At 42.9% G+C, this 124764-nt stretch overlaps 1 protein-coding gene and 1 long non-coding RNA gene across 5 annotated transcripts; one reads left to right on the top strand and one right to left on the bottom strand.

Annotated features, from left to right (window-relative positions):
• Nucleotides 1-11726: 11726 nt before the first annotated feature.
• On the bottom strand, nt 11727-114875 carry LOC147627422 (uncharacterized). Of its 4 annotated transcripts, none has more exons than XR_015268223.1 (4): nt 114639-114875; nt 114318-114397; nt 114121-114171; nt 11727-11969 (listed from the first exon to the last, which is right to left on the bottom strand). It is a non-coding gene; the product is annotated as an uncharacterized LOC147627422 (long non-coding RNA). The 4 variants fall into 4 exon arrangements; XR_015268224.1 differs by lacking the exon at nt 11727-11969 and adding an exon at nt 74787-74985; XR_015268225.1 differs by lacking the exon at nt 11727-11969 and adding an exon at nt 83079-84086.
• Nucleotides 70665-71698, top strand: LOC147627423 (ATP synthase delta chain, chloroplastic-like). The gene has a single exon (XM_086814309.1). It carries the CDS (start codon nt 70748-70750, stop codon nt 71537-71539), a length of 792 nt encoding a protein of 263 aa, XP_086670435.1. The 5' UTR covers nt 70665-70747; the 3' UTR covers nt 71540-71698.
• Nucleotides 114876-124764: the final 9889 nt, after the last annotated feature.

A 124764-nucleotide genomic window follows, 5' to 3' on the forward strand; every position in this document is an offset into this window, starting at 1 on the left:
TGGATGTAAATGGATGTGATGTGGATCTAAATGAATGTAGATGAATGTAGATGGATGTAAATGGATGTGATGTGGATTTTAATGAATGTAGATGGATGTAAATGGATGTGAGTGAGATGTGATGATATGTGAGTATGATGTGATAAGATGTGAGTGTCATGCAATGAGATGAGAATGGGTGTGATGAGTTGCGAATGGGTGTGATGAGATGCTAATGGATGTGATGTGGTGTGAATGGATGTGATGTGAGTGTGATGTGATGAGATGTGAATGGATGTGATGTGATGTAAATGGATGTGATGTGAGTGGATGTGATGTGATGTAAATGGATGAGATGTGAGTGGATGTGATGAGATGTGAATGGATGTGAATGGATGTGATGTGATGTAAATGGATGTGAGTGTGATGTGATGAGATGTGAATGTGATGTGATAAGATGTGACTGGAAGTGATGAGATGTGATGTGGATCTGAATGGATGTAGATGGATGTGATGAGAAGTGATGTGCATCTTAATGAATGTACATGGATGTGATGGGATGTGAATGGATGTGATGAAATGTGATGTGGATGAATATGATGTGATGTGGATAGATGTGATGAGATGTAATATGATGTGAATGGATGAGAATGGATGAAAGACGATGGGAATAGATATGAATGGATGTGGATGAATATGATGTGATGTGGATAGATGTGATGAGATGTAATATGATGTGAATGGATGAGAATGGATGAAAGACGATGGGAATAGATATGAATGGATGTGGAATAAGCAATGTGAATTGATGTAGAAGAATGTGGAATAACGAGAAATGATGTGGAATGATGTGGAAAGATGAGAGTTCGTTAGACACTGTATTTATGAAACCTATTTTTAAAAGACTGTTTTATGTCAAGAATGCTGGGAAAGCATTTTCATTATCTTATCGATTATGGTCACGACCTAAGTGAAAGTTGCAACAGCTGATGGAGAGTCAATGGAGGACGTCTCACGTGGCCAGGTCGGCCGAGGTCTTGACCAACCTCAGTTCAATTTAAATGGTGAGCTTCGAGTCAGTGGGATGAGGGACCAAGGAAGCAACCTATGAGTGAAGCGCTAGGTGACCTGCGAAGGAGCCTAGAGGGTGCTGACCATACAGTGCTCGGGCTCTGGGTCACCGAAGATACCCACGTGCATCGAGGAAGAAAATGGAACAATGAGTTGGAGTTGTTTTCTGAACAAGGGCATGGATCTGGTTGATTGGCCTTGCTGGTCTTCAACAAATGAGTCCATGGCTCTTTTATATGGATATGTTGGTTGATCTTGCTCATCTTCAACGGAGAGTCCATCTGGATCTTCTTATGTGATTATATTTCCGGGTACTATGAGCTAGGGACTATCAAAAAGGCCCCTAAGGAGCAGGTGGTGAGCGTTCTGGTTGCCAATGAAGCCAATGAAGCCATAGGTACACCAATGAAGGAATGATTAGAAATTGGAATTCAAGCTAGATATTTTGGAGGATTATGATCAGCAATACTATGGTTTCATTAAAAGATTGTTTTAAAGACAACTAAATCTGTGAAAAAGGTAATTTCATATTGGGTGTGTAAGTGGTGTGAATATCTTGAACTTTGCTTGAAGCGCCTGCTAGGGGGCTTGGAAACTCTTTTCCTTGGTACCTGGGGCAAAACATAACCAATTTTCTAAATGGATCCTTTCAATACAGCGGTTGGGCGGGATTAGATGGGGTTAGGCTGGACTGATGGATCCCTAAAATAAGACTCAATTCTATTATGTTACGATAATTGAAGTAAAATCACGGATAATCCTTGTTCTATGGAAAAGAATCAACGGCTGTGCCTCTTGATGAGGAAAAAAGTGTTGGTCTCTATGATCCAAGTGCAAGTTCCTCTCTTGACCCGCCGGCCATGTAACCTATGGGTTTGGTCGGAATGTCAATGGGTAAATTTAAGGCTCTTGACTACGTTAGAATAAATTTTCCTGGAATCGCTCGTGCTTTCTGGGTGAGGGAAGTTTTTCTTCCGAGTTTGGTTTTGGAAGAACCGAGGGATTAGTCTCTTGTTTGGATATCGGTGGGCGAGGCCCCGAGTGAGAGGTGCTGTGTGAGGTCCCCCGCCCGCTCCGGCGGGGGCTCCTGTTGTGAGCTAAACTATGCTGGTATTACTCTAAGTTAATCTTATTTTCTATTATCCTCTAAAAACCCTCTACAAATTGAAGAGATTGGAGCTTCTCTCTCTCTCTTCATGGAGACTCCAACAACATACCAAACCAATTGATTGGTTGGGGGCCTCTATTGTGATCAAAGAATCAAGTAATTTAGGAGGTAAAGTGTCACAGTGGATTATTGTCTTCTTTGTGGGATCCCACTTCCCCCCTCCGTGCACTGGATTCCCGATTGTTGGCAGAGCGGAAGCAGGTCCCTCTTGCACGGGGCAAGGTTTCCCACTTGGGGCCTCGCCCTCGAATGTTCGGGCACGAGACTAAGCTAGTGGTCATTCCAAAAATCGAAACCGGGAAAATTTCCCATGCCCAGAAAACAGGGATGATTCCACCATTTTAATTTCTTAACGAATTTTTCTAACGAGGTCAAGATACTAAACTAACCTTCATCTGAATAAACCAGATAGAAGGGAAACTAAATATTACATACTTATAACTTGAAGAAATCAACGCTTTTTTCCTAATTGAATCAGGCACAGCCGTTGATCTATTCATTTGAGAAGTCTTTAGGTTATTTAACTATTCTAGTTCTAAGCGTATTCCTATTGATCAATTTTATTATTAAAACTCTACTGATTCCAGCCTAACCCCATCCGGCCCATGGGTTAGCCACCGCCCAACCACACTGGAATTGGTAGAACGAGACAAGTACTCACCCACCCATAATTGAATGCCTTTCTTAACTTTTGCTTTAGAATACAGATATGCACACACTCCTCTTTAAACTTTAATTTATAAAACAATCCATTGACAAACAATTATTGGTTACAGATGTCATAACTCAAATTTTCCATTCAATCCTTGTTTTTCACAAAACAGTTTCACTATGGACTCTCCATTGAGACCAGCAGATCAGCAACGAGATCCAGTAACAGATTATAATAATTTTCTCGTCATCATACATATATATATCTTCCACGACATATGCATGGGTGTCCTAAGCACCGCGAGCCCGTGCATCGCCTGGTCAAAACCCTCCAGGATCCTCCTTAGGTGTCTGGCACTTCACTCAGGGACCCCTTCGTCAGCCCTCGCCCATCGTACCGAAGTACACCATTTTACACCATACCAGGCTGGTCGAGACCTGGGCAAGTTTTTGCCGCATGAGCTGTCCTTTGAACACTCCCCGCCAGCTGTTTCAACCAAACTTCCCTTAGAAAACACATATACCAAATGCTTCCTCCAGTATTCTGGCATAAGATAATCCTTTAAGAAAACAGGGTTTCTATGCAAGTTTTCAGTTTTGATTTTCTTTTGAATACAATGGGTATATCTTAATTCCGTATCCCAAGACTTCTAGATCACACGTCTGGATTCCCAAGTAGAATTCCTCGAATTCTGAATTCTTGATTCTCAGGTCAAAATCAAAGGTCTCAACTTAGTTTCAGATTCGATGGGTGATTTGAGTGTAGATTACTTAACTCGTCACATCGTCTTTTCTTGAAACTGACGAAGGAGTTATGTCTTGGTCATAGTCTGATTCTGGGTTTGAGTCTGGAAAGGTTCACCCTGTAATATTTCAATTACTACTTTACTGAATTTCATTCATTGAGTATTTTGCTTAACTGAATTCAAAACTAGTCAACGAATTCCTATGAGGAATAAATTAATCATTTATCTAAAATTCCGACTTTGATAGTTTTTCTGAATTTTCTCATTACCATTCTAGAGAATATGAAATGGTAGAATTTTCTCTCACAGAGTATTTACTTATTCATTTACCAATATTCATGGGATTTAAACATAAGATTAAGAGAACTCTTATTTTGATATAAAAATTCTGTATGCATCTACTTATGCATGAAATCCAACTTCTATATGGAAATAACACTTTTATATAAGAAAATCCTTTTATGCATTTATTTATGCATAAAAATCAATTTTGATGAAAGTAATACTTTTATAATAAAAAAAATCTTTTATGCATCTATTTATGCATAAAAATCAATATTGATGAAAGTAACACTCTTATAATAAAAAAAATTCTTTTATGTATCATTTTATGCATAAAAATCAATATTGATGAAAGTAACACTTTTATAATAAAAAAATTCTTTTATGCATCATTTCATGCATAAAAATCAATATTGGTGAAAGTAACACTTTTATAATAATAAAAATTCTTTTATGCATCATTTTATGCATAAAAATCAATATTGGTGAAAAGTAACACTTTTATAATAATAATAAAATTCTTTTGTGCATCATTTTATGCATAAAAATCAATATTGATGAAAGTAACACTTTTATAATTAAATAATAATAATCAATATGCATCTTTCTATGCATAGAATTTAAATCTAATGAAAATCACTCTTTTATAATAAAAATAATAATCAATATGCATCTTTATATGTATAGAATTTAAATCTAATAGAAATAACACTTTTGTAATAAAAATATTTCTACTATCCATTTTCCTATGCATAGAATGAAAATAACACTTTAATACACAAACTATAGGGATTACTCTTTTTGAATAATAAAAGGTAATACTTATTTCACAAAATTTAAGAAAATTTTACCATAACCTCCTTTGTATGGGTCTGACCATTTTTTAATTTTTCCTATTCTTAATTTACTTAAAAATTATCCCCAATTTGTTTAAAGCATTCTAAACTAATCAATTTCCACTTTTAAAAGAGAAACAATATGAAAAGTTTAATTCAAACAATTTGATTACTTAACTTGGATAAAGAAGGACTGAATTTAAGAATGAGAGAGGGGGAAAGCCTTTCCAGCAAGGCATAGCATCAGATTATCATTTTAAGGATAACAAAAAAATTAGAAAACCATTAAAAGAATAAGAAAAAGCAGGATTTCTAACTTACATGAAATTCTGGGAGCTTTCCTTTGGCTTGATGGTTTGAGGGATCTACTCTTGTTTGCAACAAGAGTGGCCACCAGTTCTTTAGAAGAGGGAAAAGTAAAAAACTAATGAATTATTAAGAAATTCACAGTTTTTGGCTTTGGGAAAGAGTAGAGTAAGAGTGCATAAAACACTATTAAGCTTCAACAAAGGGGGAGGCTTCTATTTATAGAAAAAAGTGAGCTTCTAACCAAGCAAACTAATTCTAGAATTTTCCAGACCAGTTTGGTCAATTTTTAAGCTTTTTTGGGCCAGTTTAGCTTACTTTTTGGAACTAGACTTGAATTAGGAGAGAGGAGAGATGAAATATCTCAATTTTTGGGAATTTAAAACTCCACCACACATGTGAAATAGGCGCCTCCTTCATGAGGGGGAATCCCCACTCTAAGAGGTGTCAAAAAATTATTTTTTTAGCATTTTCTTTGGTCCTTAGTCCACTCTTCATCTTCTGTGAGTATTTACTCATTTTTGGGGGAATTTTATTTATTTCTTCTATTTATCTCCTCCACACATTTGGATGAATCTAATTGGCCCCTCAAAACCTTAATTTAAAATTTTTAAAAAATCTAGACCCCTAGGATAAGGCCTTTTAAACAGATTATAGTTGATTTCTAATGTACCTTCTGAAAATCTTTTTGAACTTCTCTTTCAGGGGAATTTATTTTAATAAGAAGAGATATTTTTCCATCCAAAAATATCTAAAATCTAAATAACCTCTCTCTAGAATATTTTCTCTCTAAGCCAAAACAGGTAGGAACAAGATCTTTTATATTTCTGAAGACATCTTGAGAGGCTGGGAAGGAATCTTACATTGTTTTTCTTTATTCTCCAAATGTTTCTCTTCTCAACCCCTCTCAAGCTTGAGAAGCATTAATTTGAATGGCTTTTGAATACTATTGAAGTTCTTTAATGTATTGTAATGATGAAGAAACACATAAATTTTTATTTATGCTTAATTTATAATGGTTTTTAAGCATTTCTCTCTCTCCCCCAAAGAATGGTCATTCCTATGACCTATTCTCAATTTGAATGAAGCTTCTCATGAAGCATTTCTCTTATCTAAAAGTAATTTCTATGCTTGTCTAATTGGAGGCCAAAATAATGGTTTTTTAATACTTTTATGCTATTTAACTTATGGTAAAATTAAGAATCAATCCATAATTGGATAATGATCCAATTAGTGGTTATTCTAATCACATGAATAATACTAAACTTTATTCTTTCAAATTTATTGAGAATTATCAGTAATAGTAGCGGAGCTATGGCAAAATATCTGAAAAATAAACACATAAATCATTTTCATTTATATTATGAAAAGAGGACTTCCTACCATAATCTAGGATTAATTATCCTAGATTAATTGAATGATTCTCATTATAATCATGGAAAATTAATTTTTATGTTTATGCATAAATAGTTCATTTTATTAGGAGAAAGAGGATGGCAATTACAGATTCTCCCCCTACCTCTCCACATGATACTTTCCTCATGATCATAGATATAACTTCTTCCACAGAGGTTAGTGACACACAAATAGAGGTTGAGTGGGTTAGTGAGACAGTGGTTCTTCTACCCATATGACCAAACATTCTCATATTTTTTAGGATTACTAGCCGTTGTCTTCTTTAGTTCACATTGGAGATAATTGTTCCTTACTAGTTCATTGGTATTGTAATGTTTCTCTTGGATCCTCAACGACTATCCACCATGAAGTTAACATGTGCCTCGGCTTTCAAAGAACTTGTTTTCAATTCACATGGATTCTCGTTCGGAAGGGACCTAAATTTTATTTTAATGATGAGGTGGTTGAGGTCATTGATAGAAAGACACTCTCGGTTGTTGGCCAATGGAGTTCATGAGGGAGTCTTCTATCAAGCAGAACAAAACTTGGGAGTTAGTTCCACTGCATCGAAAGGTCATTGGTGTCAAATGGATTTTCAAAGTCAAGTTTCATTTTGACGGTACATTGGATAAATACAAAGCTTGCCTTGTTGCTCATGGCTATGCTCAAAAAGTTGGTGAGGACTTTGATGAGACATTTGCACCTACAGCCAGGTATACAACCATTCGGATTGTTTTGGCCTTGGCTACTCATTTTGGATGGCCTGTTTTTCATATGGATGTTAAATTTTCTTTTCTAAATGGAGATTTAGAGGAGGAGGTATATGTTGAACAACCTCTAGGATTTGAGATTCAGGGACACACAAATCATGTTTATTTGCAGAAGGCTCTATATGGTCTCAAATAGGCACCTCGTGCTTGGTATCACAAGATTGATGCCTTCTTGATCTCACTTGGCTTTGAGAGAGTATATCCAGATTCAAACCTTTATGTCCTTCTCTCTGATAGTTATATTTGTATCATTGTGCTATATGTAGATGATCTCATCCTTACAAGATCTGCTTCTCAGTAAGTCACTCATGTTCAATCTCAGCTTTCTCACAGTAGTTTGAGATGAGGCTAATCTTAGATTACTTCATTACTTTCTTGGTCTTGAAGTATGGCATCACGATGATTGCATTTTTATTTCTTTGGAGAAGTTTGTCCCTTTATGATTCTCCTTTGGTTGATTCTACTAAGTACCGGCAGTTGGTTGGTTCATTGCTCTACCTCAACAACACTCGTCCGGATATATCTTATGCCTTGAGTATTCTCAATCAGTTCTCTTCTACGGCTTGATGGTTTAACTAGCAAGCTTCTTTGTGGGTTCTTTGGTATCTTTATGGCACATCCAGTTATGGTATCACTTATTCTAATGGTTCTGATTTCGTGGGATTCACGGATGTTGATTAGGCTAGTTGTGTTGATTCTTGCCAATCTACTTCTAGAAATTACTCCTTTTCTCCTCACATCTCTGTTTTTCCTTTCTTCCCCTTTGTTTTCTTTTCTCTATTCTTCCTTCCTTCCTTCCTCTCTGTTTTCTTTTCTCTATTCTTTGTTTTTGGCCCTTTCTCCCCCTTGTTGTCAATTACTCCTTTTCTCCTCACATCTCTTACTTATTCTCTTACACTCCTCTTACTTGTTGTCCCACACTTCTCGGTGCACAACTACTATGTTATAAGCTACATGCGCTTCAAAACACCATAAATTCTTCGACCCAACTAAATTTATCAATGCTTTCCTAAGGACTTAAATTTTGGGGAACAAATTCTATATTATTTTAAAAATCCTTGAGAGTATTTCTTATTTCTTATTTCAAATTTAGTTGAAGAACTCTAGAGTCGCTTCTTTGAATGCATTGCACATCTTCTGTGAGCATCCCGATCTTACGATAAACCTTAGGAAGACCAAATATTTCATATTTTCTCATAATCTGTTCATGCATTGTGGAATTAGTAGAGTAGAAGCATGCTAAACCATAAACAACAACTAAAAAATACTTAATTAGTTAAATTACAACTATTAATTAAGATTAGGAATACTAAACACATCTCATGTATTAAATTATTAGTGAGTCTTTTAGTGTACTGATGTCTTGGAGATTGAGCTAGATTCTTACAATATTTGTGCAAAGTAGTTTCTATGATATGGGTGTACTATTTCCCAAAAGAACTTATATGGATATTTTCTTTGTGGGTGCTAGTTATGGATGAGCATACCTGGTCACATGGGCCATTATCTATATGGACATCTGGCCAAGATGACCCCGGCGCCCGAGTATGGATAGCTTCTATGTTTTTAAATATAACCTCTACTTTTTTATAGATAGCTTCTACTTTTTCTATAGATAGCTTCTAATTTTTCAAATATAGTCTCTACTTTTATATTATTGCATGTGCTTTCTCACATCACCATATGTTAAGCTTCTACATTCTCCCTTCCTCACTCTTCCTTCTATCTATTGCACTATCTCCTTCTACATACTCGCTCACATCCCCATGCTCTCTCCCACCTATCCTCTCTCCCTCACATCCACATCATGTCACCAACTACCCTCTCTCCCTTCTCATACCAAATTTAAAATATCTTGATCCAATAGAAACTCGCCCAATCTCTCAAGGATACCCTTCATGATGTGATATGCAAGGTTATGAAACAAGTAAAAGAGGGTGTAGATAGAAACAATGTGTATATAAGGATGTGAAAAGAATCCATAATGGCAAAAATAACACGTGATGTCGAGTAGATAAGAGCAGGTGTGCAAATCCAAAATAGAAAGTGCATGGGCAATCGAAAGAGCTAGGCAACATGGATTCTAGAAGGATGCAAGGACGGCGACGCAAGTTCAAGAAGAAAAATTTTGTGTTATTGTGAGGGGGACAAGAAGGATGGCTGAGCAACCACCAGAGAGCGGAGCAGAGTTAAGACTGCAATGGAGAAAATGTGACATGTGAATTGGGATGTGAATAAATGATATGTGATGTGATGAGATGGAAAATGATGTGATTGGATGAGAATGAGTACACATATGAATGGAATGTGGAATAAGTAATGTGGACTGATGAGGGATAATGTGGAAAGACGAGAGTTCATTATAGAAACTGTATTTGTGACCTGTTTATAAATGACTATTTTATGTCAAGAATGCTAGGGAAGCATTTTGACCATCTTGTGATTAAGGTCGTGGAGACCTAACTGATAAAGTTGCAACAGCTGACGGAGAGTCAACGGAGGACGTCTCACGTAGCATGGTCGGCCGGGGTCTTGACCAGCCTCGGTTCGATTTAAATGGTGAGCTTCCGGTACGGTGGATGAGGGACCAAGGAAGCGGCCTATGAGTGAAGCGCTAGGTGACCTCTTAGGATCCTAGAGGGTGCTGACCATACGATGCTCGGGCTCTGGGTCATCGAAGATACCCACACGTGCGTCATGGAAGATATTGGAACCAGGAGTAAGAGTTGTTTTCTGAAACCGAGCATGGATCTGGTTGATTGACCTTGCTGGTCCTCAAACCTATGCTTTTTGTAGCTTCACAACCATACTGATCCAAAACCCTTGCATCCTCTGACACATCACTCACATAAGGTTCCATAACTTGTACACTGTTCTTAGCATGAATCATATCAAACAAATCAAACATGGGCACTCTTCTTGGCCTAGTGGATGGCATGTACAAGCTAGCCTTCCTTCTCATCTTCCTCTCCTGATATCTTCCTCTCCTGATAGACAACAATCTTCACTACTTCAGCGAAGGTGAGTGGGTCCTTTAGCTCCACCCTCTCTCTGATCTTTTCAGTCAGCAATTCAACAAGTCCTTTGGTCAACTCTCCCATATTTCCTCTTCAAGGCTTCTCTCAAACTGTCCAAGCTTCCTCTGTTAGCATCCTCAGCCTCAAACTCAAACTAGTCCATGATTGCATTCTCTAGCAACAAATTGATCATCTTCAGGTTGAAAGCATCATCATCTCTATTACTCTTCAAAGCTGCCGACTCAACACTCCTCAGAAACTCAACAACATCTTCTCCCTTTTGACCTTCGAACATATCATATCCACAACAAGACATGGGTCCTGAGTTGATCAACAAGTGAGTTCCAACTTGCTGACCACAATCCTTAACAGGAGCCTTCTGATCCTTAGTGGGGGCACCAAACTATGTGTACTGGCTAGGTGATGGCCTCTACTACACCACCAGCAGGCACACAAGAAGAAGACACAGTGGGATCAGAACTGGGGGGGGACACTGAAATCCTAGCCCCAAGGGAACCAACCAACCTGGCTCTTGTCCTCAGCCCTCTAGTTGCCTCAATATTACTTCTACACCCTCCCAACCTCCCTGTCTAGCCCCTCTACCTCCTCCAGCTGTCCTCCTAGGTCAGCACTCACCTCCAAAAGCTCTAACCTTTCACCTAGAAGCCTCTCTTGACCACAACTGACTTCTAGTTGACCAAAATAGCTAGCTGACATAGAACAGTTGGATTCTGCCTTCGAATGCCTCTACTTGTCTCTAGTTAAAAACCTGTCCTCCAGGCCTCTCTACTTTCCTCGAATGTCAACAAACCTAAAGCCACAACTCCAGAAGCTCTCTGGTCCCTTTGCTGACCCCACTTTGACCACATGAACAAACTGAATTCTGCCTCAGAAATTTGACATAGAACTGGCTACTTCAAAATCCTTCAACAAAAAAAGGACCTTCCCTCAGGTGTTCTCTGACATCCACCAACCCTTAGGAAACACTTAACATATCAAGATATCACCCTAGAGGCTCTTTGCTTCTGACAATAGTAAGCTCGCAACTGTCTCAGATTTGACTATATCCGACCAAACGAACTAATCTGACACAGCTCATGTAGGTTCCACTCCTCTACGTCAGGTGACACTTCTATACCCTTAAGACACTCAAACCAGACATGGATCTAACCCTTTGGACATGTGACTAACTACAACTGTCTCACAGCTAAGACAAAAACCCCATCAGACCATAAACCCGCTAACTATTGAGACATTAGAATCAACACCCTTGACATCAAACCAACACACCCTAGTGGCCTATCTCCATCAATTCAATCAAACAACACCATACCACAACAAAAAATAAAAATGAAAGTCTTTGTATCCACTCACAATTGTTGATGCAAGCCAATCTCTCTAGATTCTTCAGATATACCAAACATAGTAGTGTCTTTAATAGCCCTGAGACATGGGCATCAACATAAAAAGAAAATGCAAAGGAAAACTCAAGGGTTTCCCATAGGTGAACCTCGGTGACAACTCTTCACAATTCCATCTTTAATAGCTACAGTCAGTGAGATGACTAGACTGAATCAAGTCTTTAAAAGAAGGGCCACACAGGACACACTTGTAGGCCAATTCTCTGATCTTCATCCATCTTCTGCTCTGATCCACTCAAAGCCATCCACACTAAGCTATCTTCTCCTCCGCTAATTGAATAAAAGTTGTAGGAACTTTCGCTTGCATGCTTCACGATGAAAACAAACCTGCAAGAGACTCACTCCATCTCATCCATTCACTCATATCGACGTCACATCATTTCACATACACATTCGCATTCATTATTCCACATACACATCCACATCCATATATCCACATTCGTACATCCACATCCATATATCCACTTTCACATCCGCATTCATACATACACATCCATATCCACATCCATACATCCACATCCACATCCACATCCATATCCACATCCACACATCCATTTCCACATCCACATCCACATCCATACATCCATTTTTACATCCACATTCATACATCCACATCCCCATTCACATTCATACATCCACATCCACATCCACATCTACATTCATACATCCACATCCACATCCATACATCCATTTTCACATCCATATATCCACATCCACATCCACATTCATACATCCACATCCACATCCACATCATCCATTCATCCATGTACATCAACCCACATCATTCACACATCAAACCACATCATCCATACATCAATCTACATTAATCTACATCATTCACACATCAAACCACATCATCCATTCATCCATCTTCATTTATCTGATTCATATCACTTCTATCCATCCATTTACATCTATTTGATTCCTATCACATCTCATCACATAAAGAAAGTAACACTTTTTTAATAAAATATTTTTAGTATACTTTTTTCTATACGTAGGATGAAAAATAACACTTTAAGAATACATATACGATGGGAATTACTCTTTTTGAATAATAAAAGATAAAACTTATTTTACGTAATTTTTAGAAAATTTCACCATAACCTCCTTTGTATGGCTGACTATTTTTTAATTTTTAACTCTCTAAAATCAACTAGAATTTCACCAAGAGTATTAAAATCAACTAGAATTTCACCAAGAGTATTTAAATCATTGTAATGTAAACATTTTCTACTTATTTAAGAAAAACATTATAAAAAACTTGATTCTATCCATTAATCATTCATCTAGGATAAAGAAGGGTTGGATTTACTAAAGAAGAGAGGGGAATGCCTTTTCAATGAGGCATAACATCATTATTCACTTTAAAGAAGATAAAAATCATAAAAAACCATAAAATGAAATAGAAAAGAGAAGAATCTCCAACTTACAAGGAGAATTTGAGAGCTTTTCTTTGGCTTGATGGTTTGAGGGATCTACTCTTGTTTGAAACAAGAGTGGCCACCAATCTTTAGAAGAGGGAAAGGTCAAAAACTAATGAATTATGAGTAAATTCACAGTTTTTGGCTCTGGGGAGAAGTAGAGTAACAGTGCAAAAACACTATTAAGCTTCAACAAAGGGGAAGACTTCTATTTATAGGAAAAAGTGAGCCTCTAACCAAGCAAACTGATTCTAGAATTTTCCAGATCAGTTTGGTCAATTTTTGACCATTTTTAGGTCAGTTTAGCTCACTTTTTGGATCTAGTTGAAACAGGAGAGAGGAGAGATAAAAATATCTCATTATTTGGGAGTTTAAAACTCTCCCATACATGTGAAATAGGTGCCTCCTTCATCATGGGAATTCCCCCATACTGAGGTATCAAAAATGCATCATTTCTTCTAAATATCTCTCTGTTTTAACTATTAACCTTATCCTTAGTCAACTCTTCATCTTATGTAAGTATTTACTCATTTTTGGAAGATTTTCCTTTTATTCTTCCATTTATCTCCTCCCTACATTATAAGGATGAATCTTATTGGTCCATAGGAACCTTAATTTAAAATTTCAAAAAAATCTGGACCCCTAGGATAAGGCCTCTTGAACAGATTATACTTGATTTCTAATGCACCTTCTGAAAATCTTTTTGAACTTCTGTTTCAAGGAAAATTATTTTAATAAGATGAGATATTTTTCATCCAAAGTTATTTAATAACTGAATCACCTCTCTCTATGCTAAAACAGGTATAAACAAGATCTTTTATATTTCTGAAGAGGTATTTGACTATAGGGGAAGATACTGGACATCCTGAGAGGCTAGGGAAGAATCTTACATTCTACCCCACTTAAAAAACGCGAGATGTCCTCTTCTCGCAGGTGGAGTATGATCTCTTTCATCTTCTTCTTCTTCTTCTTCAATCACTACGTTACTGCCTTGGAAGTGGACGGCCGATTTGGAAATAACTCGCTTTCATCTTCTTCTTCGTCAATCACTTCGAATGTTACTGCCTTGGAAGTGGACGGCCGATTTGGGAACAAATCTCTTTGACTTCCCCTATTCTGAGGTGGAGGTCTTGCATTACTTTGGATTGAAACTGCAGGTTGGATAGAGGGTCTACCTATGGGATTTCCCTGATTTTGGTGGATAGAACCCTGATTACTCTGGAAGGAAGGGGCTGGAGTCTGGAATCTTGATCCCTGATTTCCCTGCCCTGAAAACCTTGATTCAAAAGGAGTTGGACAATCCATACTCCGATGTCCAAATCCTTGGCAGTTATAGCATTTCACTCTCTTGTTCAAGGGTGGAACTTCTAAAGTTGAAATCCAAGGGATTGAGTTTCGGGAAAAGGACATTTCTTCCATTCTGGAACTTCCCATATCCTGGGTTTGACCCTGATATCTCTTAGGCGGAGGAAGGTTGGAATCATCTTCACGGAATAAAAACCTTTTGAAAGGTGATGGTGCTAACTTTGGCGGGACTTGACATCAAAGGCTTTGGTGAAATCCTTCGCCATCCGAACTGCTTTGGCCATGGAAATTTGGCCATGGAAACTCGCTTGGCATTCTTCACCAGGATATTCAAAGGTTCGTTCAGTCCCCGAATGAACCTGGCCATCAGCTGTTCTTCATCCAGCAGAGGCGAGTATCTGAGGAGGAGAGCGAATGCTTGGTGATATGCTTCAATAGTTCTACTCCCCTGGGTTAACTCTAAGAATTCGTTCATCTTTGTTTCTAAAAAGTCGGGAGGATAGAACCTCGTCCTTAGGTAAATTTTGAGATCAGTCCAGGTTTGGGTATTTCGGTCAAGACGGTTTGTCTCACAGTGATTCCTCCACGACGCAACCCTGGCCGTTTAACTTGGCGAGAGCCATCTTGCTTCTCTCATTGTAGCCAGTTACATCAAAGTATTCCTCCATGGCCTCAATCCACTTTTCTACAACTTCACCTAACTGTTCCCCTTCACCCTTGAAGGGACCAAGCTGCGAACTATGAAGAGTTTTACGAACATCCACGTCGAGCTCTTCTTCATCAAGTTGGGGGTTAACATTTCTACCACGACGACCTCGATCCATGTTCCTATCAATACGAAAATTCTTGTTAAGTTTCTTTATTTATGATTCAATCCGATTTTTTATTCAATTGATTTTGGGGTTCTTTAAATAGGTCGGCTTCCCACATAATCATGGGGTAAAGATACTCATATAGAACGCATTATCAAATAACAATTCATTTAGAATATCTCATTCATATCTTTAACATAATAATGGTCCATCAAACTGAATTTTTCCATCTGAACAGTCCTCCATGGGGATTTCAATTTTTCATATTTTTAATTTATCAACCCTTAACTTGATCCACTGATCAAAAGTTAACAGTAGTAATCTGCCAGCACAATCCACTAATCTCATAGTGATTTGCTAAAGTCATTAACATCATTCCAGTTATGAACATCATCACAGGGACTCGTCCCATTCATCCTCATTATGATTTGCTGAAGTCATTAACGTCATTCCAGTTATGAACATCATCACAGGGACTCGTCCCATTCATCCTCATTGTGGTTTTGCTTGGCTTATTATATTTCAACCAAATTTCAGGAATCATCATTTTTCAATCAAAATCCAATTCAACTCATCAGTTCATAACCAGAATTTAACAATCATATCAACCACATTCGAATTCATCATCTGGGGATAGCATTAATGCTTATAATTTCAAGTCTTAGATTTACTCGTAAGTACTGCTAGTAAAGAGCTGCAGTTATACCCTCAATATATACGGGTAGTCACGGTCCTTGGAATTATAAGGTAAAGACCATCATGTCTAGGCCTCAAGCAAGTCAGGGATTCCATGCAATTGTGGTACTTCCATCTGAAGACCCAATTACTAATTTATGAATTTCAGCTCAAATAACAATTTGTATGAATTTCATCACACAATTCTGATCTTATATTGCTACTTCATAAATTTTTGACATTTTTGGCTTTTTGGTTGATCCTTATTAGTCAAATTGCTCTGAACCAGCTGTGAGATCCCCGTCCCCACCGCGCAACGGATTCGGAGTGCTAGCAGAGCGGAAGTAGCACATCTTGCGCGGGGCAGGTTCCCACACTCGGGGCCTCGCCCCACGGATATCCAGACAGGTGACTAATTCCTCGGTTCTTCCAAAACCAAACTCAAAAAAACTTCCCTTGCCCAGAAAGCACAGGCGATTCCTCCAGGATAAAAAAAAATTTCTAATGTAGTCAAGGTCATTACTGACCAAACTGATCCGACCGAACCTTAAGTCACTTGGTCAGATCAAGGAAGAAACTTGCACTTGGATCATAGAGATCAACACTCTTTTCCTCATTGAGAGGCATAGCCGTTGATTCTTTTCCATAGAAAAATTTTTGACCAGGATTTACTTTATCTAACGTACCATAACAGAATTGAGTCTCAGATTTAGGGATCCATCAGTGCAACCTAACCCCATCCAGTCCCATGGGTTAGCCAACCGCCCAACCACTGTAGTGATGGGATCCAATTTAGAATTTGGTTAGGTTTTGTCCCGGGTACCAGGGAAAAGAATTCCCAGGCCCCCTAGCCGGATATTCATGCAAATTTAACATTAGTCATGCCACTTACACACCCAATATGAAATTGCCTTTTTCACAGATTCAACCATCTTTAAAATAATCATTTAATGAAACCATAGTATCACTGATCACAATCCTCCAAAATATCCGATTGAATCTTAATTTCCAATCATTCCTTCATCGGAGTATCTAGGGTATCATTGGCAAAACCAGAACGCTCACCACCTGTCCACAGGGGCCTTTTTAATAGTTCCTAGCTCAAAGTACCCGGCAATATAATCACTTATAAAAATCAAGATGGAATCTCCGTTGAAGATCAGCAAGATCAACCAACATATCCATATAAAAGAGCCATGGAATCATCCGTTTGAGGACCAGCAAGGTCAATCAACCAGATCCATGCCCGGTTTCATAAAACAACTCTTACTCCTTGTTCCAATATCTTCCACGACGCACGTGTGGGTATCTTCGGTGACCCAGAGCCCGAGCACCGTATGGTCAGCACCCTCTAGGATCCTTCAAAGAAGGAGGTCACCTAGCGCTTCACTCATAGGCTGCTTCCTTGGTCCCTCATCCACTGTACCGGAAGCTCACCATTTAAATCGAACCGAGGCTGGTCAAGACCTCGGCCGACCATGCTACGCGAGACGTCCTCTGTTGACTCTCCGCCAGCTGTTATAACTTTATCAGTTAGGTCTCCACGACCTTAATCACAAGACGGTCAAAATGCCTTCCCAGCATTCTTGACATAAAATAGTCATTTACAAACAGGTCACAAATACAGTTTCTATATGTTGAGATATCGAGCTCGTCTAGTGAGGCGGTGGACACTGATGACCCGCCTGGGGGATAGGCCCCACACTTACACCACTGGCATGGTTGGTGAGATCTTGGGTGATATGCGGCCAGTGGGATGACAGGCTGTGTGACAGCCATTCTAGAGACTGGCTTAGTTATAGCGCCAGCTCATTTAGTTGGGTTCACACTATAGAGAACCCGTGTATGTATTTGGTTGAGTACCTTTCATATTGTGTGTACTCTTATTCTTGTATATGGTGTGTTGAGTGTTGAGTGAAGAAGAAGAAGATTTTTAGCCTCTCACCTTGTGTGTTCTCTATTAGGGTTTGTGAGTGTGTGTGTGTGTGCTTGCAAGAGCTCAAGCTCTCTTCCCCCCTGCATCTTTTCATGGTATCAGAGCCTGGTTCGTGCTAAGGGCTGAGCTGCAAGCAAGAGAACCACAGGAAGCGGTACGAGGGTAAGAGCTTCAACTACTCTTTTCTATTTGTGTTGGTGACTACACCCTTGTCGGGAGCTCTACGGGAGGCACCGGCAAACGATCTCTGATTGAGGAGCTTTCTTCGTCGCGGTCAAGGAGGTGGCCAAACAGGTAATCAGAATTATGGCCAACAGAGCAGCAACAACAATAACAGTCCCAGAATCAACAACAACAACAACAACACGCAGGTGGAAGAGACAAATTCAGAGGCAGGGGAGTCAAAGAGGCCGTGGAAATTGGCAAAGGTAATATAATGATGCACGTGAATGCCATTATTGTGGTAAGCCTGGACATGTGCAGGCAGAATGTTATAAGAAGCAGGCTGACATGCAAAATGGGAAAGTGCAGCAAAACAACTATGCATCCTCAAGCAGAAATAATGAGGGTAATGAAAGGTTGTTTGTTATGCAGCATGTCGTGAATGCCATGTCTGAAAATGTTGAAGCAGCACAAAAAGATGATGTATGGTATGTGGATTCAGGCGCTTCGAACCACATGACGAGTCATGGGGAGTGGTTGAAGGAGATGAAAAACCCGGAAAGACCAAGTTTTGTGGAAACAGGGGATGACACTGCTCATCCAATTGCCCATGTTGGAGATGTGCCATTGTCTATGCAGGATGGCAAAGTGAAGTACCTTGCAGATGTACTTCACGTTCCAAACATAACAAAGAATCTGGTTTCAGTTGGCCAGATGATTGAGCACGGTTTGCAGATTCGGTTTAACCCTGATGGTTGTTATGTCGAAGACTTCAAAGACAAGTGCAGGTTGGCTGCAAAAGGCAACATAGTGGGCAGAATGTTTACGTTGAATGTAGACATGCCTGAAATGAGTGCTGCGATGTTTGCAAATGGTTCAGGAATTGTTGCAGACACAGACATTTAGCATAAAAGGATTGGACATGTAAATGTGCAGAGATTGAAGTCTATGCAGACAAAAGGAATTGTGACAGGGCTGCCAAAATTTAAAGTGGAAGGTATGCAGAAAATATGTGAAGCATGCCAATTTGGGAAGCAAACAAAGCATGTGTTTCCACGTAACAGATATGTGAGCAGAAATGCACTAGATGTTGTGCATTCAGATGTATGGGGTCCTACAAAGACCATATCTATGGGAGGTTGCAGGTATTATGTGACTTTCATTGATGACCACACGAGGAAAGTGTGGGTATATTTCATGAAGGAGAAGAGTGAGGTGTTCACTCACTTTCAGAATTTCAGAGTTTTGGTTGAGAAGCAAACAGGGAAATATGTAAAGTGCCTAAGGTCAGATGGAGGGGGAGAGTACTTCTCCAATGAGTTCTCTGAATTCTTGAAGAAGAATGGTATTCGGAGACAATTTACATGCAGATACACTCCGCAGCAAAATGGAGTTGCTGAGCTGAAAAACAGACACATTGCTGAGATTGCGCGAGCATTGATGGAAGAGAAGAATATGCCGCATAGCTATTGGGCTGAGGCTGTTTCTACAGCAGTATACATCACGAACAGGACTCCAACTGCAGCCATACATGATGTAACCCCAAAGGAGAGGTTTACTGGCAGAAAACCAGATTTGTCTCATCTGAAAGTCTTTGGATGCATTGCATATGTGCATGTGCCACATGAGCTGAGAACTAAGCTGGATCCAAAAGCTGAAAAATGTGTGTTTATTGGATACTCCCTTGAGCAAAAGGGATACAAGTGTTATAACCCTGCTACATGTGAGTTGAGGGTAAGCAGGGATGTTGTCTTTGATGAGATGAGCAGCTGGTATGCTGCTGAAAAAGAAGTTGTTGGGGCTGATGTGAGTGGAAGTGTGGTTGCACAGAATGCAAGTCAGCAATCACAGTCTTTGAGTGGACCAGGAGAGTCCTCATCTAGTGGGTCTATTGATAGACCATGGAGTGGCAGGCTGCGTCATAATACCAGTCCTGCAAATGTGATTAGTACATCACGTAAAGGAAAAGAGAAAGTGGTTGAGCCCCTTGGTATGCCTGACATTTCAGCAGGGCATTCTCATGTTGATGGAGAGTCTAGTGGCAGGCTGCGTCATAATACCAGTCCTACAAATGTGATTAGTACATCACGTAAAGGAAAAGAGAAAGTGGTTGAGCCCCTTGGTATGCCTGACATTTCTGCAGGGCATTCTCATGTTGATGGAGAGTCTAGTGGCTCAAATATGAGCCTTGATGAGGAGCTTGGGATCCCAGCTATGAGAACACCTAGTGTAAAGAAGGCTATGGAAGCCATGAATGAAAAGCTGCGAAGACTAGGGAGAGTGAAGAACCCTGTGCAGAGATTTACATATGATGGTTATGTGGCACATCACTATGCATATATGGCAAAGGTTGTGCAGGTTGTAGAGCCCACATGCATTGATGAGACTGTTGGAAATGTGTGTTGGGAGAAAGCTATGGATGAGGAGATGGATGCACTATATGGAAATGAAACTTGGGATTTAGTGCAATTACCTGAAGGCAAGAAAGCCATTGGATGCAAGTGGGTGTACAAAGTTAAACATAACAGTGATGGAAGCATAAACAGGTACAAGGCTAGATTGGTAGCCAAAGGATATGCGCAGACATATGGGATTGATTATGAGGAAACTTTCAGCCCAGTTGCCAAGATGGCAACAGTGAGAGTTGTGATAGCAGTGGCTGCATCAAAGCAATGGTCTTTACATCAGATGGATGTAAAGAATGCATTCTTGCATGGGGATTTTCAAGAAGAGGTGTATATGTTGCAGCCACCTGGTTATGAGGATGTGAGTCACCCCGAGTATGTTTGCAGGTTGAAGAAAGCCTTGTATGGCTTAAAGCAAGCACCAAGAGCATGGTCTGACAAGATTTCTGAATATCTTATCACTATTGGCTTTCATGTAGCCAATGCAGATTTCTCGCTGTATGTGAGACATGGTGATAGAGGAGTTGTGCTTGTTGTCATCTTTGTAGATGACTTGATCATTACGGGGGACCATGATGCAGAGATCTTTGATGTAAAGATCTTGCTTAAATAGAAGTTCGAGATGAAGGATCTGGGGGAGGTCAGATATTTCTTGGGCATTGAGGTGATTAGGTCACCACATGGTATTGGATTACTGCAGAGACAGTATGGCTTGGACATGTTTTCCAAGTATGGTATGACAAGCTGTAAGTCTATTTCCGTGCCATTGGATCAGAATGGCAAACTGAGTGCAGATTCAGGAGACATCTTGGAGGATCCTACTATGTATAGGCGCATAGTAGGAAGTTTGATCTACATGACGATCACCAGACTAGATTTGAGCTATGCTATTGGGTTGGTGAGTCAGTTTATGCAGGTTCCACGGAAACCGCATTTGGATGCAGTGAGACGCATACTGAGGTATGTGAAGTCTACGTTGCATTATGGACTATTCTATGAGACGGGGACAGAGATATGTATACATGGGTACACAGATGCTGATTGGGCTGGTAATATCTCAGATGCTGATTGGGCTGGTAGTATCTCAGATAGAAGATCTACCAGTGGATTCATGTTTTCTTTGGGGAGTGCTGTTGTGACTTGGAGCAGCAAGAAGCAGCCTACGGTTGCTCTATCCATACAGAGGCTGAGTACAGAGGAGCTGCTATGGCAGCATGTGATGTAGCTTGGTTGAGAAAGCTACTTGCAGATTTGGATCTATCAGTGGATAGACAAGTTGTCATTTTCTGTGACAACATTAGTAGTATACAGTTGGCCAGGAACCCAGTCTTTCATGCTCGCACGAAGCATATAGAGGTCCACTACCACTTCGTCAGAGAGAAGGTCTTGGCAGGAGATCTTGACCTTGTTTATGTCAGCACAGAGGATCAGGTAGCTGACATCTTCACCAAAGCATTGGGTACAGAGAAGCTCCGCAGATTCAGGGCTTCGCTTGGTGTACATGAGATGGAGTTGAGCTCGAGGGGGAGTGTTGACATATCGAGCTCGTCTAGTGAGGCGGTGGACACTGATGACCCACCTGGGGGATAGGCCCCACACTTACACCACTGGCATGGTTGGTGAGATCTTGGGTGATATGCGGCCAATGGGATGACAGGCTGTGTGACAGCCATTCTAGAGACTGGCATAGTTATAGCGCCAGCTCATTTAGTCGGGTTCACACTATAGAGAACCCGTGTATGTATTTGGTTGAGTACCTTTCATATTGTGTGTACTCTTATTCTTGTATATGGTGTGTTGAGTGTTGAGTGAAGAAGAAGAAGATTTTCAGCCTCTCACCTTGTGTGTTCTCTATTAGGGTTTGTGAGTGTGTGTGTGTGCTTGCAAGAGCTCAAGCTCTCTTCCCCCCTGCATCTTTTCACTATAATGAACTCTCGTCTTTCCACATTATCCCTCATCAGTCCACATTACTTATTCCACATTCCATTCATATGTGTACTCATTCTTCTCATCCAATTCACATCATTTTCCATATCACAAACCAAGGGGATTTTTTGTAAAGTATGTGCAGGTTTTTGATCCAGGAAGATGGATCCACTCATAGGGATGGCTTCGGAAGGTGATGTTATATCCTTTTGATCTAGGAGGCTTTTGAAGAGTCAGATGTTGTTGTTGATACTGTTAATAGTGTGAGTGGAGTGTTTTTGAAAGAGGGCAGTTTTGAGCACAAAGAGTGATATGAAACACATGAATGTGTTTCATCTAGGGGGTGGGCTATATGTGAGGTCATCCTAAGCATGATGTGTAGATAGAAACAAAATGTATATGAGGATGTGAAAAGAATCCATAATGGCAAAAACAACGTGTGATGTCAAGTAGATAAGAGCAAGTGCGCAAATCCAAACTAGAAAGCACATGGGCAGTCGAAAGAGCTAGGCAATACAGGTTCCAGAAGGATGCAAGGGCGGGGCGACGCACATTCAAGAAGAATAATTTTGTGTTATTGTGAGGGAGACAACAAGGATGGTTGAAAGCAACCACCAGAGAGCAGAGAGAGTTGAGACTATAGAGGAGGGAGTCTCTTGCAGGTTTATTTTCATCGCCGCGAAGCATGCAGGCTAGAGTTCCTGCTGCAGCTTTTATCTAGCTAGCAAAGGAGAAGACAATTCAGTGTGCAGATGGATTTGGGTGGATCAGAGCAGAAGGTGGCTGAAGATCAAATAATTTTCCTAGAGGTGTGTTCTTGGGTTCTCTATGTGGCCCTTCTATTAGGGACTTGATTCAGTCTAGTCATCACCGATTGTAACTATTAAATATGGAACTATGAAGAGTTGTCACCGAGGTTCACTTGAGGGGAACCCTTGAGTTTTCCTTTGCATTTTCTTTTTATGTTGACTCCCATGTCTCAGGGCTATTGAGACACTGCTATGTTTGGTATATCTAAAGAATCTAGCGAGATTGGCTTACGTCAATTGTGAGTGGATACAAAGACTTTCATTTTCATGTTCTGTTGTGGTATGGTGTTGTTTGATTAAATTGATGGAGATAGACCACTGGGGTGTGCTGGTTTGATGTCTGGGGTGTTGATTCTGAGTTTGTTCTGACACAATCAAAATGAGTTAAGGTATAGGGCATATTCTATGTCAACTCAGCCTTAAAATGATCAACTAAAGGTGAGGGCTTGCTCTAGCTTGATTAAGTTTGGGAGAAGTGATATTGAGTCCCAGCTAACTGTTTGAAGTCTGTTAGAGGTTAGTTGTCTCAACAGCAGCAGTCAGAGGATTTATGGTCTGATGGGGTTTGTGTGGCAGAGGTGTGAGATGGTTGTAGTCAATCAGGAGTCCAAAGGGTTAGATCCATGTTTGGTTGGAGTGTCTTGAGGGTATATAATGGCATCTGACATAGAGGAGTGGAACCGGCATCAGTTGTGTCAGATTAGTTGGTTTTGTCGAGTATAGTCAGTTCTGAGAGCTTACTATTGTCAGCAAAGAGCCTCTAGGGTGATATCTTGATTAATTAAGTGTTGTCTGAGGGATGTCAGAGGACACCTGAGGGAAGGTCTTTTTTTGTTGAAGGATTCTGAAGCAGTCGATTCTGTGTCGGATTTTTGAGGCAAAATTCAATTTGGTGCAGTTAGCAAGTGGTGAAAGGAGGATTAGCAAAGGGACCAGAGAGCTTCTGGAGTTGTAGCTTTAGGTCTACTGACATTGGAGGAAAGTAGAGGGGCCTGGAGGACAAGTTTTTGACTAGAAACAAGTACAGGCATTCAGAGCCAGAATCTGATTGTTCTGCGTCAGCTACTAAGAGCTATGTTGGTTAGCTGGAAGCTGTTGGCTAGGAGAGGCTTCTAGGTGAAAGATCAGAGCTTTTGGAGGTGAGTGCTGATCTCGGAGGACAACTAGAGGAGGTAGATGTTGAGATATCGAGCTCGTCTAGTGAGGCGGTGGACACTGATGACCCGCCTGGGGGATAGGCCCCGCACTTACACCACTGGCATGGTTGGTGAGATCATGGGAGATATGCGGCCAGTGGGATGACAGGCTGTGTGACAGCCATTCTAGAGACTGGCATAGTTATAGCACCAGCTCATTTAGTCGGGTTCACACTATAGAGAACCCGTGTATGTATTTGGTTGAGTACCTTTCATATTGTGAGTACTCTTATTCTTGTATATGGTGTGTTGAGTGTTGAGTGAAGGAGAAGATTTTCAGCCTCTCACCTTGTGTGTTCTCTATTAGGGTTTTGTGAGTGTGTGTGTGTTGCAAGAGCTCAAGCTCTCTTCCCCCCTGCATCTTTTCATGGTATCAGAGCCTGGTTCGTGCTAAGGGATGAGCTGCAAGCAAGAGAACCACAAGAAGCGGTACGAGGGTAAGAGCTTCAACTACTCTTCCCTAGTTGTGTTGGTGACTTGTCGGGAGCTCTACGGGAGGCACTGGCAAACGATCTCTGATTGAGGAGCTTTCTTCGCGGGAGTAAAGCTATAGGGCAACTATACTATCCTATTGGACAGAGTCCTATTGGACAGAATTTTCTGAGCCAAAAACGCATTTCGGGCGCGTCTGGACCTCCGTTTTTCAGAAAGCAGGCGATTTCGAGCACTGCAGGTAAGTCATCGATTCTCTGCAAAACTCTGTTTTAAGAACTGCAGGAAGACAGATTGACTGTGCAGACACTGTGGGTGCTGCAAGAGGTCAACAGTTGCCATTGGGTGTATGTATGCACATTGAAGTCATTGGTTGTGACATTTGAGAGTACTACAGTACCGTTGTGCAGAAAATACAGCAGTTTGTGCAGAAAAACCAGAGTGCTGTTCTGGTAAAATTGTGTGTTTGGCAAGATGTCAAATGATGGGATAACCCAGATTGTGGCTGAGAAGCTTGATAAGAATAACTTCCATGTTTGGAGGTTCAGGTTGACGAATTTCCTGATGAGAAAAGGTTATTGGGACTACATAGAAGGTGAGCATGAAGAGGCACCGGAGATACCGGATATAAATCCGACTGCTGCAGATGTGAAAGAGTTTAAAGACTGGAACCAAGGAGCCAGGAAGGTTATGTATTGGCTCTCCATTAGTATACAGGACACCATGATTGGGCACATTCAAGATGCCAAGTCTCCCAAGGAGGCATGGGACACCTTGGTAAAGCTCTATGAAACAAATACCAAGGCACGTAAGATACAGTTGAAGAATGAACTTCATACTGTGGAGAAAAAGAGCATGTCTGTGAATGACTATGCGCTGAAGATAAAGGGTATTGTGGAATCCCTTGCATCTATTGGTGTGTCAGTAGATGATGATGACAAGGTGGAAGTCTATCTACGTGGTCTTGGGCCACAATACAAGGCGTTCAAGACGTCCATTCAGACTCGGGAAAACATTCCCAACTTTACAGATTTGGTGTCTATGCTGATTATCGAAGAGAAGAGCTTGGGTGAAGACCAACAGTCTTCACAAAGCAAAAACAGTTCAGAGCAACAGGCCTTCTACACGAGTTCAGGAAGAGGACGAGGTAGAGGAGGCCGTGGATGCGGTCAAGGAGGTGGCCGAACAGGTAATCAGAATTATGGCCAGCAGCAACAACAACAACAACAACAGTCCCAGAATCCACAACAACAACAACACGCAGGTGGAAGAGCCAAATTCAGAGGCAGGGGGAGTCAAAGAGGCCGTGGAAATTGGCAAAGGCAATATAATGATGCACGTGAATGCTATTATTGTGGTAAGCCTGGACATGTGCAGTCAGAATGTTATAAGAAGCAGGCTGACATGCAAAATGGGAAAGTGCAGCAAAACAACTATGCATCCTCAAGCAGAAATAATGAGGATAATGAAAGGTTGTTTATGCAGCATGTCGTGAATGCCATGTCTAAAAATGTTGAAGCAGCACAAAAAGATGATGTGTGCTATGTGGATTCAGGTGCTTCGAACCACATGACAAGTCATGGGGAGTGGTTCAAGGAGATGAAAAACCCGGAAAGGCCAGGTTTTGTGGAAACTGGGGATGACACTGCTCATCCAATTGCCCATGTTGGAGATGTGCCATTGTCTATGCAGGATGGCAAAGTGAAGTACCTTGCAGATGTACTTCACGTTCCAAACATAACAAAGAATCTGGTTTCAGTTGGCCAGATGATTGAGCACGGTTTGCAGATTCGGTTTAACCCTGATGGTTGTTATGTCGAAGACTTCAAAGACAAGTGCAGGTTGGCTGCAAAAGGCAACAGAGTGGGCAGAATGTTTACGTTGAATGTAGACATGCCTGAAATGAGTGCTGCGATGTTTGCAAATGGTTCAGGAATTGTTGCAGACACAGACATTTGGCATAAAAGGATTGGACATGTGAATGTGTAGAGATTGAAGTCTATGCAGACTAAGGGAATTGTGACAGGGCTGCCAAAATTTAAAGTGGAAGGTATGCAGAAAATATGTGAAGCATGCCAATTTGGGGAGCAAACAAAGCATGTGTTTCCACGTAACATGAAAAGATGCAGGGGGGAAGAGAGCTTGAGCTCTTGCAAGCACACACACACACTCACAAAACCCTAATAGAGAACACACAAGGTGAGAGGCTGAAAATCTTCTTCTTCTCTACTCAACACTCAACACACCATATACAAGATAAGAGTACACACAATATGAAAGGTACTCAACCAATACATACACGGGTTCTCTATAGTGTGAACCCGACTAAATGAGCTGGCGCTATAACTATGCCAGTCTCTAGAATGGCTGTCACACAGCCTGTCATCCCACTGGCCGCATATCACCCAAGATCTCACCACCAAGATCTCACCAACCATGCCAGTGATGTAAGTGCGGGGCCTATCCCCCAGGCGGGTCATCAGTGTCCACCGCCTCACTAGAGCTCGATATCTCAACACTCCCCCTCGAGCTCAACTCCATCTCATGTACACCAAGTGAAGCCCTGAATTTGCGGAGCTTCTCTGTATCCAATGCTTTGGTGAAGATGTCAGCTACCTGATCCTCTGTGCTGACATAAACAAGGTCAAGATCTCCTGCCAAGACCTTCTCTCTGACGAAGTGGTAGTGGACCTCTATGTGCTTTGTACGAGCATGAAAGACTGGGTTCCTGGCCAACTGTATACTGCTAATGTTGTCACAGAAAATGACAACTTGTCTATCCACTGATAGACCCAAATCTGCAAGTAGCTTTCTCAACCAAGCTACCTCACATGCTGCCATAGCAGCTCCTCTGTACTCGGCCTCTGTACTCGATAGAGCAACCGTAGGCTGCTTCTTGCTGCTCCAAGTCACAGCAGCACTCCCCAAAGAAAACATGAATCCACTAGTAGATCTTCTGTCTGAGATACTACCAGCCCAATCAGCATCTGTGTACCCATGTACACATATCTCTGTCCCAGTCTCATAGAATAGTCCACAATGCAAAGTAGACCTCACATACCTCAGTATGCGTCTCACAGCATCCAAATGCGGTTTCCGTGGAACCTGCATAAACTGACTCACCAACCCAACAGCATAGCTCAAATCTGGTCTGGTGATCGTCATGTAGATCAAACTTCCTACTATGCTCCTGTACATAGTAGGATCCTCCAAGATCTCTCCTGAATCTGCACTCAACTTGCCATTCTGATCCAATGGCACAGAAATAGGCTTACAGCCTGTCATACCATACTTGGACAACATGTCCAAGCCATACTGTCTCTGCAGTAATCCAATACCATGTGGTGACCTAATCACCTCAATGCCCAAGAAATATCTGAGCTCCCCCAGATCCTTCATCTCGAACTTCTGTCTAAGCAAGATCTTTACATCAAAGATCTCTGCATCATGGTCCCCCGTAATGATCAAGTCATCTACATAGATGACAACAAGCACAACCCCTCTATCACCATGTCTCACATACAATGAGAAATCTGCATTGGCTACATGAAAGCCAATAGTGACAAGATATTCAGAAATCTTGTCAGACCATGCTCTTGGTGCTTGCTTTAAGCCATACAAGGCTTTCTTCAACCTGCAAACATGCTCGGGGTGACCCTCATCCTCATAACCAGGTGGCTGCAACATATACACCTCTTCTTGCAAATCCCCATGCAAGAATGCATTCTTTACATCCATCTGATGTAAAGACCATTTCTTTGACGCAGCCACTGCTATCACAACTCTCACTGTTGCCATCTTGGCAACTGGACTGAAAGTTTCCTCATAATCAATCCCATATGTCTGCGCATATCCTTTGGCTACCAATCTAGCCTTGTACCTGTTTATGCTTCCATCACTGTTATGTTTAACTTTGTACACCCACTTGCAGCCAATGGCTTTCTTGCCTTCAGGCAATTGCACTAAATCCCAAGTCTCATTTCCATATAGTGCATCCATCTCCTCATCCATAGCTTTCTCCCAACACACATTTCCAACAGCCTCATCAATGCATGTGGGCTCAACAACCTGCACAACCTTTGCCATATATGCATAGTGATGTGCCACATAACCATCATAGGTAAATCTCTGCACAGGATTCTTCACTCTCCCTGATCTTCGTAGCTTTTCATTCATGGCTTCCATAGCCTTCTTTACACCAGGTGTTCTCATAGCTGGGATCCCAAGCTCCTCATCAAGACTCATATCTGAGCCACTAGACTCTCCATCAACATGAGAATGCCCTGCAGAAATGTCAGGCATACCAAGGGGCTCAACCACTTTCTCTTTTCCTTTACGTGATGTACTAATCACATTTGCAAGGCTGGTATTATGACGCAGCCTGCCACTCCATGGTCTATCAATAGACCCACTAGATGAGGACTCTCCTGGTCCACTCAAAGACTGTGATTGCTGACCTGCATTCTGTGCAACCACACTTCCACTCACATCAGCCCCAACAGCTTCTTTTTCAGCAGCATACCAGCTGCTCATCTCATCAAAGACAACATCCCTGCTTACCCTCAACTCACGTGTAGCAGGGTTATAACACCTGTATCCCTTTTGCTCAAGGGAATACCCAATAAACACACATTTTTCAGCTTTCGGATCCAGCTTAGTTCTCAGCTCATGTGGCACATGCACATATGCAATGCATCCAAAGACTTTCAGATGAGACAAATCTGGTTTTCTGCCAGTAAACCTCTCCTCTGGAGTTACATCATGTATGGCTGCAGTTGGAGTCCTATTCATGATGTATACTGCTGTAGAAACAGCCTCAGCCCAATAGCAATGCGGCATATTTTTCTCTTCCATCAATGCCCGCGCAATCTCAGCAATGTGCCTGTTTTTCCGCTCAGCAACTCCATTTTGCTGCGGAGTGTATCTGCATGTATACTGTCTCCGAATTCCATTCTTCTTCAAAAATTCAGAGAACTCATTGGAGAAGTATTCTCCCCCTCCATCTGACCTTAGGCACTTGACATATTTTCCTGTTTGCTTTTCAACCAAAACTCTGAAATTCTGAAAGTGAGTGAAAACCTCACTCTTCTCCTTCATGAAATATACCCACACTTTCCTTGTGTGGTCATCAATGAAAGTGACATAGTACCTGCAGCCTCCCATAGACACGATCTTCGTAGGACCCCATACATCTGAATGCACAACATCTAGTGCATTTCTGCTCACATATCTGTTACGTGGAAACACATGCTTTGTTTGCTTCCCAAATTGGCATGCTTCACAGATTTTCTGCATACCTTCCACTTTAAATTTTGGCAGCCCTGTCACAATTCCTTTTGTCTGCATAGACTTCAATCTCTGCACATTTACATGTCCAATTCTTTTATGCCATATGTCTGTGTCTGCAACAACTCCTGAACCATTTGCAAACATCGCAGCACTCATTTCAGGCATGTCTACATCCAACGTAAACATTCTGCCCACTCTGTTGCCTTTTGCAACCAGCCTGCACTTGTCTTTGAAATCTTCAACATAACACCCATCAGGGTTAAACCGAACCTGCAAACCCTGCTCAATCATCTGGCCAACTGAAACCAGATTCTTTGTTATGTTCGGTACATGAAGTACATCTGCAAGGTACTTCACTTTGCCATCCTGCATAGACAATGGCACATCTCCAATGTGGGCAATTTGATGAGCAGTGTCATCCCCTGTTTCCACAAAACCTGGTCTTTCCGGGTTTTTCATCTCCTTGAACCACTCCCCATGACTCGTCATGTGGTTCGAAGCGCCTGAATCCACATACCATACATTATCTTTTTGTGCTGCATCAACATTTTCAGACATGGCATTCACAACATGTTGCATAACAAACAACCTTTCATTGTCCTCATTATTTCTGCTTGAGGATGCATAGTTGTTTTGCTGCACTTTCCCATTTTGCATGTCAGCCTGCTTCTTATAACATTCTGACTGCACATGTCCAGGCTTACCACAATAATAGCATTCACGTGCATCATTATATTGCCTTTGCCAATTTCCACGGCCTCTTTGACTCCCCCTGCCTCTGAATTTGCCTCTTCCACCTGCGTGTTGTTGTTGTTGTTGATTCTGGGACTGTTGTTGTTGTTGCTGCTGCTGGCCATAATTCTGATTACCTGTTCGGCCACCTCCTTGACCGCGTCCACGGCCTCCTCTACCTCGTCCTCTTCCTGAACTCGTGTAGAAAGCCTGCTGCTCTGAACCGTTTTTGCTTTGTGAAGACTGTTGGTCTTCACCCAAGTTCTTCTCTTCGATAATCAGCATAGACACCAAATCTGTAAAGTTGGGAATGTTTTCCCGAGTCTGGATAGACGTCTTAAACGCCTTGTATTGTGGCCCGAGACCACGTAGACAGACTTCCACCTTGTCATCATCATCTACTGACACACCAATAGATGCAAGGGATTCCACAATGCCCTTTATCTTCAACGCATAGTCATTCACATACATGCTCTTTTTCTCCACAGTATGAAGTTCATTCTTCAACTGTATCTTACGTGCCTTGGTATTTGTTTCATAAAGCTTTACCAAGGTGTCCCACGCCTCCTTGGGGGACTTGGCATCCTGAATGTGCCCAATCATGGTGTCCTGTATACTAATGGAAAGCCAATACATAACCTTCCTGGCTCCTTGGTTCCAGTCTTTAAACTCTTTCACATCTGCAGCAGTCGGATTTATATCCGGTATCTCCGGTGCCTCTTCATGCTCACCTTCAATGTAGTCCCAATAGCCTTTTCCCATCAGGAAATTAGTCAGCCTGAACCTCCAAGCATGGAAGTTATTCTTGTCCAGCTTCTCAGCCACAATCTGTGTTATGCCATCATTAGACATCTTGCCAAACACACAATTTTACCAGAAACTGCACTCTAGTTTTTCTGCACAAATGCTGTATTTTCTGCACAACGGTACTGTAGTACTCTCAAATGTCACAACCAGTGACTTCACTGCACATACATACACCCAATGGCAACTGTAGACCTCTTTGCAGCACCCACAGTGTCTGCACAGTCAATCTGTCTTCCTGCAGTTCTTAAAACAGAGTTCTGCAGAGAATCGATGACTTACTCGCAGTGCTCGAAATCGCCTGCTTTCTGAAAAACGGAGGTCCAGACGCGCCCGAAACGCGTTATCGGCCCGAAAATTTCAGTCCAAAGGACTCAGTCCAAAGGACTGTATAGTTGCCCTGTAGCTTCACTCCCGCGAAGAAAGCTCCTCAATCGGAGATTGTTTGCCGGTGCCTCCCGTAGAGCTCCCGACAAGGGTGTAGTCACCAACACAATAGGAAAGAGTAGTTGAAGCTCTTACCCTTGTACCGCTTCCTGTGGTTCTCTTGCTTGCAGCTCAGCCCTTAGCACGAACCAGGCTCTGATACCATGAAAAGATGCAGGGGGGAAGAGAGCTTGAGCTCTTGCAAGCACACACACACACTCACAAAACCCTAATAGAGAACACACAAGGTGAGAGGCTGAAAATCTTCTTCTTCTCTACTCAACACTCAACACACCATATACAAGATAAGAGTACACACAATATGAAAGGTACTCAACCAATACATACACGGGTTCTCTATAGTGTGAACCCGACTAAATGAGCTGGCGCTATAACTATGCCAGTCTCTAGAATGGCTGTCACACAGCCTGTCATCCCACTGGCCGCATATCACCCAAGATCTCACCAACCATGCCAGTGATGTAAGTGCGGGGCCTATCCCCCAGGCGGGTCATCAGTGTCCACCGCCTCACTAGAGCTCGATATCTCAACATAACAGATATGTGAGCAGAAATGCACTAGATGTTGTGCATTCAGATGTATGGGGTCCTACGAAGACCATATCTATGGGAGGCTGCAGGTACTATGTGACTTTTATTGATGACCACACAAGGAAAGTGTGGGTATATTCATGAAGGAGAAGAGTGAGGTGTTCACTCACTTTCAGAATTTCAGAGTTTTGGTTGAAAAGCAAACAGGGAAATATGTAAAGTGCCTAAGGTCAGATGGAGGAGGAGAGTACTTCTCCAATGAGTTCTCTAAATTTTTGAAGAAGAATGGTATTCGGAGACAGTTTACATGCAGATACACTCCGCAGCAAAATGGAGTTGCTGAGCGAAAAAACAAGCACATTGCTGAGATTGCACGAGCATTGATGGAAGAGAAGAATATGCCGCATAGCTATTGGGCTGAGGCTGTTTCTACAGCAGTATACATCACGAACAGGACTCCAACTGCAGCCATACATGATGTAACTCCAGAGGAGAGGTTTACTAGCAGAAAACCAGATTTGTCTCATCTGAAAGTCTTTGGATGCATTGCATATGTGCATGTGCCAGATGAGCTGAGAACTAAGCTGGATCCAAAAGCTGAAAAATGTGTGTTTATTGGATACTCCCTTGAGCAAAAGGGATACAGGTGTTATAACCCTGCTACACGTGAGTTGAGGGTAAGCAGGGATGTTGTCTTTGATGAGATGAGCAGCTGGTATGCTGCTGAAAAAGAAGCTGTTGGGGCTGATGTGAGTGGAGGTGTGGTTGCACAGAATGCAGGTCAGCAATCACAGTCTTTGAGTGGACCAGGAGAGTCCTCATCTAGTGGGTCTGTTGATAGACCATGGAGTGGGGCAGGCTGCGTCATAATACCAGTCCTGCAAATGTGATTAGTACATCACGTAAAGGGAAAGAGAAAGTGGTTGAGCCCCTTGGTATGCCTGACATTTCTGCAGGGCATTCTCATGTTGATGGAGAGTCTAGTGGTTCAGATATGAGCCTTGATGAGGAGCTTGGGATCCCAGCTATGAGAACACCTGTGGTGTAAAGAAGGCTATGGAAGACATGAATGAAAAGCTACGAAGATCAGGGAGAGTGAAGAACCCTGTGCAAAGATTTACATATGATGGTTATGTGGCACATCACTATGCATATATGGCAAAGGTTGTGCAGGTTGTAGAGCCCACATGCATTGATGAGGCTGTTGGAAATGTGTGTTGGGAGAAAGCTATGGATGAGGAGATGGATGCACTATATGGAAATGACACTTGGGATTTAGTGCAATTGCCTGAAGGCAAGAAAGCCATTGGATGCAAGTGGGTGTACAAAGTTAAACATAACAGTGATGGAAGCATAAACAGGTACAAGGCTAGATTGGTAGCCAAAGGATATGCGCAGACATATGGGATTGATTATGAGGAAACTTTCAGCCCAGTTGCCAAGATGGCAACGGTGAGAGTTGTGATAGTAGTGGCTGCATCAAAGCAATGGTCTTTACATCAGATGGATGTAAAGAATGCATTCTTGCATGGGGATTTGCAAGAAGAGGTGTATATGTTGCAGCCACCTGGTTATGAGGATGTGAGTCACCCCGAGCATGTTTGCAGGTTGAAGAAAGCCTTGTATGGCTTAAAGCAAGCACCAAGAGCATGGTTTGACAAGATTTTTGAATATCTTGTCACTATTGGCTTTCATGTAGCCAATGCAGATTTCTCGCTGTATGTGAGACATGGTGATAGAGGGGTTGTGCTTGTTGTCATCTATGTAGATGACTTGATCATTACGGGGGACCATGATGCAGAGATCTTTGATGTAAAGATCTTGCTTAGACAGAAGTTCGAGATGAAGGATCTGGGGGAGCTCAGATATTTCTTGGGCATTGAGGTGATTAGGTCACCACATGGTATTGGAATACTGCAGAGACAGTATGGCTTGGACATGTTGTCCAAGTATGGTATGACAGGCTGTAAGCCTATCTCAGTGCCATTGGATCAGAATGGCAAGTTGAGTGCAGATTCAGGAGAGATCTTGGAGGACCCTACTATGTATAGGCGCATAGTAGGAAGTTTGATCTACATGACGATCACCAGACCAGATTTGAGCTATGTTGTTGGGTTGGTGAGTCAGTTTATGCAGGTTCCATGGAAACCGCATTTGGATGCAGTGAGACGCATACTGAGGTATGTGAGGTCTACTTTGCATTGTGGACTATTCTATGAGACTGGGACAGAGATATGTGTACATGGGTACACAGATGCTGATTGGGCTGGTAGTATCTCAGATAGAAGATCTACCAATGGATTCATGTTTTCTTTGGGGAGTGCTGTTGTGACTTGGAGCAGCAAGAAGTAGCCTACGGTTGCTCTATCGAGTACAGAGGCCGAGTATACAGAGGAGCTGCTATGGCAGCATGTGAGGTAGCTTGGTTGAGAAAGCTGCTTGCAGATTTGGGTCTATCAGTGGATAGACAAGTTGTCATTTTCTGTGACAACATTAGCAGTATACAGTTGGCCAGGAACCCAGTATTTCATGCTCGTACCACGAAGCATATAGAGGTCCACTACCATTTCGTCAGAGAGATGGTCTTCGCAGGAGACCTTGACCTTGTTTATGTCAGCACAGAGGATCAGGTAGCTGACATCTTCACCAAAGCATTGGGTACAGAGAAGCTCCGCAGATTCAGGGCTTCGCTTGGTGTACATGAGATGGAGTTGAGCTCGAGGGGGAGTGTTGAGATATCGAGCTCGTCTAGTGAGGCGGTGGACACTGATGACCCGCCTGGGAGATAGGCCCCGCACTTACACCACTGGCATGGTTGGTGAGATCATGGGAGATATGTGGCCAGTGGGATGACAGGCTGTGTGACAGCCATTCTAGAGACTGGCATGGTTGGTGAGATCATGGGAGATATGTGGCCAGTGGGATGACAGGCTGTGTGACAGCCATTCTAGAGACTGGCATAGTTATAGCGCCAGCTCATTTAGTCGGGTTCACACTATAGAGAACCCGTGTATGTATTTGGTTGAGTACCTTTCATATTGTGAGTACTCTTATTCTTGTATATGGTGTGTTGAGTGTTGAGTGAAGGAGAAGATTTTCAGCCTCTCACCTTGTGTGTTCTCTATTAGGATTTTGTGAGTGTGTGTGTGTGTGCTTGCAAGAGCTCAAGCTCTCCTCCCCCCTGCATCTTTTCAGTAGAGGGGCCAGACAGGAAGGTTGGGAGGGTGTAGAAGTGACTTATTGAGTCAGTTGGAGCGCTGAGGATAGGAGCCAGGTTGGTTAATGCCCTTAGGGCTAGGATTTCAGTTCCCCCAATTCTGATCCCATTGTGTCTTCTTCTTGTGTGCTTACTAGTGGTGTAGTAGAGGCCATTACCCCCAGCCACCACACAAGGTCTATGTTTCATTGGCTCACTTCTCCAAAAGCTCCTTGTTGGAGGTGGATATGAAGGGTTCTAGCCTTTTTAACTAGAGAGCACTTTATTAAGTGATGGTCATTTGGTGGGATCGAAGGCTTGGTGGGTTTGAGGAGGTATGGATTGCTGTGCTACAATTGATAGTATTGTTGTTTCCAATAACTAGTCTAGATTGGCTCACATCAAAGGTCCCTAGTGTTTCTAGATCAAAGGTCTAATAATGGTTTTAGACAAGTTTTTGTTTTATTTTTTGATTTCTAGGTTCACATTTCCAAGTTCATGCCTCTAGACTCACGTTTCCAAGTTCACGTCTGTGGGCTTGCATATGTAGATTCATGTTTGGGCTCATGTAAACAGGGTCACGTCTCTAAGCTCATGTATCCAGATTCATACCTCTTGGCTCACATTTGTTGGCACACATATGTAGGGTTGCACCTCTAGGGTCAAGTATGTAGACTCATACCTTTTTTAGATGAACTCCACACACATACTTCCCTCGTGTGAAATAGGCCTATTTGGGACACAAAAATCTAGAAATATGGCCTATGATAGGGTTGGTTTACACTTATTGAGTAATAAATGTACTTAATTCCCCAATAATTTATGAAGAATAAGAATCTTCCTTAGAATTTGTAGCTAGTATAGATTGTATGACATGAATATCTTCCAAGGACTTGGATAGGTGTGTTCATATTGGTCTTTGTGGTGGCTTTAATAATTGGTTCATACTACATAAGAATCTTCCTTGGAATTTGTAGCTAGTACAGATTGTATGACATGAATATCTTCCAAGGAGATGGGTAGGTGTGTTGTATGGGTCTTTATGGCTTTAATAATTAGGTATACCTATCTCCAAGCTCAAATCTGTAGGTTCACATGTACACACCCATGTCTCTAGGTTCATGGCTCACTGCCCATGTCTCTAGGAGATGGGTAGGTGTGTTGTATGGGTCTTTATGGCTTTAATAATTAGGTATACCTATCTCCAAGCTCAAATCTGTAGGTTCACATGTACACACCCATGTCTCTAGGTTCATGGCTCACTGCCCATGTCTCTAGGAGATGGGTAGGTGTGTTGTACGGGTCTTTATGGCTTTAATAATTAGGTATACCTATCTCCAAGCTCAAATCTATAGGTTCACATGTACACGCTCACTGCCCATGTCTCTATAGGTTCACATGTACACGCTCTCATTGCCCATGTCTCTATAGGTTCACATGTACATGCTCACTGCCCATGTCTCTAGGTTCATGGCTCACATGTCCAGACTCACGGCTCACATCTCTAGCTCATGGCTCATGTCTCCAGGCTCACGGCTCACATGTCTTAACTCGTTACTCACGTTGATAGGATTTTCATGCTCAGGAAATATTCCCCAAGAAGATGCCAACCCAAGACCCTAGGAATGAGAAACAAGGCAAAGAATATGGTTGGAAACCTTGGAAACTAGGGACTATTGCGTGGCCATTTTCTAAAAAATGAAAACTAGCCGTTGTGACTCCAGTAAGCTGAAGGGAGAGTACTTGCATGTACAGAGGGAGGTAGGAGAATAGCAAATGGTGGCAGGAAGCTGTGAAGAGAGTCGAGATTTTACATGGTTGAAGGACCTAGTTTCTTTGGTGGGTGTGTGGATTGCAGAGAGGAGAGTTGTGAAGGAGAATCATGGAGAGAGACGTGCTTGTGTGGTGAAATAGATTTGGTGATAGCTTGCTATTTTGGAATCTATTTGTTTTTTAGAAGGCAGCGATGCAAGTTTTGTTTTGAGGAGATTGGGTTTGCCCACACAGCAGGGGTTACACTATTGGTAGAGGGTCTTGTATAGGAAGTGGGTTTCCTAGGACCTCTAAATAGCAACACTATTGGAACTTGGATTGGCTCAAGATTTTCTCAACAATCCTTTGCAATATCTGTTGGTGGTAATCTACAGAGTATAGCTGTAGCCTTTGTTGTTGCTGTTGATCTTTGTGAAGTTGAGAATACAGGAATCTTGTTGGGAATAATTGTGTGGAAATCCCTTGGCTTTAATGTGCTCTCTTTTGTTTGTTCATTCCCCAAATCCTAGGGATTTTCAGCTTGGCTTAGTTTGTTTATGCACAGAGGGCCTGGTTGTGTGGGTTTGATGAGTTCTTTTGTTTTGGTTCTATTAGTGTTGTTTGGATAGAGTTTTTGTTGAGGGAAAACGTGTTAGGAAAGAGCTGAACCTAAACTACTTTAGTCTACCTATTTTTTACTCAACAGGTTCTAACAGGAGCAGCTAGGGAAAGTTGTGAGTCAAGATAGGTCACCTAACATTGCTAGGATATAGCTTTTTGTTTGTTGAACTTCTGAAGGCAAGGCTGACAATTGGGAGACATTCAGAAGTCAATCTGATAGGTTGGGTACTGTTAGTGGTCTAGGTGTCAAATAAAGACTATGTCAAGTCAGAAGGGAGTCAGTTTGGGTTAGCTGACGCCAAAAAGGAGTTAGTCATAGGTCTTTAGGAGTGGTTTTGGTCTCTTGGGTTGAAGGAGAAACTTCTGGGTTTAGGTTTGACCGTCGTTCTGTCAGTAGGGTTGAAAGGAGTGGTATTCCAGAGTCAGAGGATTGTCAGCTGTCAACTGGGAATGTAAGGAGTTGAACTTGAAGAGACTTGGAGGATAGTAAAGAAGCATGGAGGACTCATCTCTGAACTAGGGCTTGCGTCAACATTTGAAATCAAGCATAAAGATAAAATCTGACTGGCAGCTAAGGGTGTATCTAGTCATCTGAAGATAGTTGGAGACTTGGGAGTGAAGATCAAAGTTCTGGAAGGTTAGAGCTGACTTGGGAGGACTTCTAGAGTAATCAGTTGTACTGTTTGAAAGGGTTTGGAGTGTGTTCAAGTGCCCATTTGTGTCAGTTGTGCAAGGGACATGAGTTGAGTCTTCTCTTAGTGTTTGGTGTTGGGTTGTGGTGCTTGGTGGTTATCCCCTCCTCATGGTGGTGTGTTTCAAACGGGCTCTAGAGGTAGGTCTCCCGGACACATCATTGTTTTGGTGCCCCCACTAAGAAGGGATTTTAAGCCCCCTTCAATCAGAACAATTTTCAGGAGAGCAAGTGGCAACCATGCTGACATATCCAGTGTTCCATGGACATGCTGCTAGACAAGATCCATAGGAGTTCTTGGCAAGGATGGAGCTAGTAACATTCACCTTTAGGAAGGATAGAGATGAAGATAAGTTGACACTCTATCCATGTTGTTGAAGGGAGATGCCAAAAGGTGGCTATAGACATGGAGAGCTCAGCTAAATCAAGGTCATATATATGAGCACATCAAAGTAGCTTTGGTGTAGCATTATAAGCAGAGTGAATCCCCTAATGCTCTTTGTTGGCAAGAAATCCAAAAGTTGAAGCATAACATGTCTGATCTGTTTGACAAATTTGTGGACCGTTTTGAAGACTTGTGGGTAAGATGGGATGCTTCCACGAACAAAGCATCTGCCTTCTAATTAAGAAAGATGTGTTTATCTAGTCCCTTCGTGCAGATTTGAAGGAGCAAAAGAAGTTGAAGAGACCCGAAACCTTTGAAGAGGCCTTGATTATAGCCATAGAGGAGGAGTGGAAGCTATAGAGGTTGGCTCTGAAGCAAAGGAAAGGTCAGACTGAAGGAAGGCTAGCAGTGCCTGGGAAAAGAGGGAAGAAGTAGCTGCTTCGATAGCTACACATCAGCTGATGCAAGGTATTAATCATCTGACTCATTAATGGAAAATTTGAATCTGAATCTGTTGAATTACCTCTTTTTCATCAACAAGCTCTCTACACCCCCACCTAGTGGAGGGGCTTGATCTCCCTCTAGGATCAACATTAGGGTAAATGCTTCTAGGCAAACATAGCCACCTTGCCCACCATTCAGCCCATCAAATCAGCGCGCCAAACTGCCTACTGTAGCTACCGAAATTCGCGAATCTGTAGGCACCTTTTTTTTAAGGAATTGGAGATCTTGTCTACACCACATGGAATGGCTCTAATTCCTCTTGGCCCTTGGGGTTTTCAAGGGTGCTCTACAAGCTGGTGAAGACAGTTTTTGATTTGATCAAGTCTACAGTGAGATTCAAGCTCTTCATCAAATCTACAGGTGACTTTGGTAAAACAGAGATTAAGCATTCAATGTTTGGTCAAATCTTGTGTTTCTTGGCTTAATCCTCTACTAGACTAATTGCTTTTGATGGCCTTGAAAGGATTTGAGCTCATTTGAACTCTAAGGCCCCAGATCTGGACTCCCTGCATACTTTGTTTTCTGCACACTAATCACTGTATTTGCAGGTTGTAGAGCCCACATGCATTGATGAGGCTGTTGGAAATGTGTGTTGGGAGAAAGCTATGGATGAGGAGATGGATGCACTATATGGAAATGAGACTTGGGATTTAGTGCAATTGCCTGAAGGCAAGAAAGCCATTGGATGCAAGTGGGTGTACAAAGTAAAACATAACAGTGATGGAAGCATAAGCAAGTACAAGGCTAGATTGGTAGCCAAAGGATATACACAGACATATGGCATTGATTATGAGGAAACTTTCAGCCCAGTTGCCAAGATGGCAACAGTGAGAGTTGTGATAGTAGTGGCTGCGTCAAAGCAATGGTCTTTACATCAGATGGATGTAAAGAATGCATTCTTGCATGGGGATTTGCAGGAAGAGGTGTATATATTGTAGCCACCTGGTTATAAGGATGTGAGTCACCCTGAGCATGTTTGTAGGTTGAAGAAAGCCTTGTATGGCTTAAAACAAGCACCAAGAGCATGGTCTGACAAGATTTTTGAATATCTTGTCACTATTGGCTTTCATGTAGCCAATGTAGATTTCTCACTGTATGTGAGACACGGTGATAGAGGGGTTGTGCTTGTTGTCATCTATGTAGATGACTTGATCATTACGGGGGACCATGATGCAGAGATCTTTGATGTAAAGATCTTACTTAGACAAAAGTTTGAGATGAAGGATCTGAGGGAGCTCATATATTTCTTGGGCATTGAGGTGATTAGGTCACCACATGGTATTGGATTACTGCAGAGACAGTATGGCTTGGACATGTTGTCCAAGTATGATATGATAGGCTGTAAGCCTATCTCAGTGCCATTGGATCAGAATGGCAAGTTGAGTGCAGATTGAGGAGAGATTTTGGAGGATCCTACTATGTATAGGCACATAGTAGGAAGCTTGATCTACATGACGATCACCAGACCAGATTTGAGCTATGCTGTTGGGTTGGTGAGTCAGTTTATGTAGGTTCCACGAAAGCCGCATTTGGATGCATTGAGATACATACTGAGATATGTGAGGTCTACTTTGCATTGTGGACTATTTTATTAAACTGGGACAGAGATATGTGTACATGGGTACATAGATGCTGATTGGGTTGGTAGTATCTCAGATAGAAGATCTACTAGTGGCTTCATGTTTTCTTTGGGGAGTGCTGCTGTGACTTGGAGCAGCAAGAAGCAGCCTACGGTTGCTCTATCCAGTACAGAGGCAGAGTACAGAGGTGTTGCTATGGCAGCATGTGAGGTAGCTTGGTTGAGAAAGCTACTTACAGATTTGGGTCTATCAGTGGATAGACAAGTTGTCATTTTCTGTGACAACATTAGCAGTATACAGTTGGCCAAGAACCCAGTTTTTCATGCTCGCACGAAGCATATAGAGGTCCACTACCATTTTGTCAGAGAGAAGGTCTTGGCAGGAGACGTTAACCTTGTTTATGTCAGCACAGGATCAGGTAGTTGACATCTTCACCAAAGCATTGGGTACAGAGAAGCTCCGCAGATTCAGGGCTTCACTTGGTGTACATGAGATGGAGTTGAGCTCGAGGGGGAGTGTTGAGATATCGAGCTCATCTAGTGAGGCAGTGGACACTGATGACCCACCTGCTGGGGGATAGGCCCCACACTTACACCACTGGCATGGTTGGTGAGATCATGGGTGATATGCGGCCGGTGGGATGACAAGCTGTGTGACAGCCATTCTAGAGACTGGCATAGTTATAGCGCCAGCTCATTTAGTTGGGTTCACACTATAGAGAACCCGTGTATGTATTTGGATGAGTACCTTTTCATATGAGTGTACTCTTATCTTTGTATATTGTGTGTTGAGTGTTGAGTGAAGAAGAAGATTTTCAACCTCTCACCTTGTGTGTTCTCTATTAGGGTTTTGTGAGTGTGTGTGTGCTTGCAAGAGCTCAAGCTCTCTTCTCCCCTCCTGCATCTTTTCACACACACCCTATTTCCTTGTATATTTCAACAATTTCTGCCTCCCTGCTGAGGTAGAGGTTGAGGTCTCCATAGCTAAGGCCTTCCCTCTTGCTCTCTACCTAGCATTGGATCTCTTCTTGGGTGACACAAGGAGAGTGTGAAGTGAGCCCCTAGCGGCCTCACATCGAGGAGTTAACCCTGATAGGGTTGGCCAAGTGCTATTCACCGGATTCAACTCTTGCATGCATCTTTTTCTTCTCTTTTCTCTTGTGTATGCAAGGTAGTTTGTTAACCCTTAACATCTTTGGTGCCGCTGCTAGGGAAGGCATTTGGCGTAGGGTCCTCTACTCAATTCATTTGCTAGAGTCTTTGATTTAGCCCGGTTTGAGTGCAAATCCACTAGTGGGTTGATTAATGTTGTTTTGTATTGTTTTTTATAATGATTACCTGGAGCTTTGGTTGTCAATCGAGCATTGGAGCATTCGAGTCTTAACCGAGAGTGGGGGAGGCAAGTAAGTGCCCTTACCTTGCCCTTAACATTCAAGAAAATCTTAATTTTTTGTGTTTTTTCTTTATGTTTGCATTCTAGCTTAATCTTCAAATTAATTACAATTTATTATCTTAAACCTTGTATTATAGGCATCAATAAGTAGCTAGAGATTATCTCTAGCTGCTTGTTAAAACAAAAACATAAAAAATACAAGGAAGATACCTGAATCAACAGGTGATTAAAGAAAATCCCAGGCAAAACTGCATTGTGCCAATCTATTCTGAGAAGCAAACGTCCATTCGCTAATCAGGCCATGGCCGTGGCAAATAACCCATGCCTATTCCTTCCTGCAGAGTCCAGATCTGGTAAGATCTCCTGCCTAAAAGTGGCAAAGGCATTAAAAATAGAATAAATGCATTTAATTGGGCATAATTTTCCTTGAAGTGCATTCAATCTAGAGGGATATTGTACTATCATAGGATATTCAAGGAGGCTGTCAGACTCACAGCCCATAAAGTCCCAGTTAATTTCTGAAAATTCCTAGTTTTGAGAAAGTCACGTCCATTCCGAAAGTGCCACGTCCGTTCCCTTCTCATCTGAAGAAGCAAACGCCCGTTCCTGCTCTCAATTACAATTGCCACACCCATGTCTTTTTCTCTGACCCCTGAATTTGCAAGCGAACACCTGTTCCTTCTCATTGGAAGGGAACGTCTATTCCACTCAATTTTTTGAAGCGAACGTCTGTGGCTTATTTGCCATGCCCGTTCCATTCTGGACCAAATTTCGAATGCCCATTCCCTTCTCATTTTGCAAGTGAACGCCCGTTCCACACCACACTTAACTTTGAATGCCCATTCCCTTCTAATCTGAAGTGAACGCCCGTTCCATCCTTCAACTCTGAAGTGCACGTCCGTGCCAATCCCAAAGCAAACGTCCGTTCCTTCTCCCTTGAGGAGCAAACGCATGTTCCCTTCACATTCTAAAAGCGTACGTCCGTTCGCTCCCAAGCGTACAGACGTTCCCTTTCAATAACTAAGCAACCACTGGCCTTGCCAGTGCCTGTGCATCATAATGCACCGCAACCCTGACCAAGAAGTGGCCCAAAGAGGAATCTTAAGGGTACCTGAAATTCCCTTACCACCTCCAGTTCTTCCACTTCAGCCCCTGTTACCAAGAGTTGCACCAGTTCATCAGCTAACCCTGACAGAACTCTTTGAAGGAACGAGGGGGAAATTTCAGAAGCTCCTATCTATGAAACCCAAGAGCCTACAAGCCCACCCTCACAAACCTTTAGTCATTATGTTATGGAGGGAGATTAAATGTACCGTGCGTACTTAACAACCCCAGCACCACGGGCCAGAAACATGAATCAAATGACAAAACGACCACCCATACAGTGCTATGATCGTGCGGGACATCACCGAGTGGCTAAGTGTCCCAACAAGAAGGGATGGCAAGTACCTCTGCAGCAGGTGCTCCTGCTATGACCCCTATGTTGGGTGTGGTATTGATCGTATGTATAAGGATTGTCCCTGTTGCTAAGACCAAGAATGACTGGAAAGGCTCACGAAGCCATCCCAACACTAGCCTTAACCTACTGAGTGTTAGAGATGGCTTCATTCGAGCAGTCCCGCTCAACGCTATCACAAGACTGCAAAACCGACAGAGGGCTATGATACGCTGCTCAGGCATCAACTTCACAAACCCAAGGCCAAGCAAGAGCCCCAAACAAGCACGAGTGACTCAGCGCTCAAGAAAGAAAGCCACAAAATTTGGCAAGGGTCAGCCGAGTAGTTATCAAAAGTGGTTCAAAAGAAGGCACAACAACTTATCCTTCGACTTCTTCATCTAAAGAAGAATATTTGCTACGTGTTTCCACCCGGGCCAAAGAGCCCATTGACACCCACCTAAAAAACTCACTGAGTATCCTAATCCCGTTGAGGAAAAGGAGAGACTCTGGGCAGCCCAAGAGTTGGTTAGGGAATACCAAGCACAATTAGAAGATGAACCTCCTACTGCTTACCTTGAACCTCCTACTGCTTACCTTGAACCATGTCCATCAGTCTCGAACCAAAGACCTACGGATGATGCTCAGGTATATCCTAGAGAGCTTCCAAGTCAACTCCCCCGACAAATGTTAACGGAAGCAGCAGCTTCCATTGTAGCAGCTACCCCCTAGCAAAGAGACAGTGTGGCTGAATATCTTAGAAACCTAGGGAATGAACAACTTAGGAGAATAAACATGAAAATCCATATTCCCATCCCTTATACACTGTAAGATTCCTCCCTCCAGCTTTTGAGGTGTGCAGGTGTAAGAACCTCCCCTTTTGATCTTATAATTATTCCAATCTCTGAAATAAAAGAAAGATCCTATTTTACTCTATTTTGTTGGAGAGAGAAAATGTCTAGAGGGAGGTAATTCAAAATTGAGATATAAATTGAAGAATAAAAGAAAAACCTCCCAAAAATGAGTAAATGCTCACATAAGATGAAGAGTGGACTAAGGACCAAAGAAAAGAATTACAAAACTGAATTTTGACACCTCAGTGTGTGGGGATCTCTCCTCATGAAACAAGGCACCTTTTTCTCATCATTACCCCCAATTTTTAATCAATAAAATGAGATATTTTCATCTCTCCTCTCTCCTAATTCAAAACTAGATCCAAAAAGTAAGCTGAACTGACCAAAAAATGATCAAAAATTGACCAAACTGATCTCAAAAATTCTAGAATCAGTTTGCTTGGTTAGAGGCTCACTTTTTCTTATAAATAGAAGCCTCCCCCTTTGTAAAAGCTTAATGGTATTTATGCACTGTTACTCATCTCCTGTTTTGAGCCATCTACATTGAATTTTTTAATAATTCAATTGTTTTTGCCTAATCCTCTCCAAAGTGAATTGGTGGCCACTCTTGCTTCAAAAACGAGAGTAGAACTCTCAATCCCTCAAGCCAAAGGAGAGCTTATAAGCTCCATGTAAGCTAATTTTTTTACTTGTTTAATAAAAAATCTATGATTTTCTTAATTTTTATGTTTTACAAATGTTGAATTAAATTCAAATGCTATGCCTTTGATAAAAAGGCCACCCTCCTTCTCCTCTTTACATTCCAACCTTTCTCAATCCTAGAGAAAGATTAACTAAGATAGTAATTAAACTCTTCTTATTGTTTACTCTCTTGAATTTAGAAAATTGTGTAGATTAGAGTTCTATAAATCTAATTTGGGTTAATTTAAGTTCAATAAAAAATGATAAAAATGAAAAATTGATCAACTATATAAAGGAGGTTATGGTAAAATTTTTCATAATTTTGTAAAAAGGAAAGTTTATTTTTATGTTATTCCAAAAAAGTAATTCCTACCATTTTTGCATCTAAAAGAAATATTTTGATTACTCTATGTACATATTCATCTATGAATATGCATGGATATATCACTGATATTAATTATTAAATTTGATTTTTATGCATAGAAAGATGCATAATAAAAAAATTTATTATAAAAGTGTTATTCTTATTAAATTTGATTTCTATGCATAGAAAGATGCATAATGAAATTTTTTTATTATAAAAGTGTTATTCTTATTAAAATTGATTTCTATGCATAGAAAGATGCATAAAAGAAATTAAAGATACATAAAAGAATTTTTTTTATTTACAAAAGTGTTATTCTTATTAAATTTAATTTCTATGCATAGAAAGATGCATAAAGAAATTTTTTTTATTACAAAAGTGTTATTCTTATTAAATTTGATTTCTATGCATAGAAAGATTCATAATAATAAAAATTTATTATAAAAGTGTTATTCTTATTAAAATTAATTTCTATGCATAGAAAGATGCATTAAAAAATTTTTATTACAAAAGTGTTATTCTTATTAAATTTGACTTTTATGCATAGAAAGATGCATAAATGAATTTTTTTTATTGCAAAAGTGTTATTCTTATTAAATTTGATTTCTATGCATAGAAAGATGCATAAAGAAATTTTTTTATTACAAAAGTATTATTCTTATTAAATTTGATTTCTATGCATAGAAAGATACATAATGAAATTTTTTTATTATAAAAGTGTTATTCTTATTAAATTTGATTTCTATGCATAGAAAGATGTATAAAGGAATTTTTTATTACAAAAGTATTATTCTTATTAAATTTGATTTTTATGCATAGAAAGATGCATAAAGAAATTTTTTTATTATAAAAGCGTTATTCTTATAAAAATTGATTTTTATGCATAAATAGATGCATAAAGAAATTCTTTTTATTTTAAGTGTTATTCTTATTAAATTTGATTTTATGCATAAATAGATGCATAAAAGGATTTTTTTTATAAAGTGTTGATCCCTTTGAAGTTGATTTTTATGCATAAATAGATGCATAAAGAATTTTCATATCAAAATTAGAATTCTCTTTAATTCTATGTTTAAATTCTATGAGAGAAATTTCTATCGTTTTATATTCACACACGGATTGTAAAAAGAAAATTTAAAAAATCTATCGAGATCCAAATATTCAGATAAATAATTAATTTATTCCTCATTAAAATTCGTAACTATTTTAGAAATCAGTTAAATGAATATTCAAAGAAAGAAATTCAATAAAATAGTAGCTGAATTACCAAACCTTTTCGAGAAAGATAGTTCAAAAAAATCTTATCCGACTCGAACCTTGAATCAGACTATGACCAAGACCAAACTCTTTCATCAGTTTCGAGGAAAGAAGATATGATCAATTTAGAAAAATACACTCAAAACTCCCGCTAAATCTGAAACTAAGTTGAGACCCTTTGAATTGATCTGTGGATCAAGGCTATAGAATTCAAGGAATTCTGGTATGAAATTCAGAATTTCGATCAAGAAGCTTTGGGGATACTGATTCAAGAAATGCTCCTTGTATTCAAAAGAAAATCAAACTAAAAACTTACATAGAGATAAGATATGATGTGAATAGATGTGATGAGATATGATGTGAATAGATGTGATGAGATGCGATGAGAATCAGATAGATGTGAATGAATGGATGGATGTGATGTGATGTGAATAGATGTGATGAGATGTGATGTGAATCAGATAGATGTGAATGGATGAATGGATGTGGATGTATATGTGATGAAAATGGATGTGAATGTGTATGTGAGAATGGATGTGGATGTGTATGTGAAGAATGGATGTGGATGTGTATGTGAAGAATGGATATGGATGTGTATATAAAAGAATGGATGTGGATGTATGTGAAATAATGGATGTGGATGTGTATGTGAAAGAATGTAATTAGATGTAAAGAAATGTGATGTGACATAAATATATGTGGATGTGAAGTGATAGATATGAATGTATGGATAAATGTGAGTAGTCGTACATGTGAACGATTGGATAGATGTGGATAAATGAGATGAGATGTGTATAAATGAGATATGATGTGGATAGAAGTGATGTGATATAATGTGGATAGAATGTATGTGATGGGATGGTTATGAGAATGAATGTGATGGATATGAATGAGTGATTGTGATGGATATGAATGAATGTGATATGTGATGGATGTAGATGGATGTGATGTAAATGAATGTGATGGTGGACGTGAATAGATGTGATGTCATGTGAATCGAGATGTGAGTGGATGAGATGTGATGTAAATTGGAATAGATACGATATGTGATGTGAATGAATATGATGTGATGAGATATGGATATGGGTAGATGCGAGCGGATGAGATCTGATGAGGATAAATGAGGAAAGATGTGATGAGATGAAAATGATGTGATGGACGTGAATAGCTGTGATGTCATGTGAATCGGAATGTGAGTGAATGAGATGTGATGTAAATTGGGATAGATGTGATGTGATGTGATGAGATGTGAATATGGGTAGATGCGAGCGGATGAGATCTGATGAGGATAAATGAGGAAAGATGTGATGAGATGAAAATGATGTGATTGGATGAGAATGGGAATACATATGAAATGGATGTGGATTAAATAATGTGGATTAATGTGGAACAATGTGGAAAGACGAGAATTCATTATAGAAACTGTATTTATGACTTGTTTTTAAATTATTGTTTTATGTCAAGAATGCTAGAGGGTGAAGCGACCTATGAGTGAAGCGCTAGGTGACCTACAAAGAATCCTAGAGGGTGCTGACCATACGGTGCTCGGGCTGCTCTGGGTCACCGAAGATATCCACACGTGCGTCGGGGAAGATATTTTGGATCAAGGAGTAAGAGTTGTTTCCTGAATTCGGGCATGGATCTGGTTGATTGACCTTGCTGGTCCTCAACGGATGAGTCCATGGCTCTTTTATATGGATCTGTTGGTTGATCTTGCTGATCTTCCACGGAGATTCCATTTTGATTTTTATAAGTGAATATATTATCGGGTACTATGAGCTAGGAACTATCGAAAAGGTCCCTGAGTGGACAGGTGGTGAGCGTTCTGGTTGTAAATGATGCCATAGGTACACCGATGAAGGAAAAATTAGAAATTAGGATTCAACCAGATGTTTTGGAGGATTATGATCAGTGATACTATAATTCCATTAAATGATTGTTTTAAAGCTGAATCTGTGAAAAAGGTAATTTCACAGCTGAATCTGTGGAACTCTTTTCCCTGGTACCCAGGACAAAACCTAACCAAATTCTTAAATGGATCCCATCACTACAGTGGTTGGGTGGTTGGCTAACCCACGGGACTGGATGGCTGGACTGATGGATCCCTAAAATGAGACTCAATTCTCTTATGGTATGATAGATGAAGTAAATCCCGGATAAAAAATTTTTTATGCAAAAGAATCAACGGCTGTGTCTCTCAATGAGGAAAAAAACGTTGGTCTCTATTATCCAAGTACAATCTTTTCCTTGATCTGACTATGGGACTTACGGGTTCGATCAAATCAGTTCAATTAGTTAAGGCTCTTGACTACGTTAGAGTAAAAATTATCCTGTAGGAATCGCCCGTGTTTTCCAAGCGAGGGAAGTTTTTTCGGGCGAGGTTTTGGAAGAACCGAGGGATTAGTCTCTTGTCCAAATATACGTGGGCGAGGCCCCGAGAGTCAGGGACCTGCCCCGCGCAAGAAGTGCTACTTCCGCGCCTGCTAGCACCCCAGAATTTGTTGCGCGATGGGGACAGGGATCTTTCATACACAAAAGAGCTTAAGGATGAGCCAAACTAATCTTCCTCACGAGACAGCCCCAGTTCTAAGAAACATTGCAAGTCTCTCTTCTCAAGTCCAAATCCCTATCAGTGCTTTGCTCCAAATTAGACCAAGCTTATGGAACGACCTCAAGGATTGGATGGAAGGACACCTTGGGATAGGCATACATGAAACGATGGAGCTTGACAGCTCTAATGACTCCGAGGAAGAAGAATTATGTATACCTCATAAGGTAACTAGGAACAAGCTAGGACAGTACTTCGAAGGTGATGAACTCAATGCAGCTTTGTCGATAACCTTCGGCGATGGCCACCAAGTGCTAGCAATATTGGATGGTGGAACAGGTGTGAGCATTGTTACGAAGCAATGCTGGGAGAAATGGGGAGCACCCGCCTTGGATGACACTAGTTTGTTGGGTTAAACTCGCTGATGGAGCCACAGCTAGACCCATTGGTCTACTAAAGGATCTTAAGATTAAGATCCTGGGAACCACCTATCGCCACACCTTCGTGGTGATGAATTTTGGACATCGGCCAGTCTCATACAATTGCATCCTTGGCAAACTATTTATGAGAGAATCTAAAATGATTCATGATTGGGATACTGACCACATATACATTTGAAGAAAAGATCTTACATTCAAGATCAATCTTCGCATGTGGAAGGTACACCCCATGAGTGGTAGACCATTCGCAAAGGATTCGATCACAACTACACGATCCACAGCAGTCCATCTGTGTCACACGTGCCACAAGACACTTGAGGATGAAAAGGAGAGTGAGGGTTGTGTGCACATCTTCCAAAGCCTGAGGACTCTGAGAACTGGATGCATATCCTTGCTACCCTGGACATTCTACCTAGAAGAACTTGTACAAGCCACGGCAGACACGCAGGAGATCACATCTCTATATATACTCAGTTCAGCATACCTACCCGATGTTGCCACCCAAGAGCTTGAACAGGCTTCTAGACCAAAACCATCAAGAGTTACACGCTCCCATAAAACGCACAGGCATGAGAGATTCCCTAGGCCAGAAAGGTACGTCTTCCCAGACGACTTGGATACCCATTGGCTTAAATATGTGGGAGCTATGGAAGCACATGATCATTTCAATGAAATGTGGCAAAAGGAGTTTGCCAATAGCTCTCTTTTGGTCAACACTACCATCGCATAGCCAGCAAAACCCACTAAACCCAAACCAATCCCCGAAAAGCTTTGCCACTTAACGCGCAAAGCACATAACAAGAAGCTAGCACTTGCAGGAAAGGAAGCCAAAAAGGCTAGCTGACGAAGAGAGTGCTAAAGTTGAAGAAACTAGACAGGTGCCTAAGCATTTTAAGACCTTCCAGATGGCCGACCGATTTGTCCAATACGATTCGGCTCAAGGGTCTGACATTGGGCAACCTGGGACCTCATATGATGGTCCAACCAAGGTCAAGGAAATAAACCTGGCAGGCCCAAGTGAGGACTCGAGGCCGATATTTATTGCAGAAGACCTTTCAAAAGAAGAAGAGACTGAGCTCATCGCCCTATTAAGACTGAGTTCCAAGATTGCTTTGCTTGGAAGTTCACAGACATGAAAGGTGTACCCCCAAAAGTAGTCTAGCACACCATTCCCATGGTTGATGGAACCAGGCCAATCAAATAATGAGCTTACCCAATGAACCCGAAGAACTCCAAGATGGTCCGTGAAGAGATTGAAAGACTCATTGACGCCGAATTCATCTATGAAATTGACCATATGGAGTGGGTATCACCTATCGTGATAGTGCAAAAAAAGAATGATAAATTCAAAGTGTGCGGCGTCCACCTTAAAAAGGTCAATGCCGCCACCATAAAAAAGGACCACCTTCCTCGATGGAATCTCTGGTTATAATTAGGTGTTGATCGATCCAAAGGACCATCACAAAATAGCCTTTTCCACCGAGTGGGGCACCTATGCATACCGAGTCATGCCCTTCGGGCTGACAAATTCTCTCAGAACCTTCCAACATCTTATGTGCAGGGCTTACAAGGAATATCTTTGGAAATTCCTTGAGGTCTTCATGGATGACCTTTGTGTCAATTCCTCCTAGAAGGAGCACCTTGCATGCTTGCGCAAAGTGCTAGAAAGGTGCAGGCTATACCGCATCTCGTTGAACCCACTGAAACGCCAATTTTGGGTTCATCTTGGGACACATTGTCTCCAAGCAGGGAATCTCGACCGGATGACAGCAAAGTGCAGCTCATCTTAGAACTGCCACCACCCACAAACTTCAAGGGAGTCCAAATGGGATATGTCGGCTACTATCGACAATTTATTTTTATGAACGTTAATATCGCTCGGCCTCTTTATGGATCCTCATTGTCTTTGAGTAGACTAATGAATGCCAACGGGCTTACACTACAGTCAAAAAAGCCCTAGCAAGTGCTCCAATTCTTAGATCCCCAATCTAGGATATCATCTTTCACGTCCACATTGATGCCTCAACCATTGTTATTGGATGCGTGTTGGCCCAACCAGGAGAACACAAGATGGATATCCCCATCAGTTTTGCCAGCCGCCAACTTAATGAAGCTGAGAGGAACTACATCATGAATGAGAAAGAGGGACTAGCCATGGTTTACACTGTCAAGATGTTTCGCCATCTTTTGGTGACCAAGTTTGTATTTTTTTGTAGACCATCAAGCCCTCCTATACCTGGTAAATAAGCCCTATATGACAGGCATAATCACTTGGTGGCTTCTTATCTTGCTCGATTTTTACTTCACCCCCCATTACAGTGAGGAAAGGCTCTCAGCATGTCCTTACAAACCACAGTGAACAGCCGATCAGAGTAGATGATGATTTACCAGATGTTGCCCTATTCCAACTATGCTTGATTCCTAAATGGGGCAAGAAAGTGGCTCACTTTTTGGCCAATGGTTTACCCGTTGATCCGCTCCTCAACAAAGACCGTGCCCGCCGCTTGATCAAAAAAGCAGCCCCCTACCAACTCATTGAAGGTCAACTGTATAAATAGAGGAAAGATAGAATCCTTCGACGCTGTGTCCGAGAAGACAAGTATGTCTTCCTCCTTAAATAGGCTCACTCTGCCTGCACTAGGGGGCACTTTGCGGTAGATATATCACTGCTCGTAAGGTCCTCATGGGTGGATTATGGTGGCTCACTCTAATGGTTGACGCTTGCTGAGTATGTCAAACGATGTGATGAGTGCCAACATACTGCCATTCCACGCTTCAAAGATGACATGCCCCTGAACCCTATAGTGTCCTTACAACCATTCGAGAAATGGGGCATAGATTTCATCGGACCTATCAGTCTGGCAACCAAATACACTCAAGCATGTTATATAATTGATGCTACTGACTATTGCACCAAGTGGGTAGAAGCTCATGCAACCCGCAAAGGATGATGCTCGCTTGATGGCTAAATTTCTTTATAAGTCAGTAATCACACGCTTTGGTTGCCCCCTCGAGCTTGTCAGCGACAATGGAATGCACTTTATTAACGAGATAATTAAATTCCTCTTACAAGAGTTCCTTGTCACCCACAGAAAGTCCTCCCCATATTACCCGCAAGCGAATGGCGAAGCCGAAAGCACAAACAAAATTCTGTGTGCCATTCTGACCAAAACCATGGAGGCCAGCTGCAAAGATTGGGAACAAAAGTTGTCGGCTGCACTTTGGGCCTATAGAACTTCATACAAGGCAACAACCAACGCTATCCCTTTCAGTTTAACCCACAGTACTGAAGCAGTCATGCCCATGGAGTTCTTGGTCCCCAGTTTGCATGTCGCACTACGGGAAAACTCACTCGCTCGATATGCCCTAGGCAGTCACCTATTCGAGGTGAAAAAGCTTGACGAAACACACCTTCTAGTTGTATACAGCATGATTGTTGAGAAGCTAAGGTGCAAATAGTGGTTTGATGATCAACTTAAGGATAAACAGATGAATGAGGGTGACATGGTCCTCTTATTTAGCACTAAGACACACAAGAAAAAGCTTAAGCTCAGAGGTCTAGGACCCTTCCTAGTCTCTGAGATAACCCCGCAAGGCGCAATAATGGTAGCAAACTTAAACGCTACTACGGTCCTCTCCCTGAGGCCACCTAGTCTCTGAGATAACACCACAAGGCACAGTGTGCATTGAAACACTTGATGGGGCTGGTTACTTCAATGGTAGCAAACTTAAATGCTACTACGGCCCTCTCACTGAGGCCACCTTAAAATCCATCCATGATATAAAAAGACAACAAAAGAAAGACCATGAGGATATGAAAAAAGCTACACAAGAAGAAGCCAAAGCAAGGTAAGACAAGATAAGGCAAAGACATATCATGGTCAATATGGCCCAATTGGTCGACTTAGAAGAAGAAGATTGGGAGGTAAAGCCAGCTCGGTTGTGGATAGGAATGACCACCCCAACAAGCTTTGTCCAAAAGCTAGCTCTTGTTGATACATGGGCTAGTTACAATTTAATGTCTTATGAAACATGGGAGTTCCCTTGGGGAACCCACACTCAAGGAGACCCCTGTTATTGTTACAACAGTTGCCTCTCCCAGTATCTTCATTGCATAGGCACAGTCACACTCTTGTTCCACATTGGAAATAATCCCTTGGAAAGGAAGTTTTATGTAATTCCGGCAGGAACAATGCATGAGGCGATTCTCCTAGGCAGAGGGTGGATGGGACACAACCGATGCAACATCAACTGGGATGCACGGACGGTGACCCTATAATTGGCTCCGCGCCAAGTTACTATTCTCATGACAGATGAGGAGCCAATTCCCCCTACTTCCCCATGCCAAGCACTCCCCATTCCACCGCCCACCATCATTCCATCACCTCACCCATATATCAATCCATCCCCCTAAAAAAGAGGCCGCTAATCATGCCAACCACACCAATGCCTCTCACACCACACCACCAGGTGGCACATGGTAGCAACCCACCCTCACATTGCCACTTCACAAGTTGCTACCCCACCACATCACACTAACCCAACTAAAATTGTTAACCTTACTAACAAAACCCCGCAAGGTTTGCTATCTCGCCATTGGGTACCTCGAAAGCTTCTTACAATGTAAGGTATTATGTAGGTGAATCAAAGTTGTAGGTGAATCAAAGTTGTGGATCCCCAAAATGTCAAACCATCCCCCTTGCCCACAAGCACCCAAAGCTCCTCATCCCCAACGTTTACAACACATTCGCCAACCTCAAGCCTACATGGTATAGGACAAACGCAAGCCCAAGCGCTCTCCATGGTGTTCTAACCCTCAACCGAACCCTCAAATCCGTCTAAAACCAACTCCCCGGTGGATCCCAAAAACTCTTCTCCAAGCCCAACACTTCTACGAGGGCAACCATCACATTTGGGTCCCCAAATCTCGCCAACCTCAACTTCCAACCCGTGTCACTCAACAATCTCCCACCCTTCAATGGAAGCCCAAGGAAACATCTGTCGTGAAGACTGCCCATGACAAAGGTAACCAGAAATTCCACAGTGACACTGAAACCCCCATGCTGCCCGCCGCCGCTGATAAAGTCAACTGATGTACCTTCAACATTAGCAACCCCCCCACCTCTCATTATGAGGCTGCAACCACTGAGTAAAATAATGCCATCATCAGCTCCTTTAGCCTCAGGTACTTCCTTACCACTTGCCTCATAATCCCTTAAGGAAGTAACCCCTACCACCTCGCCTTCACCTAATTGGAATTGACTCCTTATTCTGGCGAAATGGGCACGCTATCAGTACAAAACCCGCAATGGGGTGCTGGCAGCATAGCCTTTGTGTATAAAACCTGCTTCAGGGTGCACACCAAACAAAGAAAGCCACGGGTGTTCCACATTTGCCACGCCCGTTCAAAGTTCGCTACGATCGTTCCTTACTCAGGTTCTGGAGTGCCCTGACCATTCCGAGTTTGCCCTGACCATTCCTTGTTCAACCCAAGTGCCACTCCCATTCGAAGTTTCTCGCGGTCATTTCATTCCAATTTCGTGACCGAACGCCCTTTCCCTTATCCAACTCAAAAGCCCGCATCAATTTTCTCTGTATATCTTGACTTGCCGCACCCGTTCACTTCCACTGGTTGGCTGACTACCACGGCCGTTAGTTCACCTTCCCACATCCGTTCCCTATAAGTGCCGCAGCCATACCCTGGACTTGCCACGCTTGTTCCCTCCTCCCAAAGCTATAAATATGGGGCCCCCCTCTCTATTTCCTCACTTTCAGTTCTCACCTTAGCCGACGAACTATTGCCATTTTTTCTCTCGAGCTCCCACACTCACCAGTCAACCAGCAACATGTGAGAAGCCTCTGACTCCTCCCAAGAGGTTCTCCATCACACCTCTCTCCGGAGAAAGAGACCTATAGGAGGCTGTTTTGAAGAGTATGCAAAGCACTCCACCCAATTCTCTAACTTGGGTGAAGCACTTATGAAACAGGTCAATGGGCATACTGTACACTCCCTTATGTGAAGAACAATCATAAGGTGGAGCACAAGCTTCTTTATTACACCAGACCATGTTACAGGGCCATGGCTGCAGACCTAGCTGTGGTACAGAAGCTAGAACAGCTTGGTTTGGGGAGATTGCCCACCTTAGAGCCATGGGGGGCAGACCTCTACAATGCCCTATACTTCACAAAGACCTACGATGCCAATCAACATACTGGCATAGTAATAGATATGGAGGGCTAGATGCACCAGGTGCAGCTCAGTGTGGAGCTAGTCAGGGATGCTTTGTCACTCCCCAATATGGATCAACCATACATTTACCTCAACAATGCATCAAAGCTCGCCAGAGGTCTATACAGGGGCAGCCCCAACAAGGATGGTGTTAAATGGGTGAATATTGCATAAGAGGACCTTGTCATGCCCGCACGAGCATTACAGTTTTTACTCACCACCAGGTGGACAGACCGTTTCAGTCACTACAGTATGTCTACTTTGGCTCAGGTCCACTAGGGACAAATGGTGAACTGGGCGGATTACCTTTTCAGAGAACTGAACGCAGTTTGTTCGAATCCCCAAGGGAAGCTGGCGGCTACTACCTTGCTTACCAGAGTACTCTATTATAAAATTGGATGGGAGGAGTTGCCCTGTGCAATCTAGCTGAGTGGTCCAAATGCAGGAGTGACCTTATTACCCTCTAATCCCCCACCAGCAAAGAGGCCACACCACAACCCAACAGTTACAGAACAGGCTCCACCCCCCAACCCAGGACCAACATAAAAAGAGCTTACAGTAGCTGCAAAAGCCACCAAGAAGGCTGCGGAGGAAGAGAAAGAGTCGCAGAAACAAGAGTTTTTCAAGCAGGATCTCTTTGAAACACCCCCTCTAGAACGCTTCAATGAATTGCCATCATATGTAGAGGCAAGCCCTTCTTCCCCTAGCGCTACACAAAACACAATCAATACTCTCCATTGGGCACGCTTAGGCAGCTTTCAGGGAATTCTATCGTCCCTGTAGCTATTTCTACGAATTTTGCGGAGCCTGTCTCAGGGTTCAGGTCGTTCTAGTCATGCTTATGCCAAGAGCTTACATGCGGCCCACGGAGATGTACCAAATTTGGGTGAAGCACTTATGAAACAGGTCGATGGGCATACTGTACACTCCCTTATGAAGAACAATCATAAGGTGGAGCACAAGATCCTTTATTACACCCGGACCATGTTATAGGGATGTGGCTGCAAACCCAACTGTGGTACAGAAGCTAGAACAGCTTGGCTTGGGGAGACTTCCCACCTTAGAGCCCTGGGGACCAAACCTCCACAATGCCCTATACTTCACAGAGACCTACGACGCCAATCAACACACTGGTAGAATAATAGATATCGAGGGCCAAATGCACCAAGTGCAGCTCAGTGTGGAGCTAGTCAAGGACGCTTTGTCACTACCACCTATGGATCAGCCATACGTCACACTCAACAATGCATGAAAGCTCACCAAAGGTCTATACAGGAGGGTAGCCCCAACAAGGACAGTGAATGGGCGAATATTGCACAAGAGGACCTTGTCATGCCCACACGAGCATTACAGTTGTTATTCACCACCAGGTGGACATACCGTTTCAGTCATTGTAGTATGTCTACCTCGGCTCGGGTCCACTAGGGACAAATGGTGAACTGGGTAGATTACCTTTTCATAGAACTACACGTAGTTTGTTTGACCCCCCAAGGGAAGCTGGCGACTGCTACCTTGCTTGCCAGAGTACTCTACTATGCAGTTGGATGGGAGGAGTTGCCCCAAGCAATCTAACTAAGCGGGCTAGATGCCACAGTGACCTTATTACGCTCTCCATCCACTTCTTCTAATCCACCACACCAGCAAAGAGGCCACACCACGAGCCAACAGTTACAGCATAGGCTCCACCACCCAAGACCCACACAAGAAGAGCTTGCAGCACTGCAGGAAGCCACTAAGAAGGCTGCGAAGGAAGAGGAAGAGAAGCAGAAACATGATTTTTTCAACAGGAGCCTCTTTGAAACACCCCCTCTCGAACGCTTCAACAAAATGCCATCATATGCAGAGGCAAGCCCTTCTTCCCCTAGCGATACAAAAAATACAATCAATACTCTTAGTTGGGCGCGCTCAGGCAGCTTCTATTCTAGTCAAGCTTATGCAAAGAGCATACATGTGGCCCACAAAGATGTACCCAATTTTGCACTCGACTTTTCTCAAATGGCAAGTGAGCTTATTACACAAATGACTAACTGTATTTACCGACAGCAAGAAGTGGCCCAGATGTCCCAGCATGAGATGCTATTAGCCAAAGCCCAGGAGAGATTTCTATCTGAGGACCTATACCAGACGAACCTCCAGTACATGCAGCTGCTAGAAGAAGTTCGATGAGCAAACTGAGCAGTTGGGCACTACCACTGCCTGCATCACTGATCTCCAACAATAGGTCACCCAAGCCCAAAGCAGGCACATCACGAGCTTACATTCGTCAAAGGCCTACATCAGGATGCCCAAGCTCGTGCCCAGACTACGGAGGATAGTCTTGCCCGCACTCAAACAGATTTCATCAAGCATCAGGAGCTTACAGAGGCCACCATCCGCACCTTACAAGAGCAGCTCAGAGATGTTGAAGCCAGGGCAGGCCAGCCTCCTCCCACACCCTCTCCTACCTCATCCAGCACCTTAGACAAAAAGGTGGATTCCTTGATGGATACGGCAACAGAGCTCCTGATCTTGGCCCTCCCACCGTAAACCCCTTACCAGCTCGTCGATCTCCAGTTCAGGAGCACACACCTCAACCTTTTGCAACACACCCTCTACATCAATGAGCCGCGCTTCCGTCTCAGCACTTCACCTATGCCCTCACCAAATTACCCCATCGCGTCTGTAAGTCTAACCCCCCACTTCTACTTCGAGGGCGTTCTCTCCTTCCAACACCCCCATGACCTTTTCAAGCTCCCCTAGCAATACCCTCTTCAGGCTATCCTGATGAGATGGAGCTACCTCCGCAGATTCAGATTCCCCTCTAACCGTGCCTTTCCAGTGGACCTAATTGATCTATCCATCCCTGAAGGCCTTTGCCTCCAACCCTAACCCTCGCAAATTTCCACAGGAGCTCTCCAGTACCTATGATGATGGGGTGGCATGTTGTCAACACCACATACCTATCTCTTCAAGCTGACCCTCTCCCACTGTACTCCATGGATCCTCTATCACAGATGCTTTGTACATATCGAAGTCATGGCAGCCACCACTGGCATTTTCCAGTTCAACGATACACACGTCCCCTAGGAGTACACTACATATGAGGCTGTCAAGGTTGTCCTATTCTTCCATGCTCACAGCTCTCATTATGTTGCTATAGCTGGCCATGACACCCGGATGACAACGATGGCGGTGACGATGGGAAGGGCAGCTTGCCACCTCCACACCCCCCTCGAGCCTCTTCTCCCCCAGCTCCCTCTCCACCACCCTCATCCTCCGCACCTCTGAATAACCAGCCCCCCCATCACCACCCCCCTCAGGCACCACTACCCTCCCTCTTTTTCATGCACCATCCTCTTCTCCCCCCCTTCATTTTCCCACCCCACCCCCATCACCCACACCCCCCTCACGACCTTTCTTATCCCTTCACTTAGGAATGCGCACCGCATTCTGAGATACACCCTCTACATCCGCCAACCCCCCCTTTCTCGACACAAACCTTGCCATAATACCCTCTACATCAGCAACCCCTCCACCCCCATCGTCAACTCAACAACCACCTGCCCCTACCCTCAAAGAAGGGGAGATCCCGTCGCCACCACCATTTGCGAGGAAGTCGACCCTCCGTGAACCCCCTCAACTGGCGCGATCCCTTGGATTGCACGGAGTGCGAGCAAGCAATAGCCATCCTGCTTGGTCAACAACTCCAAGCTGAGCCCCTTACCCATGTCACCAACTGCCTCGACATCAACTTCCTTCACCCGTACCTCAATGTGAAGCACAAGTGATGGCGGCGTGACCACCCATCCCGAACCTGCGAGACGACTACCACCACCGACCCCCTGCCACGCTGTTCGCCCCATAACGTTCATTCTTATGGGCAAGCAGCCAGCTCGGTGGTGACCTTTCCTCACCAAACCATTCGTTTGGGATACATATTGTCACGCGCCACACACATGGCGGATCACCCCATCTATCATACTTGGTCTTTTTATACCCAGTTGTTACTTGAAGGTGCTTGCGCTTGGACATCAATTATGACACTTGCCTTGGTGGATTTAGCGTTTCAGGGAGTTTCGGATGCTCTTGCACACCTCATCATCATTGATTGCATGACTCCTACCATAGAGGCACAATTTATTTCTACAAGAAGTAATGCCAGACAAATGTGGCTTGAGATTCAGACGAGGTTTGGTGTTGTTTCTTCCGTGAAGATTGCCAAGTTGAAGGCGGATCTTGAGAAGATTTCCATTAATGAATCTGACCATAACACTTATAAAATTGGGGGCCTTACTCACATCATCGGAAACTTGAAGAATATGGGAGCTCAATCAACAACCCGATCCACAAGATGCTTGGTAAATTTCCTCCCTCTTTTGATTCCTTCAAATATCATATTTACTTTTGCCAGCCTCTTCCATCTTTTGAAAAAGTTGTGAGTTGTCTACATGATGGCAAGTGTTTGATGAGAGGCAAAAGAAAGTTGAAATCTCATTTTATTCCCCAAGATAAGGGCAAGAACAAAGAAGGACAAGAAGGCAAAACAACCAGAACAAAGCTGCACAAGGCAAGGGCAAGAAGGATCCTACAGAGTCAAAAGGTAACAAGACCTTGGAGTGTTCTTTTTGTGTGGCAGATTAGAATACAAAGCCAAAGATAACTCTCAGCATTCCGACAAGGATTCTGATAAGAACAAAGGCAAGGAAAATGTGAAGGACGACAGCAATGCCAAAGTGGCATACATGGCAATTTCGAATCCTCCCCCTACCTCTCCACATGATACTTTCCTCATGATCATAGATATAACTTCTTCCACAAAGGTTATTGACACACAAAAAGAGGTTGAGTGGATCAGTGACAATGGTGCTTCTAGCCATATGACCAAACAATCTCATATCGTGGAGGATTACTAGGCACTCTCTTCTTCGGTTCGCATTGGAGATGACTCTTCCTTACCAGTTTTTGGTATTGGTAATGTTTCTCTCGGTTCCTCTACTACTCTCCATGAAGTTTTACATGTGCCTCGGCTTTCAAAGAACTTGTTTTCAATTCACATGGCTTCTCGAAAGGGACTTGGAGTTTATTTTGATGATGAGGTGGTTGAGGTCATTGATAGAAAGACACTCTTAGTTGTGGCCAATGGAGTTCATGCCACTACAAAATCACCAATTTCTCCTCACAGATTCCCTCATTCGACTCTCATATCCATTAGTTATTCTCTCCTTCTCATGTGTTAGTCTCCGTTGATGAGACTTCTTTGTGGCGTTCATCCTTTGGTCATGTACTTGTTTCTACTTTTTGCAGAAAATTTCTTCTTAGCAATTGGTTCTTGGTTTACCTAAGCTCCAACAACTACCACATATGTGCTCATCTTACATGATGGGCAAACATCACAGAGATGCTTTTCCAGAGGATGTTACACATCAGGCTACATGTAAGCTCAAGCTTATACATGTAGACTTGGTTGGGCCTATGAAGGTTGAGTCCCTTGGAGGGCCTAAGTACTTCATGCTTTTGGTGAATGATTATACTCAAAAAGTGTGGATATGATTGTTGACTCGAAATTCTGATGCTTTTGCCAGTTTTAGGAGTTGGATAGCCATGGTTGATGATCAGTCTCACTCTATAATTTCATTTTTGTAGATTGAAAATGGTGGTGAGTTTGTACCCTTTGATGAGTTTCTTGCATCAAAAGGTATTCAACGGCACACAATAGTTCCTTATACTCCTCAGTAGAATGGAGTAGTTGTTGAGAGGAAAAATTGGAACGTGAAGGAGATGGTGAGATCCGCATCATTCTAGTCTCCCCCCCCCCCCCCCCGCATTTTGGGGAGAAGCTGTGGCTCATACACTGCTCACTCACGAAGGCGGTTGATGGGTTGACACCGACGAAGGCATTTTCTGGACATAAGCCATATGTATCACATCTTTGTGTCTTTGGTTGTGTTTCTTTTGTTCATGTCCCCGATAAGAAAGAGAGCACACCTACCCCTAAGTCCAAGAGGATGATTTTTACAGGCTATAGCTCAATATCCAAAGGATACCGATTTTGGGATCTGGATGTGGAGGATATTATCATATCTCAAGATGTTCGGTTTGATGAGACATTATTTGGACTTGATTCTTCGTCCATGAACACTTCTAAGCAAATTTTGGACCCATTTCTAGCCCATATTAGAGAGTTTTCTCATCTACCATAGAAAGCTTCTTCACCCATAGTGATTTTGGTGTCTTTAACAACACCAATTCAGCCCATTGTACCCTCTTTTTAAGTCCCTATATTTGTTGTATCCATCCCCTTACATAGAGCTAGATTGCCTCCTACATCTTCTCCATCAGTATATGTAGCCTCTCCATTATCTTCTCCACCTTTAAATGTTTCTTCTCCATCCAGTAATGCCCTGGATGCCTCCACTTTTGTAGCACTACCTTTTTCTTCTTTCAAATTTGAGAGGAGGTCTAGTCCACCCTAGTGCATCCAGAAATTATTACAGGACTTTGGCCTTTCTGTGACAACCAGTTTCATTCTAAGGCATCTGCTCCATCTTCTAGACCTTGGAGATCTTCTAGACCTTGGAGATCTTCTCGACTTGCTTCTTCCAGTCATATAGTGAATTATGCTCTTATGAGTACCTTACAGGATATTGATGAGCCCGAGATCCCAAGGCGGCCCTTGCTTTGCTATGGAAGATGAGATGTCTTCTATTGAGTGGAACAAAAACTTGGGAGTTAGTTCCACACCCATTACATTGGAAGGTCATTGGGGTATAATGGATTTTCAAAGTCAAGTTTCATTCTAATGGTACTTTGGATAAGTACAAAGCTCACCTTGTTGCTCGACGCTTGTGGTTATGCTTAGAAAGCTAGCGAGAACTTTGATGAGATGTTTGCATCCAGAGCCAAGTATACCACCATTCAGATTGTTTTAGCCTTGGCAGCTCATTTTGGATGGCCTGTCTTTCAGGTGGATGTTAAATCAACTTTTCTGAATGAAGATTTAGAGGAGGACATATCTGTTGAGCAACCTCCAGGATTTGAGAATTAGGGACACACAGATCATGTTTATTTATTACAAAAGGCTCTATATGGTATCAAACAGGCACCTCGTGCTTGGCATCACAAGATTGATGACTTCTTAATCTCGCTTGGCTTTGAGAAATCTTATCCAGATTCAAACCTTTATGTCCTTCTCTCTAATGGTGATATTTGTATCATTGTGCTATATGTGGATGATCTCATCCTTATAGGATCTACTTCTTAGTAAGTCACTCATGTTCAATCTGAACTTTCACAGTAGTTTGAGATGATTGATCTTGGATTACTTCATTAGTTTCTTAGTCTTAAAGTATGGCAGTGCGATGATTGCATTTTTATTTCTCATGAGAAATATATGCGCAAATTGCTGTCCCTTTATGGTTTGACAAATTGTAATCCTCTCTCTTGTCTGATGGATCCTAGTTCCAAGCTTTCAAAGGAAGATGATTCTCCTTTGGTTGATTCTACTGAGTACCGACAGTTGGTTGGTTCATTGCTCTACCTCAACAACTCGTCCAGATATCTCTTATGCCTTGAGTACTCTGAGTCAGTTCTCCTCTATGGCTCGACGATATCACTAGCAAGCTGCTTTGCGGGTTCTTTGGTATTTGCGTGGCGGCACATCCACTTGTGGTATCACTTATTCCAATGGTTCTGATTTGGTGGGATTCACGGATGCTGATTGGGCTGGTTGTGTTGATTCTCAGCAATATAGTTCTTGGATACTATTTTCTACTTGGATCTGGAATGGTTTCTTGGAAGTCTCAGAAACAGAGGATTATTGCTACATCATCTACTGAGGCTGAGCATAAATCAGCTTTGTGGATAGATTCTAGAACATTTATGTTGTGCACAAGATTCTCCTGTCACAATTTTCTTGGACTCCGAGAGTGCTATTACTTTGGCATAGAACCCGGTGATTTGTGGTTGATCCAAACATATCAAAGTGCATTATCATTTTGTTCAAGATTGGATCAAACTTGGTCTTCTTCGCTTGGTGTATTGTTTTATGAAGGACAACCTAGGAGATATCTTCACCAAACCACTCCCTTGTGCTTCTTTGGAGGTCTTACTTCAGCATCATGCCGACGTTGGTTCACCCATCTAGCACCGAAGAGGAAGTGTTAGAAATATTGTTCATCCCCAGATGCACTCCTTGCATGCTTGTATCTGGCCCATTTATAAGGCCATGCACTGCATATTTTACCTTCTATTTTTGCACCATTTTTAGGTGCCTTTTTAGCATTGTTCAGCATTTTATGGGTTTTTTGTCCAGGTTGGCCTATAGGACCTCGCCCAACCAACTCATGAGGACCTATATAAATAGGTGCCTCATTCCCACATCATTTCATCTCTAATTTCAGCCTTGACTTGTACATACTAGCACTCACAGGCCTCCCTTGTGTTGTACCTTATATCATATCTAGGTTCTTGATCATCTGCAATCTACCGTATACATATATATGCCATTTTATTCTCTGTTTTTAGATTTACAGCAGTAGCACATATTTCTCACATCGCCTTGGTATAATCCTTAGCAAATTGATGGATTGATAAAAGTGTCCTATTTCTCTTGTTTTCTTACTCAACACCTTCCCATGGTGTGTAATTTTTCAAGTTAGGAAATTTCCATCAACCTCTCCATTTTGTTGGCACTCATCCGCCTCCATCCATTAGCGATTGCCATAACTCAAGACTATTTCTTAATAGTGCCCTGGGATAATTATTAGCAAACTAATGGGCTGATAAAAGTGTCCTATTTCTCTTATTTCCTTAACACCTTCCCATGGTGTGTAATTTTTTAGGTTGGAAAACTTTATTATTGTATCATTAAAAAACTCCTTAGGAATAGCTGTGTTGTTGGCAATCCTCCCTGTTAGCCTGGAAGTCCCTGGTATGAACAGCCCTACACAGGGGCACTTTTTACCTTGTGCTGGTGGCAAGGGTTTTTTCCCCATGTGAACACACTTGTGCGTTAGCCACATCAGCCCTAGGGCTAAGGCTACTAGTACTCTTGTACTCCATTCATTTTCTTATCATTATTATCAAGTACTTTCTAGCTTTATCTCCCTCACTCTCTGAGCTCATCTACGAGACTATGTGCGTGTGTGTCTGTGTGAGTGTGTAAAGCATCTTCTCCCTCACCCACATTGGTATTAGAGCCTTTGAGCATCTTGGTATCAGAGCAGGTTGCCAAAGTCTTATTTTTTAAGACTGCATTCGCATTCAACTGTCAACAAACTACCACTGACGTTTGCGTTTTCTCGCGACTCGACTTTCTGTAGTTGGCCTTGACGCCCTCATCATTGGCGTGGCCTCCTAGTGTGATTTTCATAGCCTAGTTTCAGAGCTTATCTACAGAGCTGACAGCTCCTGACCATTAGCCTTGGGTGACCTAGTGGTAACTGTGGAGGAGTAGTTGAAGTAGTTGCCCATATTGGTTGGATAGTTAGGATAGAGTGACCCACTCCACATCCTTCACGCATGCATTGGTACTATGTTATATCTTTTATTTTGACATTTCGCAACTTGGTGATTTTTCATCATATCCAAAGCACTCCATTGGCTTCCATGGTACAAATCAAGCAAATTCATACACAAGGATGCAAACTGTCCTTTCCATCCTCCATGTAATATAGGACATTAATGCCCTACACTTGATCTATCCTCATATCCAACACCTCCCATTTCCCCTACCATGTTAGCAATATATTTGGTTTGTTGTGGAAATATAGGCAGTGGGATACGGATTTCCAAACATGCCCCTTGGATAATCTTCATTAGAATGATGTAATGGTTCTTGAAATTGCACCTAAGGATGTTCTGGTCCTTGAAATTGTGGTGTTGATGGCCTCCTTGGCCCATACATGCAATTTTCAATGTCGTGATTTCTCACTCTGAAATGAGGGCATTCATTAGATGTGTGCATTATATGATAAAACATCGTACTAACACTAGCAGCCTTATGTCTTTGACAACTTTCATCTCACTATATCTTCTTGTATGAACCATTTGCAACTTCAACCCCACTAGAGCATAAGATTCTAGACCAGCTTTCGTCATTAGTGTCCCTATCATCATAGTCAAGCCTATCCTTGACTATCATGGCTTGTTAGAAGTCATCCAAAGTGGCTGGCACTTCTACTTGCTCCATCTTCCCTCCTAATTCGACGATTTAGGTCAACTATGAAGTACTTCTTCAATGCATTATCCGTAGGCTTTTCATCATCTAGACACTTTGCAATGAGGCTTTAGACCTTAGTAATGTAATCTCTTTCATTATCCTCTTATTTCTCGCAGTTGGAGACTTGGGCTGGTCCCAATAGCCTGCAGGTTGGAACCTTATGATTATCCCATGTCTTTGTGTCTTTAAGTAGATCCACATACCAATCACTTACATTACCTATACTAATCACGATATGCCCTTTGCATAAATTCCTTCCTTTCTACTACACTAAGAGCATTGTTAATTAAAACCCTTTGACTACCACCAACTGCTTGTACTACACACTACTCCCTAGAAACGACATCAAAGTTTTGTTAACCACCCCATCTTGCATGTGTACAAATGTCTTTCATCATGCATTTCTGGCATGTGGTTCATGGTGGTCACTAGCTCCAAGGCTACACTATTATGGTATGGTTGAACCTAAGATGTCCCACTGGTGGTGGGTGCCAGGACGGTGACCCATTCCTCCCTCTTCTACCTGCCACCTAGAATAAAACACCTAGAAGAGCTAGTATCGTGTTACGGTTTAGGGACAACAACGTGGGATTACTTACTCCTAATCCTAGTTTTTTGCACCTAAACTACCTACACTTGGAGGTTTCAATGGTAAGCTCACTTTTTCGCTAAGGGAGTCATACATAAGTACTCTAAACTTCCTTGAAGTTATACCTCATTTATTTGGGCAATCTCTTTTCTTGCACTTTCAATCTGGCTATTTTATATTCTCTCTTCTCTTCCTCTTATGGTAATTGTGCTCTCTTGCATCTACTCCTTCCCTAACTCCTCAAGATTATCACAATGGGAGCGGTTTCTCTCCCGTTGGGTTTAACACAACTTCTCTTAAGTCTCGCATGTTTCTTATCACTTTCTCTTTTCCACTCATTCCATGTTCTTCTCTCATAGCTTGCAAGCTCCATTCATTGCTATGTCTTCTCTCCAGTCTACTCCATAATACAAAATAAGCAAGAGTGTGCTCCTTCAATAGCATGAAGGATTAGTAAGAGAAAAGACAAGAAACTAGTTCACAATTTTAGATAATGTAATGTGTGGTCCTTCAAAAAGTAGAGAAATTGACTTACAAGTCCATATGGATAAGACAAGTGTGGGCGCAACGATGCCCACAACTCACTTATATATTAATCTAATTCTCTACTCCAAGTTCTATAAAATAAATAAAGCCTATGATACATTATTAGACATACCCTACGTTGAGATATCGAGTTTAAGTAGTGCGAATATGGATGACATGTCAGGATAACAGCTTTGCACTTATGCCACTAGCATGATTGGTGAGATTACGAGTGATATCTCACCAATGGCTTACAGGTTGTGTGACATCCACTTTGGTTCACTAGAGCTATGGCATAGTTATAGTGCCAACTCATGTAGTCGGGTTCACACCATGGGGACCGACCTTGTATGTTTTAGTAGGAGAGCACTTTTCTTTATAGTATGTACTCTTACCTTTATATTATGGTTGCAGCTCAAGCTCAACCTTTCGCCCTTCTTCTCACCCGAGTGTCACCATGGGATTCTATGCTACACATTATTCATTAATCTCTATAGGTAGTTGGCTAGTCAAGAGCAGAAGACACACACAATAGTAAGGTGCATTGTCACATCTTGAGCCGCCTTTTACGATGAAGAAGAGGGTCAATATATTGTGTGAAATTGGTCCATATGACCTCATGATTTTAGATTTTGGATTTGAGGCTATTTTGGGGTCCATTTTGGCTCTCCAAGTTTTCTACATGCACTCTATGAAAGTGTTAATTTTGACTGTGTACGCCCAATTTCTGGTTTGGTGCATAGTTGTGGCACAAATTTGGTTGTAGGATAGTCTATGTAGAGAAATTGAGATTTGCAGGTGTGTTAGGGATGTATGTTGTAGTATAGTAGTTTACAGTACCATAGGATGTGTCTATGTTGGAGATTACAGGTTTGTTGTAAGTGCAAAAGTATATGCAAAAACTATTCGGTAAGTTGCTCTAGGTAATCAAGTATGAAATTATATCCCAAATTCTGAGTGCGAGAAGCTAGACAAGGGTAACCTCCAAGCATGGAAGTTCAGGATGAGAAACTTCCTGATGAAAAAAGGATATTAGGAGCTTGTTTTAGGTGACGAGAAGTAGACGGAGCTACCAAAAGAAAATGTCACTCCACAATAGGTGCAAGAGTTTTAAGGTTTAGCATGAGAAAGCTAGCAAAGTGATGTACTGGGGTTATCTGTTAGAGTGTTGGATGCTATGATCGACCATATACAGGATGCAGCAACACACCTAACAATGCATGGCATACCTTGGTTAAGTTATACAAGTACTAAGGCAAGAAAGATACAGTTGAAGTAAGAGCTACACAATGTGCACAGGAATAAGATGAATATCAATGATTACTGAAAATGAAAAGGCTTGCAGATGTCCTCAAGCTCCAGGTGACGACGATGACTTGATGTCAGATCACATTGAATAGGCTTGGCAAAGACTATGATACAGTTGAAGTAAGAGCTACATAATGTGCAAGGGAATAAAATGAATATTAGTGATTATTCACTATAAGTGAAAGGTCTTGCAGATGCCCTCGCCTCTATTGGAGCTCTAGGTGATAACAAAGACTTGGTGTCGATCACATTGAATGGACTTGGCAAAGACTATGATCAATTTCAAACATTTATCCGAACTCGAGAAAACTTCCCAAAGCATCGGCCTGGTTGGTAAGATTATGGGTGGTATGTCGCCAGTGGTTTACAGGCTGTGTCACGACCACTTTGGTTCACTTGAGTTATGGCATGGTTCTAGTGCCAGCTCATATAGTCAGGTTCATACCATGGACCGACCTTGTATATTCTATTAGGAGAGTACTTTTTCTTATAGTATGTACTCTTATCTTCATATTATGATTGCAGCTGGACAAGACCAAAACAACCTATCTGTAACATCATTGATTAGATGGTGGTTTATCTAGCAAGACAAGCTACTAAAGGTGCATCTCATCTTATCAAGCAAGGCAAGCTACTAAAGGTGCATCTCATCTTATCAAGCAAGGCAAGCTACTAAACCACCATCATTGATTAGATGGTGGTTTATCTAGCAAGACAAGCTACTAGAGGTGCATCTCATCTTATCAAGCAAGGCAAGCTACTAAAGATGAATCCTTTAAAAGCAAGGCAAGCTATCAAAGGTGCAACCTATCAAAGTAAGGAAAGCTACTAAAGGTGCATCCTACCTTCATAATGGAGGAAATCTCTAGAGGAAATCGGCTTGACATAGATGGGAAGGCTAGAAAAGAACCAATCAACATAAAGCCCCCCTTTTTTAAAAGAGGGTCCCATTATTCTGCATTTTCTTGAGAGCATGTGGCTGCGTATAAAGGGTGGTATACCTGGCCAAGTTATAAATTTATTTAGAACTTGGCTGACAACACTTGGGCATGCAAAAAAGAGAACAAAAAAGAGAATGATGGTTGTGTGTAAAGGGCCTAAATAGTACATATCTACACCAAATCTAAAATTTTCAAAAAGAAAAATTGTAGCTTCGGGGTAAACCTCAACCCTTGCTTTGCTTGATGAACATGTTATTGTGAACAATACCTATACTTACACAAGTAATAAATGCTAAATCAAAATATATATCCACCAAATCTAAACATATTTAAAAACAAAAGCTACAAAGAGCACGCAGAATATCCTCCACCATTAGATCCTATAATGATTAACCAAACTAAACCAAAAAGCCACTCCTCACAATGTCTTGCATTAGGCAAGACCAAAAATGGTGTGCATGCCGTGCACACTCACGCACGGGCATCCACATCCTCTTCTCCCTGTCGTTCCTTTTCAAAATTATATGGGCATTGTAGTAGCGATGTTACTTTAAGTGTTTGGACAGGCCATGCATTGTAGTGTGTAAACGAAGTGTTTGGATAGGCCACGCAGTAATAGCCACATACATTGTGGTACACTAGTAAACCAATGTGTATAGGTGGATAAGCTTCGCTTGCATCCATCGAGTCTTTTCTGGCGAGTTCGCCTCTGTAGCCTACCCTAGCCAATCATGGAAGCCCTCCAGCAATCCCTCTCGTCTCTCCATGTCAACGGTTCCCTGGCTCCGTGCGCGCGTGGCTCCGCGACCAAGCCCCTCTCTTCCAACCTCTCCTTGCGCGGCCCTTCAGGCGTGCGCGGCAGCCCCTTCTTCTCCAGCAGCGGGCTGAAGGCGAAGGTGCAGGAGCAGGTGGCGCTGGGCGGTGACAGTGGCGGGAAGAAGGCCAGTGTGGTGGCCATGGCGAAGTCGGCTGCGTCGGGGTATGCAGCGGCGCTGGCAGAGGTGGGCCAGGCACAAGGCTGCCTAGACGCGCTGTTCGCCGACGTGGAGAAGCTGGGGCGGTACGTAGAGGACGAGCAGTTCTGGAAGTTCGTGACGAGCCCGATTGTGAGGGAGGAGGACAAGAAGGCGGTGCTGAAGGAGGTGAGCAAGGAGGCCAAGTTCCAGCCCGCCACACTCAACCTACTGAACCTCATGGTGGAGAGGAAGCGCACGACCTTCCTCAAGGAGCTTGTGAAGGAGTTTGAGGAGCTGTACAACGACCTCACCGATACGCAGCTGGCCGTCGTCACGTCTGCCGTGGCGATCGACAAGTCGCAGCTCTCCCTCATCGGCAAGAAGGTGCAGAGCATGTCGGGCTCCAAGAACGTCAAGCTCAAGAACATCATCGACTCCTCCATCATTGCCGGCTTCATCGTCCGCTTCGGCAAGGACGGCTCTCGCCTCATCGATATGAGCGTCAAAGGCCAGCTCGACCGGATCGCCTCTCAGATCGACCTCGCAGACAAAGCTGCCGCCTTCTGACGTGCCACGGTAGCTCGCTGTACTATGACATCTTCCCTCACGCGCTCTCTTACTAAGTTTTTATAGTCGTCGTGTAAATGTTCCGGAGGATCCCGTGGAAGATTTTGCCTTGTGCCTTTGCTTTCCATTCTTCATAATTCTTAACCGTCTGTGTTTTCTTGATTTGTTTGAAGTTCAATTTAATACCATCGCAATCATTAAAACTCTATATGCCGGTATGACAATCATAATTAAAAGACGACAATTACGAAAGAGGGGGTGGAGGGGATTAAATATCTAGAGGAGACTGTGGGATCGTAGTGATGGTCATACCAACCGCATACATCCCAATCACAAAGACCCTGTGGAGGGATTGCATAGGAGCCGAAGTAGGTATGGAGTTCCCATGCCCTTATTCTTATGATCAATCGGGCTTCAATCAAAGGTCCCCAAGTTTTGGAGATTACACACATGTTAATGTGGTTCAAACCAACACCATTTCACTACCTTGACTTGCGGTTTGTGCAGGTAAATTCGTATATCCCAATACACATGGTAAGCAATGAACATAAATATACCTTCGCTTAACCCAAGATCCATTGTAAGTGATGTATTTATGGACATTCTGCAGAAGAGAATGGCTTTGCATGGGATAATCAATCTATCGTGTTAAGTTTACTTTATGAATGGCTTTGCATGGGATAATCAATCTATCGTGTTAGGTTTACTTTATGGAAATGTTTAGATTACATAATTGTCACTGTGTTTGAATGAAGATTTTGAGGAGGACCTTGATACCCCATCATTTCATTTGAATGCTGAAATTTCACTACATTTGTGTACGTAAGGATGTCCTAGTATGAGTCCTTTCTTTTGAAGGATTTCACTACACTTGTATGTAAGGATGTTTTCTATCTGGAATCGTTGTTTTAAGTGTATTTTGGTTTGTGCCCTTGTTCAAAGGACTATTCTACATGGAGTCCTTCTTTGAAGGGCTCGTGACCGGGCCTATGGTCCTGTACTCGGTGTAGGATAGCACTAGACATATGTACACCCTAAGAAAGCTCAAGACGAGCTCCTCAAGCTTAAGTGAGGTATGCTCTAAAGGATTAAAGAAAATGACTTAAGCTTTTGAGCTTAGTCTTAAAGAAAATTGCAAGCTTGATTTTAACTATTTTTCACATTGATGTTGACTTATAATGTTATTAATAGAGAGAGAGAGAGAGAGAGAGAGAGAGAGAGAGAGAGAGATTGGCACCTTGGTGCAAGTTTGAATCTTGAGACCAATGAGGATATTGAACGATTTCGATTTAAGATATTTGAACAGTGGCATCATTTGTCTTGAAGGGTTGTTAGTATATATATCAAGCGATGGAGCATGTCTTGGATCTAGAGCTCAAGAGGGGATTGTCATCGATGTTCGAGGGGACGGGAGCATCGCGGGCATGCTAGAACGAGGAAGGCCTAGTCTGACGGAACTCCCCTCCGGGTAGGGGCTTGGAGCAGTCCGAGGTGGGTCCAAGAGACCATTGTATGGTTGTCATCCTCCTCCTAAATCCGAAGGAAGTTGGTGATAGTTGGTTGACAAGGGGGAGGGGTAAGGTGGTTGGGATCGAAACTTTCTCAAGAAAGCATCCCTATGTCTATGAAGCTCAAGTAGAAAGATCCCTAGGCAAGGCTGGTTTGGCAAGTTAATCTTATATATAGGAGGACACCCATTGTATGGGTGTCCTCCTCCTAAATCCGAAGGAAGTTGGTGATAGTCGGTTGACAAGGGAGGGGTAAAGGTGGTTGGGACTGAACCTTTCTCAAGAAAGCGTCCTTATGTCTACGAAGCTCGAGTAGAAAGAGTCCTAGGCAAGGCTTGTTTGGGAAGTTAACGATATCCCTCATGGAATAGATAGTGAAACCTCCCATGCATCTCATAGTATATTGTGCATCGGCATATATATTGCTCCTTTGTCTCAACCTCTATGTGGCATAATCAGATCCTTCCTAGGTCTCTGTATGAGCTTCCTAAAGGTGCATTTAGCTCTCCTTGCCTTGACTCTGAGGTAGTGGGATGAAACCCTAATGGCCAAACGCAATCTGCATGGCATCGAGCATGGGAACACACAAGTAGCCCGGTTGTTGGATGAATCCATCCTCTATGAGTGAGAGATACAATCTCTGTAGAAGTGCATCTTTAGCGGGAGCTCCAAAGGTGTGATTAATATGTTGTGGGTTTAGAGGTTGAGAAGATCTGACCTGATAACTTGGTTAGTGTCCTCATGAGAGTTGGAGAAAAGGGGACTCCAAACTTTATTGAAGAGCTAGAGAAAAGGCGAGTCCAAACTTTATTTAAGGATGTGGATCCCTTATCTTGAGAATCAAGTGGAAACTCAAGTATACCATATTCCAAGATGGCCCTGGAGTGCTAGATGTCTCCATGAGGACTCCAAGAAAGCCTCAAGAATTGTGGGGCCATGTGACTGAATGTGATGGAGGTATGTGACTTATCTGGAGGAGTGCATCCACTACCATCAATGCAACAAACGCTACCTAGATAATGTGGTGTAGGACTGATGGTTTGCTACGGATCATATGGGAGAACATGATGACCTAGGGCCTCTTGACTCATTGCCAATCCTCATTGGATAAATTTGACTCCTAGAAGGCCACTCCATACATCAAGACTAGTCTGAAGAGGGCATCTAAAAGCCAACCCATTCTCCTAGGCTCTTGGAAATATGCTTGGAAGCACTGCTGCTCAAGTAAGCTAAAGGCTGCATATCCCTCTCCCTCTGGCATTTGCTACAGAAGCCATGGTGAAGCGTGGGCCACTAAAAGTGACACCAAGGTAGACATAGGATGAGACAATCTTCACAAGATCCCCTATGTACATGAAACTCAGTCAAGGTGTGTGTGTGTGTGTGTGTGTGTGTGTATGTGTGTGTGTGTGAGAGAAAGAGAGAGAGAGACAGAGAGAGTTGTCATATTAGAGTAAGTTTAGAAACATTTGAATTCCCATTTTGTAAAGATTTTAATTACATTTTATACGTTCCAACATAATAGAGTTGAGTTCTCAATAATGAAAAAGTTTGAGTAAATTTTAAAATTTTATATAGTCGAGTGAAGTTATCACCACTATTACAGTTAACACTAACATATGCATTTTGACATAGCACCATGAAATAGCCTAGAATAACATATTCTTGTATAGAATATTAGTTTTCTAGTGACAAATGTCTAAATGGTGCCATTTTTGAGCATATGTTTGAGGGTTATTGTGCCTCTTCGAAAATGAGAGGTTAATAGTTTTACAAATTTACAACTAGCAATCAACAAACCTGCATGTTGCATTAGTTCATGTTTCCCAACTCTGTCAAAGTGTGTAGCATAAGGCATGCTATATCCCACATCTCCTAGAAGCTATATCCCACATCTCCTAGAAGTGGCCACCCTCTTCTCGTATTTTCTAATTTTAGCTTGACATTCGTTCATAGTCAAAGAACTTGAGAGTTTTCAACTTTATAAAGGCTACTTGATGTTGCATAAATTGGTGCACCTCATTAACCATGAGGAAAACTTGAAGAAAAACAAACTTTTTAAAAAACAAAATCAACCCAAGCAATTAAAAATAATCCAATTTAATTTATGCAATCAAAAAATAATTTAAAAATTAGATTATTTACAAAAAAAAAACATAATGTTTAATTGCTAGGCCACTTATACATTCACAAGCATGCATTTTCTAAATTCTATAGCCTAATAATTATTTTCAAAAACATGTCTTTTAAAGAAAATGTTTATAACTTCAAAAAATAAAACCCAAAAAAAAAATCTTATGTAAATTGTACAAAAAATTGATATTGATATCAAAATGTGCTTCTTATATCAACCCAAAATAATAATAATTTAATTAGCTAAAAATTTATATAATTTAGGTAATTTATACCAAAAACATAATCTTTCATGTATAAAAAGTACAACCCTTTTATGAGGGAAAAAAAGTACAGCATATTGCATGTCAATATCAAAATTTGCAACTTATATTGAGCCTAAAAAAGTACAAAAAATACATATAAAGATTTATTTGTATAAAATAAAAGATGTCAAATAGTATGTACATGCAATTTGTAATTATAGCTTGAAGAGGAGAGAGAGAGAGAGAGAGAGAGAGAGAGAGAGAGAGAAAAGCAAGAGTCTTTGTAGAGTGGGGTGCCGTGAGGAGAGGGATTTGGTATGATAGGAGTAGGGAAAGGAGAAGGGAAAGAAAATGGGATGGTATGAGACGGAGAGCAAAAGGGAATGGTGGGGGGCAGGAGGGCGGTGGGATGGAGAGGGAGGACGATGATAATGAGGGGGGGGGGGGGGGGGGAGCATAGGGAGATTGAGAGAGGTATCGGGGGGAAGGGTTGGGGGTGGTGAGGGTGAGGGTGAGGGTGAAGAAAAGATGGAGGGAAGAGGGAGAGGGTGAAAAGAGTAGATGGGAGGAAGAGGAAGAAGATAGAATTGGGGGGAAGGGGAAAAAGGGAGAGACAGAGGTGAATAGAACATGGGCAGGTGGAGGGGACACATAGAGAATGAGAGAGGTACTGTTATTTCAAATTCATAACTTGTTAAGATTAAGTGAAGATTGGATTGGATAAATTTTTTACCCTTGTTATTGACTTGCTTAAGCACAAAAGTAAGATTGCCCAAGAAATGAAGAAAGTTCAAGGATTGAAGTTAGAGAATTAATGCCTCTACTTCAATAATCAGTTTTACGTTCCTTAAGATAGAAAAGAGGATTCCAAATGAAGCTCATGATAGCCATATAACAGGACACCCCGACTATGTGAAAACTTTCATGGTTGTAAAGACGAGTTTCTTTTGGCTTGGACTGAAGGATGTACTACAACATATTCATCAATGCTTAATATGCCAGAAGATTTAGATCGAAAGGATAAAAATGCCAAGAAAGTTTCGTCCTTTAGACATCCCATATGAAATAAGAGTGCATAAGCATGGATTTACATCCAATGTAAACATTCTATCAATGTTGTTTTCCTTTATAACCATTACTAAAATCTTCTACATACAAATCCATGAGGATAAACCTCACATATAGACCACGTTCAACCATTTTTCTAACAGAAACCAGGTCCTTTATAACTTTTGAAACATAAAGTACATCAACCAAGTACTTAATTTGTCCATTCTTACCTTGTATACACAATGACACCTTCCCAACATGCAAAGTTTTTTCCACAGGCCCTGATTTTTCCATTTTTTACATATCTCTAAACCACTCGCCATGACTGGCCAATCCACATTTCAATCATAATAACCAAATTTGATGGAACTAAATATTCCATTCAGTAACTAAAAACGTTCAATCAAATTGGTTAAGGCCATGGGACAAATTGATGGTCCCACCAAGATCTGCTCATTTAGACTTTGCCTTGAAGGCAAAGCACGCCAATGTGAGGGCAAAAGGACGAAAGGACCACCACACAGCATAAAACATGTGAGTGAATATTTTACGACCCTGTGTTTTTCTCTGGACAACAAGCAAGTGGGCAAGGGCACGGGATGGACAATGTGAACGGCATCAGCTTGGATATGAAAAAGAAACCCATGTGGCTAGCCCAAGTGTGAAAGGGGACAAAAGGGATTTTGAGTTTATAAGGTTTTATGACCTTTGATGATTTAAAAAATATTATTATTTTGAAAGATGCGCTTTTGCTATTTGCTTTTAGTTTTTCTTTGGAGAAAAGCAAGCGGAATCACATCTTTGGTTATAAAAAGCGAAGGTTGGCGGAATTCGTCAGAGTGTCATGTGGGTGTGGCGCATCACCTTGGCAACCGTGGTCTGAAACTCTCGCTTTTGGAAGGAGACTCGCTGGCGGCCTGCCCTGTAGCACACAAGCGAGCAGACGAAGCAAGTTGTGCAGGTTCGCGCAGGTCTGCAGTACACAGGCGATTAGGCGCACCCTTTGTGCATCAAGTCGACAACAGCAGGAGACAGGCTGGTTGGAAGGAGGCAGACTGTGCTAGGACAGCAGCGCACATGTGGGCTGAGCAGTTTTCCTCACGTGCTTTTCCTTTCTCTCTCTAGGGGAGAGGCGCAGAGTTGCAGACTGGTGCAGAAGGTGGCGCAGGCAGAAGCGTACATGTGACGGCAGAAGCTTCAAAGGACTCCTTGGGCTATGCTCTAGAAGACATCAAGGTCTTGCCCTCTTTCTCATGTGTGTGGGCGCACGCTCGCATGAATGTATGTATATCAGTGGGCGCTCGTATGCGCGCATGGGTTGTCGGAGGAGGCAGTATTGATCTCGACTATTGTGGCAGCTTTGTGTGGGTTGTACGACCGCGCAGGATTGCTGTTGATGCTCCTGCTGATGTTGTACGACAATGCTGCTGTTTCAAACCATGGGGGACAGGTGGTAGTGGCCTTATTTCCCCAAACCATTTTGGCTGAAGAAGAATAGAGATTAGGCTTTTCTCTTTTTCTCTCTCTAGGTTTTGGCAACCGTGCTTGGATGGTATATCTGTCATGGGAACAAGACATTGGTTTTCGAGAGGAAACAAGACTTTGGTATCGAGGAAACAAGCCTATGGTTATGGGATACAGGTCTTTGGTTTATCGGATACATGTCTTTGGTTTCATGTGGAAAGCATGTCTTTGGATTCATGTGAACAGGTTGTAGTTTTCTCGAGGTTACATGCAAGCTGTGACTATAGGGAAGGACATATGGTTTGGTACAGCCCTTCTGCTGTCTGGGAAAAGGTTTGAGAGATCCATGGTAGAGATGGAGAAAACCTTTTCAAGCAGGGAGGTGTTGTACACGTGTGCCTTCTCTATGGTATGCTGTGCTGTGATAACGAGAGTTCTCATTTCGAAGTCATGGGTGAAACTATAAGGGATCCTATTGATGGAGAATTCTACAAGTTGTACTTTGTACTTAAATTTGATCAAGTAAAGAAATACCGCAAGGGGCGCTACTGCGTTTTGGGGCCAATCGGTGTCCTTGTACTATTCGCAGGAGCACTCTAGCTCCCCTTGTTTGTTTCCTTTTCTAGGTCCCCATGGGTGATGAAGTGTTTTGTGTGCGAGTGTTTGTTTCACCGCCCGTCAGATTTCTGAAGGCCGGTTTCATGGTTCCATCATCAGGATATCATCGACTTTCTCAAGGAGGCGAGCCCGTGGTTGTCACATCAAAAGCTTCAACATGTGGAAAGTGAAAAGGAAGTGCAGGAGACAGTGCAGGATTGTGTGTCTTTGCTTGTATGAGGTGAAGAGCAAAAGCTAAAGATGAAGCTCAAGAGAAAAGACACCAAGGACAAGAAGTAGTCAGCCAAGAACAAGAAGCAGTTGAAGTGTTATGGTGCAAGAGATGGGTTGAAGGCTATGGCTTTCGACACTTTGTCACCAGAGGTATCTTCACGGACGCTTCATGGGGTTCGGAAGGCAGCTTCTTTCTATGTTTAGCAGTGGTGATCTACTATGCTTCATTAGGGACTTGTGCTTACCAATTGGGTGGAGTGCAAGCAGGCTTTGGGTGCCTGTGGATGTATTAGATCAGGCTTAGACGGAAGCGGAGGAACTTGATGAGGTTCTTATTCCCAAGCAGATACTGGCACACAAGGAAAGAAAGGTACGAGGTAAAGTTTCCCGTCGCGGTACGAGGTAAAGTTTCCCGTCGCTATCTTGTGAAGTTCAAGAACTATTCACTGATGGATGCGAAGTGGATGGAGGAGGGTGACTTAGCAGATTCACCTCAGGTATTGCAGCTTTATCTTGATGCCTTTGAGTTGGAGCGGACTCTTGCGACGGCTCATTCAGGTTCAGCAAAGCATGGGTCTAGAGCATTGCCTGCTGCTCAAGAGGGGGGTAGCACCTCCGCTACCTTGTTATAGACAGGCTCAGTTTTTCATCTAGGAGTCGCTTGGTGACATCTTTGTATTCACCCAAGGTACTAAGGCTGACAGTACATCTGCTTATGGGACTTCTATGATATTGTGTACTAGTCACATGAGATAATGCTATTTCTGGAGTTGGTCTCCTTTGGAATGGCATGGTTTGGTTGAGCTCAAAATCTACAGCAACCTGAGCTAACACTTAGAGACTCTATGGAGGGCATAAGTCTTGCGAGCAGTCCTAGAGTTGGTTTGGTTCATGGATATATGGATCGAACTCTATTTGTGCATGTATGCATACACTTTTTTGAGGTATTATTATATTCTGTTGCCATTGGATCCTGGTACCCTTGAGAATACATGGGTAATACTCTGGATTGAGTGGTGTGATGCATGTATATTGGTATGATACATCAAGTACTTTATTATGTTCATGGATGCATCATTGAGTGTGATTCCTGAGGGATGGCCATGACACGTATGTGGGAAGTACTTAGTGGATGTATAGTTTAGATGCATTGAGTGCTTTCATATGCTCATGTTGTACCCCCAGTCGTGGATATCCATGGGTGTAAGGCTTGCGAGCAACCCTGAGACTGTTATTTTGGAGTAGGTAGAGCATCTTGAGGAGCATATTGTTTGCCAATGCATATGTTTGTCATATGTAGAATGATACATGGTTTTGTTTTTGGCTAACACAAGTTACGTGTTTCCACTTGGTATTAGACTATTGCTGCAGGTTCTGACGGAACAAGCAAGAGTTGTTTGTCACTTTGACGTGATAGTGTGGCCTTATTGTCCAGGATGATTGTTTCATCACCCAAATGCACTTGAGGGCCATTGCTTTTGTCATATGGGGACTCTTTCTTCATTGGATACTTACTGTGTTATTGAGTGCAATCGAGGACGCTTGCTATTTTTCAAGAGGGGGGTATGTTACGACCCTGTGTTTTTCTCTGGACAACAAGCACGTGGGCACGGGCACGGGATGGACAGTATGAACGGCATCATCTTGGATATGAAAAAGGAAACCCATATGTGGCCAGCCCAAGTGTGAAAGGGGACAAAAGAGATTTTGAGTTTATAAGGTTTTATGACCTTTGATGATTAAAAAAAACATTATCATTTTGGAAGATGCGCTTTTGCTATTTGCTTTAAGTTTTTCTTTGGAGAAAAGCACGCGGAATCGCATCTTTGGTATAAAAAGTGAAGGTTGGCGAAATTCATCAGTGTCGTGTGGGTGTGGCGCATCACCTTGGCGACCGTGGTCTGAAACTCTCTCGCTTTTGGAAGGAGACTGGCTGGCGGTCTGCCCTACAGTACACAGGCAAGCAAGCGAAGCATGTTGTGTAGGTTCGCACAGGTCTGCTGTACACAGACGATCAGGCGCACCCTTTGTGCATCAAGTCGACAACTGCAAGAGACAGTCTGGTTGGAAGGAGGCGGACTGTGCCAGGACAGCAACGCACATGTGGGCTGAGCAATTTTCCTCACATGCTTTTCCTTTATCTCTCTTGGGAGAGGCGCAGAGTTGCAGACTGGTGCAGAAGGTGGCGCAGGCAAAAGCGTACTTGTGACGGCGGAGAGCTTCAAAGGACTCCTTGGGCTATGCTCTAGAAGCCATCAAGGGCTTGCCCTCTTTTTCATGTGTGTGGGCGCACGCTCGCATGAATGTATGTATATCAGTGGGCGCTCGTATACGCACATGGGTTGTTGGAGGAGGCACTGTTGATCTCGACTATTGTTGGGGCAGCTTTGTGTGGGTTGTACAGCCGCACAGGATTGCTGTTGATGCTCCTGTTGATGTTGTACAACAGTGATGCTGTTTCAAACCATGGGGGATAGGTAGTAGTGGCCTTATTTCCCCAAACGTTTTTGGCTGAAGAAGAATAGAAATAGGCTTTTCTCTTTTTCTCTCTCTGGGTTTTGGCAACCGTGCTTGGATGGTATATCTATCATGGAAACAGGACATTGTTTTCGAGCGAAAACATGACTGGTATGGAGGAAACAAGCTTATGGTTATGGGATACAGGTCTTTGGTTTATCAGATGCAGGCCTTTGGTTTCATGTGGAAAGCATGTCTTTGGATTCATGTGAACAGGTTGTAGTTTTCTCGAGGTTACATGCAAGTTGTGACTATAGGGAAGGACATATGGTTTGGTACAGCCCTACTGCTGTCTGGGAAAAGGTTTGAGAGCAGGGAGGTGTTGTACAGGTGTGCCTTCTCTATGGTATGCTGTGCTGTGATAACGAGAGTTCTCATTTCGAAGTCTTGGGTGAAACTATAATTGATGGAGGATTCTACAAGTTGTACTTTGTACTCAAATTTGACCAAGTAAAGAAATACAGCTAGGGACACCACTGCATTTTGGGGCCAATCGGTGTCCTTGTACTATTTGCAGGAGCACTCTAGCTCCCCCTGTTTGTTTCCTTTTCTAGGTCCCCATGGGTGATGAAGTGTTTTGTGTGCAAGTGTTTGTTTCACTGCCCGTCAGATTTCTGAAGGCCGGTTTCAGAATATATATATAATGGTGAGTGCAAATATGTAGAAGAGCCCTCAGGTGTGAGGTGACTCTAAGTAGAAAGACCAGTGCACAAGCAGAGATGATGTCGGAGCTGAAGCACGGTCGGTGACGAAGGCTCATGTCGATGTGAGGCAAAGCACTCCGAGTGGTGGTCGGTGTCGAAGGCTTGCGTCGGTGGAAGCAGAGGCACTCCGAGGTGATAGTGGCAGTGGAAGATGAGGTGATGGAGGCTCTGATGACAAGGGTGCTGCTGTACCTGAGGTGGTCAATGAAGAGCAGAGAGGGTTGCCGTCCCGAATGATGGTGGTGGTGGAGCAAGCTCTGATGACAAGGGTGTTGCACGACCTGAAGGGTGCAGGCTCTGATGACAAGGGTGCTGCATACTTGAAGTGGTGAGGAGCAAAGAGGGCTGCCGTCCCAAGTGGTGCAAGCTCTGGTGACACGGGTGCTGCGTACCTGACGCAGAGAGTGAGCTGCTGTCCCGATGGTGAGAGCTGAGGCAAAAACACCGATATGCTCTATGTATAGCAGAGGGGGTTGCTGTCCCATGGGCTGTGGCAAAACGCAGAAGATATGCTGATCTAAGCACTGATGTGAGGCTGCTGTAAAACGCTGATGTCAGCCTGAGGTAAACACTGAAGATAGTAGAAGAAAAACGCTGATGAAAAGGATGTAAAGCTCAGATGATAAACACTGAGGTAAGCTTGATGGTGTGCTGAAGTAAACGCTGATGTACACCTGATGATGAAACGCTGAAATCAGCCTTGATGTAGGCGATGATAGCGGAGAGGGCTGCTGTCCCACGGTGGCCTGTAGCACAGGGTGGGCTACTGTCTAGGGTAGTGGCCAGATGGTACCGGATATAACAATGAAGTGGTACACCCATGACGAATGATAGGCAAGGCTATATATACTGAGAGGGGGGGGGGGGGGTGTTGGTCGGTCACCCTAAAAGGTGTAGGCCAGCAGCCAAGACAAAAAAACCCCCAAAAAAATATAAAATATCCAAAAAAAAATCCCTTTTTAGGGCTGGAAAAATACCGTTTTCTCACACCCCCTCTCAGGCCAAAAAAGGGACCATGAGAGAAGATGAGAAAAGATGATGGAAGCCAAGGTCCCACACTGACACACTGGAAGAAGGAATGTATCCCCATCTAGAAACAAAATCTGATAGAGTCAGAGAGGGCGATCGTGATGGCAAAGGTGAAGAGGATGAGTGGATGTACATGGGTTATCGTCTCCCAAAGAAGGGTCTTGAACGGGACTCTCCACTGAGTAAGAAGTCCCATTCCCTGTGTGGTCCAAATCAGAGTTTAGAGAAGCATCTTCTGGTGAGAAGAATCGGTCTTCCGGGAGAAGGGTAGACGATCCATGCAGTGTGCTCTCGAGGTCTTCAATCCCTTTGCTCACGATAGCTCTGATACCATGTGAGGGCAAAAGGACAAAAGGACCAGATGTACAGGAGATCAGAGCAAAACCACACAGCACGAAATATGTGAGTGAATATATATATAATGGTGAGTGCAAATATGTACAAGAGCCCTCAGGTGTGAGGTGACTCTAAGTAGAAAGACCAGTGCACAAGCAGAGATGATGTCGGAGCTGAAGCATGTTCGGTGACGAAGGCCCGCGTCGCTGTGAGGCAAAGCACTCCGAGTGGTGGTCGGTGTCGAAGGCTCACGTCGGTGGAATCAGAGGCACTCCGAGGTGATAGTGGCAGCGGAAGATGAGGTGGTGCAGGCTCTAATGACAAGGGTGTTGCTGTACCTGAGGTGGTCGATGAAGGGTAGAGAGGGCTGCCGTCCCAAGTGATGGTGGTGGTGGAGCAAGCTCTGATGACAAGGGTGCTGCAAGACCTGAATGGTGCAGGCTCTGATGACAAGGGTGCTGCATACCTGAAGTGGTGAGGAGCAGAGAGGCTGTCGTCCCAAGTGGTGCAAGCTCTGGTGATACGGGTGCTGCGTACCTAAAGCAGAGAGGGCTACCGTCCCGAGTGGTGCAAGCTCTGGTGACACCGGTGTTGCATACCTGAAGCAGAGAGTGGGCTGCTGTCTCGATGGTGAGAGCTCAGGCAAGAACGCTGATATGCTCTATGTATAGCAGAGGGGGCTGCTGTCCCATGGGCTGTGGCAAAACGCAGAAGATATGCTGATGTGAGGCTGCTGTAAAACGCTGATGTCAGCCTGAGGTAAATGCTGAAGATTGCAGAAGAAAAATGCTGATGAAAAGGATGTAAAGCTCAGATGATAAATGCTGAGGTAAGCCTGATGGTGGAGAGGGCTGCTGTCCCACGGTGGCCTGTAGCAGAGGGTGGGCTGCTGTCCCGGGTAGTGACCAGATGTACCGGATATAACAATGAAGTGGTACACCCATGACGAATGATAGGCAAGGCTATAAATACTGAGGGGGGGTTGCTGGTCGGTCACCCTAAAAGGTGTAGGCCAGCAACCAAGACAAAAACCCCAAATAAAATATAAAATATCCAGACAAATCCCTTTTTAGGGCTGGAAAATTACCATTTTCTCACAGCCACTGGTTTAGGGCACTAAAACTACTGTCTAGTTTGACTTGTTTTTTGTGGTTTTAATGATTTTTTGGACTTAATGAGATGTGTTTAGTATTCCTAATACTAATTAATAGTTGTTATACAAGTAATTGTTTTTTATGGTTTAACATGCTTCTACTCGACTAATTCCACAACGCATGAACAAATTATGAAAAAATATGGAAGTCTTGGTTTTCCTAAGGTTTACCGTAAGATCAAGATGCTCACAAAAGATGAGCAATGCATCCAAGTGCCTCTAGAGTCCCTCAACTAAATTTGAAATAAGAAATAAGAAATAAGAAATACCCTCAATGATTTTTAGAATAATATAGAAATTTTACTCCAAAATTTAAAAGTCCTTAGGAAAGCATTGATAAATTTAGTTGGGTTGAAGAATGATTTTTAGAATAATATAGAAATTTTACTCCAAAATTTAAAAGTCCTTAGGAAAGCATTGATAAATTTAGTTGGGTTGAAGAATTTATGGTGTTTAGAAGGCACGTAGCTTATAACACAGTAGTTGTGCACCTAGAAGTGTGAAACAGCGAGTAAGAGAAGTGTAAGAGAACAAGCAAGAGATGTGAGTAGAAAAGGAGTAATTGACAAGAAGGGGAAGAAAGGGCCAAAAACAAAGAATAGAGAAAAGAAAAGAGAATGAAACAGTAATGGGGTGAGGCCAATAATTGGTGTGAAGCTAATGTTACCCTATTGCAAAAAAAAAAAAAAAAAAAAAAAAAAAACATGCAATGGGGTTAGGACAATAACTGGTGTGAAGCTCAAGTTACCCTATTACAAAGGCGAGAGGAAAAAAGAAAGGATCCAAGGATTCACGATGAACCTCTAAACAATGGGCTAGGCTCAAGGACATTGACAAAGAAAAACTCATTGATTATTTTCCTCAGATCTTTTTTTTTCCAAAAAAATAGACTTCTATTAAGTAAGATAGAATCATACAAAGGGGAGACCTCAGACCAAAAGGTAGAGATATCTTCAAACCAAAAGGTAGATAAAAGGTAGAGAAATCTCAGGCAATCTGAGGCATTATGCCACCATAAGAGTCCCATAGACACAAATCTTTCAAGACATGAGTTTACACTATCACCTTGAGTAGCTCATTACAAAGAGGATGAAAACTCTATGTCTACTCCTTTGCTCAAGAAACACACAGCCTACCACCATAACGATTGTCATTCCAAGAGAAACGATAAAATGTTAATAGTTGAGAACTTTTGTACCTTTCCAAAACACATGATTCTAGGTCAACAAAGATGACCTTGACGACTTTACATCTATAGCACATGGGTTCGCATGGAAAACCCTCCCATCCAAACCACTTTCTTACAAAGAGAAGGGGTTCATCAAAATCTCAAGATACTTGAGAATTCACTTGTCACATGCATCCAAGATTTCTATGGTGTAACTAGAAAATTCCCTTTGGTTTGATAAAATATCGAAAGAGAAGGTCCAACCCATCTTTAGCTCCTAGTGTGGTGTATAACGCACGAATTACTGCACCCATACACATATAAGGTATTGCACGCATTTTAAAACCGATCCCGTCAAGTGGGAATAGACTCCGTTGGACACCGACACGCGTAATAGCACAACTTAATATCACAATTTGAAATGGACAACTTAATAACAACTTGATATTGAAATGAAATGGAATGAAATAGATGGACACTAGCACTGGGGCCGGAACGGGCCGACCCCCCCCTCAATATATAATATACTATTGGGAGTATTTAACAAATACAATGCTCCATGGGTTCCAAGAACAAATGATGTCCATGTACAAATGAATACAGTACCAAACAAAAGGCTCGAAGTAGATGTTCGAAGCAGAGCGACCACTTGAGAGGTCCACTCTCTACGGTCCTGTGCCTTCACTGGACTCCGCGGAGAGCGCCCCACTGGTGTTCAAGGACCACACACAAACAGGCGCTCCCGTACTAACACCTGGCTCTCCCGATCTCAGCACCTTTGGACCATGGTTCTCCAAGAGCTTGGACTACCCGGCACCGAACGGATGTTTCCGTGGAGAGAATCCCTTATCAGATTTATCACAAAGTACTTTACTTAAATCTGAAAATTCACTTACTTGTGGATGGCAGATGGAAGTCCAATACCCATGGTGTCTGTGTGCAGCTACTTGAGAGAGACACCGAGACACAGCAGCATGTCGAGAGGAGTAGTTGCTTTGGGAAAAGTATTACCTCCTGAAGAAAAGAGATGCCGCCTATGTAAAGGAGGCATATGCTCACTTATGGTAGTGCTATGTGTGAACAGGGCTTAACCAAGGGCACTTTTTCCATGTGGTTTTTCCCCTTGGACATCAAGTGTGAAAGGACACATATAATATTTTGTAGTTCTATATTATATGGATGTGGCACACATGCAAGGGTTGACTTGCATTTTGTGGATACCACACTTTTGGCTCTCTCTCTCTCTCTCTCTCTCTCTCTCTCTCTCTCTCATTTCTGTGTGTGAGCTTCTCTACCCTGCACCTAACCCTAATGTGCAGGTTTGTGTGTGTGAGTGTGTGAGTCCAACACCCAACATTTGGTATCAGAGCTGGGAGCTGGCCCTGATATTCAGCTGCTGGAAAATTCCTGCAAAATTCCGTCGCCGCTGTGTTTCCGTCCGTCGAATTCCGTCGCCGGATTGTCTGGTTCCGTCGGAGCTCCTCCATCTAGCCACCAGTTCGGGCGGCACTAGTGGGGAGCCCACCACCTCCGCCCAGCCTCGCGGCGGCGCCTCCTCTACAGCCGGCGTCCCAGCAAAGCCTCCGGCCAGGTGCGCCGTCCATCGATGCCCACCATCGCCCGTTCGCGCCTGCCGTCCGTCCGTCCGTCCTGCTCCGCACCCAAACCGCCGTCGCCCAGCTTCGACAACGCCCAGGTACGCCTCCGACCCATCGAAGCGACTCGCCGGCTCACCGTACCTGCTCCGTCTCGACCGGCCCCGCTCCAAGCACCTGCGCGCTCGCTCGTCGCTAGCCCAAGGCCACCGTCTCTGCTACGTCGACGGTCCATACCTTTCCGTTCCGGGCCCCGTCGCTGTTCCGTCCGTCTACCCAGTACTCACCGTCTGCTCAGGCCTCCGTGCGCGCTAGCCCACGCGTGGCCTTTGTTCGACGCCAGCGCATCGTCAACATTGTTCGCACCCAGCGCTCCCCGTGCTGGCCCACGGCTGCTACCCGCCACCAGCTCGCCTGCCCAACACAGCATGCCTTCTCGCCTTGTTCTGAAGCGCCTACCCGACTGACGACTCACCAGTGGGAATTCGTGCTGGCCCACGGCACGCATGCTCGCCTGCCCGACTCCAGCTTCCGCCGTGCTGCTCATCCTACACCTGCACGCCTAGACGATTTTTGCCGACTGGCCCATCGGCTGCCCTCAGCCATCCGCCGTCCAGCTGCCTCCGTGTGCCTAGCAGGCCACTCGACTGTGTGCTCCCAGCCTACACTCTGCAAGCCTGAAGGTATTTCTCTGTCAAAATTTTTTATCAAACCCAAATACAAAATCTGCAGCCATTGCAGTGCAGGTCATATGCCGATTTTGCAGACAATGAAATTGCAGATGAAATTTGGGGGTTTTTGAAATTGAGGTCAAAATCAGCAAATTGAACCTCTCTTATTTGCAGAAATTTGGGGGTTTTTCAAAATTGAGGTCAAAATTGGCAAATTGAAGCTCTTACATTTGCAGAAATTTGGGGCTTTTCTGAAAATTGGCCAATTAGATGCACATTGAAGCGATTGGAGTGCATAAAAATTGGGGATTTTCTGATTGGAGCATGTAATTGGGCATTACAGCTGCGATTTGTCGCGTATGTATACACATTGGGTGTAATTGGACAATTTGGTGCAGGTTTACACTTGCTTTGGTTTGCAGGCATACATTTGCACAAGACATTTGGTTGCCTGGCAGTGCATATTGGTGCTTGGTTTGCTTGCAGATATATTTTGTTGACATGGCACAGAATGCTACAGATGTATTTGGTGTGCTCACCCAGGAGGACAAGCTGGATGGATCTAACGACTTTCTCTGGAGTTTTATGATCCGTAATTTGCTGGTAGCCAAAGGGCTTTGGGGCATCGTGTGTGGTGATGACACACGCCCACATACCATTCAGCCAGCCACGCCTCAAAGGGGAGGTGCTCAAAGAGCTCCTGATGTAGATCCTGCTCCCACACAAGAGCAGAAGAGATGGGACTCTAGAGATGCACAGGCCATGTCATTGATAGCCCTTTCAGTGAAAAGGACTATTATTCCGCACATTCATTCGTGCAAGACATCGAAGCTTGCATGGGACACATTGGAAGCAATGTATCAGGTACGCAACGAGGCAAGGGTTGCCTACTTGAAGAGGCAATTGGATCTTCTTTCTATGGATGAGGCTGACTCCATGGCAGATCATCTCACCAAAGTGAAAGATTTGCAGGAACAATTGCTCAACATTGATGAGGTTATCCCAGACAGACAGATGGTCACCAACACTCTTCATTCTTTACCGCCTTCCTACTTGGGCTTTCACACCTCTCTCAACCTCTCAATGAGAGGAGGTGGTGATCCCGTCACTTTTGAAGAGCTCGTGGGTTTACTCTTGCAGGAAGAGCAAACAAGAGCAAACTTATCGAGCAACCGTGGTGGAGAAAAGGCATTTACAGCCAAGGATAAGGGTAAAGCAAAGAGCTTTAAGCATGGGGGACAACAATCTAGCAAGGCTGGTCATGGACAGCCCTCTCCTAGTGGTGAAAAGTCTGACAAAGGGGATGCAAACAAGCCCAAAAAGAAGGGCAAATGTCACTACTACCATAAGCCTGGACACTACATTAGTGAATGTAGGAAAAGGATTGCAAAAGAGAAAAAGAAAGAAGCAGGCAATGCAGTAGCAGACTCTTCGGATGACAAAGCAAAGCAATCAGCTAATGTAATCCAGGAAAAGTACACTTTTTTGGTCACATGCACTAGTGACACACCAAGTGCTTCGGACACTGATATGTCTTGCATTGCATCTGACAGACAGAATGCATCATGGTATTTTGATAGTGGTGCTTCGAGCCACATCACTTCATGCAAAGATGTATTTCAGCACTTGGTTTATGCTTCAAATGGCCGCACTGTATCATGTGCAGATCATACCACATATCCAGTAAAGGGAATTGGTAATGTCATACTTATTGCAGCCAATGGTGCCAATATATGTATGAAAAATGTATTGTATGTTCCAGGAATAAAGAAAAATCTGCTCTCCGTCTCAGCCATAAACGACCAAGGTTTAAAGGTTGAATTTGAAGATGGGAAGTGTTTGGTAAAAGACCCATCAAAGGGTTATGAAATAGTCACTTCTGGAACACGATACAAAGGCTTGTATAAGCTGGACAGCTATGACAAGCGCACTTATGATGCAAATACAGTGGCTGCCCACACTCCTGCTATGCATGATGCAGAGCTATGGCATGCTCGTTTTGGGCATGTAAATTTTCAGAGTTTGATGCTTTTGCAGAAGCATCATATGGTTGATAATATGCCGCCTCTTGAGTCTCCACCAAGACATGTATGTGAGGGGTGTATTTTGGGAAAGATGCAACGAAAACCATTCCCCAAAGATGGAGCTGTTAGAGCTGAAAGTAAATTACAGCTCATACATAGTGATGTATGTGGTCCAATGCGGACACCATCCATAGGGGGGCATCTTTACTTTGTCACATTCATTGATGACTACTCCAGGTTTGCTTGGGCTTACCCTTTGAAAGCAAAAGAAGATGTGTTTACATGCTTTCGACACTTTGTCGCAATGGCTGAAAATATGTGTGCATGTAAAGTCCAAACACTTCGCTCAGATAGAGGTGGAGAATACATGTCAAATGCATTCAAGGATTATATGCTTCAAAAGGGCATCAAACACCAATGTACTGTGCCTTATACACCACAGCAGAATGGTGTAGCTGAAAGGAAAAATAGATCTCTCATGGAGATGGCAAGATGCATGGTGAAAGCACAAAAGTTGCCTCACAAATTTTGGATGGAAGCTATAATGTGTGCAACTCATGTGTTGAACAAAAGCTTTGAAAACCATAACACCATTTGAGGCTTGGTATAGCCGAAAGCCAACTGTGGATTATATGCGTACATTTGGGTGTTTGGCATATGCACATGTGCCAGAACAACTCCGAACAAAGCTTGATGACAAAGCAATTAAATGCATTTTTGTGGGCTACAGCAATGAAAGCAAAGGATACCGTCTTTATAATCCAACTACACGAAGGATACCGTCTTTATAATCCAACTACACGAAGGATTTTTGTGAGTAGAGATGTAGTATTTGCTGAAAATTCAGAACAGCCCATGGTCAGCTTGTATAAAAGCAATGATACAAGCATACAAGACATGTTTGATGGACTTTTACCCATTGCAATTAGGGGGGATTCAGATCAGCCAGCCCCTACACAAGAAAATCCACATGTAGAACATGTGGACCAGCCAGCCATTCAGCCCCCTTCTGTGGAAGAAGTGGAAGATCTTGTCAGGGAAGAGCAAACAGCCATAGACACAGCCAAGTCAGTGCCAAGATGGTTGCTGAAAACTTTGCAAGAAAGCAAACTTGCAGCTCCACTCACAGGTAGAACAAGAGCTAGTTCCAACCATGCTTTAAATGTACATCGTGGGGAGTCTGCATTCGCAATGGGTGGTCTCTTTGATTCAGAAGAGCCTTCTTCTTATGAAGAAGCACATGAGAATGAGCATTGGTTGCAAGCTATGCAAACTGAAATTTCTTCTATCATGAAGAATAATACATGGGATCTTGTGGAATTGCCTAAAGGCAAGCATGTAATTGGCACAAAGTGGGTGTACAAAGTCAAAAGAAAGTCTGATGGTACTATTGACAGGTACAAAGCAAGACTTGTGGCTAAAGGCTACTCCCAGAAAAAGGGAATAGATTATGAAGAGACTTTTGCTCCTACTTCGCAAAACTGCATTCTTGAATGGGGATTTACAGGAGGAACTATATGTAAATCAGCCCATTGGTTTTGTAGTTCCTGGTGAGGAACATAAAGTATGCAGGTTGCACAAAGCATTGTATGGGTTAAAGCAAGCTCCAAGAGCTTGGTATGATAAGATACATGCTCATCTAACCAGCCAAGGTTATGAGAATAGTCCAGCTGAAAGCACATTATATGTGAAGAAAACCAATGCCGATATTCTCATAGTCATCTTGTATGTAGATGACATGCTCATTACAGGTACAAGCAAAGCACAAATTTCAGATTTCAAAGCTGATTTGAAAGCTGAATTTGATATGTCAGATTTGGGGCCTTTACACTACTATCTCGGCATACAGTTTATGCATACAGATGATGGCATTGTTATGCAGCAAACTAAGTACATAAAAAGTTTGCTAAAATGAATGTAAGCCCATTTCTACTCCGGTAGAACCAGGTGTACGGCTTACTATGCATGATATTGGAGAGCCTTTTGAGGCCGGCCTTTATAGCCAGGCAGTGGGATGCCTCATTTACTTGTGTAACACGAGGCCAGACATATCTTTTGGGGTGTCTTTGTTGAGCAAATTCATGCACAGCCCAGGCACAAAGCATTGGCAAGCAGTCAAGCGCATTTTTCGATATCTTAAGGGTACCCTGGATCTTGGTTTGTTCTATCCCAGGGGGGGCAGCTTGCAAATTTATGCATTCAGTGATTCAGATTGGGCTGGTGATTATGATACCAGGCAATCCACCAGTGGGAATTGTTTTTTTCTTGGCAGCTCATGCATATCTTGGTTGAGTAAAAAGCAACCCACTGTTGCTACATCTACTTGTGAGGCTGAGTACAGGGCAGTCTTTACAGCTACAGTAGATTGTGTATGGTTGAGGACTATTGACTGATCTTCGTGAGTGTCAGCAGACACCCACCACCATTCTCACTGATAGCCAGAGTGCTATGGCCGTGGCACGAAATCCAGTATTTCATGCACGTACCAAGCACATAGAGATTCATTATCACTATGTCAGAGAGAGACTACATGCAGGGGAGATCAGTTTATCTTATTGCCCTACACAAGATAATGTTGCAGATCTATTTACAAAGGCTTTACCTCGAGAAAAGTTTGAAGCTTTCCGCAAAGCTTTGGGCTTACTCTCATACAGAGAGTGATCTGCTTCCTTGTACAGGTTCACACTTCCACTACAGGGGGGATTTGTAGGCATATGCTCACTTATGGTAGTGCTATGTGTGAACAGGGCTTAACCAAGGGCACTTTTTCCCATGTGGTTTTTCCCCTTGGACATCAAGTGTGAAAGGACACATAATATATTTTGTAGTTCTATATTATATGGATGTGGCACACATGCAAGGGTTGACTTGCATTTTGTGGATACCACACTTTTGGCTCTCTCTCTCTCTCTCTCATTTCTGTGTGTGAGCTTCTCTACCCTGCACCTAACCCTAATGTGCAGGTTTGTGTGTGTGAGTGTGTGAGTCCAACACCCAACACAACCGCCTACCAAGGAGATTAGCCACCCGCTGTGTAGGACACAACCACCTTCTTGTGGAGGAGGGAAAAGGCATAGTAGCTGCCTATGGATAGATTGAACAGCCCACTGGAGATGGAGAAGTAGCCGCCAGTTTGCAGAGCATGCCGCCGGCCACCTAGCTGTAGGAACACAACAGCTGGAGAATGAATACACAGCCGCCTGCTGTGGTTGGCAGTACAGCCTATATGGCTGCCTGACTGGAGGCGCGCACACAGTCGCCTGCTGTGGTGGGCAGCGCAGTCTGTTTGGCTGCCAGTCTAGAGGCGCGCACACAGCCTATGTGGTCGCCTGGCTGGAGAAGTATACACAGCTGCCTGGCTGGAGAAGTACACACAGCTGCCTGCAGAATAGGCAGCCTGCGCAGCATACAGTCGACTGTATGAAAAGTAGCGCAGCAGTTCTTGTAGAGTCGCCGCCTGGTTATGCAGATACGCAGCAGCCTGAGATGGAGTAGAAACGCAGCCTGAAGTGAGGCAGCCGCCTGAGGGATGGAGATGGTGTCGCTTGAAAATAAAACCAAGGAGATGATCGCCAAGGTTGCTACGATGGAGGTGGTGGCTCTCTTTTTGTAAAGTTTGGAGAGGGAGTTGCACGACTAGAGTTGGCTGGCTCCCCACATTTGCATGTGGGCGGCCAGTTCCATGGTGGTGTGGGTATGCACCCACCCCCACACACACACAAGTCAAGTGTGGCTCCCCACCTTGGCCCCTAAGTGGGTGCCCACTTTTAAGTGTATGTGAACATACAACCTTATAAAACAAAGGGTTAGAAATAAAATTATTAAACCAACATGTGCAATACACTTACCACCTGTTCACATGCAACAAAACTCATCAGAAGACAGAGCAAACTTTACGACTCACTGGCAGGCGTCCCCGCTCAGTAAGTAACACGTCAAACAGGCAAACACAAAAATACAAGTCATGCGAAAACACTTTCAAACATGCAAATTTCAAAACATGAGTGCATGTGCAAATAGTATCACCCGTTCATGGAACAAGTACAAAATATCTGTCGGGCACAAAAATGACACGACGTAAAACATAAATCCTGGTCTTCCTATGAAGTGACAGTCCCATAGGTAAGACACAGTTCCAGGCACGAGCCTCCCTACGGTGTGACAGCCCCATAGGCAAGACACGGCACGAATACTGGCTCTTCCATGGCATGACAATCCCATGGATAGAACACAGTCCAGGTCATACACGGGTGGCACCAGCCGTCCATACGACACCTTCCTGCTAACACACGGGTGGCATCAGTCTGGCTCCCGTTCATGTCAAGCAAGAATATTGGCCTCTTCACATGAGACACTGGCTTGGCCTCAAGTGAACGAGACACAAAACTGGAGATGGACCAAATGGTCGGCCAATTGGTGACATCCCCCCGGGCTTCTAAAGAGTTGTCCTCAACTCAAAAGCCTCAAGATATGCCTGCAACAACTGTGGGTAGTCAACAAAATAGTCCTCATTTACCCATTTGGCATCAATAGGCAAATAATTTTTAAACTTCACAAGGTATCTCCTGGAAAGCTTTCCGGCAGGTAGCTTTCTCTCCTTGTGAAAAACAATCTGTTCTGGCTGGAGGATCTCCTCAAAGCTCATCAATCTCTGGCGGATCTTCTGTGACAGGCTCGTCAGGATCTAGCCCCACATATTTCCGAAATAGACTCACATGAAAAGCATTGTGAATCTTCCAGTGACTAGGTAAAGCAAGCCTGTAGGACACTTCATTGATCTTTTGAATCACTTTGAAGGGTCCATAATAGCGAGGAGAAAGCTTAGAATATGATCCTTCTCGTCCTGGCCTCTTCCGAAGCCTAGCTTTCTCAAATTTCAGCAAAACCCAAACACCTTCTTTGACTTGCATGTCCCGTCCATGCTTGTCAGCAGCCATTTTATGCTTATCTTGTGACCTTGCAATAGCTGTCCGCACCTGAGCAAAGGCTACATCCAAGTCACGAACATATTCATCAGCTGCAAAAATCTCATCCTTTGTACGAAGGATGGGTGGCAATACCACTCTGCCATAAATAATTTCAAACGGAGCCTTTCCCATGGAGGCATGGATTGTATTGTTGTAGGCAAACTCAACAAGTGGAAGATACTTCTCCCATGCAGTCTTTTGATCTGCCACATAACACTTTAACAAATCCAACACGACTGAATTTGCAGCTTCACTTTGGCCATCCGTTTGGGGATGATAAGCTGATGAAAATTCAAGTTTAGTACCCATGTTATCAAATAAAGCCCTCCAAAAGAGGCTCGTAGTCCTGGGATCTCTATTCCCAACAATGGATTTAGGCATACCATGATGCTTGAAAATATTAGCAAGAAAAAGCTTTACCATATGATCAGCTTTAATGGTTTTCTTGACGGGCAAGAAATGAGCTTGCTTGCTAAACCTGTCCACAATGGTCCAAATAGCATCATTCCCATGCTGGGATCTAGGCAAGTCCATAATAAAATCCATAGTAATACTCTCCCAAGGTTGCGAGGGAATAGGCAATAGCTGAAGCAAACCTGGAGGTTTTTGCCTGTCAAATTTCACCTTTTGGCAAGTAACACATGCACGCACATAAGCCTCAATGTCTTTACGCATGCTTGGCCAAAAGAAATATCTCTGAATCATACGTGTAGTGGACATAATACCTCTATGACCAGCATAAGGTGGAGCGTGACATTCCTCCATAACCTTTGGACGCAAGTCCTTCACCACACATAGGCAATTATCCTTCATAAGATAACCCTCGTTGATGGCATAAGAGGCATGTGAATGACCAGCCATCAAATCAATCCATATATAGCAAAAATCAGCATCCAAATGATACAAATCTCGCATAGCAGATAAGTCGCCATGAGAGGCCATTGAGACTGCAGCTACATAAGGCCTCCTGGATAATGCATCGGCCACCACATTTTTCTTTCCTAGAGTATGCACAATCTGAAAATGAAACATGGAAAGAAAGTTTGCCATTCTCATCTACTTCTCCGAAAGCTTTGTTTGAGATAGAAAGTATCTCAAGCTTTGATGATCTGCCTTGACTACAAATTCAGCCCCAAGAAGATAATGTTTCCATATCTTTAAAGCATGAATTACAGCCAAGAGCTCTTTCTCATAGATATCCATATGAAGCTCAGCATCATGCAAACGACGGCTCTCATATGCAACTGCATGCCCTTCTTGATTTAGGACAACTCCTATACAATCACCACAAGCATCACATTCAATTACGAATGATTTGTGCAAGTCAAGAACAATCAAAACTAGACCACATATGATAGCATGCTTGAGCTGCAAGAAAGCATCCTGTTCTTTTGAAGTCCATTTGAAAGTGATTTTCTTCTTTGTGAGATCATGTAGAGGGGTGGCTATCATAGCAAAATGCCTTATGAAACGCCTATAATATGAACATAATCCCAGAAAACTACGTACTTGATGTACGTTTTGCAATTCGGACCAATTCCGAATGGTCTCTATCTTTGCAGGATCCATTGTAACTCCATCCTTGGATACAATGTGTCCCAGATAATGAATCTCGGAGAGGAAAAACTCACTTTTCTTGGCATTAATGAAAAGTTTATGCTTCCGCAACTCTTCGAACACTGTGACCAAATGAGTTCTGTGTTCCTGCTCATTCTTGGAGAAAACCAAGATATCATCAAAGAATACTCCTGTAAATTTGCGATGGGGTCAGAATATCCTATCCATCATACGATTAAACGTAGCAGGAGCATTGGTGAGACCAAAAGGCATTACCAAAAATTCATATAATCCAAAGGCTGTCCTGAAAGCAGTTTTATGGACATCTTGTGGCACCACTCGTATTTGGTGATAACCACTCTTCAAATCAAGTCGGCTGAAACAAGCCGAACCATCAAGCTTAGCCAAAATGTCATCAATACGCGGAATTGGAAATCTGTTCTTGATGGTAAGCTTGTTTAAAGCTCTATAGTCCACGCACATGCGGAATGAGCCGTCCTTCTTTTGAACAAGAAGTACAAGAGAGCAATAAGGTGAGGAACTGGGCTGAACCAAACCTTTCTCTAAAAGCTCATTTACCTGCTTCATAATCTCTTCTTGTTGTGCAGCACTCACTCGGTATGCGGGTTTGTTGGGTGGAGAACTACCTGGCACAAGATCTATGCAATGATCTTCGAGCCTTTGGGGAGGTAATTCACCTGGCAGTGCATCAGCAAAACAATCGTTGAATGCATGAAGAAAATTCAGCCTATCATTAGTCATAGCATCCACATTTTGATGATTTGGTACAATGCTATCACGAACAAAAACCAAGTACCCAGAAAGACTATTTTTCATTGCTTTATTAATTTGGATGTGTGATACAAGTGGGATGGAATCCCCTTCTTTGCCAACATCAATGAAATGCATGCGGCCTTTATGCATAAAAGAAATCATATTGGTCTTGTACTCTTTGCGGGGCTCAAGCCTATGATGCCATGGCTTGCCCAACAATATATCACGTCCATTTAGTGGAGCAACTAGGAAATGTTCATTATCAAGGTAGCCCTGGATATGTATGTGCAACTTCCCTATCAATGGGGTAACTTGCACCTCTTTACCAACAAATGCAGCTTCGGCTTCAATATGAGGTCCCATGTTCTCAACCCCAATACCCAATGCAGCTGCCGTTTGCATAGAGATAAAGTTATCGGTTGCACAGTCATCAAACATGAATAGGGCGGGCTGATCCTTGATTTGACCCCAAGCCTTGCATACCATTTGCTCTCTCTTTTGCATCATGTTCAGTGTTTCCCTGCACATCGGGAATTGCATGTACATTAGCCTTGGTCTGCTTGTCCTCGTGCTTTGGTTTGCGGTCAGGGCATTGTCGAAACATGTGCTCTTTACTACCACAAGAAAAACATTTTCCCTCCTTGGCATATTGCTCTCTTTGCTCCGGGGTTAAGCCGAATTTGTTCTTCTTTGGGCCCTGATCTTTAGATGTGGTATTTTCAGCTCTACCACCCTTGTGGGTCTCCCGGAAGTTCTTTTTAGGTGGTTGTCCACCTTTTTGCAGATTTGGGACAGCCTTGTCTTTCCCCTTTGAACCGCCTTGATCCTGCTTAATTTTGAGCACTGTAGCAAGAGTAGAAGCTGTGAGCTGTTGCAAAGTATGTTTCGGGTGCAATTCAATGCCCGAACGATATGCTGGTTGCAGTCCAGAGCGAAACTTCCTCTTTCTTTCATCCTCAGTAATTTGCATAAAAGGAGTTACTTCCAGCAACACTTTCCAAAACTTGTTAACATACTGTTGCACGCTTTCATTCTCTCTTTGCTCAAGTCTGTCCCACTTTTGAGTGAGAGTTTGCTCCACATTTGGTGGCAAAAACTGAGCATAGAATCTGTCCTTAAACTCCTTCCAGGTGCAAATGGGGTCCTTGGTGATCTTTTCAGTGATCCACCAGTGAGCAGCGGTCCCTTTCAAAAACATGCTAGCATGGCGTACTTTAGACTTTTCAGTGAAGTCCTCATCACTAAAAGCAATGTCAAATTGTGCCACAAATGCTAACACTTTGGAAGCATCATGCTCTCCATGAAAGACATCAAACTTAACAGATTTGTCACCTGCTTTAAATTCCTTGAGCTTTCTGGCATGAGGCTCATGGTCTTCTCTTTTTCTTTTCCCCTTATCCAACGGGGCAGCCCTATCTGCATGGGATCCATGGGCCATCATAGAAGTTTTATGAGGCACGGTGGCATGTGCTCCACGAACTTGAGAGTCAGATACATGTGACTTTCCTGCATAAGGCAATGTCTCTCCATGAGACAATTCAGTGGGCAAAGCTCTTCTAGTTGCAGACCTGTCACCCCTACCATGGGATACATGTCTTGAATGCATGTGACTTTCATGCCCTCCATGAGCACTAGCATACATATACCTGTCAGGCTTTGTGTCTTGTGGAGAAGATGCATGACGAGAGGTGACTGTCACCTCTTCCTTTTGCATAAAAGACCTCAACCTTTGAGATGCGGGATCTCCATGCTTCAAGCAAGGTGGATTTTTGAATTTCAACTCTCCATTGTCCCCCTCTTTGATGTCACCTTTGCGGAGGAGGTAGGCAAGTGCCAACTCCCTTGGCTTCTTGCCCACTTCCCGTGCCATGGACTCAAAAGTCACATCTACCATTGCATCAGCTTTCCTTGCTTCAATGGCACTTTGCACATGGGGATCCTCATGCAAAAATTTTAGCTCTTGCTCTTGTGCCTGCAAAAGCTTTCTCATATGTTCCATTTCAGCCCTCATTGCATCAGGCTCTTCGTCTAGCATGACTGTCTTTCCTCGAGACAGTTGACCCTTTGATTCACTATCATTAACCCTTTCAAGGGGCTTGTGCCTTCCTCGTAGAGCATCAGAACCACGAGAGGCACTAGATGGACCCCTCGAATTAGGCACTTCCAAAGGGTTGCCTTGGCTGTCCATTGAGTTAAGTCTGCTAGAAGCGGGGTGTCCAACACACAGGTTCGTTTCCCCACTAAGAAGAGGGAAACAACCGTGCTCTGATACCAATGAAACCGATCCCGTCAAGTGGGAATAGACTCCGTTGGACACCGACACGCGTAATAGCACAACTTAATATCACAATTTAAAATGGACAACTTCATAACAGCTTGAAATTGAAATGAAATGGAATGAAATAGATGGACTCCAGCACTGGGGCCGGAACGGGCCGACCCCCCCCTCAATATATAATATATTATTGGGAGTATTTAACAAATACAATGCTCCATGGGTTCCAAGAATCAGATGATGTCCATGTACAAATGAATACAGTACCAAACAAAAGGCTCGAAGTAGATGTTCGAAGCAGAGCGACCACTTGAGTGGTCCACTCTCTACGGTCCTGTGCCTTCACTGGACTCCGCGGAGAGCGCCCCACTGGTGTTCCAGGACCACGCACAAACAAGCGCTCCCGTACTAACGCCTGGCTCTCCCAATCTCAGCACCTTTGGACCGTGGTTCTCCAAGAGCTTGGACTACCCGACTCCGAACAGGTGTTTCCGTGGAGAGAATCCCTTATCAAATTTATCACAAAGTACTTTACTTAAATCTGAAAATTCACTTACTTGTGGATGGCAGATGGAAGTCCAATACCCATGGTGTTTGTGTGCAGCTACTTGAGAGGGACACCGAGACACAGTAGCATGTCAAGAGGAGTAGTTGCTTTGGGAAAAGTATTACCTCCTGAAGAAAAGAGATGCCGCCTATGTAAAGGAGGCACAACCGCCTACCAAGGAGATTAGCCACCCGCTGTGTAGGACACAGCCACCTTCTTGTGGAGGAGGGAAAAGGCGTAGTAGCCGCCTATGGATAGATTGAACAGCCCACTGGAGATGGAGAAGTAGCCGCCAGTTTGCAGAGCATAGCCGCCGGCCACCTAGCTGTAGGAACACAACAGCTGGAGAATGAATACACAGCCGCCTACTGTGGTTGGCAGTACAGCCTGTATGGCTGCCTGACTGGAGGCACACACACAGCCGCCTGCTGTGGTGGGCAGCGCAATCTGTTTGGCTGCCACTCTGGAGGCGCACACAGCCTATGTGGTCGCCTGGCTGGAGAAGTATACACAACTGCTTGCAGGATAGGCAGCGCAACGCCTGGCTGGAGAAGTACACACAGCTGCCTGCAGAATAGGCAGCCTGCGTAGCATACAGTTGACTGTATGAAAAGTAGCGCAACAGTTCTTGTACAGTCGCTGCCTGGTTATACAGATACGCAGCAGCCTGAGATGGAGTAGAAACGCAGCCTGAAGTGATGCAGCCGCCTGAGGGATGGAGATGGCGTCGCTTGAAAATAAAACCAAGGAGATGATCGCCAAGGTTGCTACGATGGAGGTGGTGGCTCTCTTTTTGTAAAGGTTGGAGAGGGAGTTGCACGACTAGAGTTGGCTGGCTCCCCACGTTTGCATGTGGGCAGCCAGTTCCATGGTGGTGTGGGTAGGTGACCATGCACCCACCCCCACACACACACAAGTCAAGTGTGGCTCCCCACCTTGGCCCCTAAGTGGGTGTAACACGCGGAAGCTCTGGGTAGTCTTCTTTCAGCCCTAAACACTCTTGGAAACCTTCTGATGCAAAAACGCACCATCTGATGCAAAAACGCAGGTAGAGAGAGAGTAGAGAGAGAGAGAGAGAGAGAGAGAGAGAAGTGCTGGAAATTCAGTATGTACTATGGTACAAAAAGGTACATGTCTGCAGCCATGGGCTGCCTTCATAAAAAGGTGGTTAACCCTAAAATCTGTCCCCTATGGGACCTCTAAGGATCCAAACCCCTAGTGGGATTGAATGAATCAAACCTTGAGCATGTGGCCCTATTTATATGGGTCTTTGGACACTTTATGCTGGCCGACTGCTGGTCGGCCAGTTCCATGTCCATACAAGCCTTTCAGCGCTGCCCGACTACTGCTGGTCCTTGTCCTTGATGCGCCTGCTGCCCACCCTCTGCTGACGTCAGCCGACAGCTCTTCTGGCAGCCAGCATCCACTGTCCTGCAGCCGACAGCCATCTGATCCATGCTTTGCTCCAAGTCCTGCTCCATGTCCACCTCAGATGCTACACCTGAAGCTCCTACATTCTGGTTCTACCTATCTTCTACTGGTTCATATCTTCTGGATCTAGCCCAGAGAATGTCCATGGCATCTGTGATGCACATGACATCCCCCTCTGCTAAACTTGATGACGGGAATCCAACCTGCTCTTGGATGACTGTCATCATCCCAATCCTATCCCGAAATCCCTCTGTCATCATCCATCCCTGGCAAACCTTTTCCTCTGAAAACCCGGCCTGTTCTCCAAACCACTCTGTCTCTCTTGAAGATCTATGCATCTGGTCTTCCTCTTGTCCACAATCCATTCCTACCCTGACTCTGAACACCGTCTTGGCCTTCTTTGTTGGGGTAAAGGCATTATGCCCACCCTTATAGTGTGTACTAGCCCATAAGTTATAGTACATAGTACACTTAGTACTTTTAATGTACTAAGTGCACTATGTGTACTAGTGCAAAATATACATGTGTGATAGGGGAGTCACACACTTATTTTGAGTTGACTTATCCCCACAACTCTCTCTCTCTCTCTCTCCCTTCTTCTCTGTGTGCATGTCTCCCACATGAAAACCTAACCCTAATTATTCTCCCATTCAACTGGTATCAGAGCTGAGGCAAACAGAACTGCAGAGACCTGCTGAGCTCTCGCCTCTCGCTTCTTCACTCTTCGCCTTCTTCTCCACCTGCGCCTTCCTGCTATCTGGCTTCTTCGTGGAGCTTTGCCATTAGCCCACTGATCACAGTGCGCAAGGAAGTAGTGTGTGTGATCGTTGAGATAGCAGATCGTTGAAGCGCAAGGAGTCAGCGCTGTCAGGGCAGGCGTGTCAGCGCTGTCAGGGCACGTACGAAGGCGGACACGTAAGCAGGCGTCCATACTCAACGCTGGCCACTAGGCAGGCGAGCGAAGAAGAACAGCAGCGGCGCTTCACCAGCGCGCACAGTTGGTTGGAGTCGGGCGCCGTGCTGCAGGTTCGCGCGCAGCTGAGGAATCGAGCGCCGTGCGTCGCCGACTCGATAGCACACTAAGTCCCCTACAAAGCTTCGAAAAGTCATCGCCGTTCCCTCCGTCGGCGTCCCCGGTGCTTTCACGCCTACTTGCAGTTTAAAGCAAAAGCAGCGGCGCCCGCAACAGCAGAAGCAACACCAAGCGCAGCCAGCGCCAGCATCAGCATCAGCATCAGCATCAGCATCAGCATCAGCATCAGCATCAGCATCAGCATCAGCATCAGCATCAGCATCAGCATCAGCATCAGCATCAGCATCAGCATCAGCATCAGCATCAGCATCAGCATCAGCATCAGCATCAGCATCAGCATCAGCATCAGCATCAGCATCAGCATCAGCATCAGCATCAGCATCAGCATCAGCATCAGACGTGCCCCCCCCTCTCCTGCAACAACAAAATTCAGTCTGCAAATCTCAGAGAAATTCAAAAATTAAGAGGTATTTGCTTCAATTCTTTGGGAGTTTCTTATCAATTCAATCAATTGAGCAGGTACAGGTGCCAAATTGCACAAATTTTGAGCGAAATTGGCAAAATTGGGTGACATTGGTCACAATCAGGATCAATTTGCAGGAAATTGGATGTCAAAATTTGGGGCTTTTGATGTATTTGTGCAATTGGGCATTCATACATGCTGTATGATGTGAGAAATCGCACATTCGGGCAAAATTGCAGTGCAAATCAAGGGGCTTTTGTGCCAATTGGATTGATTTGCATGCAGGCACTCGCATTTGATGCTTTGGGCAATGTGTTGATGCCTGTCAAGCACTCACCGTGCCTGTAAATCAAGGGGCTTTTATGTAATGGATGTATATGTGGCCAGGGGGAAGCATTGCGAAGACTCTGGATGCCTTCATGTGCGTTAATGTACCATGTATGATCAGAAATTGATCTTAAATCAAGGGGCTTTTCAAGATTTTATGCTTGTTGAGCTTGGCAAAGCAGCAGGCAAGACTTTTATGCCTTGAATCCTCAGAAATCAGCTTGCAGTCAAGGGGCTTTTGCCCAATTTCTGTTCAGGACTGTTGTATGCAGTGGTCGGGACTGTAAAAGTCTAATTTTCACTCACTTGGACAGCCAGGAGAGCATTTATTGCTGCTGTACTTTCTAGTACAGCTTGGTACAACTTTGTGTAAGTTTTGGCATGGCTGTACACTGATTTGAGTGAGGAAAAGGCTCATTTTCAGCTGTTGTACTTGCCGGTACAGATTTGGTACATCATTGGTGAGCACTTGGTACTGTTGTGCAGTACTTTGGAAGGGGAACAGAGCACATTTAAGGTGCTGTCCTAAATCTGCAGCAACCAGATTTTGGTGATTTCATCACATACAGTGGGAGTAGAGTTGCATTTGTGCTTCCGCAGTGGGAGATAAACTTTGGGAGAACAACTGTGAGCACTTTGTGTGCTTTTGGTGCAGTGTTTGCACACTTGCAGGGAGTCAGGCATTGACTGTGACAGGTTGCATATTGCTATGGCAACCACAGGTGAGAGCTCTTCATTGCTTCACATCAAGAAGCTTGAAGGCTCACATAACTATGATATTTGGCAAACCCAGTGCTATAATGTGTTGCTCCAGAAGAAGCAGCACAAGCCTATCAAAGAAAGGGATGTAATGCCCGCTTCTCTTACTGCTGAAGAGTGGGAAGATATGGATGAGCTAGCAAGATCCACCATCATGTTGTCTGTGTTAGACACTTTACTTTTCAGCATTCGTGAAGAGAAGACAGCTTGGGGAATGTGGCAAAGATTGCAGGACTTGTATGCCCAGCAAAGTGCCTCAAGCAAAGTGTATTGGTTGAAGAAACTCATAGGTCTTCAGATGAAGGAAGGGGCGTCTATGGCAGCCCATCTAAATGAGTTTAATGGTATTGTCAGCCAAGTTATAAATCAAAAGTTGGCAATGGACGATGAGTTCAAAGCCACTTTTCTCTTATGCACTTTGCCAGAGAGTTGGGACACATTCAGGACAGCCACTAGCAATTCGAATGCTATGTTGTCATATGCAGATGTTGAGGGTGCGCTCCTTCAAGAGGAGATGAACAGGAAAAACAACTCTGTTGGAAAGTCCAATGCAATGAATGCACGTGGGAGATCCCAACAAAGGCGTAAAAGCCAAGAACGGGGAAGGAGCAAGTCTCGCTCCAAAAAGGACTTGGAATGCCATTATTGTGGCAAGAAGGGACACATCGAAAAACAATGCTACAAATGGAAAAATGATCAAAAGGAAAAGGGAAAAGGCAAAGACAAAGACAAAGATGAAGCCAAAGATGTAAAGCCAAAGGGCAAAAGTGGAGTCAAGATTGAAGAAATCAATGTGTCACATGCAGGTGACAGTGAGGATGAGGTCCTATTTACGTCTTCACTTGATGCCCATTCACTTCTTGCAGGAGATGGTCATGGTATGCACTCATGGATCATTGATTCAGGTGCCTCCTTTCATGTCACAGGTTGCAGAGACTTGTTTGTCAGGTATACTGCTGGCAATGAAGGAGTAGTTTATTTGGGTGATAACCATGCATGCAAGATTCTTGGCAGAGGTGATGTGAGGCTTGTGTTTTCAGATGGCTCACAGCTTATGCTCCATGATGTCAGGCATGTGCCTGAGATCAAGAAGAACCTGCTTTCTACTGGACAGCTTGATGATACTGATTATGTTACCACATTTGGTCGTGGAAAGTGGAAGATTAGTAAGGGCTCACTGGTTGTTGCCAGAGGCTCTAAGGTGGACACTCTTTACTTCATGCATGCAGGTGTAGGTGTTTGTCACCATGCTAATGTAAATGCAACCGAGCTGCCGGAAATCTCTGTGGCATAGCCGGTTGGGACACATGAGTGTCAAAGGAATGAAGCAATTGTCTCGTTTTGGTTACTTGCCTTCTCTAAAGTTTTCAAGTTTTCAGTTTTGTGAGCATTGTATATATGGCAGGCAACTCCAGTGCCCCCACAAGAAAGCTCTTGGACAGAAAGATGCTCAGTTAGAGCTTGTGCATACAGATGTATGTGAGATGCCTCAGCTTTCTTTGGGAGGGGCAAAATATTTTGTGTCTTTTATTGATGATGCCACACGTAAGGTGTGGGTTTATCCTCTTTGTTTGAAGAGTGATACATTCTCAGTGTTTCAAAAGTTTGTTGCTCATGTTGAGAATCAAACTGGCAAAACACTGAAGGCTTTGCGTTCCGACAATGGTGGAGAGTATATGTCCAAACAGTTTCAGGACTTTTGTGATGCTAAAGGCATCAAGAGGGAGCTCTCTACTCCTTATGATCCTCCACAAAACGGGACAGCAGAGAGGATGAACAGGACCATTCAGAAGAAGGTCCGTTCTATGTTGTCACATGCTGCATTACCTCATGGTTTTTGGGCTGAAGATGTTATGACAGTCGTTCATCTAATACATAGGTCACCTAACACAAGGCTTGGTGGGAAAGTGCCAGAGGAAGTATGGACAGGGAAGCCTCCGTCCTACAAGCACTTGAGAGTGTTTGGTTGCGTTGCGTACGTGCACATACGCAGGGAAATGCGCACCAAACTTGATCCTAAGTCTCACAAATGCATATTCCTAGGATATGGTGACAGAGGTGAAATACGCAGCAATGATGTCATTTTTGATGAAACATGCATGTGTAAGAAGCCTGCAAGGCAACAGGAGCCTGGCAGAGTCATCTTTGATGATGATGGACATCATGGACAACAACCAAGGGCTGTAAATCAGCCATTACAGCAGCAAAACCAGCCCTTAAATGGTGCTGAAAATGGTCCAAATGGACAGCCAGAGATGGCAGAAGATATCCCTATGGATATACCACAGTTAGAGGAGATACCGGGCATGATTTTTCAACCATATGGCATGGAACAGGAGCCACCAATGGGTGATATGCAGGCTGGACAGCAACCTGCAAATGATGGTCATTGGGTACGGAGGTCCACTAGACCCTCCAGAGCCCCTGACAGGTTTGTTCCAGGGGTTGACTACTTGATGCTCACTGACTGTGGGGAGCCCTCATGTTATAAGGAGGCTTTACAGAGGGCAGACAAGGCTCTTTGGGAGCGTGCCATGAAGTCAGAGATGGATTCTCTGCACAAAAATGGAACATGGAAGTTGGTGCATTTGCCTACAGGCAAGAAGGTTTTGCCTTGCAAGTGGGTTTACAGGCTCAAAGTTGCACCAGATGCAAAGCCAAGATACAAAGCCAGGTTAGTGGCTAAGGGCTTCAAGCAGGAATATGGTGTGGACTTTGATGAGATCTTCTCTCCAGTGGTCAAAATGACCACACTTAGAGCTGTGTTAGCTTTGGTTGCACATGATGATCTGGACTTGATTCAGATGGATGTGAAGACTGCTTTTCTTCACGGTGATCTCCATGAGGAGATATATATGCAACAGCCAGAGGGTTATGCAGTGAGTGGAAAGGAGAAGCTTGTATGCAAGCTGAAAAAGAGTCTTTATGGGCTCAAACAGGCACCAAGGGAATGGTATCATAAATTTGATACATTCATGAAATCTCAGGACTTCAGGAGAAGTGACATAGATCACTGCTTATACACCAAGAAAGCTTTGGATGGCAATCTATTGATCCTCATCTTGTATGTTGATGATATGTTGATTGCCGGGAAATCTCGTAAAGAGATGGATGCCTTGAAGAAGAGGCTGCATCAAACCTTTGATATGAAGGATTTGGGTGTGCAAATCACATTTTGGGTATGCGGATACTTCGGGACAGAAATCAGCATGTGTTGTATTTGTCTCAGAAGGAATACATTGGCAAAGTCTTGCAGAGGTTCAATATGGACGGGGGGAAGAAGACTAGTACTCCTTTGCCTCCATATGTGAAACTCAGTGCTATGGACAGCCCAAGTCAGATAGTGGCAGGGCTGATATGGCCAAGATTCCGTATGCTTGAGCTTGTGGCAGTCTCATGTATGCCATGGTTGCTACTAGGCCGGACATTGCATTTGCAGTGGGAGTGGTTAGTAGATACATGGCCAACCCTGGCAAGAACCATTGGGAAGCAGTGAAAGGTGTCATGAGATACCTGAAGGGCACACAGGATATGTGCATTTGTTTTGGCAAACAGGATGCATTAGTGCATGGTTACACGGATTCGGATTATGCCGATCATCCAGATAACCGGAAGTCTACTACCGGTTATGTGTTTACATTCACAAGAGGTGCTGTGTCATGGATATCCAGGATGCAGAAGTGCACAGCCTTATCTACTACAGAGGCCGAGTATATTGCAGCCACAGAGGCTTGCAAGGAGGCATTATGGCTATCTCGGTTAGTGGTTGATTTGGGTTATACAGGGGATATTCCATTGTTGCATTGTGACAGTCAGAGTGCCATCCAGTTGGCAAAGAACCCTGTCTTTCATGCAAAGACGAAGCATGTGGATGTGAAGTATCACTTCATCAGAGAGGTGATAGAGAACAAGCAAATTCAGCTTGTTAAAATTCATACGGATGACAACCCGGCTGATCTGTTGACAAAGAGTTTGCCTCCGGAGCGGTTTGCTCATTGCAGACACTTGATGGGCATTGAATGAGGCCAGTTTCAGCCTTGATATGGCCTTGTATATTATCATGTACATGCTGATTTTTTTCTTTTCCTTCATTTAAGGGCACTTTGCCTTTAAGTGAGAGGTTGTTGGGGTAAAGGCATTATGCCCACCCTTATAGCGTGTACTAGCCCATAAGTTATAGTACATAGTACACTTAGTACTTTTAATGTACTAAGTGCACTATGTGTACTAGTGCAAAATATACATGTGTGATAGGAGAGTCACACACTTATTTTGAGTTGACTTATCCCCACAACTCTCTCTCTCTCTCTCTCCCTTCTTCTCTGTGTGTATGTCTCCCACATGAAAACCTAACCCTAATTATTCTCCCATTCATTCTTTCCTGGAACTGAGTCTGGCACTCTCACATCACCCTTGGAGGATCAACCTCCCTTGGGACCGTTACCTGAGAACCTATCTGGCTCACGGAACTGCCATCCCCATCTGGCACTGTGGAACACCACCAACAAACCTCCTGGGAGTTCTTCCCAATCTGTGTTCCCGCCTTGGGCTTCGAATCCGTGTACTTTCCTGTACCTTAGACCTGTACACCATCATATGGGACTGAATCAGTGTTTAGCTTGGCTGAGCCTGATGCTCTAATACCAATGTAACACACGGAAGCTCTGGGTAGTCTTCTTTCAGCCCTAAACATTCTTGGAAACCTTCTGATGCAAAAACGCACCATCTGATGCAAAAACGCAGGTAGAGAGAGAGTAGAGAGAGAGAGAGAGAAGTGCTGGAAATTCAGTATGTACTATGGTACAAAAAGGTACATGTCTGCAGCCATGGGCTGCCTTCATAAAAAGGTGGTTAACCCTAAAATCTGTCCCCTATGGGACCTCTAAGGATCCAAACCGCTAGTGGGATTGAATGAATCAAACCTTGAGCATGTGGCCCTATTTATATGGGTCTTTGGACACTTTATGCTGGCCGACTGCTGGTCGGCCAGTTCCATGTCCATACAAGCCTTTCAGCGCTGCCCGACTACTGCTGGTCCTTGTCCTTGATGCGCCTGCTGCCCACCCTCTGCTGACGTCAGCCGACAGCTCTTCTGGCAGCCAGCATCCACTGTCCTGCAGCCGACAGCCATCTGATCCATGCTTTGCTCCAAGTCCTGCTCCATGTCCACCTCAGATGCTACACCTGAAGTTGGTTCTACCTATCTTCTACTGGTTCATGGTCTTTATCTGTTTACCTCTTCTGGATCTAGCCCAGAGAATGTCCATGGCATCTGTGATGCACATGACACTAACATACAACCTTATAAAACAAAGGGTTAGAAATAAAATTGTTAAACCAACATGTGCAATACACTTACCACCTGTTCACATGCAACAAAACTCGTCAGAAGACAGAGCAAACTTTACGACTCATTGGCAGGCGTCCCTGCTCAGTAAGTAACACGTCAAACACGCAAACACAAAAATACAAGTCATGCGAAAACACTTTCAAACATGCAAATTTCAAAACATGAGTGCATGTGCAAATAGTATCATGGACATATCTCCCGTTCATGGAACAAGTACAAAATATCTGTCGGGCACAAAAATGGCACGACGTAAAACATAAATCCTGGTCTTCCTATGGAGTGACAGTCCCATAGGTAAGACACAGTTCCAGGCACAAGCCTCCCTATGGTGTGACAGTCCCATAGGCAAGACACGGCACGAATACTGGCTCTTCCATGGCGTGACAATCCCATGGATAGAACACAGTCCAGGTCATACACGGGTGGCACCAGTCTGACTCCCGTCCATACGACACCTCCCTGCTAACACACGGGTGGCACCAATCTGGCTCCCGTCCATGTCAAGCAAGAATACTGGCCTCTTCACATGAGACACCGGCCTGGCCTCAAGTGAACGAGACACAAAACTAGAGATGGACCAAATGGTCGGCCAATTGGTGACACATTTCATCTTGCATTGTGTCGTTTATTTAAGTGGATAATCAACATCTCCAAGACATGCCCCTACGGTCTTAGAGCTTTATTTTTTTATTATTTGTATGAAAACGAACCTATACCCTTGCTCCTATAATCCCCCATCATCCACCAACTCGGGTTCATCCTCATCCCACGGAGCGCTCAACTTTGGCCCATGATACTCCACAAGGTTGCTCGAATGAAACATCGGATGCATCCTCCAATGGCTCAGTAACTCCATGTCGCAGACTACATCACTAAGGTTCTTGATAATCTTGAATGGCCCTTTCTTCTTTGGAACTAGTTTGGAAGCAACTTCCCCAAACAGTTTGAGCCTCTACTTCCAGAGGGAACTATGGTGCAGATCAGGTGGTTCAAGAGTTGGACCAGATGGTGCGACAGGTTCGAGAAGAATATGGAAGGCATAGGCAAAGCAAGTCAGAGAGGCTGACAAGCATTGTCGGGATAGTACATTCATGAAGCTTCTAGAGGTCGGGTCATCAAGGTAATATACCGCACGACCATATACCACCTCACAAAGAGTCTTCCTAGTTAACGCATGCATTGTATCATTGATGGCATGCTCCACCAATGGTAAGAACTACTCTAATGCTCTTGACAATAACACTTGAGATCTTAAGCAATGTGTGGGCTGAGAACTGACGTCTTCATTCTAAGTCATCTTTTGTACTCGAAGTGTAGTCATAACACTTCTTTCTTATACATGATACAGATCAACACTTTAGGACTTGTGTGTGTTGTATGTGTGATTCCACCACACTCTCTTGTATCTCTAAAAACCCTAGCACATAGGCACAAGAGTTCTACATCTTGCCTCTCATCGCGGTGGCTAAAACCTCGCCAACGGTGTCCGATGTGATAGTGAGTGTCAACTGCTCAACCACAAGGTCCAGGATGATGTCCTCAAAGGCTCCTCTATTTAATAGTATGGACACCAAATGTCCATGAATTGTCCCTCAGCACATCACCAAATCATGCCCGCCCAAGACTTCTGAGATCCTGCCAAAGATTGGGTCAAGTGAAGAGCACCAGTGGCAGTAGAGGGGGGCAGGTGCTGCTGCCTGTCGTCGTCGTCACGGCGATAGACAAACTTGCTTACTCCTTGTTCTTCTCCTTGTCCTTACCATTCTGCTTCTTCGTGTTCAAGGGGCAATCCTTTGCAATATGCTCGGTGGAGTCACAATAAAAGCATTGCTTGGCAACCATCTTGGCAAGATGCTCTTCAGAGGTGGAGCGAGACACCAAATCTCTCCCACTTGCCTTGTCCTTACCATCCTTGGCCCTAGACTAGCCACCCTTGTCTTTGCCTTTCTATTGCCCTTGCTCATGAATCCCAGACCTGGAACTCCCACGTCTCAAGGATCATAGATCCGAGAGATATAGTCACTTAGTCATAGGCTAGCCGCTATAGGTAGCAAGCTGCAGGCTATAGCCACGGCCCACAGGTGACGGGTCACAAGCCACGGCCCACAAATTAGATTAAGCATTAGACCAATGTGCAAGAACGTCTCCGTGTTACGACAGTTTAAACCATCCACAAAACGCTCAATCCTCTCCGATCATCAAATGATCCTCGAGAGCATGAGCAAAAGCTTCTAGAAAAGATAATAGATTATCAATTTGCTCTATTTCTGCATAAAGTGCTTCTACTATCACTTTGAGTCACACCGGTATGCATGGCAGGGACCAACTACTTCTAGGCTGCATTGCAACAACCCTCCCAACAAGTCACAGCGTTGTTGTCCATCAAGTAGTCTTCCCACCACAAGAGAGCCGCAGCCCGCATTGGTCGATGCCGTACGAACGAAATGAAGCTCAAACACATTGCTGTTACCAACATGGCAATCATCTCATGGATCCAGTTGGTGACAACTTCGCCGTCTATCTTCCCATTGAGCTTGGGAGGCTTGAGATTCTGAGAAGCTTCATCAACTGAGTTCTCTCTTCACAAGGCATGATGCAAGAACTGAGTGTAGTGCCCCATCGTCCAGGAAGTGGAAGTCTCAATGAAGGCGAATGGGAACTACTGGGAGAAATTAGCAGACGTGGGCTCTATGAAGGAGATCGTTGACGACATGAATACGTCTCTCCTACCAACCAACCGCGGGTTCTTATCAACAACTATTGGACCACTCCTAGACTCTAGGACTCTATCCCTAATCTCAACCCAAACCCTGCTGTACATCACCAATGCTCCAGAGGCTTCAAACCCTCTGAGAATTGTGAGATGGAGAAATGAATATTCAACCCCTGCTTATATAGTATCCAGATGCTTTAGTCCACCAGCATAAAGAGCTGTCGGCCTGTAGAAAAAGTGCACAATCACTGCCCACACCTGGCCAATTGCACCTGTCCAATCCAGCTACAACATGGCAGTACCCGACCAATCTGCCTACTACCCGTGTCTATCTGCTACTACCCGGCTACTCTAGATGCTAGTCACCTGCCTCTGGTGCCTGTCATCCGCTTGCCACATGCACCCGCAATAGCCTAAGTTGTTACATTACAAATCCTATCCATTTTGACAATGCCTCTGCTCTCCTTTTTTTCCCAATCAACTCTGTTATAGAGATAAATTGTACTTTTTGGGTGGACCAATTTTATCGCATCAAACCAGATTTTCAAAGATTAATCTTTACGGTGCTATATCCTTTGAGCCTCCACTCGAAGGCGATGAGATAAGACTTGGATATGCCAAATCACGATCCGGCTTCCGCATGGCATATGACATATGCCTGTGCAAGTATCCTGGCCTCTGAGTCTGTCATATGCACACATGTACATGGTTGACTATCCAAGGCTGGAGGCAGCAGAACAGACTGATTAGGATTTAGACCAGCACCCAGGAACCCAAGGCATCAGCAAGAGTTCTGTCGGCTGCAGTTCAGGTGGGGATTGCAGCATTTAATGCTGTTATTGCAGGTCGGTACCTGGCCGACAGCAGTGGAACTGGCCGACTAGTGTTTTTGGTGCTATATAAGCAACCCAAGGCTTAGAGTTAGATTCATTCAGTCCTATAGGGGCTGGGTCTTTTTGGTGTCCAAGATTACCTTTTCAAGGCAGCCTATGGCTAGCCAGATTGTACTTCCTTTAAGTACACTATGAATATACTAAAACTCAATTCTCTCTCTCTCTCTTCTCTCCATCTCTTGCTTGCGTTTTGCATCAGGTTGTTCCAAGACAGGTGTTTAGGGCTGAAAAAGGACTCCCAGAGCTTCTGCATGTGACAGAATCCATCCATTGTAATCCTCGAGAAGTGATCCTTGTTAAACCGCATCTTCGTGGGTAGCACCTGGGTGCAAGCAATGTGGTGCGGGTGTGTAGGCTAAGGAGATCAGATCAAATGGCTGGGTTGGTCCTGTGTGACAGAAGGAGAAGGCATCTAGGCTATTCTGGAAAGGTGGTAGACGATCCATGTGGAGCCCCTGTGTGAGGAACCTGTGGGTGATCCTAGTATACCATACCCAGCAATGCCCCTGCTCTACTAGCTATTGAGAAGACTCCCAAACAAGACTCAGTAACCTATGGCCATTTAGGGTGTGGAGGCGATGTATGTACGTCACCATCTGCTAGAAAAGTGCATCTAAGGGGTTGCCTCGAACTCTGCTAGGACAATCAGGTGTGGTATCGATGGTTTTCTCCAAATCATGAGAGAGAACATCATGACCTGAATCCTTCTCCAATCCTCCTCATCAAGGTTTGCCCCAGAAAGGGACTCTGTACATCACCCCTGGGGTCACTACGGTGTCAAAGAGTCAACCCTTAGGTTCCTGAAAGTGTGCCTAAAAGCACTCTCTCTCAACAAGGGCTAGAGCTGCATAGCCTCTCATCAGTCTTGCCTGGACTGCCGAGCACATGGTGAAAATCGGGCCAAAGAAGGTAGATCGCAAGGAAAACACTTTGAAGTGGAAAGAGAAGTTTCAACTAAGCTTGGAGAGCATTTCTGCCATTTTCACAAGGACAAGGATGCAACACACTAAAAAATGCCAGAGAAAAGCAACCTCTTTGTTATTATTACTGGAAGAAGTGAGAACCTGAAGAACAAAAGCCCTCTCTGCTTGATCTGCACTTTCATCCGAAGCCACCTGCACCAAGCGAGGGGCTGACATTAGATTCAAGTGTAAAAGGTCCCTCATTTCAACTCTAAAATTGATGCCCCAAACTAAGCAAAGCCTGCCTACTAATGCACAAACAGTAAAATTCACATGCATGTGACCCTGCGGGTACATACCTCCACCATTATAGACATGAAAGGATTAGGACTGGGATGTTCGACCCAATAAAGAATGTAGAAGGCTGCGCTCGCTTATCCTGCAATGGATACATCAGACAAGTTTTAAACGCGCAGGCAGAGTCATGCTGGGTATCCACATGATATGTCAGTTGCCACTACATCAAACGAGTGATTTTCTTAGGTCAAAAGAGTGTTGTTTCCAGCAATTTGATCAGAAATGCACAAAATAATGGAATAACACCTACCACAAGAAAAATCAGTTATTCCCATTTTTAACTTAAAAATAGTTCCTAAATTTTTGAAAAAAAAATAATCAACCAGAAAATATAGACTAAAGAGCTCCTCCGGAGAAGGAGACGATCTTCGCTCAGAATGGTCAGCAACGCCGCCGTGTCGCCTGGACTCTCATCTCTTTTCCCCTTAATATTAATATTTTGAGACATTATTTTATTTCTGTGTTGTTGTTTCGTGAGAATATCTATTGTTTATTCGACGTTTTAGATTTAAAAACTAGTGAATGAAAGCCCCATTTGCCGAGCGACATGAAAGGTAGAAGCCTAGCAGGTACAATTTCCTTATGAAGATGGAGGAGAACCAGAGACAAGGCATGTAAGCCTCGTCACTATCTACGACGGGGTCATAAAGGAAATGGAGGCGTGGGATCTATGATGAGGGCACGTTGTGCGATGGAAGGAGGGAGGGCCGTCAAATGGCTGATTAAGGATTTGGGGCTTGGTCTACTTTTTGGGTAAACCAGGGCACAGCACCAAGGACAGCGGGGCGCGTGGCGGGCATGCAAACTGTACGGATGGGAACCAGAGGTTGGTTGACAGACGGGGGTTGGGGATTGATTGCATGGACGGGAATTTGAATTTGATTGCTTTTTTTAGAAATTTGAATTGGATAGGGCGTTGTGCTGCGGGGGGCAGTAATGCTTTGTCGAGAGAACTAGCCGGGCAAGGTCTTTCACTTGCAGAACCAGCCATGCAAGGTCTTTCACCCTTTATCGCCATATGTTACCCCAATGAGCTACCCTGTGTAATCGGCCCCTCAACCTTGTGTGCAGATTTTGAATGTGGAATGGATGATGCACAGATTTTGGCTTCAATCAATGAATCCCCATCCCCTACTCTTACACTCGGTCGGCCAACAGTCCCCTCAACCTCGCGTGTACCTATGCAAGTAGTAGTAGTCTCATGGTCAATAATAGCCTCAGGTTGAAGTTCTTCTACTTGGTCAACAAGACCAGATGCTTCCTCATATATAGGATGTGTAGGAATTGGTCCCCTATAAGGTCTCAAAAGACTAATATGAAAAGAATTATGAATTCTTCAATGAGAAGGAAGTGAAAGCCTATATCCTAGGTCATTAATCTTATAAGTAATTTTAAAAGGACCATAAAAAAGAGGAGCTAATTAACAACAGGGTTAGTCTCAACACTTTTAAGACGTCTCTTTTCAATACGAAGCAAAACATAATGACCTTCTTGAAACACCATGTGCTTCCATTTCTTATTAGCTTGTTTAGTGTATTTCTCTTGTGCATTAGAAATAACTTTACGAACATGATCATGAATGGAAGTGAAATCAATGGTGGTGAATTGATCTGCAGCTTCAATAGTGTGTGTGACAAACGAGTGCTAAGAGTAGGTAAAGCTTTTCCATACACAATTGCAAAAGGTGCCTTTCCAATGGATGAATGCGGTGTGTTGTTATATGCAAATTGCAAAATATGGATATACTTATCCCATTGTTTAGGTTGTGATGAAACATATGCACGAAGTAAATCCAATATTGTGCTATTTGTCACTTCTGTTTGACCATTAGATTCAGGATGAAATGCAGTGGAAAAATCCAATTTAGTGCCTAGATTATCAAACAATGTAGTCTAGAAATCACTGCAAAACTTATAATCTCTATCAGAAACAATCACTTGAGGTAAACCATGATGTGTGAAAATGTGTTTAACAAACAAATGTGCAGCTTGATGTGCAGTAAGAGTCTTTTTACAAGGTGGAAAATATGCTTGGTTGCTAAACCTATCAACAATGGTCCAAATCATATCATTATGGTTCGTAGTAGTCAATGGAAAACCAGTGAGATAAAATCCATAGAAATCTGTTCCCAAGGAGTGTTAGGAATAGGAAGTGGCATGAGTAAACCAAGTTTCTTACCCTTATAGTTTTTCACTTGTTGACAAACATCACATTTAGACACAAATTTAGCTACATCATTTTTCATTTTAGGCCAATAAAAATCATTAGAGATAGTCTTGCATGTAGAAGAAACACCTCGATGCCCTGCATAAGGTGGCTGATGTAATTCCTCTAAAATTCCTCTAAAATAGAAGGTCTGAAAGGTTGAGTAATGCATAATCTTTTCTGGTAGAAAAGTTATCCATCATCATAGGAATACTCAGCAAAAGGAGTCCAATGATTGTCTCTTAATCTAGACCAAATATCACTAAAGTCAAGGTCTTGGTCATAAGTCTCACGCATAGACTCAAAAGATGTATTCTCAATCATAGAAATATTTTGAATGGAAGGTCTTCTACTCAAAGCGTCAGCAAACAAGTACAAAAGACATCGTGTGCTTTGCATAATCAATTTGTGGTGTGTACTCATGTCAAAAAGGCATTCCCAAAATCATGTCAATACTATGCAAAGGTGCTACTAAGACAGTACGTTGATCTGAAAATTGTGCAATAGAAAAAGCAAGATTCTTTACTTTCTTAGTGCAATTATACTTTTGGTTTTGAAAAGCAGTCTTTACTTTAAAACAAGAAGGAATCATGTCAAGATGAAGAGCATGTGCAAGACGTTCAGAAATAAAAGCATGTGTGCTACCATCATCATGCAAGATTGTGATTTCCTTATCTTGAATTTTTCCCTTCATTTTAAGTAAAGTATGTGGTGAAAATGAGGATCAAGGTTAGAAGTACCTTCTTGATCAGATTTACCATTGAACTCATTACCATCAGACTCTGGCTCGTAGTTGTCGTTGTAAGCATCATCGTCGTCTCCATTACCGGTGTCTTCGTCTCAAATCCACCATGTTAAGTCGTGCCATTGGCTTGTTGTTGTTGTTGTTGTTGTCATTATTAGCATAGTGTCCCCTCTGATATGGCAAGTGTAACATCGAACATTGCTTGCTTTTTCATCTCGAGTCAATGAATCTGGAACATTGCTTGCTTTTTCATCTCGAGTCAATGAATCTGGAACATCTGTCTTCTTTGGTTCTTTACTCGCTCTATTGCTATTGTTGCCAATCTTTGCTTTGTTGTTATTGTTGTTGAATTGTTGGCTTCTTTGATCTTGACCCTTGTTAAAAGGTTGCTTGAATGAAGAACCACTAGAAGATGTCGAATCTTTGGAGAATTTAGAAGTACGATTCTCCTGTTGGAACCTCCGCACACCATTTTTCTTTTCACAATTAAAGCAAGAGATTTAGTAGAGGAAAGAGCGTGATGATGACAAAGCATATTAATCTCCACTCTAATCTTTGGATCCAATCCTGAGATGAACTTAAAATGCTTTTCATGCACTTTTCTATAGATTGCATTTGAATGAGAGCATTCCAAAATTTTTCAATATATGTTTGGACATCCTCTCCTTTCAATTGCCTAAGAGTATCCCAATGCTGTTAGGGGCTTTAGCCTTGTACTGAGGAGGTAGAAAATGTCGCTTAATTTCGTGCTGAAAATCCTCCCAAGTACGAGGTTTGTGCCGACCATTCTTGGTAGCATTCCACCATAAAGCAGCATTCTGAATCAAGTGATTCGCAGCACACTTGACCTTGTCTTTCTCGAAAAATTTCTCTCCTAAAAAATAGTAATGGAATTGGCTAAGCCAAAAGAGTGCGTGCGTCCTTCTTTCCCCATCAAAATTCTCAAAAGGAAAAGCTTTGTGGCTAATGCAAGATTCTTTTCGAGCCGTTTGAGCATCTAAAGTTGCTTTCATAGTTTGAAGAATAGAATCTTCATCACTACACAGTTTGAAGAATAGAATCTTCATCACTATCGCCTTCAGTGTTATGCTTATGCCTCTTACATGATTTCAATTGATCTTCTAATGCAAGTTTGAGTTCGTTCATTGACCAATTGTGCTTGTAAAGCTGTAAGTTGCTCTTGAATAGACAAAAGTGCAGGTAGATCAGCCATGAATGCTAAAAAGAAATAAAGATAGGAAAAAGTTAGAAATACTTATATGATTTTTCGCTCGTGGTAATGATTTTGAAGATTTTGAATCCCGTGGCGTTTAGAAGAGCGGTCTGGCCATCCAACGCAATCAGCAAAGTGCTTGAAGTAGTCTCGAAGCGTCGGAAGGTCATCCGGTAGAAAAAATACTAAGAATCGAGAGTGAATTTAAGCTTTGGGAAGGTGTAAAATAACCAAATTTGAAAATTCTGCAACTTTGAATTACTGTAATTTTCTAATCCAAACCAGAATAAGAAACTGAAAAATATTTACAGTTCAAAGCTAGGCCAAATTCGGACAAATTCGGGCTGATTTTGATAAAGTTTTGGCTTGAAGAAGCTTTGCGTGTGAATCACATCTTATCTTTTTAGACCTTTTTGAGTAAAGCAAATATGCAATAAAGTATAAAATGAGGAATTCAAGGTTGAGGTATCATGGGAAGATGAGGAAGGCTAAGAAAACCTACTGGAGGCTTTAGATGCGCTAACTTACATTGATGTAGATTTGTGTATCTCTAGTGAGTATGATAATGTTTTGCAAGTTGAGGATCCAATCATACAAATGAGATGATTTTCGATAATGTTATATGTGATTGCATGTAGTGACATGGTGTATGATGATGCCTATACTGCCATGGTTCCTCATGAAGCAAAATGTTGATTATAAATCCGATGCATATAGTGATGTAGTTAATGATACCACCATGTTCATGATGATGCTATGGTACATGATATGATAGCATGCCATAGCCAAATGTTTTGCCTAATGATGTGGGTTTGGATGCTTTCATTGATGACATATACTCTTATCATAATGTAATGGTTCCTCATGAGATGAGAGTGTATAATGCTCTTATTATAATGTAATGGTTCATCATGATGAGAGTGTTCTATGTGATGATAATCTTATCATAATGATATGGTTCATCATGATGAGAGTGTTCTATGTGATGATGTGGACACATTTGATGATGCTTTGGAAACTACATTGACCATGGATGATGGTTCTATATGTGACATTGCCATTGCCTATGATGTTGCAATAGTTTTTATGATGGTTCACTAGATGAGGTTCCCATTGAGCCATATGATGTTGATGATCTTTCTTTTGATGATCATATAGTTGTGCATATTCATGGTCAAATGTATGATAATGGTCAACTTTGTGATGCATTTCTATTTGATCCAGATGGTCCAACTTTATAATGGTCAGATTTGTGATGCCTTACCACTTGATGCTATTTCATTGGATCCAACTATGTTACATGATTTGGATGATCCAACCATTGAAGCTCTTATGACTTATGATCTAGTTGCATGTATTTCTATGAAGGCTAAGGAGCATACTTGTAGTTTTGATGATGATTTGGTTGATTCAAACCCTACTGATGATTTGACTATCCAACAATTCAAGCATTGGCCATCCAACTATCCCAAGGTTTGACCATCTAACCATCCCGATAGTCCAATTATTCGACCATCCACTTTTCTAATGAAGTAGTTCCTAATGTTGTTTTACCCCTGCCACTTGAGGCATATGTTTTTTACAAACTGGCGGATCATGCCTATCACTTTAATGCTTTGAGTTACATGAGAGTGGAGATGTGAGGCAAGAAGATGGACATGGCTATTTAAAGCCCCTTTATATGGAATGGAAAAAAATGGAATAAATATAATGCTTTTTCTCTTTCCCCTACATGTACAGTTAGGAGTTACACATGCGTGGGAGCTACATGAGAGTGGAGATGTGAGGCAAGAAGCTGTTATGGAAGTTGAAAGGTCACATGGACATGGCTACTTAAAGACCCTTTATATCGAATGGAGAAAAATGGAATGAATTGCTTTTACACTTAGCCCTACATGTGTGTTTTACAATGAGAGACCCTTATTATGTGTTCCATTTAGCTCTTTAGCACCTTATTATGGGCTTCGCTAGTAAGCCATAAACATATAGAAGCACATCAGAGGGGGGGGATAAAGGCCTACAAAATCCTACACATCATCTAAATTAATGAAAATCATCCTCTAAATGCTTGTGGATCATTAATATTAGAATAAGCCTACCCATACCATTATTGTACATAGTCTTTCACAGCCTATTTATGAAAAGCCCACCTCTAATTGTCAATTAAGAGGAAATACTTGAGCTTGACGCAATCATTAATCATCAACACATGCATAGGAACACATACACTAAGTATCTTTTAACCTTCAAGAACCATCTTATAGAAAATGCTCGATGGATTCCTGAGCAATATTTTCGCTCGTCCAAACCTCATTCACCATGAAATACCAATGCACCACATACCAATACTTTTGGTATCATGGGTGATTCTATATTAATTACTAACATGCTAGTGTAACTGGTGTATACACATTTGGTGGGGCCATGCTAATGTTATTGGTATCATGGGTGATTCTATATTAATTACTAACATGCTAGTGTTACTGGTGTGTACACATTTGGGGGGGGCATGCTAATGTTATTGGTATCATGGGTGATTCTATATTAATTTACTAACATGCTAGTGTTACTGGTGTATACACATTTGGGGGCCATGCGATGTAATTGGTATTATGGGTGATTCCCTCTTATATACCAAGCTAGTATTATTGGTGTATATATATGTGCCTGTCATATGTTGTCATGTTGAGATTATGGGTGATTCCTTGTTATATACCAAGCTAGTATTATTGGTGTAAATGTTTGTGCCTATCATATGTTGTCATGTTGAGATTATGGGTGATTCCTTCTTATATACCGAGCTAGTATTACAGGCATATATGTTTGTGCCTATCATATGTTGAGATTATGGGTGATTCCTTGTTATATATCGAGCAAGTATTATAGGCATATATGTTTATGCCTATCATATGTTGTCATGTTGAGATTAATCACATGAGGAGTCCAATTGATTGTATGTAGCATGGTTGGCATTGTTGAGTAATAGGTAATGAGCACTATAACGGAGCCAACTAGAACATTGGTATTGGTATTATGGATGATTCCTCACTTGTGGTATTATGCAGAGTTGCTTCATTTATTTGTCCATGTGCCAACATTTTTTTATTATGTCCATTGTCATTTTGCATAGTTACTTCATTTGTTTGGCCACGTGTCGACATTTTTTTATTTTGTCCACTGTCATTTGATATAATTGGGGTGTGTTATATTTTGTGCACATGTGAGTGCAATTATTTATGTTTGTAAAACTTGCATAAGTCATGTTATTGTTCTTTCTCTTCCTCAGCTACTTTGACAACCTTAGCCTCAGCCTCTGTCCAACCATCAAGGGGATCCTCCAATCGCCACCACGACTGTATCAGCACACTACACACCAAGGGGATCCTCTAAGAACCACCACTGCATCAGCACACTACACACCAAGGGGATCCTCTAATCACCACCATTACACCATTGGGTTATCACCTACCATCATCATAGACATACATAAGGCACTACCACTTCACTAACTACTCCTCTTCATGTTGCACCTCGCACTGTACCAATTACCACCACTGTGCACCATCACAAACATAAGACACTATCACTTCACTAACTACTCCTCTTTCCACTACACCTCCTCTTACTAAACCTACTAACCCTTTGATGACATTAGAGAGTGTGGGCACTTTTCTTACTATTTAACACGGAGGAGGAGAAACTATAAAATACAGCTACCCACTTGTAAGGCTGTTATAAAGTCAAAAGTTATGGCCATGTACGTATGGTAACTCCTTGTCAAGATTACGAAGATGGAACCTACTTCAAGAAGGGGTGCATGCTAAGCCATTTTGGAGCCCCGATTATAATTATATGACTTACATGAACCATGGGCATTAAAAGTAGGCCAAGTACGTTGATGTGTAAGGCTATTATAAAGGTTGTTATTATGAAGCTAAGTTAGTTTTTTGTCCTTTTTTTAACGAAGTGTCTAGCCTAGAGTGAATACATGGTTGAATATATAAGTGATTTTTTGGTCATTATAATTTTACACATAATGTAAAGAGAGCTCTTGGTTAACTCATGTGTACAAGAGACCCAAATTGATCTTGTTCATGCATGTGTATTGTGCCTCTTCCATGCTTAAATTTTCTCTTAAGTGTGAGAGAGTCATCCTTCTTATTTGTATGAGTGTATGTATGAGCACTATGGTGAGTGACACATAGGTAGAGCAAATGAGCAAGTGAAGCAACCAAATAGAAGTTTTGTCTCTAAAAGCACAACTTGATGGGTAATCAATAAGCTCACCACAACAACTACAATTCTATTCTAGCTAAGGCAAGGGTAGGAAGTAACATCCATATACCCTTTATGATATGGTACCAAGCCTCAAGATTGCAATAAGGAAATGGATGATTAAAAAAATGCATTGGTTGAATGATTAGTAGAGTTGGAAAAATCATGAAGATAAAGAGAGTAATAGCCATGCATAGGTTGATGGTTGAAAAGTACCATTTTAAAAAATGGGTTAACCAAAAAATTAAAGAAAGAAAGAGACTTAGTCCTTTTGTTCGAGATGGGTTCCAACAAAAAGAATTTAAAATATCCTAGATTAAGGCCTTTCAGGATTACAGAGCTCACCTTACAAGGCTCGTCTAAAATTAAAACAAGGTGTAGAGATGGACATATACATCAGTAGAGATGGACATATACATCAATGTAAGTAAGCTTAAGAAATACTATGGGCCTTTAACTTAGGATATGTTAACCCATATATCTTGGATGAAGGCCTTCTAGGATTATAGATCTCACCTTACAAGGCTTAGCTATAATTAAAATAGGGTGTAGAGATGGACAAATACATCAATGTAAGTAAGCTTAAAACATACTATGGGCCTCTAACTGAGGATATATTAGCCTAAATTCATCGAAAGAAACAAAAAAAATAGCACAAGAAAATGTAAAATATCAAGTACAAGAGGAAGCTCCCAAGGGTAAATAAAGGATGAAAAATAAAACCTTGCATGTGAATATGGCTACCCTCACCTGCATGAAATCTACTTTACTTCCCTTCTTTATGCAAATTGAGATTCATAACCTCCTTTCATTAGGGCCATTAGGAATGGTTCTTTTGGTGTAGCATAAAGGTTTTTGAATGTAAAATAAAGCCTTATTAATGCCTCATGGGACTGAGCTTCAACTTTTAAGGGTAAGATTCCAAGGAAGCCGACATTAATGATCACATATAAGGCAGAACAAATGATTCTAGCCAAATGTTAAAACCTAAGAGGAGTGTGCTAAAAGTTGGGTTAAATGACAAATTGTAATTAGAATGGTGAATATCTAAAAATTTATTGTACATGGGTGAATTATAGATGGGAAAAGGTTGTAGATGGGAAAAGGTGTAGAAGAATGTCATATATGATCAAAAAGATTGTAGATGGCAAAAGGTGTGGAAGAATGTGAGATATGGTCAAAAAGGTGTGAGGTGGATGATAAGTCATGGAGTTAATTAATCAACATGTGGATAGAGATAAAGATGAGTTAATTAATCAACATTGAAGACAATAGAAAACTAAAAGGAGTAAAGATTTTGACTCTTCTTGGAGAGCAGGTTCTGTAAAGCCGACCAAAATACAAAGAGGGCTCTCTCATTAAAATCACCCAACCACACACATGTGAATCCTTGAATGTATAACACCTTCTTCATTGCTCTCCCTTTGTCAATTGTTTCTTCTAGATTATGCAAAGTGGCAAAGTCCTGGGGTACACATGGCACTCAAAAACTGCTTCCCTAGTTGGCCCTTTCGCCATGTAGGCTGGCAAATATAGTGACCCTAGGGCACTTGTCCTTAACCCAGAGAGAGAGAGAGAGAGAGAGAGAGAGAGAGAGAGAGAGAGAGAGAGAGAGACGAAGCCGCTTAACCTCGACTTTATTGATCTAGAGAGACCAATCGACGGAGAGACTTGAACCCAGATGGGTTCACGTCATCCCAAAGGGCAATCCCACTAGCCATTTCTACCCCACGATGGGTGGTAGAAAAGTAGAGAGAGAGAGAGAGAGAGAGAGAGAGAGAGAGAGAGAGAGAGAGAGAGAGAGAGGTGTATTGTCCACTTGAATGTCCTTTTGAATAGGATAGAATGAAAGAATCTTGGTGAAGCCCATTGTTTGTATGGGAAGATAATAAGAGTATGTGAAAGGAAATTAGAAAGAGGAAACAATTAGTGATTGTGAATTGACAGAAATGAATGATCTTTGTGTTTTTTGATCATGAATTGATGAAAATGAATGAGGCAGGTTCTCCCG

This window comes from Cibotium barometz, chromosome 20 (assembly GCF_041138505.1).
Source record: "Cibotium barometz isolate CiBa-2024 chromosome 20, ASM4113850v1, whole genome shotgun sequence".
Classification (NCBI taxonomy): domain Eukaryota; kingdom Viridiplantae; phylum Streptophyta; class Polypodiopsida; order Cyatheales; family Cibotiaceae; genus Cibotium; species Cibotium barometz.

Bases quoted from the DNA above. Each gene is read 5' to 3' on its own strand.
- LOC147627423 (XM_086814309.1), top strand. From the start codon at position 70,748: ATGGAAGCCCTCCAGCAATCCCTCTCGTCTCTCCATGTCAACGGTTCC.